General features: G+C 49.8%; 6 protein-coding genes across 6 annotated transcripts; 5 read left to right on the forward strand and 1 right to left on the reverse strand.

Moving 5' to 3' along the window:
• The first annotated feature begins 3835 nt into the window (after window positions 1–3835).
• Window positions 3836–13323, forward strand: LOC131571607 (serine/threonine-protein kinase PAK 3-like). Its single transcript, XM_058824386.1, has 11 exons — window positions 3836–4077; window positions 5457–5570; window positions 6086–6208; window positions 6436–6522; window positions 8855–8903; window positions 10017–10129; window positions 10652–10769; window positions 11421–11520; window positions 11936–12132; window positions 12713–12850; window positions 13234–13323. Exons 1-11 carry the CDS (start codon window positions 3836–3838, stop codon window positions 13321–13323), a joined length of 1371 nt encoding a protein of 456 aa, XP_058680369.1.
• Window positions 13324–22222: 8899 nt separating this feature from the next.
• LOC131571608 (serine/threonine-protein kinase PAK 3-like) lies at window positions 22223–31709 on the forward strand. Its single transcript, XM_058824387.1, has 11 exons — window positions 22223–22464; window positions 23844–23957; window positions 24472–24594; window positions 24822–24908; window positions 27241–27289; window positions 28403–28515; window positions 29038–29155; window positions 29807–29906; window positions 30322–30518; window positions 31099–31236; window positions 31620–31709. Exons 1-11 carry the CDS (start codon window positions 22223–22225, stop codon window positions 31707–31709), a joined length of 1371 nt encoding a protein of 456 aa, XP_058680370.1.
• A 1745-nt stretch (window positions 31710–33454) lies between these two features.
• Window positions 33455–50095, forward strand: LOC131571609 (serine/threonine-protein kinase PAK 3-like). The gene is made up of 14 exons (XM_058824388.1): window positions 33455–33502; window positions 36690–36787; window positions 37183–37351; window positions 37634–37719; window positions 42230–42343; window positions 42858–42980; window positions 43208–43294; window positions 45627–45675; window positions 46789–46901; window positions 47424–47541; window positions 48193–48292; window positions 48708–48904; window positions 49485–49622; window positions 50006–50095. The coding sequence occupies exons 1-14, from the start codon at window positions 33455–33457 to the stop codon at window positions 50093–50095; spliced, it is 1530 nt and encodes a 509-aa protein (XP_058680371.1).
• Window positions 50096–51840: 1745 nt separating this feature from the next.
• On the forward strand, window positions 51841–68481 carry LOC131571610 (serine/threonine-protein kinase PAK 3-like). Its single transcript, XM_058824389.1, has 14 exons — window positions 51841–51888; window positions 55076–55173; window positions 55569–55737; window positions 56020–56105; window positions 60616–60729; window positions 61244–61366; window positions 61594–61680; window positions 64013–64061; window positions 65175–65287; window positions 65810–65927; window positions 66579–66678; window positions 67094–67290; window positions 67871–68008; window positions 68392–68481. The coding sequence occupies exons 1-14, from the start codon at window positions 51841–51843 to the stop codon at window positions 68479–68481; spliced, it is 1530 nt and encodes a 509-aa protein (XP_058680372.1).
• A 1335-nt stretch (window positions 68482–69816) lies between these two features.
• Window positions 69817–86865, forward strand: LOC131571611 (serine/threonine-protein kinase PAK 3-like). The gene is made up of 15 exons (XM_058824390.1): window positions 69817–69884; window positions 73955–74123; window positions 77531–77645; window positions 78560–78597; window positions 79002–79115; window positions 79630–79752; window positions 79980–80160; window positions 81104–81167; window positions 82399–82447; window positions 83561–83673; window positions 84196–84313; window positions 84965–85064; window positions 85480–85676; window positions 86255–86392; window positions 86776–86865. The coding sequence occupies exons 1-15, from the start codon at window positions 69817–69819 to the stop codon at window positions 86863–86865; spliced, it is 1677 nt and encodes a 558-aa protein (XP_058680373.1).
• Window positions 86866–104661: 17796 nt separating this feature from the next.
• On the reverse strand, window positions 104662–106932 carry LOC131571612 (acrosin-like). The gene is made up of 5 exons (XM_058824391.1): window positions 106871–106932; window positions 106379–106591; window positions 105810–106075; window positions 105393–105529; window positions 104662–104994 (listed from the first exon to the last, which is right to left on the reverse strand). The coding sequence occupies exons 1-5, from the start codon at window positions 106930–106932 to the stop codon at window positions 104662–104664; spliced, it is 1011 nt and encodes a 336-aa protein (XP_058680374.1).
• Window positions 106933–109131: the final 2199 nt, after the last annotated feature.

Raw genomic sequence — 109131 nt, forward strand, 5'->3', positions numbered from 1 at the left:
GCACAGAAGGAGCAGTTTGCAAAGCTTCATTGAGAATCCAGGGAAACTGAGTCTCCATTTCTTCCCCATTTTCTTTCCAGAGAGCGTCTAGGGATATTTGAATTCACCACCCACCCTCTCCCAACTCACTTTGTGGAGGTGGTGCTGAGATTTTGTTTTCTCAGCCTTCATCCATAAATTTGATCAATAACACAGAAGGAGGTGAATGGGACGTCAGCTGTTTCTCATGCATTGCTTGCAGGTTCTCCCCTCCCCACGGGGTCCAAACTTTGCAAACCACAGGTTGTTGCCCTTCTCCAAAAGATTTATTTCATTCCTCCCAATAGCGAAATTCTCAAAACACTCTCCATTTCACTTTCTTTGGGATCATCGCTAATTTTCCCGTGTGATTCAACCACTTCTGTCGCAGACTGAGGTACCACTACCGGACACGGCCTCCTGAAAAGCGAATTCCTTCTTTATCCGCGGGCAGGGTTGGGATGAGGAGGAGGAGGGAAGAAGATTGGCTGTGCAGAGTGGAACGCGTCCTGCAGGGAGCAGAGGAAGGTGACATGCCCTTGGGGCCGTCCCGCCTCTGTGTTTGTGAGGGGCGGGCGCAGTTGAGGCTGAGGGCCGGGCTTGGACTCTGAGGCGTTAAAGGCCTGCCCGGGGCTGCGGGGCTGGCCTTGCAGGCAGGGCGGCCCGGCTGTTGCTGGCGTGTGGAAGACGCTGCTTCCAGGCCTTCCCCGGCAGTGTTAAATTGCAGCTCTAAAGCTCTTTGGCTTTGCACCAGCGTGTTTCAGTGGTTTCTCATGTTTTGGGGGCTGCCTTCATCCCGGCATTCAGTTGCTGCTCGGGCCTGAGGCCGGCTGTTGTTTCAGGCCCTGAGGCAATTTGCAACTGGTTCAGCTCCTTTTCTAGCTGTGGGCAACATTCAGCTCTCTGAGTCAAACCTCCATGCCTATGGGTACCAGGCATGGTCCTTTCCTGGGAATGTTTAATTTTCTTCTACCAAAGGTCATATTTGCTGCACAAGTAACTTTGGATGGTGCCAGTTTCCCTCAGTCACCGTCTCTCTTTAGGGCTGGACAAGCTTTCTATTGAAGCTTTTAGCAAGTCTGTCAGTGGAGAAGAGTTCAGATCAGTTTCTGGGAGGGATTCCATTACTTTTCTGCCAGAAAATAGCAGCGTTGACTGAAAACTTATTTCTCCTTTATTATGTCACGAGCAGTTCCTGCTGTATGGAAAAGGCCCATGTCACCTCAAGAGTACCCTGCTTGCTGTGCCAATTAAGGTGAAAGGCCCCAAAACGTTGCTCTATGAGAGGCTTTAAGAGGACTTAAACTTGTTCATGTATTCTGAGCTAGAAAAGCAGGATAGATACTGAAGCGATGTTCTCAAGGGGTTGGAACAACAGAAAACCCTTCCCTGGCAACTTTTGAAAATCAGAGAACTTTAAAGGCAAAAAAAAATTTTGATCAAGATTTAATCCATATAAAGCATTCCCTGAAGCATTAACTTAGCCCATTCAACTTAACAAACTCCAAGTCTGTTAGATTTTAAATTTCTCAAAAATCTGAGAGGATGGAACTGGGAGAAGAAAGAGAAAATGACCAAAAAGAACCAACAGAGCTACCACTCGAGGTTCCAGTGCTGTTCAGCTGATAGAAATTCCAAGAGGAGGTAGTGTCAAGAGATGTGGTGGCCGCACATCCCGAGGTAAATAGCCTTTGGCTTTCCTGGGGCCTTGCCCCACATGGGGCTCCCACTCTCCTGGCCATTTAGGAGTTGGGTTAGGGGCTCCAGACACAGGTGTGGAGCATTGTCTCCGGTGTGCCAGGGATCAGCGGCCACAGCTGGGCTGGGATGGGGGCCTGGGGGTGTGGGGCGTGCAGAGTAGGGCATCGCCTCAGCAGAGCAAGGCTTGATCTGCCCCTTTCCCCACCTACAAGCGCCCGAAAGGTTTTGAGGCAGCAGTGTCCTCTAGTGTCTCACAACAAGGTTTCCAGGTTTCTGTGCTTCTTGGCTGTCAGGACTCCAGAGATTTGCGGAGGGATATTAAGAAACTTTCACTTTTACTCCTTCTAAAAGAGGCAGCATGAGGGTTGTTTTTCCTTTCTAAGGCCTTCCCTCCTTTCTTTGTCCTCTTCTTGAGGTAGTCCTTGTCAAGCCAGTCCTCTCTCACCTTCTCCATGACAATGGAGGGGGACAATGGAAAAAACAATCTGTGAGAATCTGAGATTGTTAGAGTTACAATGTAGTGAGGAGAAAAAAAAAAGAGCAGTACACAAGAAGAAGAAGAAGAAAATTGTGCAAAAGAGGTAATGGCTTAACCAAGCAAGGTGAAGTGTCACATGGGGCCCCTGGAGCAAAGACAGGATGGCCAGGGCTTCCAGAATGGTTCCGATGGTAGATTGGAGCTGCTGGTGCTGCCTGGAGCAGCTCTGGAGCTGCAGTGGCAGCTTGCTGCTCCCTCTCTGTGGCAGTGGTGGTGGCAGTGGCGATGGTGATGGGTGTCTCTCTCTCCCTGCGGAGCTCTGTTTGGCACTGCTGCTGCCATCAGTCTGCCACGCTGGGCTTGTGTGTGGGAATGGGATCTGCCGCTTCGCTGCCTCTTCCTGCCACCCTGCTGGGCTGCGCTTGGCTTGGCTGGACTCCCTTTGGGCTTGGCTGAACTCACTTGGTATCAGTGTCACCACTCTGGGTTGCCTTGTTCTGCTGGAGCAGAAAAGCAGTCCCACATGCCACCCTGGCCCTGATGGTTTCAGCTGTGTGTCAGAGCTGTCACTTCAGTGCCACCCATCTGAGCCCCGTGTCCTAAAATTTACTGTTGAAGGACAAAAGTGGGGGGAAAACATGGTGGTGCTGCGTTGGTGCCAAGGCCTCTCTGCTGGAGTGAGTCAGAGAGAAGGATCCTCCTTGCATTTTGTGCCATGGCATTTCCCTGCTGAAACCACACCCATGGCTGTGGTGTAAAATGCTTTGAATAAATAGTGCTGAAAGATGCATGGCCTTGCCTCTGTACTGAAGCCCTCTGGTCCTTTCCTGGGTAGTTGGCCAGTGGCTTTCCTGAGAAACGGCCCTGGTGACTTTGATGAGCGAGACTGCTTGATCCAGTTGTTCACAAAAGCACCTTAATTGTACTAGCACAACAACAAACTAAACAGTGTGCACAGTACAAAGAACGAAGCAGAAAAAGCCGGGGTCTAGGGTCTGCAGCAATACTTATACATTTTCAGAAGGGGAGGGGTTAAGGTGGGCTTTGAAGAATGGATCCAACAAGAAGGAATGGTTTGAAATTTTACAAGTAATGCAGTAATAATTATCCAATGGTAATGCAGAGAAATCAGAACTTTCTAGTAATCATTTGAATAATTGAACAAGAGGATCATGGGTGGGTGTTCTGACTCACACTAAATACAAGGGTTTTCATATTGCCTCAAGTGGAAGTCTCCTGAATTTTTCAAACCGGCTTCAACACTGCACCTGGGAGAGACCTCTAAATGTAATTGAAGTAGTGCTTCTCCTGCTTTCTAGAACTAAGGAAGGTCCAGCTGGAAGAAGCCTTCTGGGTTTTGCTCAGAAGCAATAATGGCCAAAGAGCAGTAATGGGGTTCCTCACATCCTGGTCCCTTCTCGGTGCTCGTCTTCTCAGTGTGGGCTAGAGGGGCTTAGTGTGATTTTAATTTTAGATGCCTTGAGCAAGAGGTTATGGACCGGGAGGGCTTTTTGTGTTGCTTTGTAGCAGAGGAGAACTCTGCAGGGTTTTTTTGGCATTCTCTGTAGAGAAGGTGTGGTTCTGTGCATGAACTCACAAAGCAGCCCAGGGCACTGCTATTGTGATGTCAGCGGCCGCATGGCAGCGTTGTCAGGCAGAGTTGCTGTGCCGAGGCCCGGAAGGGCTCAGTGTGCAGAGCAGCTCTGTGCACGCTCACTGCAGGGGAACCTGCTCATCGACGAGGTCTCTGCCAGCACGACTCTGAATATTTTTCTTTTCTTCCTACAGGTCTTGTCTGGTGCAGACTTGACCGGCGCCGCTCAAGCCATGGAGGGAGTGTGTGCTGCAGCTTTCACGGCCTTTACTGTGGCTTATTCCGGGTACTTTTTCACCCACCTGGCACGTAAGTAGACGTTTTTGTTCAGTGCAGCATATGGAAACCCAAATGCCACAAAGAGGCCTTCAGCTGGATAATGCCCCTGCCCCGAGCTCCAGCTAAGAAGGGGGTGTCTCTTGCCAGTGGGGCGCGGGCAGCATTTGTAATGTAGCCTGCAGGGGTTCCGCTCCTGCCGTGGCAATGGAGTCTGGAGTCTCCTCAGTTTGGTGGCTCCAGCAAGACAACTTCCAGGATGGGAAGACTGGGAGAGCTTGGCAGGAGTCCTTGTAAAAGCTGTGCGCTGCTCTCCAGGACTGAGGGGAAGTCCCTCAGTTCAAGTCTTCTTGTCTGCATTCCCTCATCCCAGCATGTGCCTGTGGAACTTGACGCTTCCTGCACGCTAAAAGAGCCGTTTGTTCTGTGATGAAATTACAGAACGCGCTTGGAAAAGGCCTCTGAGATAGACATTTTAGAGGAGTTCTTGTATGCTCCCAGACACAGGAGCTGTTCCACTGCTGTGTCACCATAGAACAGCCACCATGGCTCAGGGGGACAGGGGTGAAGCCTCCCTGGGGAAAGGTTTTCAGTAAGCTCATGGCAATTGCTGCATGCAATGTCTTGAGAAAATTGAAGTACAGGAAAGAGAGGAGCTGTAGCTGCTGCAGGCTGGGGTGGGGCAGAAGCAATGACTGTTAGAGAACCACTTGGAGATTTTCTCAGTCTCAGGTTTCTGTGGGTTGAGTGGCCAAAGAGGACAAAAGGTAGACACCAGGCAGTATTTTGTGCTGCTGTTGTCTTGCTTGCTGTGTGCCACAAGGGATGCTGCTGGAGTGATGCAGTGAAAGCAGAATGCTCTGTCTTTGGGTTGACTTTTTGGTGGGCTTGGCCAGCACAGGCAGTTTTCTTACAGCATCTGGTTCTTTTTCCCTTGTGTGTTGCAGGTCACATCAGCCTTGCCTGGAGAGAATCCGGTCTTTGGGTGAGTGGCAAAGGAGCCTCTGGCGTTGGTGGCATTTGACACTTGTGGAGCAAGCTGTGAGCTGGGCCTGTTGCAGTCCAGTGCCAGCCTGGCTGGATGAATGAAAGTACAGTCCAGGCCCTTTGCAGCCTAGGCAGCAGCAGGAGCTGGAGAAGCCCAGGCTGTTTTCTCCAGTTCCTTTCCAGAGCTTTTAAGCAGCTGAAAGTGGGGCTGCTGGGTGCTTTAAGCCATGATGGAATTTCTCCTGTACAAGAGAGTGCAGTCCCATCAAACTGGCCCGTTTTACTTGAGTTTGAGCACCTTAGAATCCCATTTCTCTGCAGATGCTTTCTCCTTAGTGCATCTGGCTCTGGAGCTGAATATAAAGAAGGTTACGTGTCCCTGACAGTGCTGTCTGTCTGCAGAGCCCAAAAGGAACCTCGGAGCCTCCTGTGGCTGCGTGTCTTCCTGAAGAAGAGGCCAAAGGGGAGGAAGATGCCCAGCAAAGTGCCCCTGCAGGGCCTGAGCATCCAGCATCAGTAAGTGGCAGCTCTGGGTATTCCTGTGGCTGGAGCAAAGCATAGCTGCAAGTTTCTGATCAGACAGCACCTCCCGTGCCTGGCTGAAGATGCTGAGGGCTGGAATCTTGCCTGCCCTTCCCCCAGGCTGTGAGGCCTGGAAAAGGGGCGTGGAACTTGGATGTTCAGGCATCACCTTCCTACTGTTCTGAAAGGGGCTGTGATTTTTTCTTAGCAAGAGAAAAGAAGGTAGCATTAGGATGTCTTTGGATGCTCCTGGGGTACAAGTGAGGCCCTTGGTGCCCAGTGGCTGTGCAGGCTCCCTGTCCCCAGTGAAGAGAGCAGTGCAAAGGTGCAGTTCAGAAGCTTGCAGGATATTTGGAGACACTGTCCCCAGGAGGGACCTGGCCCTGCACAGAGAGCAGCTGTCAGTAGCTAAAGGATCAGCTGAGATGCAGCGGGGCCTGTAGCTGAATATAGGTAAGGTTGTGAAGGACAGGTTCTTTCCTGTCCCTCATGCTGCTGTGTGTCCACAGAGCAGAAGGGCAGCGTCAGCACCTGCTCTGGCTGCCTCTGTACCCGAGGAAGAGGCTAAAGAGGAGGAAGGTGCCGATGAACCTGCCCCTGCTGTCAGCCCAGGGCCAGAGCAAAGATCATCAGTAAGTGCCTGCTTTGGTTAGCAGTGTCTGTGGTGTCATTTTGTGCGTGGTGTAAAAGCAGCCTTTGGATTCTGGGCCTTGAGCTGGAGAAGCGGGCTGCAAAAGCTGAGAGGTGAAGAGCCCTGGATGTGGCCAGCAGCATCTTCCTAGGGGCTTGCATTTGAAATGGGATGGGAGGGGCATCTCTGCCAGGCACATTTGTGACCCTCATTCATTTCTTGTCCCAGAGCTCCACCTCCTCTGTCCTGGCACCTGCAGGAGCTGCAGCAGAAGGCTCTGAAGGAGCCTCCAGTCCCCAAGCTGGCAAGTCAAGCGTGAGCAGCTCGTGCATCTGGAGCACGAGTAGCTCCTCTGGCAGCAGAGAGCAGCTGGGAGAGAGGACAGAGGACAAGTGCCTGGCCATGCTGAGTAGGTCCTTTGTGATCCTTGTCTGCTGGAGCAGTGCCCTGTGTGTGCGTGTGTGTCGGCATGAGCTGTGCCAGCTCCTGTTCCTCCTCAGCTGAGCGCCAGGTGCTGAGGCCTCCACACAGGACCTGTTGTTGTGCTTTGAGGTGGTGAGGGGTCACCGGGCTGTTGCTCCTGCCTCTGAGAGCAGCTCAGCCTGGCTAGGCTTTGCCTGAGCTTCCCTGGAGGCAAAAGGCAAACCAGAGGTTGTTTCTGGCTGAGCAGGAGGCCGTGACCCAGCCAGTGAGTCTCAGGCCTCAAGGAGCTCCTGTGGGGCACGGCCAAGGTCATGTTCAGAACTCAGCCTGTCCTAAGGGCTGAGGCACCTCATTCCTAAGGCCCATCACAGTAGGTTGGAACATGAGCTCCTGCTCCTGAAAGGCAGAAGACCATTGTTTAGGCAAAATTGTCCTGCTTAAAGCTGGAGATTGCACTTCTGCTGGAAGCACTTTGCAATATTCTTGCTGTGCTGCAAAGGGCAGCTGTTGAGAACAATGATGCCAGGAGCCAAGATGCCTTTGATGTTTGCAAGGATTCAAGGTTTGGCTGAATGTCACAGAGTGTTGGTTGCCAAGAACAGCAAGGTTTTGTTTTTCCTGCTGCCCTTAATGTTTCCAGACAACAATCACTTCTCTTGGTTACAGGTTTGTGATCCCCGTCTGCTCTGACTGTTTCTGCATGTGCTTAGGTTTTAGTTTAGCCTTTTAGTTTGGTGCAGGCCATCTGTGCTGCAGGGCTGCTTGTCTTGCTGCTGTTGTTTTTGAGGTGGTGGCGGTGCGGTGGTGTTGTTGCTTCCCGACTGCCTGAGTTGAAAGGGCCCAGTGTGGCAGAGAGTGGGGCTGCCTTTCTGATCTGCTGCAGGGTGGGATCTCTTTTGAAGTGAGCATCTTTCCTTGGGTTTTTACAGAGATGCTGGTGAGCGAGGGAGATCCTGAGGCTGTCTACACAGAACTGGAAACTATTGGCAAAGGGTGAGTGCAGCCACAGCTCCTTCTTCAAAGGGAGGGCCTGTGCATTTTGCTGGTGTCACATCTGCCCAGAGCGACGTCAGGCAAGCTCCAAAGCTGTTCAGACACTGCGTTAAGATGATGCCTGATGATCTCTCAGTACGGGTCAGCATTTATAGCTGTGGTTCGAAGGCATGGCAAAGACACCTGGATGCTGGCAATGTCTTTTCTGCAGCAAAGAGCAGCACCTGGCAGATCTCCTGCCCCTCAAGTGTGTTGCACCTGTTTGCCGCTTTTCCCAGGAGAAATCGTTTTTGCATGTCTCAAAAGAACACAGAATGCGTGGGCATGAAAAGAGGAGAAACTTTGTTGCCTCAAAGGTCAAGTTAGCAGCTGACAGCTGTCAGGGAACAGCTCTCGGTAACATTTCTTTCCAGTAGTTTGCTGAAAACAGGGTTCAGTGGTCAGGATGGCCACCGCCTAGTCTACAAGGCAAAAGCCGAAATGAAAGAAGCAGCTGTCTTTTGTAGCTGAGGTGGCAAAAGACAAAGCTTCAGGGCAATGCCCAGTGCCAACGCACTCCAGAGGAAAAGGCATCATCTGGCTGATGGCAGACCCCTGGTGGATCCTGTTGGGTTGAGGCCTTTCCTGCAAAGAATCCACCAAGCTGTTCCCTTTGAAAGCCGGCTCTGCTGCCTGGAAATGGGACTGATTTGCAACATTTCCTCTGTGAGAAGCCAAATGTACAAGAAGTCTGCAGAAAAGTCGAGTCCTCCCTGTGTCTGATGCATTGAAGAGAAGCAGCTGCCAAATGCTCTGGACCCAGAACACAGCTGTCCAGGGATGCTGTGTTTTGAGGACTTCTCCATTTGTGTGTGCAGCAATGGAAGCCTTTGCCTGCTCTGGCTGTTGCTGGACACTAAATTGCTTGCAAGCTGAAGAAGGAATCTGTGTCTAGAGGCTTTCCTCCATGGCTGTTACATGGCTTCAGGCTTCTCAGGAGGCCTGAGTGGTGGTGCTTGAGTTTGGCAGACAGACTCCAAGGAGAGGTGGGAGAAGGCCCAACCAGCAAGTTCCTGGAAAAAACCCACACATGTACAGATACAGAAAGAGAAAAGGGGGAAAACATCAAGACGAGAATCGGTCCTGTTCCATTTACTGTTTGCCCACGGGCTTTTTTCCCATTGGACTGCAGTGTCTTGCCCTTGCAGGGACTAAAGGTCTTCTTCTTTCTCTGCTGCTGTTTTGTTTCTAGGGGTTTTGGCCTGGTGTGCATGGCAGTGGAGACTGCCACAGGAGAAGAGGTAAGCGTCAAGCAGCGCTGCAGCTTCTGCAGCTCTCGAGTGCCCTCCCCTCGGCTGTGAGCTGTGGCTGAGCTTTGGGTGGCCAGTAGAGCTTTGCTGCAAAGGGAAATGAAGTGCAGAGCAGTGTCCGCCTGCCAAATGCAGCGGGGACAGATTTTGTCCTCCTCAGCTGCCCCAGGGAATGCAAGGAGGCCAGGCGGTATCTGTCAGAGGAGGACACGCTGCCTGGGTCTTAGTGCCCAGCTGGCGTCTCAGAGCATGGCACTGCTCTTTGGGGCTGCAGGGTTGCTGAGTTCTCATTTCTGGCTGTCAGCAAGTACATGGGAATGGTGCTGGTCCTTCTGTAGGCACCTGCAGTGCTGCCCTTGGAAGTGTGCTCAGAGAGAGTGGTCTGCAAGGAGTCTCTCAAGGGCCCAAGCCCTGCTCAGAGCCTGGTGTATACGCCTAGGAGATCAAGGCAGGAGTTATGTCTTTTGGCAGTCAGGCAGTAATTGCAAATGTCAGTGGTGTGAAGGAAAATATTTTAGTGGAGCAAAATAAAAGTTCCTGAAGTGAGGAAGTGCTAGGATTGTCCTTTTTGGAGGCATTTTTTCCGTGAAGTATGTAGGGGTGTATTTCTTAAAGGGAAGAAGCCTCAGAATGTTTTATGGACGGCATTTTTTCTGTCGTGTCTGTAAGAGCTGGGTTTGTTGTTGTGCAATAGAGAATGCCAGTGGTTGCTGCAGGAATGACCAAACACCCTAGAAGTGCCAAAGGTTTCCCAGCAGTTTTGCTCCATTTCTACCAGCACAAAATGGCTTCCTGCTTGCAAGAGGTGTGTGAATGAGCATGGGGATGATAAAGTAATACCTTGGGAGAAGACTGGCCCTGGGGCAGAGTGAGGGTTGTTAGAGCTTGGAGGTGGAGAGCTTAGAGCGTGTTTCTCCCAGGTTTCCAAGGCAAAGGATATGTGGCTCCGTGTCTTGGGAAGTGCCCAAGCAGGCGCTCTGATGTCCTGTCACAAGGCAGCTTGGCCCAGCCCAGCACTATCATCCCATAATCACTGTCTCCATGTTGCCTTTGTGGTCCTGTGCCACAGACTTCTTTGGTTCATGGCTTTCTATGTCGTTTTAGGTGGCCATAAAGAAAATCAGTCTCTTGCAAGAGAGCGGCAGCGAACTGTGCCTGAATGAAATCCAGGTCATGCGTGGCAATAAGCATGCCAACCTTGTCAACTATGTAGACAGGTGAGTGGTTCTGCTGTTCTGCCGCGAGAGGTCATTCACATCCTGCAAGCCAGAGGTTCCGCCACTCCTTTGGTGGCTGGCAGAGGATGGAGCTGTTCATTCCTGTTTCTGGGCTGATCTACAGCGTCTTGGGAGGAGATTGCATTGGGGCTGTGTTAATCATTCCTGGCATACCGAGTTTGAAGGGCGCCTTCAAAGGCCAGACTCGGCTCTATCTTACCGAGCCAACAGCCTCAAAGTTCCTGTGCTCTCTCCCCATGGTTTTATTTGGTTTGGGGTTTGATTTTTCCCCCATGCGTCTGAAGTGCTGACAAAGCACTGTAGATTGTATTTCCCTTGGCCTGTTGCGTTGGTGTGGATACCAAGCAGTCTTTTAGACTGCCCAGAGTTCAAGGCCTGTAGAGCATAGTGAATGACTCCTCACTTCCTCCTGTCTTCCTCTGAGAGAGACACAGAAACGAGAATGCATCAGGTGGTGTGAGTGCGCACATTCATCTCCAGGCTGTTGTTTCCTCCTTTCAGCTACCTGCTGGACGAGGAACTCTGGCTGGTGATGGAATACATGGACGGAGGTTCCTTACACGATGTCATCAGGGAGACTCATCTGGCAGAAGGAGAGATAGCAGCTGTCTCTCGGGAGGTAAGGCACGGTGCTTGTGCTTCCCATGGCTTGGTCGCGATGGTCCTTCCAAACAAGTGGTAAGGAGAGGAGAGATTTCATCTCCTGAGCCTCCTTGCTGCCTTTCTCTTATGACTGGCAGTAGTAAGAGCACCTGAAGTGCCTGCCAGTGTCCCTGCCCTTCTTCTAGTGTGTTTGTGTTTGCCTCTCTAAACACTTGCCTGGAGCCTGTGTGAGCTGCATTCCTGCATCCCTGAAGGGCAAAAGTGCTGGTGGTGCAATGTCAAGCAAGTGGCAAAGACAAAGAGATACTTGCAGGACTCTCAGAGAGCTGAGCCTCAAAGGAGAGCCTTGCACCCAAAGTGGTGTTTGCAAAAGCATCCACTGTTGCCTGACTGGAGAGAGCACAGCCACTGCAGCAGTGCTCCGTCAGTCTGTGGTTGCAGGGCACGGCCGGAGGAACAATTGCCCTTTCTCTTTCAGAAGCAAACGCACCCTCACTTAGAAAGGCACTGCTGTCCTCGTGTTGGAGCAGCAAGCTCTTGCCCTTGCCAGCAGCCTGTCCTGCCATGGCTCAGCGTGGCCCAGGAATGTGGCAGTGTTGCAGATGTGCCACTTCCCTGCTTGTGGGATGAAATCCACTTAGGCTGGTGTTTCTTTTTCCTCTCTCAGTGCCTGCAAGGCCTGGATTTCCTTCACTCCAAGCAAGTGATCCACCGGGACGTCAAAAGCCGCAACATTCTCCTGAGTCTGGACGGATCTGTCAAGTTGGGTGGGTGTTGCTGACCAGGCTCCGCCGTGGCAGGCTGTGGTGTGGGGCTGCCTTTGGGTGACTGCCGGTTCCCTTGCAGCGCAGGCTGCCCTGCTGCAAGCGCAGAGCACAGCCACAAGGTGCAGGGAGGTGTTGCTGGGAACAAGGGCTCAGGAGTGCCTTTGGCTTGTGGATGTGTCCCTTCCCAAGCAAGGCACTCACAGTCTAATAGCTTCAGGGCACTAAAAGCCACTGTCTGAAACTGGGGGCTTTTGCTAAGTGGCCAGTTCTGCATTTCTTTTGCTGCAGGCCCAAGGAATGGCAGCATGGCCCCTTTATGGCAGCTGGGTTCCACGCTGCCTTCTTGGACATGGGTACAGTGGGGACTCCTTTTGTTTGCTTTCCTCACTCACGCTGCCTCCTTTTTTCTCCTCAGCTGATTTTGGCCTTGCTGCTGAGCTCACCGCTGAGCAGAACAAACGGAGATCAGCTGTCGGGACCACTTACTGGATGGCGCCTGAAATCTTCACCAGGAAGCTCTATGGCCCCAAAGTGGACATCTGGTCCTTTGGCATTGTGGCGATCGAGATGGTGGAAGGGGCGCCTCCTTACTGGAATGAAACCTCCCGCACGGTGCGCTGCAACTGCTCTCAGATTCTGCTGTCACCCAAACAAAATCTGCTCCCATGCCTCTGCCTGGCAAGCTTGCTAACACCTTGAGATGAGAGGTTCCAGGCTGCACAGTGTCTCGTGCTCCTTGTCCAGATCATCCCCTCTGCCAGTTCAGTGCAGGAACAGCACAAAGAATCGTGATGCCTTTTGCTTGACGGAAGCTTTGCCTAAGGGAGCAGTGAGCCGTGCTGAGCTGCATTGTATGGAATAATCCTTGGAAACAGTAGAGTTAGACCAAAGTTCATCCTCCAAATCGCCTGTAGAGCTGGTGTCAGTTCTCAGAGAAGCCAAGTGTGCTTTTGCTGATGGAGTTGCTCTTAATTGCATCAGCCAGTGAAATCAGGGGTGAAGGCAAGAGCCTTTGCATATTGGACTGGCTAGGGCTGCTTTGGGTCCTCTCAGCAGGGGCTGGAAATGTATCTCCCAGGATCTAGCAGGGAGTGAAGTGCCACTGGAGAGTGGAGGCTGTCCAGTGGGGTGTGTGTGAGCAGTTTGGGGTGCGAAGGAGACAGGTAGAGTGTGGCATTTCCTTCTTCTCTAGGTTCAAGAGCTGATCAGCAGCGGGGGCAGGCCGAAGCTGCAGAAGCCCAGGCAACAGTCGGCGTGGTTGCGAGACTTTCTGCACTGCTGCCTGGAGAGGGACGAGGACAGGCGCTGGTCTGCCCAGGAACTGCTGCAGGTAAAAGGCAAAGCGGCTGCAGGCTGCGCCAGCTGCCCGCTGCCAGGGGCTCCTCATCTGCTCAAGTCCAAGGCGTCTGATGGGCCCCGCTCCTAAGTATCTCCAGTCTGGGGGCTTGCAAAGGAAAACAAAGGAGAATCGTGGCCTAGGATGCCTTGGAGGGAGCCTTTCAAGGTCACCTAGACCAAATCTCCTCATCTGGATTCATGGATTTGTGGGATTGGGAGCCATGTTTGCCTCATGTAGCAAGGTCCTGGATGTGGAGACAGAGGTGCCCAGAATGCCCTCCTTTCTGCTTTCTGTATCTTTCTGGTAGCCAGAGAAAGCCTGTTTCAGCCTGTGAGGAAAGGTCAAGTTCATGTTTTCTTTTTCTCTTTGGGCAGCATCCGTTCGTAACATCAGCCAAGCCAACCTCTGACCTGACGCCTCTCATCATGGCCACGCAGCAGTTTATGGCCGACAGGAGATACTAGCCCTGGAAGAGGCCATTGTTGTAGTTTGTAGTTTGTAGTTTGTAGTTTATAGCTCGTAGTTTGTAGTCTGTAGTTTGTAGTTTGTAGTTTATAGCTCGTAGTTTGTAGTTTGAAGATTATAGATCATAGGTTGTAGTGTGTTGAGACTGGTAGTCAAAATAAATACTGTCATAAATAAAACCTTGACTGTGCAGGAAGCTTCCCTTTGTTCTCAGCCTCTGAATAAGCTCTAAATTTGCTTCTGAATGGGCAGGTGTTTCTTCAATGTGGGAAGACCCATGGATGGGGTTTGTGGCAGGGTTTGGAAGCCTGTTAGAAGGTCTTCTTCCTTCACTGCCCCCAGGCCATAACCTCTTGTAGAGATACCGGCTTGCAGCTGTGACTAGAGGAGATACAGGCTTGCAGCTGTGACTAGAGGAGCAGAGTAGGGCAAAGTGGAGCAGAGCAGTGGTGTCACTGCTGGGGATGCTGCTGTGGCTGTGGGCAGAGGGGGAGGGAGCCGGGCTTCTCCACGGGCTCAGGTGCAGGCGAGTGTCCAGCGGGAAGGCAAGTTCTGCCACGGGAACTAAGGCCAACGTGAGGGAGTGAAAACTTGTGCAGCTGGGATCTGCCTGAGCCACTGTGGAGGCCTGTGGGCCTGCTGGGGCACTTCCTGGGGCTGTGGCCTGGAAGAATTTCCCCTAGACTTTAACCTCTCCCATGGATTTCTGTTTATCGTTTCAAGATACGTTCGATACAGTGATTCTTGAAAATCATTTACTTTGCGATGTTTGGCGGTAACTGACGGTCTAATTGACAACCATTTAAATTTAAATTGTAGTTGCAGAATATTCAACAGACTTCCTTTCCCAGTTTTTGTGGTTTGCCCCTACTTCCCTGAGCCCACAATCCCTGAGAAGGACAGGCCGGGAGATGGAACCTGCTCAAGAGCAGCGGCGAGCCACCAGCCATCTGCCATCTCCCCTCCTTTTCTGTCTCCTTGCCAGGACGGCACCGGCCATGGTGTCCTGGATTCTACCCTAACCCACTTTCTGAGAGCCCTCAATCCTGCCCCTGCTTTCCTCTTGTATTAGCAGTCCCCCATTTTTGTTGTAATACATGTTTCAGGGATCAAACCTACAGGAAAAGCTGACAATAAAACAGCTGGAGGACCGACTCTGTTGCCCCCACAAGGAGTCCTGTGCCCTGCCCCACCAGAAGGTCCCCCCCCGGTCTAGTCCCCCATGAAACCTTTTCTTTTGACTTGTGCGTTTGCTGAAGGGCACCAGGGAATGGTGCCACTACAAGTCCTTTTGATTTTGTGTTCTCTTTTGTTTTGTGGCTAAGTGAGGGGGAATGAAGTGGTGGGAAGGCGCCCAGCACTCAGGCCCTGAGAAGCGAGGGGGAATGAAAATTGTATTGACGTATTGCTTGGTTATGCTCTGCAATACGAACCCACCTGTTTATTTTAATTCTCAAGTTTAGGTAAAGTCTATTAAATATTGTATTGGTTTTAGTTAAGAGAAGATTATTATTTTTACTATGATTGTTATACTTTGAATTTTAAATAAAACAAAAAAATGGGCAGTTGTGGGGGTTTGTTCTGGAGGGCACGGGCCAAGAACTGACCACACAGCCACACATCAGACAATCAACCACCAACACCAAGCCTCAGGAGAAGAGAAGCCACAACGGGTGACAGCCAGACAGCTTATGGTGAGCTTATCATGGAGAGCAGAGGACTCGAGGGCTGACTGGGAGTGGCCATGCAGATCAACAGCCTGCCTGGACCCATCAGGGCAGAGGGAAAACAGGTGATGGCTTTGGGATGGGCACCCAAATCTGCCGACACTATTCCCCAGTGCACCATCCAGCACCAGGAGAAGACTTGCTTAATTTTTTCCGTATTTTATCCAATTACTCTTTTTTGTTTTCTTTTTGCTACCTTCAACTTCTGTACATAGTCCTCTCATTCCTTTGATGTTTCTACCTCTTCCTTTCTTTGCACCTTCCCCTCCCGGATTGTCCGCTAAGCTATTCACAGAGGGCTTTTTTTTCACCCACCTGGTACCTGACGTGCCAACACCAAAATAATTCTCATTCTTTTGCCCCTAACCGCCTTCTCTTTGGGCCACTGTCCCAGCTGGCAAAGCTTCAGTCTTTCACATGTGTTTTTTGAGCAGTAGGTGGGTAAGGGCTGGCAAAGCGACTTCCTAAGGCCTACAGAGCAATGCTCTGCAAGCCAGACCTGTTCTCTTTCCGGCAAGGCTTCTTTGAAAGGACTTGACAATTCCCATCATGGAACTCAGGTAGTGTTGACAGAGCACTAGACTGTGAAAGGGTTTGAAAGGGGATAGGAAGCTCAGCTTGCAAATGAGACACAAGAAGCTTTCTCCCCACCAGAATTTTGGCATCCCAATAGCAGTGCTGCATGCTGGCCAGCTGTCCCCAGGACATCCTCCATTTGCACACCCCTCCCGCTGGCAATGGACTCACTTTGGCTGTCATGTGGGCCAGAGAAGGGAACAGGCACCCAGAGAGAGATCCTCTCACTGTGTTTCAGAAAATGACAGCACAGCAGCCTTTCTCAGGAAGGTCATATGAAATGACTTCATAGTCGTAACAGGCTGGATTGCCTCGGGGTGGGGGATCAAAGACATCACAAAACTCAAGAGGCTCCAACCTCCTCAGCATATCATTTCACTCAAGGTACTGGGTTCAGACCAAATACCTTTCCTGACTTTATCTAACCCTTCGGTGCTTCTCAAACCCAAAATCTTCCTTCTTCTCTTCAGTCAGCTTAACCACTTCTGCCTTCTTTATCTACAGCTGGAGAGAGCTTTGCAGCTGCCACCTCTGCTCCTCTGTCAGCCCCTTTTCTCCCTGCTTCCAGGGACCACCAACAGTTCCACATGCCTTTCTTCTGCACAATCATGCTCTACACATCGCCTACCATTACTACACATACTTGCCCTGCTGGAGTGATTTTCTGTTTTGCTCTGAGGAGATGGCAAGAGGTCTAAAAACTTTCCTAAGATAAGTTTAGGGAGGAATCTTCCCCACCCACTGTGGCTACCAGAGAGAAAATACAGAAATTTCTCACTATTACGCGCAACAAACTTCTATAAAACATATGAACGTGAATGTCTTACAACTTAGCAAGATAAAGACATGTAAACACTCAATGCAGCGAAGAACAGCACTTCTTCAGTCCTGTCACCACTTCATCTTTCCATGAAACAGCTCTCGAAGAAGAAAACTCAGTCCCACTTGGACCTACTTCAAACAGAGGAACTATCCACTTGGCATTCTTTTGTGTTCTCTGCCTGAGAAAGTTTTGGTGATGCTTTAATCAAACCAACAGTAAAAGTCTGTAAAAAGAAACTTAGAAGACCTCAACAAAGTGGCAATCACGAAAAACCTTTATTTGGCAAGAGTTATCTTATTTTAATTTTCCAGTACCTTTTCAATACTGATGAGGGTTCTTAGCACCATGTAGGCAAACTTGAGCTGAAGTAGGCAACCGTCCTTCTGAGACCTTTTCAGATTTAGGTAACTTGGGTTTTTTGTTGGATCTACACATTCTGTTCCATTCCAGTTTGCAAATTTGGACTGAAGTCTAGAAACGCAACTTTCTTTTCCAAGGGTCAGGTAGGATTTTTTCTGTGTATGTGATGTTAAGAGAGGTCCTTAGGGAGAAGGACATGGCTCTCTTTTCTTTCTTGGTCTCTTCCACCCTCTGGCACTCAAAGCCACACTTGCTGTTGTAGTCATTAGGTACAAGGTCCTGCTAGGATGGTTGACTGATTCAGAAACAAACAGCCATGCTGCCATACTAGGGACATTGCTCTGGAAATGAGCAGAAAGATAAACCATTTGATGTTTTTCACTTTAGACATGTTGCATTGCAGCTTTATCTGCAGCGGGGTCACATTTCCTGTACTGTCCAATACAGTTCCGTGTGTCCAGACCTAACTTGAATCACATCATTTAGGAGTCTCCCGCTGTAAAGCTCACAGCCATGGGATCAAAAGTCCTCTCCACCTCTGCTTAAGTGGCTCTTGATTCCAGGTCTGGACATACACCCAGTCTCCTGACTGGTGAGGATACACTTGAACATTCAGGGTTATTAGTGTTAAGAATGAGGTCTCATATGTCCAATTCCATAAACCACATACTTAAAATTTAGCAGCAGTTTTCATTGAGGTCAGCAATTTTAACTGAGATGAAATAATACAATCAGGTAAAATTCAGTCGTTACAGAAATTTGGTAGTGCTTCGGACAAAGCATAAGCAAAAACCGATTGATCGGGCTACGGGGAGGGTTTCCCACCCTGCCTCACGTACGAAGGCAAAAGGATCCAGACACAACTTACATACAGTATGCTAATACATATTCATCAGTAGTTTCCCATAAATCTCCTCCTATTTTCCATTCTTGCAATCTGTGTCACTCTCCTGCACAGCGCATGCTCCCAGTGTTGCCATGGGGTCTTCTGGTCTCTTTGGGGTCTTCTTGGAGGAAGGCTGAAGGTCTTCCTCACATGTCCTCTGGATAACCTGGCAGGTGGTGCATGCAGATTAAGCTTGGTGTTATAGAAGTAAGCATTATGTTCCAATTAACCCTTATTTATTTCATAGATAAGACCACTATTTTAGACTCCCCATCTGGAATTGCCCCCACTTTATTCATATCCAAAGCTGGTCCTGCACAGGGAGTTGCCTTAACTTCAGTTGCTGCCAATTTTGGTTTGGGAGTCAGTTCCTGACCTAGTCCATTCCCAAGGTCAAATCCAATCCCTCTATCCTGTCTCCTTGTAGATGTATCAGCTCAAAAAACCCATCTGCTCCATAATACTGATCACATATACTTTTCCCCATTATTTTCCAAAACTATTGATATACTTTTTGCAATTTTGTTAGCAAAATCACATCCATTTATCACATTAGCGAGACCAAAACAACAAACTTGCACCTTGATGAAAGCATTTGCTCCTAAAGGTTACAGATTCTCTAGCCAGCAGCATTTCGGCCTCCAGCCGCTGGTGGCAGACAAGGCTCAATGCCCACGGCCGCCAGGAGGAGGCACAGAAGGAGCAGTTTGCAAAGCTTCATTGAGAATCCAGGGAAACTGAGTCTCCATTTCTTCCCCATTTTCTTTCCAGAGAGCGTCTAGGGATATTTGAATTCACCACCCACCCTCTCCCAACTCACTTTGTGGAGGTGGTGCTGAGATTTTGTTTTCTCAGCCTTCATCCATAAATTTGATCAATAACACAGAAGGAGGTGAATGGGACGTCAGCTGTTTCTCATGCATTGCTTGCAGGTTCTCCCCTCCCCACGGGGTCCAAACTTTGCAAACCACAGGTTGTTGCCCTTCTCCAAAAGATTTATTTCATTCCTCCCAATAGCGAAATTCTCAAAACACTCTCCATTTCACTTTCTTTGGGATCATCGCTAATTTTCCCGTGTGATTCAACCACTTCTGTCGCAGACTGAGGTACCACTACCGGACACGGCCTCCTGAAAAGCGAATTCCTTCTTTATCCGCGGGCAGGGTTGGGATGAGGAGGAGGAGGGAAGAAGATTGGCTGTGCAGAGTGGAACGCGTCCTGCAGGGAGCAGAGGAAGGTGACATGCCCTTGGGGCCGTCCCGCCTCTGTGTTTGTGAGGGGCGGGCGCAGTTGAGGCTGAGGGCCGGGCTTGGACTCTGAGGCGTTAAAGGCCTGCCCGGGGGTGCGGGGCTGGCCTTGCAGGCAGGGCGGCCCGGCTGTTGCTGGCGTGTGGAAGACGCTGCTTCCAGGCCTTCCCCGGCAGTGTTAAATTGCAGCTCTAAAGCTCTTTGGCTTTGCACCAGCGTGTTTCAGTGGTTTCTCATGTTTTGGGGGCTGCCTTCATCCCGGCATTCAGTTGCTGCTCGGGCCTGAGGCCGGCTGTTGTTTCAGGCCCTGAGGCAATTTGCAACTGGTTCAGCTCCTTTTCTAGCTGTGGGCAACATTCAGCTCTCTGAGTCAAACCTCCATGCCTATGGGTACCAGGCATGGTCCTTTCCTGGGAATGTTTAATTTTCTTCTACCAAAGGTCATATTTGCTGCACAAGTAACTTTGGATGGTGCCAGTTTCCCTCAGTCACCGTCTCTCTTTAGGGCTGGACAAGCTTTCTATTGAAGCTTTTAGCAAGTCTGTCAGTGGAGAAGAGTTCAGATCAGTTTCTGGGAGGGATTCCATTACTTTTCTGCCAGAAAATAGCAGCGTTGACTGAAAACTTATTTCTCCTTTATTATGTCACGAGCAGTTCCTGCTGTATGGAAAAGGCCCATGTCACCTCAAGAGTACCCTGCTTGCTGTGCCAATTAAGGTGAAAGGCCCCAAAACGTTGCTCTATGAGAGGCTTTAAGAGGACTTAAACTTGTTCATGTATTCTGAGCTAGAAAAGCAGGATAGATACTGAAGCGATGTTCTCAAGGGGTTGGAACAACAGAAAACCCTTCCCTGGCAACTTTTGAAAATCAGAGAACTTTAAAGGCAAAAAAAAATTTTGATCAAGATTTAATCAATATAAAGCATTCCCTGAAGCATTAACTTAGCCCATTCAACTTAACAAACTCCAAGTCTGTTAGATTTTAAATTTCTCAAAAATCTGAGAGGATGGAACTGGGAGAAGAAAGAGAAAATGACCAAAAAGAACCAACAGAGCTACCACTCGAGGTTCCAGTGCTGTTCAGCTGATAGAAATTCCAAGAGGAGGTAGTGTCAAGAGATGTGGTGGCCGCACATCCCGAGGTAAATAGCCTTTGGCTTTCCTGGGGCCTTGCCCCACATGGGGCTCCCACTCTCCTGGCCATTTAGGAGTTGGGTTAGGGGCTCCAGACACAGGTGTGGAGCATTGTCTCCGGTGTGCCAGGGATCAGCGGCCACAGCTGGGCTGGGATGGGGGCCTGGGGGTGTGGGGCGTGCAGAGTAGGGCATCGCCTCAGCAGAGCAAGGCTTGATCTGCCCCTTTCCCCACCTACAAGCGCCCGAAAGGTTTTGAGGCAGCAATGTCCTCTAGTGTCTCACAACAAGGTTTCCAGGTTTCTGTGCTTCTTGGCTGTCAGGACTCCAGAGATTTGCGGAGGGATATTAAGAAACTTTCACTTTTACTCCTTCTAAAAGAGGCAGCATGAGGGTTGTTTTTCCTTTCTAAGGCCTTCCCTCCTTTCTTTGTCCTCTTCTTGAGGTAGTCCTTGTCAAGCCAGTCCTCTCTCACCTTCTCCATGACAATGGAGGGGGACAATGGAAAAAACAATCTGTGAGAATCTGAGATTGTTAGAGTTACAATGTAGTGAGGAGAAAAAAAAAAGAGCAGTACACAAGAAGAAGAAGAAGAAAATTGTGCAAAAGAGGTAATGGCTTAACCAAGCAAGGTGAAGTGTCACATGGGGCCCCTGGAGCAAAGACAGGATGGCCAGGGCTTCCAGAATGGTTCCGATGGTAGATTGGAGCTGCTGGTGCTGCCTGGAGCAGCTCTGGAGCTGCAGTGGCAGCTTGCTGCTCCCTCTCTGTGGCAGTGGTGGTGGCAGTGGCGATGGTGATGGGTGTCTCTCTCTCCCTGCGGAGCTCTGTTTGGCACTGCTGCTGCCATGAGTCTGCCACGCTGGGCTTGTGTGTGGGAATGGGATCTGCCGCTTCGCTGCCTCTTCCTGCCACCCTGCTGGGCTGCGCTTGGCTTGGCTGGACTCCCTTTGGGCTTGGCTGAACTCACTTGGTATCAGTGTCACCACTCTGGGTTGCCTTGTTCTGCTGGAGCAGAAAAGCAGTCCCACATGCCACCCTGGCCCTGATGGTTTCAGCTGTGTGTCAGAGCTGTCACTTCAGTGCCACCCATCTGAGCCCCGTGTCCTAAAATTTACTGTTGAAGGACAAAAGTGGGGGGAAAACATGGTGGTGCTGCGTTGGTGCCAAGGCCTCTCTGCTGGAGTGAGTCAGAGAGAAGGATCCTCCTTGCATTTTGTGCCATGGCATTTCCCTGCTGAAACCACACCCATGGCTGTGGTGTAAAATGCTTTGAATAAATAGTGCTGAAAGATGCATGGCCTTGCCTCTGTACTGAAGCCCTCTGGTCCTTTCCTGGGTAGTTGGCCAGTGGCTTTCCTGAGAAACGGCCCTGGTGACTTTGATGAGCAAGACTGCTTGATCCAGTTGTTCACAAAAGCACCTTAATTGTACTAGCACAACAACAAACTAAACAGTGTGCACAGTACAAAGAACGAAGCAGAAAAAGCCGGGGTCTAGGGTCTGCAGCAATACTTATACATTTTCAGAAGGGGAGGGGTTAAGGTGGGCTTTGAAGAATGGATCCAACAAGAAGGAATGGTTTGAAATTTTACAAGTAATGCAGTAATAATTATCCAATGGTAATGCAGAGAAATCAGAACTTTCTAGTAATCATTTGAATAATTGAACAAGAGGATCATGGGTGGGTGTTCTGACTCACACTAAATACAAGGGTTTTCATATTGCCTCAAGTGGAAGTCTCCTGAATTTTTCAAACCGGCTTCAACACTGCACCTGGGAGAGACCTCTAAATGTAATTGAAGTAGTGCTTCTCCTGCTTTCTAGAACTAAGGAAGGTCCAGCTGGAAGAAGCCTTCTGGGTTTTGCTCAGAAGCAATAATGGCCAAAGAGCAGTAATGGGGTTCCTCACATCCTGGTCCCTTCTCGGTGCTCGTCTTCTCAGTGTGGGCTAGAGGGGCTTAGTGTGATTTTAATTTTAGATGCCTTGAGCAAGAGGTTATGGACCGGGAGGGCTTTTTGTGTTGCTTTGTAGCAGAGGAGAACTCTGCAGGGTTTTTTTGGCATTCTCTGTAGAGAAGGTGTGGTTCTGTGCATGAACTCACAAAGCAGCCCAGGGCACTGCTATTGTGATGTCAGCGGCCGCATGGCAGCGTTGTCAGGCAGAGTTGCTGTGCCGAGGCCCGGAAGGGCTCAGTGTGCAGAGCAGCTCTGTGCACGCTCACTGCAGGGGAACCTGCTCATCGACGAGGTCTCTGCCAGCACGACTCTGAATATTTTTCTTTTCTTCCTACAGGTCTTGTCTGGTGCAGACTTGACCGGCGCCGCTCAAGCCATGGAGGGAGTGTGTGCTGCAGCTTTCACGGCCTTTACTGTGGCTTATTCCGGGTACTTTTTCACCCACCTGGCACGTAAGTAGACGTTTTTGTTCAGTGCAGCATATGGAAACCCAAATGCCACAAAGAGGCCTTCAGCTGGATAATGCCCCTGCCCCGAGCTCCAGCTAAGAAGGGGGTGTCTCTCGCCAGTGGGGCGTGGGCAGCATTTGTAATGTAGCCTGCAGGGGTTCCGCTCCTGCCGTGGCAATGGAGTCTGGAGTCTCCTCAGTTTGGTGGCTCCAGCAAGACAACTTCCAGGATGGGAAGACTGGGAGAGCTTGGCAGGAGTCCTTGTAAAAGCTGTGCGCTGCTCTCCAGGACTGAGGGGAAGTCCCTCAGTTCAAGTCTTCTTGTCTGCATTCCCTCATCCCAGCATGTGCCTGTGGAACTTGACGCTTCCTGCACGCTAAAAGAGCCGTTTGTTCTGTGATGAAATTACAGAACGCGCTTGGAAAAGGCCTCTGAGATAGACATTTTAGAGGAGTTCTTGTATGCTCCCAGACACAGGAGCTGTTCCACTGCTGTGTCACCATAGAACAGCCACCATGGCTCAGGGGGACAGGGGTGAAGCCTCCCTGGGGAAAGGTTTTCAGTAAGCTCATGGCAATTGCTGCATGCAATGTCTTGAGAAAATTGAAGTACAGGAAAGAGAGGAGCTGTAGCTGCTGCAGGCTGGGGTGGGGCAGAAGCAATGACTGTTAGAGAACCACTTGGAGATTTTCTCAGTCTCAGGTTTCTGTGGGTTGAGTGGCCAAAGAGGACAAAAGGTAGACACCAGGCAGTATTTTGTGCTGCTGTTGTCTTGCTTGCTGTGTGCCACAAGGGATGCTGCTGGAGTGATGCAGTGAAAGCAGAATGCTCTGTCTTTGGGTTGACTTTTTGGTGGGCTTGGCCAGCACAGGCAGTTTTCTTACAGCATCTGGTTCTTTTTCCCTTGTGTGTTGCAGGTCACATCAGCCTTGCCTGGAGAGAATCCGGTCTTTGGGTGAGTGGCAAAGGAGCCTCTGGCGTTGGTGGCATTTGACACTTGTGGAGCAAGCTGTGAGCTGGGCCTGTTGCAGTCCAGTGCCAGCCTGGCTGGATGAATGAAAGTACAGTCCAGGCCCTTTGCAGCCTAGGCAGCAGCAGGAGCTGGAGAAGCCCAGGCTGTTTTCTCCAGTTCCTTTCCAGAGCTTTTAAGCAGCTGAAAGTGGGGCTGCTGGGTGCTTTAAGCCATGATGGAATTTCTCCTGTACAAGAGAGTGCAGTCCCATCAAACTGGCCCGTTTTACTTGAGTTTGAGCACCTTAGAATCCCATTTCTCTGCAGATGCTTTCTCCTTAGTGCATCTGGCTCTGGAGCTGAATATAAAGAAGGTTACGTGTCCCTGACAGTGCTGTCTGTCTGCAGAGCCCAAAAGGAACCTCGGAGCCTCCTGTGGCTGCGTGTCTTCCTGAAGAAGAGGCCAAAGGGGAGGAAGATGCCCAGCAAAGTGCCCCTGCAGGGCCTGAGCATCCAGCATCAGTAAGTGGCAGCTCTGGGTATTCCTGTGGCTGGAGCAAAGCATAGCTGCAAGTTTCTGATCAGACAGCACCTCCCGTGCCTGGCTGAAGATGCTGAGGGCTGGAATCTTGCCTGCCCTTCCCCCAGGCTGTGAGGCCTGGAAAAGGGGCGTGGAACTTGGATGTTCAGGCATCACCTTCCTACTGTTCTGAAAGGGGCTGTGATTTTTTCTTAGCAAGAGAAAAGAGGTAGCATTAGGATGTCTTTGGATGCTCCTGGGGTACAAGTGAGGCCCTTGGTGCCCAGTGGCTGTGCAGGCTCCCTGTCCCCAGTGAAGAGAGCAGTGCAAAGGTGCAGTTCAGAAGCTTGCAGGATATTTGGAGACACTGTCCCCAGGAGGGACCTGGCCCTGCACAGAGAGCAGCTGTCAGTAGCTAAAGGATCAGCTGAGATGCAGCGGGGCCTGTAGCTGAATATAGGTAAGGTTGTGAAGGACAGGTTCTTTCCTGTCCCTCATGCTGCTGTGTGTCCACAGAGCAGAAGGGCAGCGTCAGCACCTGCTCTGGTTGCCTCTGTACCCGAGGAAGAGGCTAAAGAGGAGGAAGGTGCCGATGAACCTGCCCCTGCTGTCAGCCCAGGGCCAGAGCAAAGATCATCAGTAAGTGCCTGCTTTGGTTAGCAGTGTCTGTGGTGTCATTTTGTGCGTGGTGTAAAAGCAGCCTTTGGATTCTGGGCCTTGAGCTGGAGAAGCGGGCTGCAAAAGCTGAGAGGTGAAGAGCCCTGGATGTGGCCAGCAGCATCTTCCTAGGGGCTTGCATTTGAAATGGGATGGGAGGGGCATCTCTGCCAGGCACATTTGTGACCCTCATTCATTTCTTGTCCCAGAGCTCCACCTCCTCTGTCCTGGCACCTGCAGGAGCTGCAGCAGAAGGCTCTGAAGGAGCCTCCAGTCCCCAAGCTGGCAAGTCAAGCGTGAGCAGCTCGTGCATCTGGAGCACGAGTAGCTCCTCTGGCAGCAGAGAGCAGCTGGGAGAGAGGACAGAGGACAAGTGCCTGGCCATGCTGAGTAGGTCCTTTGTGATCCTTGTCTGCTGGAGCAGTGCCCTGTGTGTGCGTGTGTGTCGGCATGAGCTGTGCCAGCTCCTGTTCCTCCTCAGCTGAGCGCCAGGTGCTGAGGCCTCCACACAGGACCTGTTGTTGTGCTTTGAGGTGGTGAGGGGTCACCGGGCTGTTGCTCCTGCCTCTGAGAGCAGCTCAGCCTGGCTAGGCTTTGCCTGAGCTTCCCTGGAGGCAAAAGGCAAACCAGAGGTTGTTTCTGGCTGAGCAGGAGGCCGTGACCCAGCCAGTGAGTCTCAGGCCTCAAGGAGCTCCTGTGGGGCACGGCCAAGGTCATGTTCAGAACTCAGCCTGTCCTAAGGGCTGAGGCACCTCATTCCTAAGGCCCATCACAGTAGGTTGGAACATGAGCTCCTGCTCCTGAAAGGCAGAAGACCATTGTTTAGGCAAAATTGTCCTGCTTAAAGCTGGAGATTGCGCTTCTGCTGGAAGCACTTTGCAATATTCTTGCTGTGCTGCAAAGGGCAGCTGTTGAGAACAATGATGCCAGGAGCCAAGATGCCTTTGATGTTTGCAAGGATTCAAGGTTTGGCTGAATGTCACAGAGTGTTGGTTGCCAAGAACAGCAAGGTTTTGTTTTTCCTGCTGCCCTTAATGTTTCCAGACAACAATCACTTCTCTTGGTTACAGGTTTGTGATCCCCGTCTGCTCTGACTGTTTCTGCATGTGCTTAGGTTTTAGTTTAGCCTTTTAGTTTGGTGCAGGCCATCTGTGCTGCAGGGCTGCTTGTCTTGCTGCTGTTGTTTTTGAGGTGGTGGCGGTGCGGTGGTGTTGTTGCTTCCCGACTGCCTGAGTTGAAAGGGCCCAGTGTGGCAGAGAGTGGGGCTGCCTTTCTGATCTGCTGCAGGGTGGGATCTCTTTTGAAGTGAGCATCTTTCCTTGGGTTTTTACAGAGATGCTGGTGAGCGAGGGAGATCCTGAGGCTGTCTACACAGAACTGGAAACTATTGGCAAAGGGTGAGTGCAGCCACAGCTCCTTCTTCAAAGGGAGGGCCTGTGCATTTTGCTGGTGTCACATCTGCCCAGAGCGACGTCAGGCAAGCTCCAAAGCTGTTCAGACACTGCGTTAAGATGATGCCTGATGATCTCTCAGTACGGGTCAGCATTTATAGCTGTGGTTCGAAGGCATGGCAAAGACACCTGGATGCTGGCAATGTCTTTTCTGCAGCAAAGAGCAGCACCTGGCAGATCTCCTGCCCCTCAAGTGTGTTGCACCTGTTTGTCGCTTTTCCCAGGAGAAATCGTTTTTGCATGTCTCAAAAGAACACAGAATGCGTGGGCATGAAAAGAGGAGAAACTTTGTTGCCTCAAAGGTCAAGTTAGCAGCTGACAGCTGTCAGGGAACAGCTCTCGGTAACATTTCTTTCCAGTAGTTTGCTGAAAACAGGGTTCAGTGGTCAGGATGGCCACCGCCTAGTCTACAAGGCAAAAGCCGAAATGAAAGAAGCAGCTGTCTTTTGTAGCTGAGGTGGCAAAAGACAAAGCTTCAGGGCAATGCCCAGTGCCAACGCACTCCAGAGGAAAAGGCATCATCTGGCTGATGGCAGACCCCTGGTGGATCCTGTTGGGTTGAGGCCTTTCCTGCAAAGAATCCACCAAGCTGTTCCCTTTGAAAGCCGGCTCTGCTGCCTGGAAATGGGACTGATTTGCAACATTTCCTCTGTGAGAAGCCAAATGTACAAGAAGTCTGCAGAAAAGTCGAGTCCTCCCTGTGTCTGATGCATTGAAGAGAAGCAGCTGCCAAATGCTCTGGACCCAGAACACAGCTGTCCAGGGATGCTGTGTTTTGAGGACTTCTCCATTTGTGTGTGCAGCAATGGAAGCCTTTGCCTGCTCTGGCTGTTGCTGGACACTAAATTGCTTGCAAGCTGAAGAAGGAATCTGTGTCTAGAGGCTTTCCTCCATGGCTGTTACATGGCTTCAGGCTTCTCAGGAGGCCTGAGTGGTGGTGCTTGAGTTTGGCAGACAGACTCCAAGGAGAGGTGGGAGAAGGCCCAACCAGCAAGTTCCTGGAAAAAACCCACACATGTACAGATACAGAAAGAGAAAAGGGGGAAAACATCAAGACGAGAATCGGTCCTGTTCCATTTACTGTTTGCCCACGGGCTTTTTTCCCATTGGACTGCAGTGTCTTGCCCTTGCAGGGACTAAAGGTCTTCTTCTTTCTCTGCTGCTGTTTTGTTTCTAGGGGTTTTGGCCTGGTGTGCATGGCAGTGGAGACTGCCACAGGAGAAGAGGTAAGCGTCAAGCAGCGCTGCAGCTTCTGCAGCTCTCGAGTGCCCTCCCCTCGGCTGTGAGCTGTGGCTGAGCTTTGGGTGGCCAGTAGAGCTTTGCTGCAAAGGGAAATGAAGTGCAGAGCAGTGTCCGCCTGCCAAATGCAGCGGGGACAGATTTTGTCCTCCTCAGCTGCCCCAGGGAATGCAAGGAGGCCAGGCGGTATCTGTCAGAGGAGGACACGCTGCCTGGGTCTTAGTGCCCAGCTGGCGTCTCAGAGCATGGCACTGCTCTTTGGGGCTGCAGGGTTGCTGAGTTCTCATTTCTGGCTGTCAGCAAGTACATGGGAATGGTGCTGGTCCTTCTGTAGGCACCTGCAGTGCTGCCCTTGGAAGTGTGCTCAGAGAGAGTGGTCTGCAAGGAGTCTCTCAAGGGCCCAAGCCCTGCTCAGAGCCTGGTGTATACGCCTAGGAGATCAAGGCAGGAGTTATGTCTTTTGGCAGTCAGGCAGTAATTGCAAATGTCAGTGGTGTGAAGGAAAATATTTTAGTGGAGCAAAATAAAAGTTCCTGAAGTGAGGAAGTGCTAGGATTGTCCTTTTTGGAGGCATTTTTTCCGTGAAGTATGTAGGGGTGTATTTCTTAAAGGGAAGAAGCCTCAGAATGTTTTATGGACGGCATTTTTTCTGTCGTGTCTGTAAGAGCTGGGTTTGTTGTTGTGCAATAGAGAATGCCAGTGGTTGCTGCAGGAATGACCAAACACCCTAGAAGTGCCAAAGGTTTCCCAGCAGTTTTGCTCCATTTCTACCAGCACAAAATGGCTTCCTGCTTGCAAGAGGTGTGTGAATGAGCATGGGGATGATAAAGTAATACCTTGGGAGAAGACTGGCCCTGGGGCAGAGTGAGGGTTGTTAGAGCTTGGAGGTGGAGAGCTTAGAGCGTGTTTCTCCCAGGTTTCCAAGGCAAAGGATATGTGGCTCCGTGTCTTGGGAAGTGCCCAAGCAGGCGCTCTGATGTCCTGTCACAAGGCAGCTTGGCCCAGCCCAGCACTATCATCCCATAATCACTGTCTCCATGTTGCCTTTGTGGTCCTGTGCCACAGACTTCTTTGGTTCATGGCTTTCTATGTCGTTTTAGGTGGCCATAAAGAAAATCAGTCTCTTGCAAGAGAGCGGCAGCGAACTGTGCCTGAATGAAATCCAGGTCATGCGTGGCAATAAGCATGCCAACCTTGTCAACTATGTAGACAGGTGAGTGGTTCTGCTGTTCTGCCGCGAGAGGTCATTCACATCCTGCAAGCCAGAGGTTCCGCCACTCCTTTGGTGGCTGGCAGAGGATGGAGCTGTTCATTCCTGTTTCTGGGCTGATCTACAGCGTCTTGGGAGGAGATTGCATTGGGGCTGTGTTAATCATTCCTGGCATACCGAGTTTGAAGGGCGCCTTCAAAGGCCAGACTCGGCTCTATCTTACCGAGCCAACAGCCTCAAAGTTCCTGTGCTCTCTCCCCATGGTTTTATTTGGTTTGGGGTTTGATTTTTCCCCCATGCGTCTGAAGTGCTGACAAAGCACTGTAGATTGTATTTCCCTTGGCCTGTTGCGTTGGTGTGGATACCAAGCAGTCTTTTAGACTGCCCAGAGTTCAAGGCCTGTAGAGCATAGTGAATGACTCCTCACTTCCTCCTGTCTTCCTCTGAGAGAGACACAGAAACGAGAATGCATCAGGTGGTGTGAGTGCGCACATTCATCTCCAGGCTGTTGTTTCCTCCTTTCAGCTACCTGCTGGACGAGGAACTCTGGCTGGTGATGGAATACATGGACGGAGGTTCCTTACACGATGTCATCAGGGAGACTCATCTGGCAGAAGGAGAGATAGCAGCTGTCTCTCGGGAGGTAAGGCACGGTGCTTGTGCTTCCCATGGCTTGGTCGCGATGGTCCTTCCAAACAAGTGGTAAGGAGAGGAGAGATTTCATCTCCTGAGCCTCCTTGCTGCCTTTCTCTTATGACTGGCAGTAGTAAGAGCACCTGAAGTGCCTGCCAGTGTCCCTGCCCTTCTTCTAGTGTGTTTGTGTTTGCCTCTCTAAACACTTGCCTGGAGCCTGTGTGAGCTGCATTCCTGCATCCCTGAAGGGCAAAAGTGCTGGTGGTGCAATGTCAAGCAAGTGGCAAAGACAAAGAGATACTTGCAGGACTCTCAGAGAGCTGAGCCTCAAAGGAGAGCCTTGCACCCAAAGTGGTGTTTGCAAAAGCATCCACTGTTGCCTGACTGGAGAGAGCACAGCCACTGCAGCAGTGCTCCGTCAGTCTGTGGTTGCAGGGCACGGCCGGAGGAACAATTGCCCTTTCTCTTTCAGAAGCAAACGCACCCTCACTTAGAAAGGCACTGCTGTCCTCGTGTTGGAGCAGCAAGCTCTTGCCCTTGCCAGCAGCCTGTCCTGCCATGGCTCAGCGTGGCCCAGGAATGTGGCAGTGTTGCAGATGTGCCACTTCCCTGCTTGTGGGATGAAATCCACTTAGGCTGGTGTTTCTTTTTCCTCTCTCAGTGCCTGCAAGGCCTGGATTTCCTTCACTCCAAGCAAGTGATCCACCGGGACGTCAAAAGCCGCAACATTCTCCTGAGTCTGGACGGATCTGTCAAGTTGGGTGGGTGTTGCTGACCAGGCTCCGCCGTGGCAGGCTGTGGTGTGGGGCTGCCTTTGGGTGACTGCCGGTTCCCTTGCAGCGCAGGCTGCCCTGCTGCAAGCGCAGAGCACAGCCACAAGGTGCAGGGAGGTGTTGCTGGGAACAAGGGCTCAGGAGTGCCTTTGGCTTGTGGATGTGTCCCTTCCCAAGCAAGGCACTCACAGTCTAATAGCTTCAGGGCACTAAAAGCCACTGTCTGAAACTGGGGGCTTTTGCTAAGTGGCCAGTTCTGCATTTCTTTTGCTGCAGGCCCAAGGAATGGCAGCATGGCCCCTTTATGGCAGCTGGGTTCCACGCTGCCTTCTTGGACATGGGTACAGTGGGGACTCCTTTTGTTTGCTTTCCTCACTCACGCTGCCTCCTTTTTTCTCCTCAGCTGATTTTGGCCTTGCTGCTGAGCTCACCGCTGAGCAGAACAAACGGAGATCAGCTGTCGGGACCACTTACTGGATGGCGCCTGAAATCTTCACCAGGAAGCTCTATGGCCCCAAAGTGGACATCTGGTCCTTTGGCATTGTGGCGATCGAGATGGTGGAAGGGGCGCCTCCTTACTGGAATGAAACCTCCCGCACGGTGCGCTGCAACTGCTCTCAGATTCTGCTGTCACCCAAACAAAATCTGCTCCCATGCCTCTGCCTGGCAAGCTTGCTAACACCTTGAGATGAGAGGTTCCAGGCTGCACAGTGTCTCGTGCTCCTTGTCCAGATCATCCCCTCTGCCAGTTCAGTGCAGGAACAGCACAAAGAATCGTGATGCCTTTTGCTTGACGGAAGCTTTGCCTAAGGGAGCAGTGAGCCGTGCTGAGCTGCATTGTATGGAATAATCCTTGGAAACAGTAGAGTTAGACCAAAGTTCATCCTCCAAATCGCCTGTAGAGCTGGTGTCAGTTCTCAGAGAAGCCAAGTGTGCTTTTGCTGATGGAGTTGCTCTTAATTGCATCAGCCAGTGAAATCAGGGGTGAAGGCAAGAGCCTTTGCATATTGGACTGGCTAGGGCTGCTTTGGGTCCTCTCAGCAGGGGCTGGAAATGTATCTCCCAGGATCTAGCAGGGAGTGAAGTGCCACTGGAGAGTGGAGGCTGTCCAGTGGGGTGTGTGTGAGCAGTTTGGGGTGCGAAGGAGACAGGTAGAGTGTGGCATTTCCTTCTTCTCTAGGTTCAAGAGCTGATCAGCAGCGGGGGCAGGCCGAAGCTGCAGAAGCCCAGGCAACAGTCGGCGTGGTTGCGAGACTTTCTGCACTGCTGCCTGGAGAGGGACGAGGACAGGCGCTGGTCTGCCCAGGAACTGCTGCAGGTAAAAGGCAAAGCGGCTGCAGGCTGCGCCAGCTGCCCGCTGCCAGGGGCTCCTCATCTGCTCAAGTCCAAGGCGTCTGATGGGCCCCGCTCCTAAGTATCTCCAGTCTGGGGGCTTGCAAAGGAAAACAAAGGAGAATCGTGGCCTAGGATGCCTTGGAGGGAGCCTTTCAAGGTCACCTAGACCAAATCTCCTCATCTGGATTCATGGATTTGTGGGATTGGGAGCCATGTTTGCCTCATGTAGCAAGGTCCTGGATGTGGAGACAGAGGTGCCCAGAATGCCCTCCTTTCTGCTTTCTGTATCTTTCTGGTAGCCAGAGAAAGCCTGTTTCAGCCTGTGAGGAAAGGTCAAGTTCATGTTTTCTTTTTCTCTTTGGGCAGCATCCGTTCGTAACATCAGCCAAGCCAACCTCTGACCTGACGCCTCTCATCATGGCCACGCAGCAGTTTATGGCCGACAGGAGATACTAGCCCTGGAAGAGGCCATTGTTGTAGTTTGTAGTTTGTAGTTTGTAGTTTATAGCTCGTAGTTTGTAGTCTGTAGTTTGTAGTTTGTAGTTTATAGCTCGTAGTTTGTAGTTTGAAGATTATAGATCATAGGTTGTAGTGTGTTGAGACTGGTAGTCAAAATAAATACTGTCATAAATAAAACCTTGACTGTGCAGGAAGCTTCCCTTTGTTCTCAGCCTCTGAATAAGCTCTAAATTTGCTTCTGAATGGGCAGGTGTTTCTTCAATGTGGGAAGACCCATGGATGGGGTTTGTGGCAGGGTTTGGAAGCCTGTTAGAAGGTCTTCTTCCTTCACTGCCCCCAGGCCATAACCTCTTGTAGAGATACCGGCTTGCAGCTGTGACTAGAGGAGATACAGGCTTGCAGCTGTGACTAGAGGAGCAGAGTAGGGCAAAGTGGAGCAGAGCAGTGGTGTCACTGCTGGGGATGCTGCTGTGGCTGTGGGCAGAGGGGGAGGGAGCCGGGCTTCTCCACGGGCTCAGGTGCAGGCGAGTGTCCAGCGGGAAGGCAAGTTCTGCCACGGGAACTAAGGCCAACGTGAGGGAGTGAAAACTTGTGCAGCTGGGATCTGCCTGAGCCACTGTGGAGGCCTGTGGGCCTGCTGGGGCACTTCCTGGGGCTGTGGCCTGGAAGAATTTCCCCTAGACTTTAACCTCTCCCATGGATTTCTGTTTATCGTTTCAAGATACGTTCGATACAGTGATTCTTGAAAATCATTTACTTTGCGATGTTTGGCGGTAACTGACGGTCTAATTGACAACCATTTAAATTTAAATTGTAGTTGCAGAATATTCAACAGACTTCCTTTCCCAGTTTTTGTGGTTTGCCCCTACTTCCCTGAGCCCACAATCCCTGAGAAGGACAGGCCGGGAGATGGAACCTGCTCAAGAGCAGCGGCGAGCCACCAGCCATCTGCCATCTCCCCTCCTTTTCTGTCTCCTTGCCAGGACGGCACCGGCCATGGTGTCCTGGATTCTACCCTAACCCACTTTCTGAGAGCCCTCAATCCTGCCCCTGCTTTCCTCTTGTATTAGCAGTCCCCCATTTTTGTTGTAATACATGTTTCAGGGATCAAACCTACAGGAAAAGCTGACAATAAAACAGCTGGAGGACCGACTCTGTTGCCCCCACAAGGAGTCCTGTGCCCTGCCCCACCAGAAGGTCCCCCCCCGGTCTAGTCCCCCATGAAACCTTTTCTTTTGACTTGTGCGTTTGCTGAAGGGCACCAGGGAATGGTGCCACTACAAGTCCTTTTGATTTTGTGTTCTCTTTTGTTTTGTGGCTAAGTGAGGGGGAATGAAGTGGTGGGAAGGCGCCCAGCACTCAGGCCCTGAGAAGCGAGGGGGAATGAAAATTGTATTGACGTATTGCTTGGTTATGCTCTGCAATACGAACCCACCTGTTTATTTTAATTCTCAAGTTTAGGTAAAGTCTATTAAATATTGTATTGGTTTTAGTTAAGAGAAGATTATTATTTTTACTATGATTGTTATACTTTGAATTTTAAATAAAACAAAAAAATGGGCAGTTGTGGGGGTTTGTTCTGGAGGGCACGGGCCAAGAACTGACCACACAGCCACACATCAGACAATCAACCACCAACACCAAGCCTCAGGAGAAGAGAAGCCACAACGGGTGACAGCCAGACAGCTTATGGTGAGCTTATCATGGAGAGCAGAGGACTCGAGGGCTGACTGGGAGTGGCCATGCAGATCAACAGCCTGCCTGGACCCATCAGGGCAGAGGGAAAACAGGTGATGGCTTTGGGATGGGCACCCAAATCTGCCGACACTATTCCCCAGTGCACCATCCAGCACCAGGAGAAGACTTGCTTAATTTTTTCCGTATTTTATCCAATTACTCTTTTTTGTTTTCTTTTTGCTACCTTCAACTTCTGTACATAGTCCTCTCATTCCTTTGATGTTTCTACCTCTTCCTTTCTTTGCACCTTCCCCTCCCGGATTGTCCGCTAAGCTATTCACAGAGGGCTTTTTTTTCACCCACCTGGTACCTGACGTGCCAACACCAAAATAATTCTCATTCTTTTGCCCCTAACCGCCTTCTCTTTGGGCCACTGTCCCAGCTGGCAAAGCTTCAGTCTTTCACATGTGTTTTTTGAGCAGTAGGTGGGTAAGGGCTGGCAAAGCGACTTCCTAAGGCCTACAGAGCAATGCTCTGCAAGCCAGACCTGTTCTCTTTCCGGCAAGGCTTCTTTGAAAGGACTTGACAATTCCCATCATGGAACTCAGGTAGTGTTGACAGAGCACTAGACTGTGAAAGGGTTTGAAAGGGGATAGGAAGCTCAGCTTGCAAATGAGACACAAGAAGCTTTCTCCCCACCAGAATTTTGGCATCCCAATAGCAGTGCTGCATGCTGGCCAGCTGTCCCCAGGACATCCTCCATTTGCACACCCCTCCCGCTGGCAATGGACTCACTTTGGCTGTCATGTGGGCCAGAGAAGGGAACAGGCACCCAGAGAGAGATCCTCTCACTGTGTTTCAGAAAATGACAGCACAGCAGCCTTTCTCAGGAAGGTCATATGAAATGACTTCATAGTCGTAACAGGCTGGATTGCCTCGGGGTGGGGGATCAAAGACATCACAAAACTCAAGAGGCTCCAACCTCCTCAGCATATCATTTCACTCAAGGTACTGGGTTCAGACCAAATACCTTTCCTGACTTTATCTAACCCTTCAGTGCTTCTCAAACCCAAAATCTTCCTTCTTCTCTTCAGTCAGCTTAACCACTTCTGCCTTCTTTATCTACAGCTGGAGAGAGCTTTGCAGCTGCCACCTCTGCTCCTCTGTCAGCCCCTTTTCTCCCTGCTTCCAGGGACCACCAACAGTTCCACATGCCTTTCTTCTGCACAATCATGCTCTACACATCGCCTACCATTACTACACATACTTGCCCTGCTGGAGTGATTTTCTGTTTTGCTCTGAGGAGATGGCAAGAGGTCTAAAAACTTTCCTAAGATAAGTTTAGGGAGGAATCTTCCCCACCCACTGTGGCTACCAGAGAGAAAATACAGAAATTTCTCACTATTACGCGCAACAAACTTCTATAAAACATATGAACGTGAATGTCTTACAACTTAGCAAGATAAAGACATGTAAACACTCAATGCAGCGAAGAACAGCACTTCTTCAGTCCTGTCACCACTTCATCTTTCCATGAAACAGCTCTCGAAGAAGAAAACTCAGTCCCACTTGGACCTACTTCAAACAGAGGAACTATCCACTTGGCATTCTTTTGTGTTCTCTGCCTGAGAAAGTTTTGGTGATGCTTTAATCAAACCAACAGTAAAAGTCTGTAAAAAGAAACTTAGAAGACCTCAACAAAGTGGCAATCACGAAAAACCTTTATTTGGCAAGAGTTATCTTATTTTAATTTTCCAGTACCTTTTCAATACTGATGAGGGTTCTTAGCACCATGTAGGCAAACTTGAGCTGAAGTAGGCAACCGTCCTTCTGAGACCTTTTCAGATTTAGGTAACTTGGGTTTTTTGTTGGATCTACACATTCTGTTCCATTCCAGTTTGCAAATTTGGACTGAAGTCTAGAAACGCAACTTTCTTTTCCAAGGGTCAGGTAGGATTTTTTCTGTGTATGTGATGTTAAGAGAGGTCCTTAGGGAGAAGGACATGGCTCTCTTTTCTTTCTTGGTCTCTTCCACCCTCTGGCACTCAAAGCCACACTTGCTGTTGTAGTCATTAGGTACAAGGTCCTGCTAGGATGGTTGACTGATTCAGAAACAAACAGCCATGCTGCCATACTAGGGACATTGCTCTGGAAATGAGCAGAAAGATAAACCATTTGATGTTTTTCACTTTAGACATGTTGCATTGCAGCTTTATCTGCAGCGGGGTCACATTTCCTGTACTGTCCAATACAGTTCCGTGTGTCCAGACCTAACTTGAATCACATCATTTAGGAGTCTCCCGCTGTAAAGCTCACAGCCATGGGATCAAAAGTCCTCTCCACCTCTGCTTAAGTGGCTCTTGATTCCAGGTCTGGACATACACCCAGTCTCCTGACTGGTGAGGATACACTTGAACATTCAGGGTTATTAGTGTTAAGAATGAGGTCTCATATGTCCAATTCCATAAACCACATACTTAAAATTTAGCAGCAGTTTTCATTGAGGTCAGCAATTTTAACTGAGATGAAATAATACAATCAGGTAAAATTCAGTCGTTACAGAAATTTGGTAGTGCTTCGGACAAAGCATAAGCAAAAACCGATTGATCGGGCTACGGGGAGGGTTTCCCACCCTGCCTCACGTACGAAGGCAAAAGGATCCAGACACAACTTACATACAGTATGCTAATACATATTCATCAGTAGTTTCCCATAAATCTCCTCCTATTTTCCATTCTTGCAATCTGTGTCACTCTCCTGCACAGCGCATGCTCCCAGTGTTGCCATGGGGTCTTCTGGTCTCTTTGGGGTCTTCTTGGAGGAAGGCTGAAGGTCTTCCTCACATGTCCTCTGGATAACCTGGCAGGTGGTGCATGCAGATTAAGCTTGGTGTTATAGAAGTAAGCATTATGTTCCAATTAACCCTTATTTATTTCATAGATAAGACCACTATTTTAGACTCCCCATCTGGAATTGCCCCCACTTTATTCATATCCAAAGCTGGTCCTGCACAGGGAGTTGCCTTAACTTCAGTTGCTGCCAATTTTGGTTTGGGAGTCAGTTCCTGACCTAGTCCATTCCCAAGGTCAAATCCAATCCCTCTATCCTGTCTCCTTGTAGATGTATCAGCTCAAAAAACCCATCTGCTCCATAATACTGATCACATATACTTTTCCCCATTATTTTCCAAAACTATTGATATACTTTTTGCAATTTTGTTAGCAAAATCACATCCATTTATCACATTAGCGAGACCAAAACAACAAACTTGCACCTTGATGAAAGCATTTGCTCCTAAAGGTTACAGATTCTCTAGCCAGCAGCATTTCGGCCTCCAGCCGCTGGTGGCAGACAAGGCTCAATGCCCACGGCCGCCAGGAGGAGGCACAGAAGGAGCAGTTTGCAAAGCTTCATTGAGAATCCAGGGAAACTGAGTCTCCATTTCTTCCCCATTTTCTTTCCAGAGAGCGTCTAGGGATATTTGAATTCACCACCCACCCTCTCCCAACTCACTTTGTGGAGGTGGTGCTGAGATTTTGTTTTCTCAGCCTTCATCCATAAATTTGATCAATAACACAGAAGGAGGTGAATGGGACGTCAGCTGTTTCTCATGCATTGCTTGCAGGTTCTCCCCTCCCCACGGGGTCCAAACTTTGCAAACCACAGGTTGTTGCCCTTCTCCAAAAGATTTATTTCATTCCTCCCAATAGCGAAATTCTCAAAACACTCTCCATTTCACTTTCTTTGGGATCATCGCTAATTTTCCCGTGTGATTCAACCACTTCTGTCGCAGACTGAGGTACCACTACCGGACACGGCCTCCTGAAAAGCGAATTCCTTCTTTATCCGCGGGCAGGGTTGGGATGAGGAGGAGGAGGGAAGAAGATTGGCTGTGCAGAGTGGAACGCGTCCTGCAGGGAGCAGAGGAAGGTGACATGCCCTTGGGGCCGTCCCGCCTCTGTGTTTGTGAGGGGCGGGCGCAGTTGAGGCTGAGGGCCGGGCTTGGACTCTGAGGCGTTAAAGGCCTGCCCGGGGCTGCGGGGCTGGCCTTGCAGGCAGGGCGGCCCGGCTGTTGCTGGCGTGTGGAAGACGCTGCTTCCAGGCCTTCCCCGGCAGTGTTAAATTGCAGCTCTAAAGCTCTTTGGCTTTGCACCAGCGTGTTTCAGTGGTTTCTCATGTTTTGGGGGCTGCCTTCATCCCGGCATTCAGTTGCTGCTCGGGCCTGAGGCCGGCTGTTGTTTCAGGCCCTGAGGCAATTTGCAACTGGTTCAGCTCCTTTTCTAGCTGTGGGCAACATTCAGCTCTCTGAGTCAAACCTCCATGCCTATGGGTACCAGGCATGGTCCTTTCCTGGGAATGTTTAATTTTCTTCTACCAAAGGTCATATTTGCTGCACAAGTAACTTTGGATGGTGCCAGTTTCCCTCAGTCACCGTCTCTCTTTAGGGCTGGACAAGCTTTCTATTGAAGCTTTTAGCAAGTCTGTCAGTGGAGAAGAGTTCAGATCAGTTTCTGGGAGGGATTCCATTACTTTTCTGCCAGAAAATAGCAGCGTTGACTGAAAACTTATTTCTCCTTTATTATGTCACGAGCAGTTCCTGCTGTATGGAAAAGGCCCATGTCACCTCAAGAGTACCCTGCTTGCTGTGCCAATTAAGGTGAAAGGCCCCAAAACGTTGCTCTATGAGAGGCTTTAAGAGGACTTAAACTTGTTCATGTATTCTGAGCTAGAAAAGCAGGATAGATACTGAAGCGATGTTCTCAAGGGGTTGGAACAACAGAAAACCCTTCCCTGGCAACTTTTGAAAATCAGAGAACTTTAAAGGCAAAAAAAAATTTTGATCAAGATTTAATCAATATAAAGCATTCCCTGAAGCATTAACTTAGCCCATTCAACTTAACAAACTCCAAGTCTGTTAGATTTTAAATTTCTCAAAAATCTGAGAGGATGGAACTGGGAGAAGAAAGAGAAAATGACCAAAAAGAACCAACAGAGCTACCACTCGAGGTTCCAGTGCTGTTCAGCTGATAGAAATTCCAAGAGGAGGTAGTGTCAAGAGATGTGGTGGCCGCACATCCCGAGGTAAATAGCCTTTGGCTTTCCTGGGGCCTTGCCCCACATGGGGCTCCCACTCTCCTGGCCATTTAGGAGTTGGGTTAGGGGCTCCAGACACAGGTGTGGAGCATTGTCTCCGGTGTGCCAGGGATCAGCGGCCACAGCTGGGCTGGGATGGGGGCCTGGGGGTGTGGGGCGTGCAGAGTAGGGCATCGCCTCAGCAGAGCAAGGCTTGATCTGCCCCTTTCCCCACCTACAAGCGCCCGAAAGGTTTTGAGGCAGCAGTGTCCTCTAGTGTCTCACAACAAGGTTTCCAGGTTTCTGTGCTTCTTGGCTGTCAGGACTCCAGAGATTTGCGGAGGGATATTAAGAAACTTTCACTTTTACTCCTTCTAAAAGAGGCAGCATGAGGGTTGTTTTTCCTTTCTAAGGCCTTCCCTCCTTTCTTTGTCCTCTTCTTGAGGTAGTCCTTGTCAAGCCAGTCCTCTCTCACCTTCTCCATGACAATGGAGGGGGACAATGGAAAAAACAATCTGTGAGAATCTGAGATTGTTAGAGTTACAATGTAGTGAGGAGAAAAAAAAAAGAGCAGTACACAAGAAGAAGAAGAAGAAAATTGTGCAAAAGAGGTAATGGCTTAACCAAGCAAGGTGAAGTGTCACATGGGGCCCCTGGAGCAAAGACAGGATGGCCAGGGCTTCCAGAATGGTTCCGATGGTAGATTGGAGCTGCTGGTGCTGCCTGGAGCAGCTCTGGAGCTGCAGTGGCAGCTTGCTGCTCCCTCTCTGTGGCAGTGGTGGTGGCAGTGGCGATGGTGATGGGTGTCTCTCTCTCCCTGCGGAGCTCTGTTTGGCACTGCTGCTGCCATCAGTCTGCCACGCTGGGCTTGTGTGTGGGAATGGGATCTGCCGCTTCGCTGCCTCTTCCTGCCACCCTGCTGGGCTGCGCTTGGCTTGGCTGGACTCCCTTTGGGCTTGGCTGAACTCACTTGGTATCAGTGTCACCACTCTGGGTTGCCTTGTTCTGCTGGAGCAGAAAAGCAGTCCCACATGCCACCCTGGCCCTGATGGTTTCAGCTGTGTGTCAGAGCTGTCACTTCAGTGCCACCCATCTGAGCCCCGTGTCCTAAAATTTACTGTTGAAGGACAAAAGTGGGGGGAAAACATGGTGGTGCTGCGTTGGTGCCAAGGCCTCTCTGCTGGAGTGAGTCAGAGAGAAGGATCCTCCTTGCATTTTGTGCCATGGCATTTCCCTGCTGAAACCACACCCATGGCTGTGGTGTAAAATGCTTTGAATAAATAGTGCTGAAAGATGCATGGCCTTGCCTCTGTACTGAAGCCCTCTGGTCCTTTCCTGGGTAGTTGGCCAGTGGCTTTCCTGAGAAACGGCCCTGGCGACTTTGATGAGCGAGACTGCTTGATCCAGTTGTTCACAAAAGCACCTTAATTGTACTAGCACAACAACAAACTAAACAGTGTGCACAGTACAAAGAACGAAGCAGAAAAAGCCGGGGTCTAGGGTCTGCAGCAATACTTATACATTTTCAGAAGGGGAGGGGTTAAGGTGGGCTTTGAAGAATGGATCCAACAAGAAGGAATGGTTTGAAATTTTACAAGTAATGCAGTAATAATTATCCAATGGTAATGCAGAGAAATCAGAACTTTCTAGTAATCATTTGAATAATTGAACAAGAGGATCATGGGTGGGTGTTCTGACTCACACTAAATACAAGGGTTTTCATATTGCCTCAAGTGGAAGTCTCCTGAATTTTTCAAACCGGCTTCAACACTGCACCTGGGAGAGACCTCTAAATGTAATTGAAGTAGTGCTTCTCCTGCTTTCTAGAACTAAGGAAGGTCCAGCTGGAAGAAGCCTTCTGGGTTTTGCTCAGAAGCAATAATGGCCAAAGAGCAGTAATGGGGTTCCTCACATCCTGGTCCCTTCTCGGTGCTCGTCTTCTCAGTGTGGGCTAGAGGGGCTTAGTGTGATTTTAATTTTAGATGCCTTGAGCAAGAGGTTATGGACCGGGAGGGCTTTTTGTGTTGCTTTGTAGCAGAGGAGAACTCTGCAGGGTTTTTTTGGCATTCTCTGTAGAGAAGGTGTGGTTCTGTGCATGAACTCACAAAGCAGCCCAGGGCACTGCTATTGTGATGTCAGCGGCCGCATGGCAGCGTTGTCAGGCAGAGTTGCTGTGCCGAGGCCCGGAAGGGCTCAGTGTGCAGAGCAGCTCTGTGCACGCTCACTGCAGGGGAACCTGCTCATTGACGAGGTCTCTGCCAGCACGACTCTGAATATTTTTCTTTTCTTCCTACAGGTCTTGTCTGGTGCAGACTTGACCGGCGCCGCTCAAGCCATGGAGGGAGTGTGTGCTGCAGCTTTCACGGCCTTTACTGTGGCTTATTCCGGGTACTTTTTCACCCACCTGGCACGTAAGTAGACGTTTTTGTTCAGTGCAGCATATGGAAACCCAAATGCCACAAAGAGGCCTTCAGCTGGATAATGCCCCTGCCCCGAGCTCCAGCTAAGAAGGGGGTGTCTCTCGCCAGTGGGGCGTGGGCAGCATTTGTAATGTAGCCTGCAGGGGTTCCGCTCCTGCCGTGGCAATGGAGTCTGGAGTCTCCTCAGTTTGGTGGCTCCAGCAAGACAACTTCCAGGATGGGAAGACTGGGAGAGCTTGGCAGGAGTCCTTGTAAAAGCTGTGCGCTGCTCTCCAGGACTGAGGGGAAGTCCCTCAGTTCAAGTCTTCTTGTCTGCATTCCCTCATCCCAGCATGTGCCTGTGGAACTTGACGCTTCCTGCACGCTAAAAGAGCCGTTTGTTCTGTGATGAAATTACAGAACGCGCTTGGAAAAGGCCTCTGAGATAGACATTTTAGAGGAGTTCTTGTATGCTCCCAGACACAGGAGCTGTTCCACTGCTGTGTCACCATAGAACAGCCACCATGGCTCAGGGGGACAGGGGTGAAGCCTCCCTGGGGAAAGGTTTTCAGTAAGCTCATGGCAATTGCTGCATGCAATGTCTTGAGAAAATTGAAGTACAGGAAAGAGAGGAGCTGTAGCTGCTGCAGGCTGGGGTGGGGCAGAAGCAATGACTGTTAGAGAACCACTTGGAGATTTTCTCAGTCTCAGGTTTCTGTGGGTTGAGTGGCCAAAGAGGACAAAAGGTAGACACCAGGCAGTATTTTGTGCTGCTGTTGTCTTGCTTGCTGTGTGCCACAAGGGATGCTGCTGGAGTGATGCAGTGAAAGCAGAATGCTCTGTCTTTGGGTTGACTTTTTGGTGGGCTTGGCCAGCACAGGCAGTTTTCTTACAGCATCTGGTTCTTTTTCCCTTGTGTGTTGCAGGTCACATCAGCCTTGCCTGGAGAGAATCCGGTCTTTGGGTGAGTGGCAAAGGAGCCTCTGGCGTTGGTGGCATTTGACACTTGTGGAGCAAGCTGTGAGCTGGGCCTGTTGCAGTCCAGTGCCAGCCTGGCTGGATGAATGAAAGTACAGTCCAGGCCCTTTGCAGCCTAGGCAGCAGCAGGAGCTGGAGAAGCCCAGGCTGTTTTCTCCAGTTCCTTTCCAGAGCTTTTAAGCAGCTGAAAGTGGGGCTGCTGGGTGCTTTAAGCCATGATGGAATTTCTCCTGTACAAGAGAGTGCAGTCCCATCAAACTGGCCCGTTTTACTTGAGTTTGAGCACCTTAGAATCCCATTTCTCTGCAGATGCTTTCTCCTTAGTGCATCTGGCTCTGGAGCTGAATATAAAGAAGGTTACGTGTCCCTGACAGTGCTGTCTGTCTGCAGAGCCCAAAAGGAACCTCGGAGCCTCCTGTGGCTGCGTGTCTTCCTGAAGAAGAGGCCAAAGGGGAGGAAGATGCCCAGCAAAGTGCCCCTGCAGGGCCTGAGCATCCAGCATCAGTAAGTGGCAGCTCTGGGTATTCCTGTGGCTGGAGCAAAGCATAGCTGCAAGTTTCTGATCAGACAGCACCTCCCGTGCCTGGCTGAAGATGCTGAGGGCTGGAATCTTGCCTGCCCTTCCCCCAGGCTGTGAGGCCTGGAAAAGGGGCGTGGAACTTGGATGTTCAGGCATCACCTTCCTACTGTTCTGAAAGGGGCTGTGATTTTTTCTTAGCAAGAGAAAAGAGGTAGCATTAGGATGTCTTTGGATGCTCCTGGGGTACAAGTGAGGCCCTTGGTGCCCAGTGGCTGTGCAGGCTCCCTGTCCCCAGTGAAGAGAGCAGTGCAAAGGTGCAGTTCAGAAGCTTGCAGGATATTTGGAGACACTGTCCCCAGGAGGGACCTGGCCCTGCACAGAGAGCAGCTGTCAGTAGCTAAAGGATCAGCTGAGATGCAGCGGGGCCTGTAGCTGAATATAGGTAAGGTTGTGAAGGACAGGTTCTTTCCTGTCCCTCATGCTGCTGTGTGTCCACAGAGCAGAAGGGCAGCGTCAGCACCTGCTCTGGCTGCCTCTGTACCCGAGGAAGAGGCTAAAGAGGAGGAAGGTGCCGATGAACCTGCCCCTGCTGTCAGCCCAGGGCCAGAGCAAAGATCATCAGTAAGTGCCTGCTTTGGTTAGCAGTGTCTGTGGTGTCATTTTGTGCGTGGTGTAAAAGCAGCCTTTGGATTCTGGGCCTTGAGCTGGAGAAGCGGGCTGCAAAAGCTGAGAGGTGAAGAGCCCTGGATGTGGCCAGCAGCATCTTCCTAGGGGCTTGCATTTGAAATGGGATGGGAGGGGCATCTCTGCCAGGCACATTTGTGACCCTCATTCATTTCTTGTCCCAGAGCTCCACCTCCTCTGTCCTGGCACCTGCAGGAGCTGCAGCAGAAGGCTCTGAAGGAGCCTCCAGTCCCCAAGCTGGCAAGTCAAGCGTGAGCAGCTCGTGCATCTGGAGCACGAGTAGCTCCTCTGGCAGCAGAGAGCAGCTGGGAGAGAGGACAGAGGACAAGTGCCTGGCCATGCTGAGTAGGTCCTTTGTGATCCTTGTCTGCTGGAGCAGTGCCCTGTGTGTGCGTGTGTGTCGGCATGAGCTGTGCCAGCTCCTGTTCCTCCTCAGCTGAGCGCCAGGTGCTGAGGCCTCCACACAGGACCTGTTGTTGTGCTTTGAGGTGGTGAGGGGTCACCGGGCTGTTGCTCCTGCCTCTGAGAGCAGCTCAGCCTGGCTAGGCTTTGCCTGAGCTTCCCTGGAGGCAAAAGGCAAACCAGAGGTTGTTTCTGGCTGAGCAGGAGGCCGTGACCCAGCCAGTGAGTCTCAGGCCTCAAGGAGCTCCTGTGGGGCACGGCCAAGGTCATGTTCAGAACTCAGCCTGTCCTAAGGGCTGAGGCACCTCATTCCTAAGGCCCATCACAGTAGGTTGGAACATGAGCTCCTGCTCCTGAAAGGCAGAAGGCCATTGTTTAGGCAAAATTGTCCTGCTTAAAGCTGGAGATTGCGCTTCTGCTGGAAGCACTTTGCAATATTCTTGCTGTGCTGCAAAGGGCAGCTGTTGAGAACAATGATGCCAGGAGCCAAGATGCCTTTGATGTTTGCAAGGATTCAAGGTTTGGCTGAATGTCACAGAGTGTTGGTTGCCAAGAACAGCAAGGTTTTGTTTTTCCTGCTGCCCTTAATGTTTCCAGACAACAATCACTTCTCTTGGTTACAGGTTTGTGATCCCCGTCTGCTCTGACTGTTTCTGCATGTGCTTAGGTTTTAGTTTAGCCTTTTAGTTTGGTGCAGGCCATCTGTGCTGCAGGGCTGCTTGTCTTGCTGCTGTTGTTTTTGAGGTGGTGGCGGTGCGGTGGTGTTGTTGCTTCCCGACTGCCTGAGTTGAAAGGGCCCAGTGTGGCAGAGAGTGGGGCTGCCTTTCTGATCTGCTGCAGGGTGGGATCTCTTTTGAAGTGAGCATCTTTCCTTGGGTTTTTACAGAGATGCTGGTGAGCGAGGGAGATCCTGAGGCTGTCTACACAGAACTGGAAACTATTGGCAAAGGGTGAGTGCAGCCACAGCTCCTTCTTCAAAGGGAGGGCCTGTGCATTTTGCTGGTGTCACATCTGCCCAGAGCGACGTCAGGCAAGCTCCAAAGCTGTTCAGACACTGCGTTAAGATGATGCCTGATGATCTCTCAGTACGGGTCAGCATTTATAGCTGTGGTTCGAAGGCATGGCAAAGACACCTGGATGCTGGCAATGTCTTTTCTGCAGCAAAGAGCAGCACCTGGCAGATCTCCTGCCCCTCAAGTGTGTTGCACCTGTTTGCCGCTTTTCCCAGGAGAAATCGTTTTTGCATGTCTCAAAAGAACACAGAATGCGTGGGCATGAAAAGAGGAGAAACTTTGTTGCCTCAAAGGTCAAGTTAGCAGCTGACAGCTGTCAGGGAACAGCTCTCGGTAACATTTCTTTCCAGTAGTTTGCTGAAAACAGGGTTCAGTGGTCAGGATGGCCACCGCCTAGTCTACAAGGCAAAAGCCGAAATGAAAGAAGCAGCTGTCTTTTGTAGCTGAGGTGGCAAAAGACAAAGCTTCAGGGCAATGCCCAGTGCCAACGCACTCCAGAGGAAAAGGCATCATCTGGCTGATGGCAGACCCCTGGTGGATCCTGTTGGGTTGAGGCCTTTCCTGCAAAGAATCCACCAAGCTGTTCCCTTTGAAAGCCGGCTCTGCTGCCTGGAAATGGGACTGATTTGCAACATTTCCTCTGTGAGAAGCCAAATGTACAAGAAGTCTGCAGAAAAGTCGAGTCCTCCCTGTGTCTGATGCATTGAAGAGAAGCAGCTGCCAAATGCTCTGGACCCAGAACACAGCTGTCCAGGGATGCTGTGTTTTGAGGACTTCTCCATTTGTGTGTGCAGCAATGGAAGCCTTTGCCTGCTCTGGCTGTTGCTGGACACTAAATTGCTTGCAAGCTGAAGAAGGAATCTGTGTCTAGAGGCTTTCCTCCATGGCTGTTACATGGCTTCAGGCTTCTCAGGAGGCCTGAGTGGTGGTGCTTGAGTTTGGCAGACAGACTCCAAGGAGAGGTGGGAGAAGGCCCAACCAGCAAGTTCCTGGAAAAAACCCACACATGTACAGATACAGAAAGAGAAAAGGAGGAAAACATCAAGACGAGAATCGGTCCTGTTCCATTTACTGTTTGCCCACGGGCTTTTTTCCCATTGGACTGCAGTGTCTTGCCCTTGCAGGGACTAAAGGTCTTTTTCTTTCTCTGCTGCTGTTTTGTTTCTAGGGGTTTTGGCCTGGTGTGCATGGCAGTGGAGACTGCCACAGGAGAAGAGGTAAGCGTCAAGCAGCGCTGCAGCTTCTGCAGCTCTCGAGTGCCCTCCCCTCGGCTGTGAGCTGTGGCTGAGCTTTGGGTGGCCAGTAGAGCTTTGCTGCAAAGGGAAATGAAGTGCAGAGCAGTGTCCACCTGCCAAATGCAGCGGGGACAGATTTTGTCCTCCTCAGCTGCCCCAGGGAATGCAAGGAGGCCAGGCGGTATCTGTCAGAGGAGGACACGCTGCCTGGGTCTTAGTGCCCAGCTGGCGTCTCAGAGCATGGCACTGCTCTTTGGGGCTGCAGGGTTGCTGAGTTCTCATTTCTGGCTGTCAGCAAGTACATGGGAATGGTGCTGGTCCTTCTGTAGGCACCTGCAGTGCTGCCCTTGGAAGTGTGCTCAGAGAGAGTGGTCTGCAAGGAGTCTCTCAAGGGCCCAAGCCCTGCTCAGAGCCTGGTGTATACGCCTAGGAGATCAAGGCAGGAGTTATGTCTTTTGGCAGTCAGGCAGTAATTGCAAATGTCAGTGGTGTGAAGGAAAATATTTTAGTGGAGCAAAATAAAAGTTCCTGAAGTGAGGAAGTGCTAGGATTGTCCTTTTTGGAGGCATTTTTTCCGTGAAGTATGTAGGGGTGTATTTCTTAAAGGGAAGAAGCCTCAGAATGTTTTATGGACGGCATTTTTTCTGTCGTGTCTGTAAGAGCTGGGTTTGTTGTTGTGCAATAGAGAATGCCAGTGGTTGCTGCAGGAATGACCAAACACCCTAGAAGTGCCAAAGGTTTCCCAGCAGTTTTGCTCCATTTCTACCAGCACAAAATGGCTTCCTGCTTGCAAGAGGTGTGTGAATGAGCATGGGGATGATAAAGTAATACCTTGGGAGAAGACTGGCCCTGGGGCAGAGTGAGGGTTGTTAGAGCTTGGAGGTGGAGAGCTTAGAGCGTGTTTCTCCCAGGTTTCCAAGGCAAAGGATATGTGGCTCCGTGTCTTGGGAAGTGCCCAAGCAGGCGCTCTGATGTCCTGTCACAAGGCAGCTTGGCCCAGCCCAGCACTATCATCCCATAATCACTGTCTCCATGTTGCCTTTGTGGTCCTGTGCCACAGACTTCTTTGGTTCATGGCTTTCTATGTCGTTTTAGGTGGCCATAAAGAAAATCAGTCTCTTGCAAGAGAGCGGCAGCGAACTGTGCCTGAATGAAATCCAGGTCATGCGTGGCAATAAGCATGCCAACCTTGTCAACTATGTAGACAGGTGAGTGGTTCTGCTGTTCTGCCGCGAGAGGTCATTCACATCCTGCAAGCCAGAGGTTCCGCCACTCCTTTGGTGGCTGGCAGAGGATGGAGCTGTTCATTCCTGTTTCTGGGCTGATCTACAGCGTCTTGGGAGGAGATTGCATTGGGGCTGTGTTAATCATTCCTGGCATACCGAGTTTGAAGGGCGCCTTCAAAGGCCAGACTCGGCTCTATCTTACCGAGCCAACAGCCTCAAAGTTCCTGTGCTCTCTCCCCATGGTTTTATTTGGTTTGGGGTTTGATTTTTCCCCCATGCGTCTGAAGTGCTGACAAAGCACTGTAGATTGTATTTCCCTTGGCCTGTTGCGTTGGTGTGGATACCAAGCAGTCTTTTAGACTGCCCAGAGTTCAAGGCCTGTAGAGCATAGTGAATGACTCCTCACTTCCTCCTGTCTTCCTCTGAGAGAGACACAGAAACGAGAATGCATCAGGTGGTGTGAGTGCGCACATTCATCTCCAGGCTGTTGTTTCCTCCTTTCAGCTACCTGCTGGACGAGGAACTCTGGCTGGTGATGGAATACATGGACGGAGGTTCCTTACACGATGTCATCAGGGAGACTCATCTGGCAGAAGGAGAGATAGCAGCTGTCTCTCGGGAGGTAAGGCACGGTGCTTGTGCTTCCCATGGCTTGGTCGCGATGGTCCTTCCAAACAAGTGGTAAGGAGAGGAGAGATTTCATCTCCTGAGCCTCCTTGCTGCCTTTCTCTTATGACTGGCAGTAGTAAGAGCACCTGAAGTGCCTGCCAGTGTCCCTGCCCTTCTTCTAGTGTGTTTGTGTTTGCCTCTCTAAACACTTGCCTGGAGCCTGTGTGAGCTGCATTCCTGCATCCCTGAAGGGCAAAAGTGCTGGTGGTGCAATGTCAAGCAAGTGGCAAAGACAAAGAGATACTTGCAGGACTCTCAGAGAGCTGAGCCTCAAAGGAGAGCCTTGCACCCAAAGTGGTGTTTGCAAAAGCATCCACTGTTGCCTGACTGGAGAGAGCACAGCCACTGCAGCAGTGCTCCGTCAGTCTGTGGTTGCAGGGCACGGCCGGAGGAACAATTGCCCTTTCTCTTTCAGAAGCAAACGCACCCTCACTTAGAAAGGCACTGCTGTCCTCGTGTTGGAGCAGCAAGCTCTTGCCCTTGCCAGCAGCCTGTCCTGCCATGGCTCAGCGTGGCCCAGGAATGTGGCAGTGTTGCAGATGTGCCACTTCCCTGCTTGTGGGATGAAATCCACTTAGGCTGGTGTTTCTTTTTCCTCTCTCAGTGCCTGCAAGGCCTGGATTTCCTTCACTCCAAGCAAGTGATCCACCGGGACGTCAAAAGCCGCAACATTCTCCTGAGTCTGGACGGATCTGTCAAGTTGGGTGGGTGTTGCTGACCAGGCTCCGCCGTGGCAGGCTGTGGTGTGGGGCTGCCTTTGGGTGACTGCCGGTTCCCTTGCAGCGCAGGCTGCCCTGCTGCAAGCGCAGAGCACAGCCACAAGGTGCAGGGAGGTGTTGCTGGGAACAAGGGCTCAGGAGTGCCTTTGGCTTGTGGATGTGTCCCTTCCCAAGCAAGGCACTCACAGTCTAATAGCTTCAGGGCACTAAAAGCCACTGTCTGAAACTGGGGGCTTTTGCTAAGTGGCCAGTTCTGCATTTCTTTTGCTGCAGGCCCAAGGAATGGCAGCATGGCCCCTTTATGGCAGCTGGGTTCCACGCTGCCTTCTTGGACATGGGTACAGTGGGGACTCCTTTTGTTTGCTTTCCTCACTCACGCTGCCTCCTTTTTTCTCCTCAGCTGATTTTGGCCTTGCTGCTGAGCTCACCGCTGAGCAGAACAAACGGAGATCAGCTGTCGGGACCACTTACTGGATGGCGCCTGAAATCTTCACCAGGAAGCTCTATGGCCCCAAAGTGGACATCTGGTCCTTTGGCATTGTGGCGATCGAGATGGTGGAAGGGGCGCCTCCTTACTGGAATGAAACCTCCCGCACGGTGCGCTGCAACTGCTCTCAGATTCTGCTGTCACCCAAACAAAATCTGCTCCCATGCCTCTGCCTGGCAAGCTTGCTAACACCTTGAGATGAGAGGTTCCAGGCTGCACAGTGTCTCGTGCTCCTTGTCCAGATCATCCCCTCTGCCAGTTCAGTGCAGGAACAGCACAAAGAATCGTGATGCCTTTTGCTTGACGGAAGCTTTGCCTAAGGGAGCAGTGAGCCGTGCTGAGCTGCATTGTATGGAATAATCCTTGGAAACAGTAGAGTTAGACCAAAGTTCATCCTCCAAATCGCCTGTAGAGCTGGTGTCAGTTCTCAGAGAAGCCAAGTGTGCTTTTGCTGATGGAGTTGCTCTTAATTGCATCAGCCAGTGAAATCAGGGGTGAAGGCAAGAGCCTTTGCATATTGGACTGGCTAGGGCTGCTTTGGGTCCTCTCAGCAGGGGCTGGAAATGTATCTCCCAGGATCTAGCAGGGAGTGAAGTGCCACTGGAGAGTGGAGGCTGTCCAGTGGGGTGTGTGTGAGCAGTTTGGGGTGCGAAGGAGACAGGTAGAGTGTGGCATTTCCTTCTTCTCTAGGTTCAAGAGCTGATCAGCAGCGGGGGCAGGCCGAAGCTGCAGAAGCCCAGGCAACAGTCGGCGTGGTTGCGAGACTTTCTGCACTGCTGCCTGGAGAGGGACGAGGACAGGCGCTGGTCTGCCCAGGAACTGCTGCAGGTAAAAGGCAAAGCGGCTGCAGGCTGCGCCAGCTGCCCGCTGCCAGGGGCTCCTCATCTGCTCAAGTCCAAGGCGTCTGATGGGCCCCGCTCCTAAGTATCTCCAGTCTGGGGGCTTGCAAAGGAAAACAAAGGAGAATCGTGGCCTAGGATGCCTTGGAGGGAGCCTTTCAAGGTCACCTAGACCAAATCTCCTCATCTGGATTCATGGATTTGTGGGATTGGGAGCCATGTTTGCCTCATGTAGCAAGGTCCTGGATGTGGAGACAGAGGTGCCCAGAATGCCCTCCTTTCTGCTTTCTGTATCTTTCTGGTAGCCAGAGAAAGCCTGTTTCAGCCTGTGAGGAAAGGTCAAGTTCATGTTTTCTTTTTCTCTTTGGGCAGCATCCGTTCGTAACATCAGCCAAGCCAACCTCTGACCTGACGCCTCTCATCATGGCCACGCAGCAGTTTATGGCCGACAGGAGATACTAGCCCTGGAAGAGGCCATTGTTGTAGTTTGTAGTTTGTAGTTTGTAGTTTATAGCTCGTAGTTTGTAGTCTGTAGTTTGTAGTTTGTAGTTTATAGCTCGTAGTTTGTAGTTTGAAGATTATAGATCATAGGTTGTAGTGTGTTGAGACTGGTAGTCAAAATAAATACTGTCATAAATAAAACCTTGACTGTGCAGGAAGCTTCCCTTTGTTCTCAGCCTCTGAATAAGCTCTAAATTTGCTTCTGAATGGGCAGGTGTTTCTTCAATGTGGGAAGACCCATGGATGGGGTTTGTGGCAGGGTTTGGAAGCCTGTTAGAAGGTCTTCTTCCTTCACTGCCCCCAGGCCATAACCTCTTGTAGAGATACCGGCTTGCAGCTGTGACTAGAGGAGATACAGGCTTGCAGCTGTGACTAGAGGAGCAGAGTAGGGCAAAGTGGAGCAGAGCAGTGGTGTCACTGCTGGGGATGCTGCTGTGGCTGTGGGCAGAGGGGGAGGGAGCCGGGCTTCTCCACGGGCTCAGGTGCAGGCGAGTGTCCAGCGGGAAGGCAAGTTCTGCCACGGGAACTAAGGCCAACGTGAGGGAGTGAAAACTTGTGCAGCTGGGATCTGCCTGAGCCACTGTGGAGGCCTGTGGGCCTGCTGGGGCACTTCCTGGGGCTGTGGCCTGGAAGATTTTCCCCTAGACTTTAACCTCTCCCATGGATTTCTGTTTATCGTTTCAAGATACGTTCGATACAGTGATTCTTGAAAATCATTTACTTTGCGATGTTTGGCGGTAACTGACGGTCTAATTGACAACCATTTAAATTTAAATTGTAGTTGCAGAATATTCAACAGACTTCCTTTCCCAGTTTTTGTGGTTTGCCCCTACTTCCCTGAGCCCACAATCCCTGAGAAGGACAGGCCGGGAGATGGAACCTGCTCAAGAGCAGCGGCGAGCCACCAGCCATCTGCCATCTCCCCTCCTTTTCTGTCTCCTTGCCAGGACGGCACCGGCCATGGTGTCCTGGATTCTACCCTAACCCACTTTCTGAGAGCCCTCAATCCTGCCCCTGCTTTCCTCTTGTATTAGCAGTCCCCCATTTTTGTTGTAATACATGTTTCAGGGATCAAACCTACAGGAAAAGCTGACAATAAAACAGCTGGAGGACCGACTCTGTTGCCCCCACAAGGAGTCCTGTGCCCTGCCCCACCAGAAGGTCCCCCCCCGGTCTAGTCCCCCATGAAACCTTTTCTTTTGACTTGTGCGTTTGCTGAAGGGCACCAGGGAATGGTGCCACTACAAGTCCTTTTGATTTTGTGTTCTCTTTTGTTTTGTGGCTAAGTGAGGGGGAATGAAGTGGTGGGAAGGCGCCCAGCACTCAGGCCCTGAGAAGCGAGGGGGAATGAAAATTGTATTGACGTATTGCTTGGTTATGCTCTGCAATACGAACCCACCTGTTTATTTTAATTCTCAAGTTTAGGTAAAGTCTATTAAATATTGTATTGGTTTTAGTTAAGAGAAGATTATTATTTTTACTATGATTGTTATACTTTGAATTTTAAATAAAACAAAAAAATGGGCAGTTGTGGGGGTTTGTTCTGGAGGGCACGGGCCAAGAACTGACCACACAGCCACACATCAGACAATCAACCACCAACACCAAGCCTCAGGAGAAGAGAAGCCACAACGGGTGACAGCCAGACAGCTTATGGTGAGCTTATCATGGAGAGCAGAGGACTCGAGGGCTGACTGGGAGTGGCCATGCAGATCAACAGCCTGCCTGGACCCATCAGGGCAGAGGGAAAACAGGTGATGGCTTTGGGATGGGCACCCAAATCTGCCGACACTATTCCCCAGTGCACCATCCAGCACCAGGAGAAGACTTGCTTAATTTTTTCCGTATTTTATCCAATTACTCTTTTTTGTTTTCTTTTTGCTACCTTCAACTTCTGTACATAGTCCTCTCATTCCTTTGATGTTTCTACCTCTTCCTTTCTTTGCACCTTCCCCTCCCGGATTGTCCGCTAAGCTATTCACAGAGGGCTTTTTTTTCACCCACCTGGTACCTGACGTGCCAACACCAAAATAATTCTCATTCTTTTGCCCCTAACCGCCTTCTCTTTGGGCCACTGTCCCAGCTGGCAAAGCTTCAGTCTTTCACATGTGTTTTTTGAGCAGTAGGTGGGTAAGGGCTGGCAAAGCGACTTCCTAAGGCCTACAGAGCAATGCTCTGCAAGCCAGACCTGTTCTCTTTCCGGCAAGGCTTCTTTGAAAGGACTTGACAATTCCCATCATGGAACTCAGGTAGTGTTGACAGAGCACTAGACTGTGAAAGGGTTTGAAAGGGGATAGGAAGCTCAGCTTGCAAATGAGACACAAGAAGCTTTCTCCCCACCAGAATTTTGGCATCCCAATAGCAGTGCTGCATGCTGGCCAGCTGTCCCCAGGACATCCTCCATTTGCACACCCCTCCCGCTGGCAATGGACTCACTTTGGCTGTCATGTGGGCCAGAGAAGGGAACAGGCACCCAGAGAGAGATCCTCTCACTGTGTTTCAGAAAATGACAGCACAGCAGCCTTTCTCAGGAAGGTCATATGAAATGACTTCATAGTCGTAACAGGCTGGATTGCCTCGGGGTGGGGGATCAAAGACATCACAAAACTCAAGAGGCTCCAACCTCCTCAGCATATCATTTCACTCAAGGTACTGGGTTCAGACCAAATACCTTTCCTGACTTTATCTAACCCTTCGGTGCTTCTCAAACCCAAAATCTTCCTTCTTCTCTTCAGTCAGCTTAACCACTTCTGCCTTCTTTATCTACAGCTGGAGAGAGCTTTGCAGCTGCCACCTCTGCTCCTCTGTCAGCCCCTTTTCTCCCTGCTTCCAGGGACCACCAACAGTTCCACATGCCTTTCTTCTGCACAATCATGCTCTACACATCGCCTACCATTACTACACATACTTGCCCTGCTGGAGTGATTTTCTGTTTTGCTCTGAGGAGATGGCAAGAGGTCTAAAAACTTTCCTAAGATAAGTTTAGGGAGGAATCTTCCCCACCCACTGTGGCTACCAGAGAGAAAATACAGAAATTTCTCACTATTACGCGCAACAAACTTCTATAAAACATATGAACGTGAATGTCTTACAACTTAGCAAGATAAAGACATGTAAACACTCAATGCAGCGAAGAACAGCACTTCTTCAGTCCTGTCACCACTTCATCTTTCCATGAAACAGCTCTCGAAGAAGAAAACTCAGTCCCACTTGGACCTACTTCAAACAGAGGAACTATCCACTTGGCATTCTTTTGTGTTCTCTGCCTGAGAAAGTTTTGGTGATGCTTTAATCAAACCAACAGTAAAAGTCTGTAAAAAGAAACTTAGAAGACCTCAACAAAGTGGCAATCACGAAAAACCTTTATTTGGCAAGAGTTATCTTATTTTAATTTTCCAGTACCTTTTCAATACTGATGAGGGTTCTTAGCACCATGTAGGCAAACTTGAGCTGAAGTAGGCAACCGTCCTTCTGAGACCTTTTCAGATTTAGGTAACTTGGGTTTTTTGTTGGATCTACACATTCTGTTCCATTCCAGTTTGCAAATTTGGACTGAAGTCTAGAAACGCAACTTTCTTTTCCAAGGGTCAGGTAGGATTTTTTCTGTGTATGTGATGTTAAGAGAGGTCCTTAGGGAGAAGGACATGGCTCTCTTTTCTTTCTTGGTCTCTTCCACCCTCTGGCACTCAAAGCCACACTTGCTGTTGTAGTCATTAGGTACAAGGTCCTGCTAGGATGGTTGACTGATTCAGAAACAAACAGCCATGCTGCCATACTAGGGACATTGCTCTGGAAATGAGCAGAAAGATAAACCATTTGATGTTTTTCACTTTAGACATGTTGCATTGCAGCTTTATCTGCAGCGGGGTCACATTTCCTGTACTGTCCAATACAGTTCCGTGTGTCCAGACCTAACTTGAATCACATCATTTAGGAGTCTCCCGCTGTAAAGCTCACAGCCATGGGATCAAAAGTCCTCTCCACCTCTGCTTAAGTGGCTCTTGATTCCAGGTCTGGACATACACCCAGTCTCCTGACTGGTGAGGATACACTTGAACATTCAGGGTTATTAGTGTTAAGAATGAGGTCTCATATGTCCAATTCCATAAACCACATACTTAAAATTTAGCAGCAGTTTTCATTGAGGTCAGCAATTTTAACTGAGATGAAATAATACAATCAGGTAAAATTCAGTCGTTACAGAAATTTGGTAGTGCTTCGGACAAAGCATAAGCAAAAACCGATTGATCGGGCTACGGGGAGGGTTTCCCACCCTGCCTCACGTACGAAGGCAAAAGGATCCAGACACAACTTACATACAGTATGCTAATACATATTCATCAGTAGTTTCCCATAAATCTCCTCCTATTTTCCATTCTTGCAATCTGTGTCACTCTCCTGCACAGCGCATGCTCCCAGTGTTGCCATGGGGTCTTCTGGTCTCTTTGGGGTCTTCTTGGAGGAAGGCTGAAGGTCTTCCTCACATGTCCTCTGGATAACCTGGCAGGTGGTGCATGCAGATTAAGCTTGGTGTTATAGAAGTAAGCATTATGTTCCAATTAACCCTTATTTATTTCATAGATAAGACCACTATTTTAGACTCCCCATCTGGAATTGCCCCCACTTTATTCATATCCAAAGCTGGTCCTGCACAGGGAGTTGCCTTAACTTCAGTTGCTGCCAATTTTGGTTTGGGAGTCAGTTCCTGACCTAGTCCATTCCCAAGGTCAAATCCAATCCCTCTATCCTGTCTCCTTGTAGATGTATCAGCTCAAAAAACCCATCTGCTCCATAATACTGATCACATATACTTTTCCCCATTATTTTCCAAAACTATTGATATACTTTTTGCAATTTTGTTAGCAAAATCACATCCATTTATCACATTAGCGAGACCAAAACAACAAACTTGCACCTTGATGAAAGCATTTGCTCCTAAAGGTTACAGATTCTCTAGCCAGCAGCATTTCGGCCTCCAGCCGCTGGTGGCAGACAAGGCTCAATGCCCACGGCCGCCAGGAGGAGGCACAGAAGGAGCAGTTTGCAAAGCTTCATTGAGAATCCAGGGAAACTGAGTCTCCATTTCTTCCCCATTTTCTTTCCAGAGAGCGTCTAGGGATATTTGAATTCACCACCCACCCTCTCCCAACTCACTTTGTGGAGGTGGTGCTGAGATTTTGTTTTCTCAGCCTTCATCCATAAATTTGATCAATAACACAGAAGGAGGTGAATGGGACGTCAGCTGTTTCTCATGCATTGCTTGCAGGTTCTCCCCTCCCCACGGGGTCCAAACTTTGCAAACCACAGGTTGTTGCCCTTCTCCAAAAGATTTATTTCATTCCTCCCAATAGCGAAATTCTCAAAACACTCTCCATTTCACTTTCTTTGGGATCATCGCTAATTTTCCCGTGTGATTCAACCACTTCTGTCGCAGACTGAGGTACCACTACCGGACACGGCCTCCTGAAAAGCGAATTCCTTCTTTATCCGCGGGCAGGGTTGGGATGAGGAGGAGGAGGGAAGAAGATTGGCTGTGCAGAGTGGAACGCGTCCTGCAGGGAGCAGAGGAAGGTGACATGCCCTTGGGGCCGTCCCGCCTCTGTGTTTGTGAGGGGCGGGCGCAGTTGAGGCTGAGGGCCGGGCTTGGACTCTGAGGCGTTAAAGGCCTGCCCGGGGCTGCGGGGCTGGCCTTGCAGGCAGGGCGGCCCGGCTGTTGCTGGCGTGTGGAAGACGCTGCTTCCAGGCCTTCCCCGGCAGTGTTAAATTGCAGCTCTAAAGCTCTTTGGCTTTGCACCAGCGTGTTTCAGTGGTTTCTCATGTTTTGGGGGCTGCCTTCATCCCGGCATTCAGTTGCTGCTCGGGCCTGAGGCCGGCTGTTGTTTCAGGCCCTGAGGCAATTTGCAACTGGTTCAGCTCCTTTTCTAGCTGTGGGCAACATTCAGCTCTCTGAGTCAAACCTCCATGCCTATGGGTACCAGGCATGGTCCTTTCCTGGGAATGTTTAATTTTCTTCTACCAAAGGTCATATTTGCTGCACAAGTAACTTTGGATGGTGCCAGTTTCCCTCAGTCACCGTCTCTCTTTAGGGCTGGACAAGCTTTCTATTGAAGCTTTTAGCAAGTCTGTCAGTGGAGAAGAGTTCAGATCAGTTTCTGGGAGGGATTCCATTACTTTTCTGCCAGAAAATAGCAGCGTTGACTGAAAACTTATTTCTCCTTTATTATGTCACGAGCAGTTCCTGCTGTATGGAAAAGGCCCATGTCACCTCAAGAGTACCCTGCTTGCTGTGCCAATTAAGGTGAAAGGCCCCAAAACGTTGCTCTATGAGAGGCTTTAAGAGGACTTAAACTTGTTCATGTATTCTGAGCTAGAAAAGCAGGATAGATACTGAAGCGATGTTCTCAAGGGGTTGGAACAACAGAAAACCCTTCCCTGGCAACTTTTGAAAATCAGAGAACTTTAAAGGCAAAAAAAAATTTTGATCAAGATTTAATCAATATAAAGCATTCCCTGAAGCATTAACTTAGCCCATTCAACTTAACAAACTCCAAGTCTGTTAGATTTTAAATTTCTCAAAAATCTGAGAGGATGGAACTGGGAGAAGAAAGAGAAAATGACCAAAAAGAACCAACAGAGCTACCACTCGAGGTTCCAGTGCTGTTCAGCTGATAGAAATTCCAAGAGGAGGTAGTGTCAAGAGATGTGGTGGCCGCACATCCCGAGGTAAATAGCCTTTGGCTTTCCTGGGGCCTTGCCCCACATGGGGCTCCCACTCTCCTGGCCATTTAGGAGTTGGGTTAGGGGCTCCAGACACAGGTGTGGAGCATTGTCTCCGGTGTGCCAGGGATCAGCGGCCACAGCTGGGCTGGGATGGGGGCCTGGGGGTGTGGGGCGTGCAGAGTAGGGCATCGCCTCAGCAGAGCAAGGCTTGATCTGCCCCTTTCCCCACCTACAAGCGCCCGAAAGGTTTTGAGGCAGCAATGTCCTCTAGTGTCTCACAACAAGGTTTCCAGGTTTCTGTGCTTCTTGGCTGTCAGGACTCCAGAGATTTGCGGAGGGATATTAAGAAACTTTCACTTTTACTCCTTCTAAAAGAGGCAGCATGAGGGTTGTTTTTCCTTTCTAAGGCCTTCCCTCCTTTCTTTGTCCTCTTCTTGAGGTAGTCCTTGTCAAGCCAGTCCTCTCTCACCTTCTCCATGACAATGGAGGGGGACAATGGAAAAAACAATCTGTGAGAATCTGAGATTGTTAGAGTTACAATGTAGTGAGGAGAAAAAAAAAAGAGCAGTACACAAGAAGAAGAAGAAGAAAATTGTGCAAAAGAGGTAATGGCTTAACCAAGCAAGGTGAAGTGTCACATGGGGCCCCTGGAGCAAAGACAGGATGGCCAGGGCTTCCAGAATGGTTCCGATGGTAGATTGGAGCTGCTGGTGCTGCCTGGAGCAGCTCTGGAGCTGCAGTGGCAGCTTGCTGCTCCCTCTCTGTGGCAGTGGTGGTGGCAGTGGCGATGGTGATGGGTGTCTCTCTCTCCCTGCGGAGCTCTGTTTGGCACTGCTGCTGCCATGAGTCTGCCACGCTGGGCTTGTGTGTGGGAATGGGATCTGCCGCTTCGCTGCCTCTTCCTGCCACCCTGCTGGGCTGCGCTTGGCTTGGCTGGACTCCCTTTGGGCTTGGCTGAACTCACTTGGTATCAGTGTCACCACTCTGGGTTGCCTTGTTCTGCTGGAGCAGAAAAGCAGTCCCACATGCCACCCTGGCCCTGATGGTTTCAGCTGTGTGTCAGAGCTGTCACTTCAGTGCCACCCATCTGAGCCCCGTGTCCTAAAATTTACTGTTGAAGGACAAAAGTGGGGGGAAAACATGGTGGTGCTGCGTTGGTGCCAAGGCCTCTCTGCTGGAGTGAGTCAGAGAGAAGGATCCTCCTTGCATTTTGTGCCATGGCATTTCCCTGCTGAAACCACACCCATGGCTGTGGTGTAAAATGCTTTGAATAAATAGTGCTGAAAGATGCATGGCCTTGCCTCTGTACTGAAGCCCTCTGGTCCTTTCCTGGGTAGTTGGCCAGTGGCTTTCCTGAGAAACGGCCCTGGTGACTTTGATGAGCAAGACTGCTTGATCCAGTTGTTCACAAAAGCACCTTAATTGTACTAGCACAACAACAAACTAAACAGTGTGCACAGTACAAAGAACGAAGCAGAAAAAGCCGGGGTCTAGGGTCTGCAGCAATACTTATACATTTTCAGAAGGGGAGGGGTTAAGGTGGGCTTTGAAGAATGGATCCAACAAGAAGGAATGGTTTGAAATTTTACAAGTAATGCAGTAATAATTATCCAATGGTAATGCAGAGAAATCAGAACTTTCTAGTAATCATTTGAATAATTGAACAAGAGGATCATGGGTGGGTGTTCTGACTCACACTAAATACAAGGGTTTTCATATTGCCTCAAGTGGAAGTCTCCTGAATTTTTCAAACCGGCTTCAACACTGCACCTGGGAGAGACCTCTAAATGTAATTGAAGTAGTGCTTCTCCTGCTTTCTAGAACTAAGGAAGGTCCAGCTGGAAGAAGCCTTCTGGGTTTTGCTCAGAAGCAATAATGGCCAAAGAGCAGTAATGGGGTTCCTCACATCCTGGTCCCTTCTCGGTGCTCGTCTTCTCAGTGTGGGCTAGAGGGGCTTAGTGTGATTTTAATTTTAGATGCCTTGAGCAAGAGGTTATGGACCGGGAGGGCTTTTTGTGTTGCTTTGTAGCAGAGGAGAACTCTGCAGGGTTTTTTTGGCATTCTCTGTAGAGAAGGTGTGGTTCTGTGCATGAACTCACAAAGCAGCCCAGGGCACTGCTATTGTGATGTCAGCGGCCGCATGGCAGCGTTGTCAGGCAGAGTTGCTGTGCCGAGGCCCGGAAGGGCTCAGTGTGCAGAGCAGCTCTGTGCACGCTCACTGCAGGGGAACCTGCTCATTGACGAGGTCTCTGCCAGCACGACTCTGAATATTTTTCTTTTCTTCCTACAGGTCTTGTCTGGTGCAGACTTGACCGGCGCCGCTCAAGCCATGGAGGGAGTGTGTGCTGCAGCTTTCACGGCCTTTACTGTGGCTTATTCCGGGTACTTTTTCACCCACCTGGCACGTAAGTAGACGTTTTTGTTCAGTGCAGCATATGGAAACCCAAATGCCACAAAGAGGCCTTCAGCTGGATAATGCCCCTGCCCCGAGCTCCAGCTAAGAAGGGGGTGTCTCTCGCCAGTGGGGCGTGGGCAGCATTTGTAATGTAGCCTGCAGGGGTTCCGCTCCTGCCGTGGCAATGGAGTCTGGAGTCTCCTCAGTTTGGTGGCTCCAGCAAGACAACTTCCAGGATGGGAAGACTGGGAGAGCTTGGCAGGAGTCCTTGTAAAAGCTGTGCGCTGCTCTCCAGGACTGAGGGGAAGTCCCTCAGTTCAAGTCTTCTTGTCTGCATTCCCTCATCCCAGCATGTGCCTGTGGAACTTGACGCTTCCTGCACGCTAAAAGAGCCGTTTGTTCTGTGATGAAATTACAGAACGCGCTTGGAAAAGGCCTCTGAGATAGACATTTTAGAGGAGTTCTTGTATGCTCCCAGACACAGGAGCTGTTCCACTGCTGTGTCACCATAGAACAGCCACCATGGCTCAGGGGGACAGGGGTGAAGCCTCCCTGGGGAAAGGTTTTCAGTAAGCTCATGGCAATTGCTGCATGCAATGTCTTGAGAAAATTGAAGTACAGGAAAGAGAGGAGCTGTAGCTGCTGCAGGCTGGGGTGGGGCAGAAGCAATGACTGTTAGAGAACCACTTGGAGATTTTCTCAGTCTCAGGTTTCTGTGGGTTGAGTGGCCAAAGAGGACAAAAGGTAGACACCAGGCAGTATTTTGTGCTGCTGTTGTCTTGCTTGCTGTGTGCCACAAGGGATGCTGCTGGAGTGATGCAGTGAAAGCAGAATGCTCTGTCTTTGGGTTGACTTTTTGGTGGGCTTGGCCAGCACAGGCAGTTTTCTTACAGCATCTGGTTCTTTTTCCCTTGTGTGTTGCAGGTCACATCAGCCTTGCCTGGAGAGAATCCGGTCTTTGGGTGAGTGGCAAAGGAGCCTCTGGCGTTGGTGGCATTTGACACTTGTGGAGCAAGCTGTGAGCTGGGCCTGTTGCAGTCCAGTGCCAGCCTGGCTGGATGAATGAAAGTACAGTCCAGGCCCTTTGCAGCCTAGGCAGCAGCAGGAGCTGGAGAAGCCCAGGCTGTTTTCTCCAGTTCCTTTCCAGAGCTTTTAAGCAGCTGAAAGTGGGGCTGCTGGGTGCTTTAAGCCATGATGGAATTTCTCCTGTACAAGAGAGTGCAGTCCCATCAAACTGGCCCGTTTTACTTGAGTTTGAGCACCTTAGAATCCCATTTCTCTGCAGATGCTTTCTCCTTAGTGCATCTGGCTCTGGAGCTGAATATAAAGAAGGTTACGTGTCCCTGACAGTGCTGTCTGTCTGCAGAGCCCAAAAGGAACCTCGGAGCCTCCTGTGGCTGCGTGTCTTCCTGAAGAAGAGGCCAAAGGGGAGGAAGATGCCCAGCAAAGTGCCCCTGCAGGGCCTGAGCATCCAGCATCAGTAAGTGGCAGCTCTGGGTATTCCTGTGGCTGGAGCAAAGCATAGCTGCAAGTTTCTGATCAGACAGCACCTCCCGTGCCTGGCTGAAGATGCTGAGGGCTGGAATCTTGCCTGCCCTTCCCCCAGGCTGTGAGGCCTGGAAAAGGGGCGTGGAACTTGGATGTTCAGGCATCACCTTCCTACTGTTCTGAAAGGGGCTGTGATTTTTTCTTAGCAAGAGAAAAGAGGTAGCATTAGGATGTCTTTGGATGCTCCTGGGGTACAAGTGAGGCCCTTGGTGCCCAGTGGCTGTGCAGGCTCCCTGTCCCCAGTGAAGAGAGCAGTGCAAAGGTGCAGTTCAGAAGCTTGCAGGATATTTGGAGACACTGTCCCCAGGAGGGACCTGGCCCTGCACAGAGAGCAGCTGTCAGTAGCTAAAGGATCAGCTGAGATGCAGCGGGGCCTGTAGCTGAATATAGGTAAGGTTGTGAAGGACAGGTTCTTTCCTGTCCCTCATGCTGCTGTGTGTCCACAGAGCAGAAGGGCAGCGTCAGCACCTGCTCTGGCTGCCTCTGTACCCGAGGAAGAGGCTAAAGAGGAGGAAGGTGCCGATGAACCTGCCCCTGCTGTCAGCCCAGGGCCAGAGCAAAGATCATCAGTAAGTGCCTGCTTTGGTTAGCAGTGTCTGTGGTGTCATTTTGTGCGTGGTGTAAAAGCAGCCTTTGGATTCTGGGCCTTGAGCTGGAGAAGCGGGCTGCAAAAGCTGAGAGGTGAAGAGCCCTGGATGTGGCCAGCAGCATCTTCCTAGGGGCTTGCATTTGAAATGGGATGGGAGGGGCATCTCTGCCAGGCACATTTGTGACCCTCATTCATTTCTTGTCCCAGAGCTCCACCTCCTCTGTCCTGGCACCTGCAGGAGCTGCAGCAGAAGGCTCTGAAGGAGCCTCCAGTCCCCAAGCTGGCAAGTCAAGCGTGAGCAGCTCGTGCATCTGGAGCACGAGTAGCTCCTCTGGCAGCAGAGAGCAGCTGGGAGAGAGGACAGAGGACAAGTGCCTGGCCATGCTGAGTAGGTCCTTTGTGATCCTTGTCTGCTGGAGCAGTGCCCTGTGTGTGCGTGTGTGTCGGCATGAGCTGTGCCAGCTCCTGTTCCTCCTCAGCTGAGCGCCAGGTGCTGAGGCCTCCACACAGGACCTGTTGTTGTGCTTTGAGGTGGTGAGGGGTCACCGGGCTGTTGCTCCTGCCTCTGAGAGCAGCTCAGCCTGGCTAGGCTTTGCCTGAGCTTCCCTGGAGGCAAAAGGCAAACCAGAGGTTGTTTCTGGCTGAGCAGGAGGCCGTGACCCAGCCAGTGAGTCTCAGGCCTCAAGGAGCTCCTGTGGGGCACGGCCAAGGTCATGTTCAGAACTCAGCCTGTCCTAAGGGCTGAGGCACCTCATTCCTAAGGCCCATCACAGTAGGTTGGAACATGAGCTCCTGCTCCTGAAAGGCAGAAGGCCATTGTTTAGGCAAAATTGTCCTGCTTAAAGCTGGAGATTGCGCTTCTGCTGGAAGCACTTTGCAATATTCTTGCTGTGCTGCAAAGGGCAGCTGTTGAGAACAATGATGCCAGGAGCCAAGATGCCTTTGATGTTTGCAAGGATTCAAGGTTTGGCTGAATGTCACAGAGTGTTGGTTGCCAAGAACAGCAAGGTTTTGTTTTTCCTGCTGCCCTTAATGTTTCCAGACAACAATCACTTCTCTTGGTTACAGGTTTGTGATCCCCGTCTGCTCTGACTGTTTCTGCATGTGCTTAGGTTTTAGTTTAGCCTTTTAGTTTGGTGCAGGCCATCTGTGCTGCAGGGCTGCTTGTCTTGCTGCTGTTGTTTTTGAGGTGGTGGCGGTGCGGTGGTGTTGTTGCTTCCCGACTGCCTGAGTTGAAAGGGCCCAGTGTGGCAGAGAGTGGGGCTGCCTTTCTGATCTGCTGCAGGGTGGGATCTCTTTTGAAGTGAGCATCTTTCCTTGGGTTTTTACAGAGATGCTGGTGAGCGAGGGAGATCCTGAGGCTGTCTACACAGAACTGGAAACTATTGGCAAAGGGTGAGTGCAGCCACAGCTCCTTCTTCAAAGGGAGGGCCTGTGCATTTTGCTGGTGTCACATCTGCCCAGAGCGACGTCAGGCAAGCTCCAAAGCTGTTCAGACACTGCGTTAAGATGATGCCTGATGATCTCTCAGTACGGGTCAGCATTTATAGCTGTGGTTCGAAGGCATGGCAAAGACACCTGGATGCTGGCAATGTCTTTTCTGCAGCAAAGAGCAGCACCTGGCAGATCTCCTGCCCCTCAAGTGTGTTGCACCTGTTTGCCGCTTTTCCCAGGAGAAATCGTTTTTGCATGTCTCAAAAGAACACAGAATGCGTGGGCATGAAAAGAGGAGAAACTTTGTTGCCTCAAAGGTCAAGTTAGCAGCTGACAGCTGTCAGGGAACAGCTCTCGGTAACATTTCTTTCCAGTAGTTTGCTGAAAACAGGGTTCAGTGGTCAGGATGGCCACCGCCTAGTCTACAAGGCAAAAGCCGAAATGAAAGAAGCAGCTGTCTTTTGTAGCTGAGGTGGCAAAAGACAAAGCTTCAGGGCAATGCCCAGTGCCAACGCACTCCAGAGGAAAAGGCATCATCTGGCTGATGGCAGACCCCTGGTGGATCCTGTTGGGTTGAGGCCTTTCCTGCAAAGAATCCACCAAGCTGTTCCCTTTGAAAGCCGGCTCTGCTGCCTGGAAATGGGACTGATTTGCAACATTTCCTCTGTGAGAAGCCAAATGTACAAGAAGTCTGCAGAAAAGTCGAGTCCTCCCTGTGTCTGATGCATTGAAGAGAAGCAGCTGCCAAATGCTCTGGACCCAGAACACAGCTGTCCAGGGATGCTGTGTTTTGAGGACTTCTCCATTTGTGTGTGCAGCAATGGAAGCCTTTGCCTGCTCTGGCTGTTGCTGGACACTAAATTGCTTGCAAGCTGAAGAAGGAATCTGTGTCTAGAGGCTTTCCTCCATGGCTGTTACATGGCTTCAGGCTTCTCAGGAGGCCTGAGTGGTGGTGCTTGAGTTTGGCAGACAGACTCCAAGGAGAGGTGGGAGAAGGCCCAACCAGCAAGTTCCTGGAAAAAACCCACACATGTACAGATACAGAAAGAGAAAAGGGGGAAAACATCAAGACGAGAATCGGTCCTGTTCCATTTACTGTTTGCCCACGGGCTTTTTTCCCATTGGACTGCAGTGTCTTGCCCTTGCAGGGACTAAAGGTCTTCTTCTTTCTCTGCTGCTGTTTTGTTTCTAGGGGTTTTGGCCTGGTGTGCATGGCAGTGGAGACTGCCACAGGAGAAGAGGTAAGCGTCAAGCAGCGCTGCAGCTTCTGCAGCTCTCGAGTGCCCTCCCCTCGGCTGTGAGCTGTGGCTGAGCTTTGGGTGGCCAGTAGAGCTTTGCTGCAAAGGGAAATGAAGTGCAGAGCAGTGTCCGCCTGCCAAATGCAGCGGGGACAGATTTTGTCCTCCTCAGCTGCCCCAGGGAATGCAAGGAGGCCAGGCGGTATCTGTCAGAGGAGGACACGCTGCCTGGGTCTTAGTGCCCAGCTGGCGTCTCAGAGCATGGCACTGCTCTTTGGGGCTGCAGGGTTGCTGAGTTCTCATTTCTGGCTGTCAGCAAGTACATGGGAATGGTGCTGGTCCTTCTGTAGGCACCTGCAGTGCTGCCCTTGGAAGTGTGCTCAGAGAGAGTGGTCTGCAAGGAGTCTCTCAAGGGCCCAAGCCCTGCTCAGAGCCTGGTGTATACGCCTAGGAGATCAAGGCAGGAGTTATGTCTTTTGGCAGTCAGGCAGTAATTGCAAATGTCAGTGGTGTGAAGGAAAATATTTTAGTGGAGCAAAATAAAAGTTCCTGAAGTGAGGAAGTGCTAGGATTGTCCTTTTTGGAGGCATTTTTTCCGTGAAGTATGTAGGGGTGTATTTCTTAAAGGGAAGAAGCCTCAGAATGTTTTATGGACGGCATTTTTTCTGTCGTGTCTGTAAGAGCTGGGTTTGTTGTTGTGCAATAGAGAATGCCAGTGGTTGCTGCAGGAATGACCAAACACCCTAGAAGTGCCAAAGGTTTCCCAGCAGTTTTGCTCCATTTCTACCAGCACAAAATGGCTTCCTGCTTGCAAGAGGTGTGTGAATGAGCATGGGGATGATAAAGTAATACCTTGGGAGAAGACTGGCCCTGGGGCAGAGTGAGGGTTGTTAGAGCTTGGAGGTGGAGAGCTTAGAGCGTGTTTCTCCCAGGTTTCCAAGGCAAAGGATATGTGGCTCCGTGTCTTGGGAAGTGCCCAAGCAGGCGCTCTGATGTCCTGTCACAAGGCAGCTTGGCCCAGCCCAGCACTATCATCCCATAATCACTGTCTCCATGTTGCCTTTGTGGTCCTGTGCCACAGACTTCTTTGGTTCATGGCTTTCTATGTCGTTTTAGGTGGCCATAAAGAAAATCAGTCTCTTGCAAGAGAGCGGCAGCGAACTGTGCCTGAATGAAATCCAGGTCATGCGTGGCAATAAGCATGCCAACCTTGTCAACTATGTAGACAGGTGAGTGGTTCTGCTGTTCTGCCGCGAGAGGTCATTCACATCCTGCAAGCCAGAGGTTCCGCCACTCCTTTGGTGGCTGGCAGAGGATGGAGCTGTTCATTCCTGTTTCTGGGCTGATCTACAGCGTCTTGGGAGGAGATTGCATTGGGGCTGTGTTAATCATTCCTGGCATACCGAGTTTGAAGGGCGCCTTCAAAGGCCAGACTCGGCTCTATCTTACCGAGCCAACAGCCTCAAAGTTCCTGTGCTCTCTCCCCATGGTTTTATTTGGTTTGGGGTTTGATTTTTCCCCCATGCGTCTGAAGTGCTGACAAAGCACTGTAGATTGTATTTCCCTTGGCCTGTTGCGTTGGTGTGGATACCAAGCAGTCTTTTAGACTGCCCAGAGTTCAAGGCCTGTAGAGCATAGTGAATGACTCCTCACTTCCTCCTGTCTTCCTCTGAGAGAGACACAGAAACGAGAATGCATCAGGTGGTGTGAGTGCGCACATTCATCTCCAGGCTGTTGTTTCCTCCTTTCAGCTACCTGCTGGACGAGGAACTCTGGCTGGTGATGGAATACATGGACGGAGGTTCCTTACACGATGTCATCAGGGAGACTCATCTGGCAGAAGGAGAGATAGCAGCTGTCTCTCGGGAGGTAAGGCACGGTGCTTGTGCTTCCCATGGCTTGGTCGCGATGGTCCTTCCAAACAAGTGGTAAGGAGAGGAGAGATTTCATCTCCTGAGCCTCCTTGCTGCCTTTCTCTTATGACTGGCAGTAGTAAGAGCACCTGAAGTGCCTGCCAGTGTCCCTGCCCTTCTTCTAGTGTGTTTGTGTTTGCCTCTCTAAACACTTGCCTGGAGCCTGTGTGAGCTGCATTCCTGCATCCCTGAAGGGCAAAAGTGCTGGTGGTGCAATGTCAAGCAAGTGGCAAAGACAAAGAGATACTTGCAGGACTCTCAGAGAGCTGAGCCTCAAAGGAGAGCCTTGCACCCAAAGTGGTGTTTGCAAAAGCATCCACTGTTGCCTGACTGGAGAGAGCACAGCCACTGCAGCAGTGCTCCGTCAGTCTGTGGTTGCAGGGCACGGCCGGAGGAACAATTGCCCTTTCTCTTTCAGAAGCAAACGCACCCTCACTTAGAAAGGCACTGCTGTCCTCGTGTTGGAGCAGCAAGCTCTTGCCCTTGCCAGCAGCCTGTCCTGCCATGGCTCAGCGTGGCCCAGGAATGTGGCAGTGTTGCAGATGTGCCACTTCCCTGCTTGTGGGATGAAATCCACTTAGGCTGGTGTTTCTTTTTCCTCTCTCAGTGCCTGCAAGGCCTGGATTTCCTTCACTCCAAGCAAGTGATCCACCGGGACGTCAAAAGCCGCAACATTCTCCTGAGTCTGGACGGATCTGTCAAGTTGGGTGGGTGTTGCTGACCAGGCTCCGCCGTGGCAGGCTGTGGTGTGGGGCTGCCTTTGGGTGACTGCCGGTTCCCTTGCAGCGCAGGCTGCCCTGCTGCAAGCGCAGAGCACAGCCACAAGGTGCAGGGAGGTGTTGCTGGGAACAAGGGCTCAGGAGTGCCTTTGGCTTGTGGATGTGTCCCTTCCCAAGCAAGGCACTCACAGTCTAATAGCTTCAGGGCACTAAAAGCCACTGTCTGAAACTGGGGGCTTTTGCTAAGTGGCCAGTTCTGCATTTCTTTTGCTGCAGGCCCAAGGAATGGCAGCATGGCCCCTTTATGGCAGCTGGGTTCCACGCTGCCTTCTTGGACATGGGTACAGTGGGGACTCCTTTTGTTTGCTTTCCTCACTCACGCTGCCTCCTTTTTTCTCCTCAGCTGATTTTGGCCTTGCTGCTGAGCTCACCGCTGAGCAGAACAAACGGAGATCAGCTGTCGGGACCACTTACTGGATGGCGCCTGAAATCTTCACCAGGAAGCTCTATGGCCCCAAAGTGGACATCTGGTCCTTTGGCATTGTGGCGATCGAGATGGTGGAAGGGGCGCCTCCTTACTGGAATGAAACCTCCCGCACGGTGCGCTGCAACTGCTCTCAGATTCTGCTGTCACCCAAACAAAATCTGCTCCCATGCCTCTGCCTGGCAAGCTTGCTAACACCTTGAGATGAGAGGTTCCAGGCTGCACAGTGTCTCGTGCTCCTTGTCCAGATCATCCCCTCTGCCAGTTCAGTGCAGGAACAGCACAAAGAATCGTGATGCCTTTTGCTTGACGGAAGCTTTGCCTAAGGGAGCAGTGAGCCGTGCTGAGCTGCATTGTATGGAATAATCCTTGGAAACAGTAGAGTTAGACCAAAGTTCATCCTCCAAATCGCCTGTAGAGCTGGTGTCAGTTCTCAGAGAAGCCAAGTGTGCTTTTGCTGATGGAGTTGCTCTTAATTGCATCAGCCAGTGAAATCAGGGGTGAAGGCAAGAGCCTTTGCATATTGGACTGGCTAGGGCTGCTTTGGGTCCTCTCAGCAGGGGCTGGAAATGTATCTCCCAGGATCTAGCAGGGAGTGAAGTGCCACTGGAGAGTGGAGGCTGTCCAGTGGGGTGTGTGTGAGCAGTTTGGGGTGCGAAGGAGACAGGTAGAGTGTGGCATTTCCTTCTTCTCTAGGTTCAAGAGCTGATCAGCAGCGGGGGCAGGCCGAAGCTGCAGAAGCCCAGGCAACAGTCGGCGTGGTTGCGAGACTTTCTGCACTGCTGCCTGGAGAGGGACGAGGACAGGCGCTGGTCTGCCCAGGAACTGCTGCAGGTAAAAGGCAAAGCGGCTGCAGGCTGCGCCAGCTGCCCGCTGCCAGGGGCTCCTCATCTGCTCAAGTCCAAGGCGTCTGATGGGCCCCGCTCCTAAGTATCTCCAGTCTGGGGGCTTGCAAAGGAAAACAAAGGAGAATCGTGGCCTAGGATGCCTTGGAGGGAGCCTTTCAAGGTCACCTAGACCAAATCTCCTCATCTGGATTCATGGATTTGTGGGATTGGGAGCCATGTTTGCCTCATGTAGCAAGGTCCTGGATGTGGAGACAGAGGTGCCCAGAATGCCCTCCTTTCTGCTTTCTGTATCTTTCTGGTAGCCAGAGAAAGCCTGTTTCAGCCTGTGAGGAAAGGTCAAGTTCATGTTTTCTTTTTCTCTTTGGGCAGCATCCGTTCGTAACATCAGCCAAGCCAACCTCTGACCTGACGCCTCTCATCATGGCCACGCAGCAGTTTATGGCCGACAGGAGATACTAGCCCTGGAAGAGGCCATTGTTGTAGTTTGTAGTTTGTAGTTTGTAGTTTATAGCTCGTAGTTTGTAGTCTGTAGTTTGTAGTTTGTAGTTTATAGCTCGTAGTTTGTAGTTTGAAGATTATAGATCATAGGTTGTAGTGTGTTGAGACTGGTAGTCAAAATAAATACTGTCATAAATAAAACCTTGACTGTGCAGGAAGCTTCCCTTTGTTCTCAGCCTCTGAATAAGCTCTAAATTTGCTTCTGAATGGGCAGGTGTTTCTTCAATGTGGGAAGACCCATGGATGGGGTTTGTGGCAGGGTTTGGAAGCCTGTTAGAAGGTCTTCTTCCTTCACTGCCCCCAGGCCATAACCTCTTGTAGAGATACCGGCTTGCAGCTGTGACTAGAGGAGATACAGGCTTGCAGCTGTGACTAGAGGAGCAGAGTAGGGCAAAGTGGAGCAGAGCAGTGGTGTCACTGCTGGGGATGCTGCTGTGGCTGTGGGCAGAGGGGGAGGGAGCCGGGCTTCTCCACGGGCTCAGGTGCAGGCGAGTGTCCAGCGGGAAGGCAAGTTCTGCCACGGGAACTAAGGCCAACGTGAGGGAGTGAAAACTTGTGCAGCTGGGATCTGCCTGAGCCACTGTGGAGGCCTGTGGGCCTGCTGGGGCACTTCCTGGGGCTGTGGCCTGGAAGAATTTCCCCTAGACTTTAACCTCTCCCATGGATTTCTGTTTATCGTTTCAAGATACGTTCGATACAGTGATTCTTGAAAATCATTTACTTTGCGATGTTTGGCGGTAACTGACGGTCTAATTGACAACCATTTAAATTTAAATTGTAGTTGCAGAATATTCAACAGACTTCCTTTCCCAGTTTTTGTGGTTTGCCCCTACTTCCCTGAGCCCACAATCCCTGAGAAGGACAGGCCGGGAGATGGAACCTGCTCAAGAGCAGCGGCGAGCCACCAGCCATCTGCCATCTCCCCTCCTTTTCTGTCTCCTTGCCAGGACGGCACCGGCCATGGTGTCCTGGATTCTACCCTAACCCACTTTCTGAGAGCCCTCAATCCTGCCCCTGCTTTCCTCTTGTATTAGCAGTCCCCCATTTTTGTTGTAATACATGTTTCAGGGATCAAACCTACAGGAAAAGCTGACAATAAAACAGCTGGAGGACCGACTCTGTTGCCCCCACAAGGAGTCCTGTGCCCTGCCCCACCAGAAGGTCCCCCCCCGGTCTAGTCCCCCATGAAACCTTTTCTTTTGACTTGTGCGTTTGCTGAAGGGCACCAGGGAATGGTGCCACTACAAGTCCTTTTGATTTTGTGTTCTCTTTTGTTTTGTGGCTAAGTGAGGGGGAATGAAGTGGTGGGAAGGCGCCCAGCACTCAGGCCCTGAGAAGCGAGGGGGAATGAAAATTGTATTGACGTATTGCTTGGTTATGCTCTGCAATACGAACCCACCTGTTTATTTTAATTCTCAAGTTTAGGTAAAGTCTATTAAATATTGTATTGGTTTTAGTTAAGAGAAGATTATTATTTTTACTATGATTGTTATACTTTGAATTTTAAATAAAACAAAAAAATGGGCAGTTGTGGGGGTTTGTTCTGGAGGGCACGGGCCAAGAACTGACCACACAGCCACACATCAGACAATCAACCACCAACACCAAGCCTCAGGAGAAGAGAAGCCACAACGGGTGACAGCCAGACAGCTTATGGTGAGCTTATCATGGAGAGCAGAGGACTCGAGGGCTGACTGGGAGTGGCCATGCAGATCAACAGCCTGCCTGGACCCATCAGGGCAGAGGGAAAACAGGTGATGGCTTTGGGATGGGCACCCAAATCTGCCGACACTATTCCCCAGTGCACCATCCAGCACCAGGAGAAGACTTGCTTAATTTTTTCCGTATTTTATCCAATTACTCTTTTTTGTTTTCTTTTTGCTACCTTCAACTTCTGTACATAGTCCTCTCATTCCTTTGATGTTTCTACCTCTTCCTTTCTTTGCACCTTCCCCTCCCGGATTGTCCGCTAAGCTATTCACAGAGGGCTTTTTTTTCACCCACCTGGTACCTGACGTGCCAACACCAAAATAATTCTCATTCTTTTGCCCCTAACCGCCTTCTCTTTGGGCCACTGTCCCAGCTGGCAAAGCTTCAGTCTTTCACATGTGTTTTTTGAGCAGTAGGTGGGTAAGGGCTGGCAAAGCGACTTCCTAAGGCCTACAGAGCAATGCTCTGCAAGCCAGACCTGTTCTCTTTCCGGCAAGGCTTCTTTGAAAGGACTTGACAATTCCCATCATGGAACTCAGGTAGTGTTGACAGAGCACTAGACTGTGAAAGGGTTTGAAAGGGGATAGGAAGCTCAGCTTGCAAATGAGACACAAGAAGCTTTCTCCCCACCAGAATTTTGGCATCCCAATAGCAGTGCTGCATGCTGGCCAGCTGTCCCCAGGACATCCTCCATTTGCACACCCCTCCCGCTGGCAATGGACTCACTTTGGCTGTCATGTGGGCCAGAGAAGGGAACAGGCACCCAGAGAGAGATCCTCTCACTGTGTTTCAGAAAATGACAGCACAGCAGCCTTTCTCAGGAAGGTCATATGAAATGACTTCATAGTCGTAACAGGCTGGATTGCCTCGGGGTGGGGGATCAAAGACATCACAAAACTCAAGAGGCTCCAACCTCCTCAGCATATCATTTCACTCAAGGTACTGGGTTCAGACCAAATACCTTTCCTGACTTTATCTAACCCTTCGGTGCTTCTCAAACCCAAAATCTTCCTTCTTCTCTTCAGTCAGCTTAACCACTTCTGCCTTCTTTATCTACAGCTGGAGAGAGCTTTGCAGCTGCCACCTCTGCTCCTCTGTCAGCCCCTTTTCTCCCTGCTTCCAGGGACCACCAACAGTTCCACATGCCTTTCTTCTGCACAATCATGCTCTACACATCGCCTACCATTACTACACATACTTGCCCTGCTGGAGTGATTTTCTGTTTTGCTCTGAGGAGATGGCAAGAGGTCTAAAAACTTTCCTAAGATAAGTTTAGGGAGGAATCTTCCCCACCCACTGTGGCTACCAGAGAGAAAATACAGAAATTTCTCACTATTACGCGCAACAAACTTCTATAAAACATATGAACGTGAATGTCTTACAACTTAGCAAGATAAAGACATGTAAACACTCAATGCAGCGAAGAACAGCACTTCTTCAGTCCTGTCACCACTTCATCTTTCCATGAAACAGCTCTCGAAGAAGAAAACTCAGTCCCACTTGGACCTACTTCAAACAGAGGAACTATCCACTTGGCATTCTTTTGTGTTCTCTGCCTGAGAAAGTTTTGGTGATGCTTTAATCAAACCAACAGTAAAAGTCTGTAAAAAGAAACTTAGAAGACCTCAACAAAGTGGCAATCACGAAAAACCTTTATTTGGCAAGAGTTATCTTATTTTAATTTTCCAGTACCTTTTCAATACTGATGAGGGTTCTTAGCACCATGTAGGCAAACTTGAGCTGAAGTAGGCAACCGTCCTTCTGAGACCTTTTCAGATTTAGGTAACTTGGGTTTTTTGTTGGATCTACACATTCTGTTCCATTCCAGTTTGCAAATTTGGACTGAAGTCTAGAAACGCAACTTTCTTTTCCAAGGGTCAGGTAGGATTTTTTCTGTGTATGTGATGTTAAGAGAGGTCCTTAGGGAGAAGGACATGGCTCTCTTTTCTTTCTTGGTCTCTTCCACCCTCTGGCACTCAAAGCCACACTTGCTGTTGTAGTCATTAGGTACAAGGTCCTGCTAGGATGGTTGACTGATTCAGAAACAAACAGCCATGCTGCCATACTAGGGACATTGCTCTGGAAATGAGCAGAAAGATAAACCATTTGATGTTTTTCACTTTAGACATGTTGCATTGCAGCTTTATCTGCAGCGGGGTCACATTTCCTGTACTGTCCAATACAGTTCCGTGTGTCCAGACCTAACTTGAATCACATCATTTAGGAGTCTCCCGCTGTAAAGCTCACAGCCATGGGATCAAAAGTCCTCTCCACCTCTGCTTAAGTGGCTCTTGATTCCAGGTCTGGACATACACCCAGTCTCCTGACTGGTGAGGATACACTTGAACATTCAGGGTTATTAGTGTTAAGAATGAGGTCTCATATGTCCAATTCCATAAACCACATACTTAAAATTTAGCAGCAGTTTTCATTGAGGTCAGCAATTTTAACTGAGATGAAATAATACAATCAGGTAAAATTCAGTCGTTACAGAAATTTGGTAGTGCTTCGGACAAAGCATAAGCAAAAACCGATTGATCGGGCTACGGGGAGGGTTTCCCACCCTGCCTCACGTACGAAGGCAAAAGGATCCAGACACAACTTACATACAGTATGCTAATACATATTCATCAGTAGTTTCCCATAAATCTCCTCCTATTTTCCATTCTTGCAATCTGTGTCACTCTCCTGCACAGCGCATGCTCCCAGTGTTGCCATGGGGTCTTCTGGTCTCTTTGGGGTCTTCTTGGAGGAAGGCTGAAGGTCTTCCTCACATGTCCTCTGGATAACCTGGCAGGTGGTGCATGCAGATTAAGCTTGGTGTTATAGAAGTAAGCATTATGTTCCAATTAACCCTTATTTATTTCATAGATAAGACCACTATTTTAGACTCCCCATCTGGAATTGCCCCCACTTTATTCATATCCAAAGCTGGTCCTGCACAGGGAGTTGCCTTAACTTCAGTTGCTGCCAATTTTGGTTTGGGAGTCAGTTCCTGACCTAGTCCATTCCCAAGGTCAAATCCAATCCCTCTATCCTGTCTCCTTGTAGATGTATCAGCTCAAAAAACCCATCTGCTCCATAATACTGATCACATATACTTTTCCCCATTATTTTCCAAAACTATTGATATACTTTTTGCAATTTTGTTAGCAAAATCACATCCATTTATCACATTAGCGAGACCAAAACAACAAACTTGCACCTTGATGAAAGCATTTGCTCCTAAAGGTTACAGATTCTCTAGCCAGCAGCATTTCGGCCTCCAGCCGCTGGTGGCAGACAAGGCTCAATGCCCACGGCCGCCAGGAGGAGGCACAGAAGGAGCAGTTTGCAAAGCTTCATTGAGAATCCAGGGAAACTGAGTCTCCATTTCTTCCCCATTTTCTTTCCAGAGAGCGTCTAGGGATATTTGAATTCACCACCCACCCTCTCCCAACTCACTTTGTGGAGGTGGTGCTGAGATTTTGTTTTCTCAGCCTTCATCCATAAATTTGATCAATAACACAGAAGGAGGTGAATGGGACGTCAGCTGTTTCTCATGCATTGCTTGCAGGTTCTCCCCTCCCCACGGGGTCCAAACTTTGCAAACCACAGGTTGTTGCCCTTCTCCAAAAGATTTATTTCATTCCTCCCAATAGCGAAATTCTCAAAACACTCTCCATTTCACTTTCTTTGGGATCATCGCTAATTTTCCCGTGTGATTCAACCACTTCTGTCGCAGACTGAGGTACCACTACCGGACACGGCCTCCTGAAAAGCGAATTCCTTCTTTATCCGCGGGCAGGGTTGGGATGAGGAGGAGGAGGGAAGAAGATTGGCTGTGCAGAGTGGAACGCGTCCTGCAGGGAGCAGAGGAAGGTGACATGCCCTTGGGGCCGTCCCGCCTCTGTGTTTGTGAGGGGCGGGCGCAGTTGAGGCTGAGGGCCGGGCTTGGACTCTGAGGCGTTAAAGGCCTGCCCGGGGGTGCGGGGCTGGCCTTGCAGGCAGGGCGGCCCGGCTGTTGCTGGCGTGTGGAAGACGCTGCTTCCAGGCCTTCCCCGGCAGTGTTAAATTGCAGCTCTAAAGCTCTTTGGCTTTGCACCAGCGTGTTTCAGTGGTTTCTCATGTTTTGGGGGCTGCCTTCATCCCGGCATTCAGTTGCTGCTCGGGCCTGAGGCCGGCTGTTGTTTCAGGCCCTGAGGCAATTTGCAACTGGTTCAGCTCCTTTTCTAGCTGTGGGCAACATTCAGCTCTCTGAGTCAAACCTCCATGCCTATGGGTACCAGGCATGGTCCTTTCCTGGGAATGTTTAATTTTCTTCTACCAAAGGTCATATTTGCTGCACAAGTAACTTTGGATGGTGCCAGTTTCCCTCAGTCACCGTCTCTCTTTAGGGCTGGACAAGCTTTCTATTGAAGCTTTTAGCAAGTCTGTCAGTGGAGAAGAGTTCAGATCAGTTTCTGGGAGGGATTCCATTACTTTTCTGCCAGAAAATAGCAGCGTTGACTGAAAACTTATTTCTCCTTTATTATGTCACGAGCAGTTCCTGCTGTATGGAAAAGGCCCATGTCACCTCAAGAGTACCCTGCTTGCTGTGCCAATTAAGGTGAAAGGCCCCAAAACGTTGCTCTATGAGAGGCTTTAAGAGGACTTAAACTTGTTCATGTATTCTGAGCTAGAAAAGCAGGATAGATACTGAAGCGATGTTCTCAAGGGGTTGGAACAACAGAAAACCCTTCCCTGGCAACTTTTGAAAATCAGAGAACTTTAAAGGCAAAAAAAAATTTTGATCAAGATTTAATCAATATAAAGCATTCCCTGAAGCATTAACTTAGCCCATTCAACTTAACAAACTCCAAGTCTGTTAGATTTTAAATTTCTCAAAAATCTGAGAGGATGGAACTGGGAGAAGAAAGAGAAAATGACCAAAAAGAACCAACAGAGCTACCACTCGAGGTTCCAGTGCTGTTCAGCTGATAGAAATTCCAAGAGGAGGTAGTGTCAAGAGATGTGGTGGCCGCACATCCCGAGGTAAATAGCCTTTGGCTTTCCTGGGGCCTTGCCCCACATGGGGCTCCCACTCTCCTGGCCATTTAGGAGTTGGGTTAGGGGCTCCAGACACAGGTGTGGAGCATTGTCTCCGGTGTGCCAGGGATCAGCGGCCACAGCTGGGCTGGGATGGGGGCCTGGGGGTGTGGGGCGTGCAGAGTAGGGCATCGCCTCAGCAGAGCAAGGCTTGATCTGCCCCTTTCCCCACCTACAAGCGCCCGAAAGGTTTTGAGGCAGCAATGTCCTCTAGTGTCTCACAACAAGGTTTCCAGGTTTCTGTGCTTCTTGGCTGTCAGGACTCCAGAGATTTGCGGAGGGATATTAAGAAACTTTCACTTTTACTCCTTCTAAAAGAGGCAGCATGAGGGTTGTTTTTCCTTTCTAAGGCCTTCCCTCCTTTCTTTGTCCTCTTCTTGAGGTAGTCCTTGTCAAGCCAGTCCTCTCTCACCTTCTCCATGACAATGGAGGGGGACAATGGAAAAAACAATCTGTGAGAATCTGAGATTGTTAGAGTTACAATGTAGTGAGGAGAAAAAAAAAAGAGCAGTACACAAGAAGAAGAAGAAGAAAATTGTGCAAAAGAGGTAATGGCTTAACCAAGCAAGGTGAAGTGTCACATGGGGCCCCTGGAGCAAAGACAGGATGGCCAGGGCTTCCAGAATGGTTCCGATGGTAGATTGGAGCTGCTGGTGCTGCCTGGAGCAGCTCTGGAGCTGCAGTGGCAGCTTGCTGCTCCCTCTCTGTGGCAGTGGTGGTGGCAGTGGCGATGGTGATGGGTGTCTCTCTCTCCCTGCGGAGCTCTGTTTGGCACTGCTGCTGCCATGAGTCTGCCACGCTGGGCTTGTGTGTGGGAATGGGATCTGCCGCTTCGCTGCCTCTTCCTGCCACCCTGCTGGGCTGCGCTTGGCTTGGCTGGACTCCCTTTGGGCTTGGCTGAACTCACTTGGTATCAGTGTCACCACTCTGGGTTGCCTTGTTCTGCTGGAGCAGAAAAGCAGTCCCACATGCCACCCTGGCCCTGATGGTTTCAGCTGTGTGTCAGAGCTGTCACTTCAGTGCCACCCATCTGAGCCCCGTGTCCTAAAATTTACTGTTGAAGGACAAAAGTGGGGGGAAAACATGGTGGTGCTGCGTTGGTGCCAAGGCCTCTCTGCTGGAGTGAGTCAGAGAGAAGGATCCTCCTTGCATTTTGTGCCATGGCATTTCCCTGCTGAAACCACACCCATGGCTGTGGTGTAAAATGCTTTGAATAAATAGTGCTGAAAGATGCATGGCCTTGCCTCTGTACTGAAGCCCTCTGGTCCTTTCCTGGGTAGTTGGCCAGTGGCTTTCCTGAGAAACGGCCCTGGTGACTTTGATGAGCAAGACTGCTTGATCCAGTTGTTCACAAAAGCACCTTAATTGTACTAGCACAACAACAAACTAAACAGTGTGCACAGTACAAAGAACGAAGCAGAAAAAGCCGGGGTCTAGGGTCTGCAGCAATACTTATACATTTTCAGAAGGGGAGGGGTTAAGGTGGGCTTTGAAGAATGGATCCAACAAGAAGGAATGGTTTGAAATTTTACAAGTAATGCAGTAATAATTATCCAATGGTAATGCAGAGAAATCAGAACTTTCTAGTAATCATTTGAATAATTGAACAAGAGGATCATGGGTGGGTGTTCTGACTCACACTAAATACAAGGGTTTTCATATTGCCTCAAGTGGAAGTCTCCTGAATTTTTCAAACCGGCTTCAACACTGCACCTGGGAGAGACCTCTAAATGTAATTGAAGTAGTGCTTCTCCTGCTTTCTAGAACTAAGGAAGGTCCAGCTGGAAGAAGCCTTCTGGGTTTTGCTCAGAAGCAATAATGGCCAAAGAGCAGTAATGGGGTTCCTCACATCCTGGTCCCTTCTCGGTGCTCGTCTTCTCAGTGTGGGCTAGAGGGGCTTAGTGTGATTTTAATTTTAGATGCCTTGAGCAAGAGGTTATGGACCGGGAGGGCTTTTTGTGTTGCTTTGTAGCAGAGGAGAACTCTGCAGGGTTTTTTTGGCATTCTCTGTAGAGAAGGTGTGGTTCTGTGCATGAACTCACAAAGCAGCCCAGGGCACTGCTATTGTGATGTCAGCGGCCGCATGGCAGCGTTGTCAGGCAGAGTTGCTGTGCCGAGGCCCGGAAGGGCTCAGTGTGCAGAGCAGCTCTGTGCACGCTCACTGCAGGGGAACCTGCTCATTGACGAGGTCTCTGCCAGCACGACTCTGAATATTTTTCTTTTCTTCCTACAGGTCTTGTCTGGTGCAGACTTGACCGGCGCCGCTCAAGCCATGGAGGGAGTGTGTGCTGCAGCTTTCACGGCCTTTACTGTGGCTTATTCCGGGTACTTTTTCACCCACCTGGCACGTAAGTAGACGTTTTTGTTCAGTGCAGCATATGGAAACCCAAATGCCACAAAGAGGCCTTCAGCTGGATAATGCCCCTGCCCCGAGCTCCAGCTAAGAAGGGGGTGTCTCTCGCCAGTGGGGCGTGGGCAGCATTTGTAATGTAGCCTGCAGGGGTTCCGCTCCTGCCGTGGCAATGGAGTCTGGAGTCTCCTCAGTTTGGTGGCTCCAGCAAGACAACTTCCAGGATGGGAAGACTGGGAGAGCTTGGCAGGAGTCCTTGTAAAAGCTGTGCGCTGCTCTCCAGGACTGAGGGGAAGTCCCTCAGTTCAAGTCTTCTTGTCTGCATTCCCTCATCCCAGCATGTGCCTGTGGAACTTGACGCTTCCTGCACGCTAAAAGAGCCGTTTGTTCTGTGATGAAATTACAGAACGCGCTTGGAAAAGGCCTCTGAGATAGACATTTTAGAGGAGTTCTTGTATGCTCCCAGACACAGGAGCTGTTCCACTGCTGTGTCACCATAGAACAGCCACCATGGCTCAGGGGGACAGGGGTGAAGCCTCCCTGGGGAAAGGTTTTCAGTAAGCTCATGGCAATTGCTGCATGCAATGTCTTGAGAAAATTGAAGTACAGGAAAGAGAGGAGCTGTAGCTGCTGCAGGCTGGGGTGGGGCAGAAGCAATGACTGTTAGAGAACCACTTGGAGATTTTCTCAGTCTCAGGTTTCTGTGGGTTGAGTGGCCAAAGAGGACAAAAGGTAGACACCAGGCAGTATTTTGTGCTGCTGTTGTCTTGCTTGCTGTGTGCCACAAGGGATGCTGCTGGAGTGATGCAGTGAAAGCAGAATGCTCTGTCTTTGGGTTGACTTTTTGGTGGGCTTGGCCAGCACAGGCAGTTTTCTTACAGCATCTGGTTCTTTTTCCCTTGTGTGTTGCAGGTCACATCAGCCTTGCCTGGAGAGAATCCGGTCTTTGGGTGAGTGGCAAAGGAGCCTCTGGCGTTGGTGGCATTTGACACTTGTGGAGCAAGCTGTGAGCTGGGCCTGTTGCAGTCCAGTGCCAGCCTGGCTGGATGAATGAAAGTACAGTCCAGGCCCTTTGCAGCCTAGGCAGCAGCAGGAGCTGGAGAAGCCCAGGCTGTTTTCTCCAGTTCCTTTCCAGAGCTTTTAAGCAGCTGAAAGTGGGGCTGCTGGGTGCTTTAAGCCATGATGGAATTTCTCCTGTACAAGAGAGTGCAGTCCCATCAAACTGGCCCGTTTTACTTGAGTTTGAGCACCTTAGAATCCCATTTCTCTGCAGATGCTTTCTCCTTAGTGCATCTGGCTCTGGAGCTGAATATAAAGAAGGTTACGTGTCCCTGACAGTGCTGTCTGTCTGCAGAGCCCAAAAGGAACCTCGGAGCCTCCTGTGGCTGCGTGTCTTCCTGAAGAAGAGGCCAAAGGGGAGGAAGATGCCCAGCAAAGTGCCCCTGCAGGGCCTGAGCATCCAGCATCAGTAAGTGGCAGCTCTGGGTATTCCTGTGGCTGGAGCAAAGCATAGCTGCAAGTTTCTGATCAGACAGCACCTCCCGTGCCTGGCTGAAGATGCTGAGGGCTGGAATCTTGCCTGCCCTTCCCCCAGGCTGTGAGGCCTGGAAAAGGGGCGTGGAACTTGGATGTTCAGGCATCACCTTCCTACTGTTCTGAAAGGGGCTGTGATTTTTTCTTAGCAAGAGAAAAGAGGTAGCATTAGGATGTCTTTGGATGCTCCTGGGGTACAAGTGAGGCCCTTGGTGCCCAGTGGCTGTGCAGGCTCCCTGTCCCCAGTGAAGAGAGCAGTGCAAAGGTGCAGTTCAGAAGCTTGCAGGATATTTGGAGACACTGTCCCCAGGAGGGACCTGGCCCTGCACAGAGAGCAGCTGTCAGTAGCTAAAGGATCAGCTGAGATGCAGCGGGGCCTGTAGCTGAATATAGGTAAGGTTGTGAAGGACAGGTTCTTTCCTGTCCCTCATGCTGCTGTGTGTCCACAGAGCAGAAGGGCAGCGTCAGCACCTGCTCTGGCTGCCTCTGTACCCGAGGAAGAGGCTAAAGAGGAGGAAGGTGCCGATGAACCTGCCCCTGCTGTCAGCCCAGGGCCAGAGCAAAGATCATCAGTAAGTGCCTGCTTTGGTTAGCAGTGTCTGTGGTGTCATTTTGTGCGTGGTGTAAAAGCAGCCTTTGGATTCTGGGCCTTGAGCTGGAGAAGCGGGCTGCAAAAGCTGAGAGGTGAAGAGCCCTGGATGTGGCCAGCAGCATCTTCCTAGGGGCTTGCATTTGAAATGGGATGGGAGGGGCATCTCTGCCAGGCACATTTGTGACCCTCATTCATTTCTTGTCCCAGAGCTCCACCTCCTCTGTCCTGGCACCTGCAGGAGCTGCAGCAGAAGGCTCTGAAGGAGCCTCCAGTCCCCAAGCTGGCAAGTCAAGCGTGAGCAGCTCGTGCATCTGGAGCACGAGTAGCTCCTCTGGCAGCAGAGAGCAGCTGGGAGAGAGGACAGAGGACAAGTGCCTGGCCATGCTGAGTAGGTCCTTTGTGATCCTTGTCTGCTGGAGCAGTGCCCTGTGTGTGCGTGTGTGTCGGCATGAGCTGTGCCAGCTCCTGTTCCTCCTCAGCTGAGCGCCAGGTGCTGAGGCCTCCACACAGGACCTGTTGTTGTGCTTTGAGGTGGTGAGGGGTCACCGGGCTGTTGCTCCTGCCTCTGAGAGCAGCTCAGCCTGGCTAGGCTTTGCCTGAGCTTCCCTGGAGGCAAAAGGCAAACCAGAGGTTGTTTCTGGCTGAGCAGGAGGCCGTGACCCAGCCAGTGAGTCTCAGGCCTCAAGGAGCTCCTGTGGGGCACGGCCAAGGTCATGTTCAGAACTCAGCCTGTCCTAAGGGCTGAGGCACCTCATTCCTAAGGCCCATCACAGTAGGTTGGAACATGAGCTCCTGCTCCTGAAAGGCAGAAGGCCATTGTTTAGGCAAAATTGTCCTGCTTAAAGCTGGAGATTGCGCTTCTGCTGGAAGCACTTTGCAATATTCTTGCTGTGCTGCAAAGGGCAGCTGTTGAGAACAATGATGCCAGGAGCCAAGATGCCTTTGATGTTTGCAAGGATTCAAGGTTTGGCTGAATGTCACAGAGTGTTGGTTGCCAAGAACAGCAAGGTTTTGTTTTTCCTGCTGCCCTTAATGTTTCCAGACAACAATCACTTCTCTTGGTTACAGGTTTGTGATCCCCGTCTGCTCTGACTGTTTCTGCATGTGCTTAGGTTTTAGTTTAGCCTTTTAGTTTGGTGCAGGCCATCTGTGCTGCAGGGCTGCTTGTCTTGCTGCTGTTGTTTTTGAGGTGGTGGCGGTGCGGTGGTGTTGTTGCTTCCCGACTGCCTGAGTTGAAAGGGCCCAGTGTGGCAGAGAGTGGGGCTGCCTTTCTGATCTGCTGCAGGGTGGGATCTCTTTTGAAGTGAGCATCTTTCCTTGGGTTTTTACAGAGATGCTGGTGAGCGAGGGAGATCCTGAGGCTGTCTACACAGAACTGGAAACTATTGGCAAAGGGTGAGTGCAGCCACAGCTCCTTCTTCAAAGGGAGGGCCTGTGCATTTTGCTGGTGTCACATCTGCCCAGAGCGACGTCAGGCAAGCTCCAAAGCTGTTCAGACACTGCGTTAAGATGATGCCTGATGATCTCTCAGTACGGGTCAGCATTTATAGCTGTGGTTCGAAGGCATGGCAAAGACACCTGGATGCTGGCAATGTCTTTTCTGCAGCAAAGAGCAGCACCTGGCAGATCTCCTGCCCCTCAAGTGTGTTGCACCTGTTTGCCGCTTTTCCCAGGAGAAATCGTTTTTGCATGTCTCAAAAGAACACAGAATGCGTGGGCATGAAAAGAGGAGAAACTTTGTTGCCTCAAAGGTCAAGTTAGCAGCTGACAGCTGTCAGGGAACAGCTCTCGGTAACATTTCTTTCCAGTAGTTTGCTGAAAACAGGGTTCAGTGGTCAGGATGGCCACCGCCTAGTCTACAAGGCAAAAGCCGAAATGAAAGAAGCAGCTGTCTTTTGTAGCTGAGGTGGCAAAAGACAAAGCTTCAGGGCAATGCCCAGTGCCAACGCACTCCAGAGGAAAAGGCATCATCTGGCTGATGGCAGACCCCTGGTGGATCCTGTTGGGTTGAGGCCTTTCCTGCAAAGAATCCACCAAGCTGTTCCCTTTGAAAGCCGGCTCTGCTGCCTGGAAATGGGACTGATTTGCAACATTTCCTCTGTGAGAAGCCAAATGTACAAGAAGTCTGCAGAAAAGTCGAGTCCTCCCTGTGTCTGATGCATTGAAGAGAAGCAGCTGCCAAATGCTCTGGACCCAGAACACAGCTGTCCAGGGATGCTGTGTTTTGAGGACTTCTCCATTTGTGTGTGCAGCAATGGAAGCCTTTGCCTGCTCTGGCTGTTGCTGGACACTAAATTGCTTGCAAGCTGAAGAAGGAATCTGTGTCTAGAGGCTTTCCTCCATGGCTGTTACATGGCTTCAGGCTTCTCAGGAGGCCTGAGTGGTGGTGCTTGAGTTTGGCAGACAGACTCCAAGGAGAGGTGGGAGAAGGCCCAACCAGCAAGTTCCTGGAAAAAACCCACACATGTACAGATACAGAAAGAGAAAAGGAGGAAAACATCAAGACGAGAATCGGTCCTGTTCCATTTACTGTTTGCCCACGGGCTTTTTTCCCATTGGACTGCAGTGTCTTGCCCTTGCAGGGACTAAAGGTCTTCTTCTTTCTCTGCTGCTGTTTTGTTTCTAGGGGTTTTGGCCTGGTGTGCATGGCAGTGGAGACTGCCACAGGAGAAGAGGTAAGCGTCAAGCAGCGCTGCAGCTTCTGCAGCTCTCGAGTGCCCTCCCCTCGGCTGTGAGCTGTGGCTGAGCTTTGGGTGGCCAGTAGAGCTTTGCTGCAAAGGGAAATGAAGTGCAGAGCAGTGTCCGCCTGCCAAATGCAGCGGGGACAGATTTTGTCCTCCTCAGCTGCCCCAGGGAATGCAAGGAGGCCAGGCGGTATCTGTCAGAGGAGGACACGCTGCCTGGGTCTTAGTGCCCAGCTGGCGTCTCAGAGCATGGCACTGCTCTTTGGGGCTGCAGGGTTGCTGAGTTCTCATTTCTGGCTGTCAGCAAGTACATGGGAATGGTGCTGGTCCTTCTGTAGGCACCTGCAGTGCTGCCCTTGGAAGTGTGCTCAGAGAGAGTGGTCTGCAAGGAGTCTCTCAAGGGCCCAAGCCCTGCTCAGAGCCTGGTGTATACGCCTAGGAGATCAAGGCAGGAGTTATGTCTTTTGGCAGTCAGGCAGTAATTGCAAATGTCAGTGGTGTGAAGGAAAATATTTTAGTGGAGCAAAATAAAAGTTCCTGAAGTGAGGAAGTGCTAGGATTGTCCTTTTTGGAGGCATTTTTTCCGTGAAGTATGTAGGGGTGTATTTCTTAAAGGGAAGAAGCCTCAGAATGTTTTATGGACGGCATTTTTTCTGTCGTGTCTGTAAGAGCTGGGTTTGTTGTTGTGCAATAGAGAATGCCAGTGGTTGCTGCAGGAATGACCAAACACCCTAGAAGTGCCAAAGGTTTCCCAGCAGTTTTGCTCCATTTCTACCAGCACAAAATGGCTTCCTGCTTGCAAGAGGTGTGTGAATGAGCATGGGGATGATAAAGTAATACCTTGGGAGAAGACTGGCCCTGGGGCAGAGTGAGGGTTGTTAGAGCTTGGAGGTGGAGAGCTTAGAGCGTGTTTCTCCCAGGTTTCCAAGGCAAAGGATATGTGGCTCCGTGTCTTGGGAAGTGCCCAAGCAGGCGCTCTGATGTCCTGTCACAAGGCAGCTTGGCCCAGCCCAGCACTATCATCCCATAATCACTGTCTCCATGTTGCCTTTGTGGTCCTGTGCCACAGACTTCTTTGGTTCATGGCTTTCTATGTCGTTTTAGGTGGCCATAAAGAAAATCAGTCTCTTGCAAGAGAGCGGCAGCGAACTGTGCCTGAATGAAATCCAGGTCATGCGTGGCAATAAGCATGCCAACCTTGTCAACTATGTAGACAGGTGAGTGGTTCTGCTGTTCTGCCGCGAGAGGTCATTCACATCCTGCAAGCCAGAGGTTCCGCCACTCCTTTGGTGGCTGGCAGAGGATGGAGCTGTTCATTCCTGTTTCTGGGCTGATCTACAGCGTCTTGGGAGGAGATTGCATTGGGGCTGTGTTAATCATTCCTGGCATACCGAGTTTGAAGGGCGCCTTCAAAGGCCAGACTCGGCTCTATCTTACCGAGCCAACAGCCTCAAAGTTCCTGTGCTCTCTCCCCATGGTTTTATTTGGTTTGGGGTTTGATTTTTCCCCCATGCGTCTGAAGTGCTGACAAAGCACTGTAGATTGTATTTCCCTTGGCCTGTTGCGTTGGTGTGGATACCAAGCAGTCTTTTAGACTGCCCAGAGTTCAAGGCCTGTAGAGCATAGTGAATGACTCCTCACTTCCTCCTGTCTTCCTCTGAGAGAGACACAGAAACGAGAATGCATCAGGTGGTGTGAGTGCGCACATTCATCTCCAGGCTGTTGTTTCCTCCTTTCAGCTACCTGCTGGACGAGGAACTCTGGCTGGTGATGGAATACATGGACGGAGGTTCCTTACACGATGTCATCAGGGAGACTCATCTGGCAGAAGGAGAGATAGCAGCTGTCTCTCGGGAGGTAAGGCACGGTGCTTGTGCTTCCCATGGCTTGGTCGCGATGGTCCTTCCAAACAAGTGGTAAGGAGAGGAGAGATTTCATCTCCTGAGCCTCCTTGCTGCCTTTCTCTTATGACTGGCAGTAGTAAGAGCACCTGAAGTGCCTGCCAGTGTCCCTGCCCTTCTTCTAGTGTGTTTGTGTTTGCCTCTCTAAACACTTGCCTGGAGCCTGTGTGAGCTGCATTCCTGCATCCCTGAAGGGCAAAAGTGCTGGTGGTGCAATGTCAAGCAAGTGGCAAAGACAAAGAGATACTTGCAGGACTCTCAGAGAGCTGAGCCTCAAAGGAGAGCCTTGCACCCAAAGTGGTGTTTGCAAAAGCATCCACTGTTGCCTGACTGGAGAGAGCACAGCCACTGCAGCAGTGCTCCGTCAGTCTGTGGTTGCAGGGCACGGCCGGAGGAACAATTGCCCTTTCTCTTTCAGAAGCAAACGCACCCTCACTTAGAAAGGCACTGCTGTCCTCGTGTTGGAGCAGCAAGCTCTTGCCCTTGCCAGCAGCCTGTCCTGCCATGGCTCAGCGTGGCCCAGGAATGTGGCAGTGTTGCAGATGTGCCACTTCCCTGCTTGTGGGATGAAATCCACTTAGGCTGGTGTTTCTTTTTCCTCTCTCAGTGCCTGCAAGGCCTGGATTTCCTTCACTCCAAGCAAGTGATCCACCGGGACGTCAAAAGCCGCAACATTCTCCTGAGTCTGGACGGATCTGTCAAGTTGGGTGGGTGTTGCTGACCAGGCTCCGCCGTGGCAGGCTGTGGTGTGGGGCTGCCTTTGGGTGACTGCCGGTTCCCTTGCAGCGCAGGCTGCCCTGCTGCAAGCGCAGAGCACAGCCACAAGGTGCAGGGAGGTGTTGCTGGGAACAAGGGCTCAGGAGTGCCTTTGGCTTGTGGATGTGTCCCTTCCCAAGCAAGGCACTCACAGTCTAATAGCTTCAGGGCACTAAAAGCCACTGTCTGAAACTGGGGGCTTTTGCTAAGTGGCCAGTTCTGCATTTCTTTTGCTGCAGGCCCAAGGAATGGCAGCATGGCCCCTTTATGGCAGCTGGGTTCCACGCTGCCTTCTTGGACATGGGTACAGTGGGGACTCCTTTTGTTTGCTTTCCTCACTCACGCTGCCTCCTTTTTTCTCCTCAGCTGATTTTGGCCTTGCTGCTGAGCTCACCGCTGAGCAGAACAAACGGAGATCAGCTGTCGGGACCACTTACTGGATGGCGCCTGAAATCTTCACCAGGAAGCTCTATGGCCCCAAAGTGGACATCTGGTCCTTTGGCATTGTGGCGATCGAGATGGTGGAAGGGGCGCCTCCTTACTGGAATGAAACCTCCCGCACGGTGCGCTGCAACTGCTCTCAGATTCTGCTGTCACCCAAACAAAATCTGCTCCCATGCCTCTGCCTGGCAAGCTTGCTAACACCTTGAGATGAGAGGTTCCAGGCTGCATAGTGTCTCGTGCTCCTTGTCCAGATCATCCCCTCTGCCAGTTCAGTGCAGGAACAGCACTGAATCGTGATGCCTTTTGCTTGACGGAAGCTTTGCCTAAGGGAGCAGTGAGCCGTGCTGAGCTGCATTGTATGGAATAATCCTTGGAAACAGTAGAGTTAGACCAAAGTTCATCCTCCAAATCGCCTGTAGAGCTGGTGTCAGTTCTCAGAGAAGCCAAGTGTGCTTTTGCTGATGGAGTTGCTCTTAATTGCATCAGCCAGTGAAATCAGGGGTGAAGGCAAGAGCCTTTGCATATTGGACTGGCTAGGGCTGCTTTGGGTCCTCTCAGCAGGGGCTGGAAATGTATCTCCCAGGATCTAGCAGGGAGTGAAGTGCCACTGGAGAGTGGAGGCTGTCCAGTGGGGTGTGTGTGAGCAGTTTGGGGTGCGAAGGAGACAGGTAGAGTGTGGCATTTCCTTCTTCTCTAGGTTCAAGAGCTGATCAGCAGCGGGGGCAGGCCGAAGCTGCAGAAGCCCAGGCAACAGTCGGCGTGGTTGCGAGACTTTCTGCACTGCTGCCTGGAGAGGGACGAGGACAGGCGCTGGTCTGCCCAGGAACTGCTGCAGGTAAAAGGCAAAGCGGCTGCAGGCTGCGCCAGCTGCCCGCTGCCAGGGGCTCCTCATCTGCTCAAGTCCAAGGCGTCTGATGGGCCCCGCTCCTAAGTATCTCCAGTCTGGGGGCTTGCAAAGGAAAACAAAGGAGAATCGTGGCCTAGGATGCCTTGGAGGGAGCCTTTCAAGGTCATCTAGACCAAATCTCCTCATCTGGATTCATGGATTTGTGGGATTGGGAGCCATGTTTGCCTCATGTAGCAAGGTCCTGGATGTGGAGACAGAGGTGCCCAGAATGCCCTCCTTTCTGCTTTCTGTATCTTTCTGGTAGCCAGAGAAAGCCTGTTTCAGCCTGTGAGGAAAGGTCAAGTTCATGTTTTCTTTTTCTCTTTGGGCAGCATCCGTTCGTAACATCAGCCAAGCCAACCTCTGACCTGACGCCTCTCATCATGGCCACGCAGCAGTTTATGGCCGACAGGAGATACTAGCCCTGGAAGAGGCCATTGTTGTAGTTTGTAGTTTGTAGTTTGTAGTTTATAGCTCGTAGTTTGTAGTTTGAAGATTGTAGATCATAGGTTGTAGTGTGTTGAGACTGGTAGTCAAAATAAATACTGTCATAAATAAAACCTTGACTGTGCAGGAAGCTTCCCTTTGTTCTCAGCCTCTGAATAAGTCTCTTTTTATAGTCCTCTACACTAATATATATTAGAGTGCATTCTACATTAATGCTTAGGTCTTTTCCCTCCCACTGATTGAATGAACTCTAATTGGTTGTATCTTCAGGCTGTACCAGTCCTCTCTCTGTACATCATCAAACTGTACATTTTCCACTAATGTCTTAGGCAGAAATTCTCTGAGGCATTATCAAAATTTTCCTCTTCTCATGTGATGAATGCCTGGTTAGTCTTCTACTGCTGATACCTCTGTAGCACACCCTGGTGTTTGTTCAAAAGCTTTTCAATCATCATGGTTGCAGCAGGATTTCCTGTGTGAGGAGGCTCTGCTGAAATGGCCCTAATGTCCTGGGAGCTCTTGGCTCTTGCTGATTGTAGAGCATGTGGTGCAGAGAAAGGCACCAGAACAGGGAGAAAGCAGCACTCAGAGACTTTGTCAGGGAAATTACCATTTATTTATTTCTTATTTTCTTGGCTGAAGAGTTCCTGGACATGTGCTAGTGCTGCTGGCGAGGTGGCCTCTTCTTGGGTCTGGGAGAATCCTGGAGGCTGGGGGTTCTCTTCCTCCGGGCATGCCGGGGCTCTCCAGAAGAGTGTTCCCTGCTCTGGTCAGGAGCAGAGGGGCTGCAGCCCTGAGCAGATGGACCTGCTGCTGTCACTGTCTGCTCCTGCTCTTCTTGAGGCTGGTCCTGCTCTGAGCAGCTGGTCATAGATGAGGGGTGGCTGGGACTCTGTTGGAGACCAGTTTCTTTTGTACCAGCTTCCTCCTCTGCCTCAGAGCCTGTGGGTTCACTGGCAAGCATCACCTCCTGGGAGCTAGTGTAGCTGGGGCTACTGGAGTTGGTCCTGGCATGATGGAAGCACAGCAGCCTCTGGGCTTCGTCCCTGCACTGGCCTGCGATGACATTGATGATGCCATAGACCAGTGATGCTGTGTGCCCATTGAGGAGAGGCTCCAGCAGCTCAACCAAGGTCTCTGCATTCAGACCACAGACACAGAGGCCATGCAGGATAGAGCCCTCTGCAGCCTCTGCTCGCCACCACTGGTCCTGATAGACTGCTGCCAGCCTCCAGCGGAGCCAGGGAAGCACAGGGTCCAGCAGTTGCTGTTGCCTTTGGAAAAGTTCTGCCCAGACCTCAGGTGGGAGGCCACCCATGAACTCTGGCTCTGTAGCCCCCTGCTCATCTGGAGAGAGCATCCTTTGTGGAGAAGGTGGAGGGGATACCCCAGGTTGATGGGGGCTGTTTTGGGTCAGGAGGAATGGAGCGCTCCCTGCCTGGCTGCTGTCCTCTGCCAACTCTTCTGAGGCTGTGATGGCAAACTGTAGGTAGTCCCATTCACTCCGCTCAGAAAACCTGACAATTTCCATAGGTCTGCTGCAGAGTGGGCACACTGGATTTGTCTTTGCCAACCGCAGGATGCAGCCCAGGCAGAACTGGTCATTACAAGGCAGAGCAGAAGCCACATCACTCCGAGTGTTGTGGCAGATGGGGCAGCTCCAGTCTGTCTCCGTGGCCATGTCTTCTTGCTGCAGCAGGCTGGGGAGAACCGAGGGCCAGAAGGAGCTCCCACTTGCAGGCACACTCCGTAGAAGTCCAGGCTTGAGCGAAACTGGGCCAGCCAGGCTCTGCAGGGCACACATATAACCAGCAAGGGATGTGATATCACAGTCCATCTCCTGGTGATGTTGTTCTCCACCACCCAGTGATGTCACAGTCAAAGGATGTCTGGCACCTGAATATAAGCAGTGAGGGATGTTAGGTTACAATCTCTCTCCTGGTGGTGTTCCTCCCACCCAGTGATGTTACAACAGGAGACCTGTCCCTGCATTTCCTTGTGCCTCTACACATACATCCAGGGCTACTGCAGCTCTGTGTTACCCTCTCTCTTCTCACCCATATCTTTGGCTCACCATCACAGTTAAATGCCAGTCACCAAGGCCTTGGCCATGTCTCCAGTTTTAGTATCAGTTCTTCACGGCATTTCTGTGGACATTCCTGTGAATTTTTTAGGTGAAGTTTAATTCCTTATTTTGAGCAGGATTTATGCTTATGGATCTGATCCACACTCAGTTTCACTTTTCCCTTTTCCTACCCAGCATTTCAGCACTCTAACAAGGCCACAGTAGTTTCTGGAATGAAGTAGTTAAAAGTTGTACAAGGTGGAAGCAACAGCGTCCTTTTAAGAGGAGAGACCAGGTCAAACCCCACAAAAATAATGACCTGAAAGAACAGATACTCAACTGGACAGTCAGATCCACAACCTGGCTCCATTCACAAAGGTCTTTGCCAAACCATTCTAAACTCATTTCCACACTAGAAGGATGGGTGTATCTCTTCCACTTCCTTTGTTCTCCACTTTCATTTGAAGTGGAGAAGTAGAACAACAAGAACAAATTTTAAATTTACCTTTTCTGATAAAGGAAACCCCACAACAAAATAGTCTCTTGCTCTGCTTCAATGTTCTCCCCTTTTAGGCTGCAGATTTTTTTCAGCTCACAATTCAATTGGACCAGGTGGACAGTATAAATTAGTGCTCAACAGGTGTTTTCCAGTAAATGCATGCTTGGGTTTACATCTGAAAATCAGTGTAAAGGGAGATGATTACTACAAAAGCTGTTCTCAGACGTAGAGAGAGTTGGGTAGAAAGGTAGGTGAGTAGGTGGGTAGCTAGATAGTTGGACAGACAGATGGACATATATAAAAGGTGCCTTTTGTTAAGTTTCAAACTATGTTACATACAAATTTAATACAATTTTGTATTAACCCTAGGATGCTTGGCCATTAGAAATGTAAATAAATAAATACATATATTAATTGTATATGTAATTGACAGGATCCAGTGACTAGATCTAAAAGGAAAAGCATAAAAGTTGGGCAATAACATCCCAGTTGCCCTTCGTCATGAGGAAAATTAGCAGTATTTAATCAAATAAGCAGTATTTCAGGAAAGGCCCCACACCTTTGATATGGAGGACTAAGAAAGAGTTTTAATGCACTATGCAGCTAAGAGTGCTTACTGAAGTAATGATAACTTGACTCCTTGTCAGAGACTCTGAAATGGATTTTCATCTTCCTAGCCAGCCTTGTGAAACAAGATTCATCACTTGAAAGAACAGCAATGGTAGCAGTAAACTCAATAGCATGTGGCAGAGGTGTATTGAAGCAATGATTAGCAAGTTCAATGTATAAAATGGATTGTTAGGCTCAAAATGGGGTCAAAAGTCCTTGAATTTCATGTCTCTGTAGGAATGTAAGAGGAATGGGAAAAAAAAAATCCTTGTTACAAGTAAGTGAGGGGGGGGATTGTTTTCTTGGAGTTTTTGTGCATGCACCCCCACATGCATAGGGATATTGTCCAAGCTGAAAATAACTGCAAATGATTCTGTGAAGACAGAACTTTCTTAGCAATCTTGCCACTTTCATGGTCTTTTGGATTGCAATAACCAAAACAGAAGTATAAAAACTTTTCATCTGAATTTTGATGACTGTAAACAATCAGAGTCTCTGATAAAATAAGGCAGAGGCACTGGTCACGCTAACAAAGGATCAGCAGTTTGGCTTTGACCCTTGTAGTATCTGTTTCTTCACACAATTGGACTTACTGCTGTGGGCAATCAACATGTTGGATGTGATTAACACAAATAGATTGAGATACCACTCAACACTTGCCCCACCAGACTAGCAGGAGATACATAATTTATCCTCCAGGTTTTCATGTCCTCAGTGTATATATCTGTGTTTTGTGAGAAATTGCTGGAAGATCAGATTTAAATCACACTTTGTTATTTATTTAGTAGTGTATGGAAGGAAGTCACAAAATATTGGGGAGAAAATATCTGTAAGCCATAAAAAAAATCTGACACAGCTCTGTCTAGGATTGCTAGATTAGCTTTCCTTATTCACTAGAAGCAAACTGTAATCCAACATCATGCTCTGCAGAATGTCAGCAGGATGTTCCCTGAGAAAACTGATTGCAACTAGTTCATCTGTTATAAGAAGTTTAAAAGGGACATTTTTCTCTATTACCAATTTTATATGCTGGTAGTATCCTTCTCTCTCAATTAAAAAATAAGTGGTAAAGAGTATTACAGAATGAAAAATTCAAATAAATATGTCTTATGTCTTCTCCAGCGCTGTTCTAGGCATGCCTAGTGAAATATGACTTTGCTTTTTGTTAATTAATAAATGACTCCTAATTTTATGTGTCACATGCAATTTCACATGTAATACAAGCTCTTTCAGTGTGCCTCTTTTCTTACATATGAATATTACAACAGATACCAACTCAGTGTTGCCAGGTGTGGATATTCATCATGGTACAAACACAAGAAAGTCAGTTAAATCCAATGCCCATCTGCTAGGACATTTAGATACAAAGAGAGCTATCAATCTGCAGCCTACAGCAGAAAAGTCCATGGAATGAGCATTCAAATGTTTGCTGTCAAACACATGCTAAAACAATGTGCAGAACTGTGATTGTATTCAATAGACAGACAAGGATTTGTGCAAGCATACTTTATAACATGGCACAAAGGCAAGAGCTGCTCATCACCCCAAATAAAACACTTGACATTCCTCACTCCAGGATATGGCAGTATTGAACAATTTGCATTGGAAAAGACCCTTAAGACCAAGTCCAACTGTAAACCAAAAACCTTGTTATAAGTACAAATCGAATTATTTAAACTTTACCATTTCCTGCAGGGTGAGGTGTTGCTTTCCCAGGTGCAGCAGAAATGCATACGCCAAGAATGATTCCTGACAGCAAAACAATGAAGGAAATATCTAGCAACAAGTGTGATCCAGCAGGGGCTCTAATCTGGGATGTTTCCTTTTAACTTGGGGGCAACGGGCAAAGCAAAGGAGAGCCATCGTGACACTGGCAGATGATTATAAAAAATTCAAGGGAAGAGGAGGAAGGGGCTTTGAATATGCACAAGAGCAGGGCTGCCATCCACAGGTACGAGAGCTGGGCACAAGAATGAGCTAAAAGGAATTCCATCAAATTCAGCAAAGACAAAAGGGATTATCACTTCTGCTTGGCACATGTCAGACCACAAATGGATCCTGCATCCAGGTCCTGATCCTCAAATTAAGATGGAAATTGGCAAAATAGGACTAATTCAGGGAAGGCCACCATGAGTAAGGGGCTGAGGCATTGACTGATAGATAGGTGAGGCCATGGGTCCAGGACTGGTTTGTTCTGGAGCAGAGACAGTTGTAAGGAATCTGAAAGCACCTTGAGGCTATAGGATGGGATCAAGGGGCTGAGGCCACTCTCTTCATAGAGGTGCCTGGTAGGAGAAAAGAGAAAGTGGCACCAGCTTAAGCTTCAGAGGCTAGGGCTGGAGATAAGGGAAAAACTTAGCACAATGTGGTGGAGTGAGGGCCCAGAGAGGCTTTGCATCCTTTAACTGGTAAAGACCCAGGCAGCCCGATCTGACCCGATGAATGACTGTGCTTTGAGCAGGAGGCTGAAGGGGAGACCTTGTGAGGTGACGTGCAGCCTGAACGATTCAGTTCTAAATTTTCCGTGATTGGCGACCTCATCGATGTTCCAGAGGTTCACTGCACGGCGGCCCCGAGCGCCTGAGGGACGGCGGAGCACAGCGCCCCCCGCCGGCCCGAGCCGTTACCCGGGCGCGTGCCGGCGGCAGGGGCCGGCGCGGCCCTCGCGCCACGGCCCTTGGGCGCCCCCGTGTGTCGCGACTGTCGCCGGCCGCGCGCGGTGGCGGAGCCGCCGCCCGCCGCCGCCAGCCCCGGCCCGGCCGACCTCAATCAAGGCTGTGCTTCAGGCCCTCAGCGAAAATGTTCCCTCGTCCCACCCTGAGCTGGCCTCCTCTTTAGAGGCGACTCTGCTCGATGGCGATGCTGGGGTGTCCCCTGAGAGCTTTCAGTGCCGTCACGTGCCTGAGAAGTAAAAGAATCTTTACTTAACTGCTTGTTTAAAAGCAAAATTTAAAAAAGAAAAGTGAGTCAAAACTATCCTGCATTCCAGAGCATGAGACCACTGCTTGTGTTGGCCAGATTCAGGTGCTCATTTTCAAGGGAAAAATTCACATTGTAGATTCATTCATGTGGAAGCTTTTTAGGTTATGTCTTTGATGCTAAAGAGTATTTTGAGAATTGCCACAGAAGACAAACATTTTTTGTTGAAAACTCAGGGAAATGGTTAGATGGAGTTACTAATTTTATGTCTTCTATGGAAAACACAATTTATAAACATTTGGTTGTTACAAAGCTTGTCCATACTTTATGGCACCTGACAAGGTGTGAGTGTCCTTTGCTCTACCTGTGGCTGGCTGGTGCTTCTTGTATAGAAAACAGTATGTCTCGTGCAGAGAGGGGAGAGGTCATTCTGTTATAGCACCAAATGCAGTCGCTCCTTTTGGTTTTGAACACAAAGGAAAAGAAAAAGGTTAGCTGCATTTCTTGCTGCTGCATGAGACTTAGCTAGTGTGTAGCCACTTGAAATGCCATGTTTGTGTATGTGTTGAAGCTACTATTTCTTTATTTTGTTCTCTCAATATCCTGGTGCCTTCAGTTAAGTTTCTAAATGGGAAATCTTCAGCTGGTGTAAAATTGCCACTCGTGCTCTCTGTGTTGCTACAATTTTCGTCTTTCTCTTGGGTGTCTTTCAGAAAGATGTATATTCTGATGAATCCCTTAAAAAGCTCCAGCCTGGCCTAGACTGCTGTGTTCAGTGCTGGGTAGAGAGGAGCCTGTCCTTGTGCCAGGGCACACAGAGGTGGCAGGACTCCTTCCTTAGTGCCCACTAAGTGAATTGTCTTGCTGGCACTTTGAACTTTGTTAGTTTTGACAGCTTTTGAACAATGTTTTTAGAAGTGTCTATTTTCCATTGTTGAAGGTTTTGTGAATTAGAGCCCAGATTTCATCCTTAGGAATAAAGGGATTAAGTCTGTGATTCAAGGAGTTGCAGGGGAACAGGTGTTTTGATTTTGAGTCTTCATGAGTATGTGATGAGAAGGTTATTGTTGTTCCTGGATGTGAAGTGGTTTAAGATTTGTGGCTTATTCGGTGTTGAGTAGTTCAGGGACTACTAGGCCTTTGGTTTGACAGCTTCCCTCTTTTGATTAAAAATGTCCTTTCTTAACTCTTGGCCCTTCCCAGACTTCCTTGGGTGTTTAGGTCTTGTATTGACCCAGGCTTTTTTCATCTTTTTATACAGCTTCATCAAAAAATGTCTATTTCTATTCATATACACATGCATTGCCCTTTAAATATCTGAGTAAGAGCAGACTAAAGGTGGGGAGTGTGATCTTTGGGAACTATCCATATTCTGTTACTCAGTGTGATGCCCTTTTTTCTTCTGTAAACTCACATGTACCACTTTTCAGAAGCCTTCTTTTCCTTAATAGAAGAAAATGTTGCAGGCTCTAAACAATCGTTCATCTTCAAGGTACTGATGACTAGCCAGTTTGCAGAAGAGACTTATATTCTATAACAGGTGATTATGAGAATATCTTTCTGTCTAAAGATAAATTCCAGGTACTTAACTTCAGATCTTTACTTCCTCAGTGGAACAGAAACCTAACTAGGTTGTCTAGCTTTATGAGGTTTTTTAACCCTATAGATTTTTGCCACATAATAATGGAAACTTACCCAAGAAGTAAATGGTTGCCTACAAAATACACATGCAGCAGGAGAGAAGAGCTCCAAAAGGCAAGCAATTGTTGTAATTTAATAATTATTAAATGTAATTTTAAATTGGTAATTAGATTTAGCAATTGGATGAGGTGGGGTGAGATTCACAACCAGAAATGTATGGCTCATGAATGTAGTTTGGCACCACACAGACTGTGCAGTGGTTTGAGCGAGATCTCTCAAAAGTAATAACACACCTGTAAGTCTAGTGATTACTAGGAAGGTACCTTGATTTCTCCCTCTGGGTTTCTTCTTGTTTCCTATAGCTAGTGCCATAAGCAAGGGCATAGTTCAGACTGTGAGGGCGTGTATTCTTACTTGCTGTATTCTGGTAGTTTTTTTTATTTTGTGTTTTGATTTATAGGTATTTTGTAAGAGTTTGAGTTTCCATTTGTCAAACATCTGAATTTAAAAGACTTGCTATGTTAACCATGTTAACAGTGTTAACTTTGTGTTACATGTCCTTCCAGGGTGGGGAAGAACAGTTATAACTGTGTCCCAAAAACAATTACAAGAAAATAACAAGTGATCTTTGGGTTTGCTTCTTTTTTATTTTTGTTTTTTATTCTTTTAAGAAGAATATTTTGGGTCAGTGTGAGTCTTCAGGAACTGAGCCTCTGAACATGGTGGTAGAAGAGAGAGCTTCACTTAACACACAAGCTGTGGGAACAGTTCCCTTGAGCCAAAGGACCCCGGTAAGAAGAGAGTCTACATGTTTTTAGAGATGACTGAGACAGCTACTCTGAGCCTGACTTCTACAGAACAAGGACATCAGAGTAATTGATCCAAGAGCTGAGGTAGAGTTGAAGGAGCAGTTACTGACTTCAAAAGGTAGTTTCTAGATCCCAGGTAACAATGTTAGTTAATAACTCATCTCACAACACCCATTAGTTTCTACCATGTAAGTAAGGCCTGAGGTCTCTTTGTCAGTACAGAGACGAAACAAGGCTGGAGTTCTTTTCATGAGATGTGAATGTCTCTGTTCAAAGTTCTTGTGGGTGCCATTTACAGTGCTAGTGTTGCAGCTTTTATCAGAGTACTTCAAAACTTTAACATTTTGAAATCTTGGAAGAATTCCTATTCTCTAAACAGCAGGCCTCAAATTCCCCAGGGGAGAACCTGCCTTTCAGGCCATGTTTTACAGTCTCTGGTAAAATTGTTAGGTGTGCTGCCAAGGGAGACACAAACTAGGTCCAGTGTTGACTCAATATTCCTTTTGCTTCCTAGATGTCCATCTGCTGTACCTTTCCAGAAGGGCTGCTCTGCATGGGAGGAAGCTACCGAGGGAAAGCCTGTGAAAATGGACTACCTGGGATCCCTCTCTATATAGTTATAGATGTGTTTTATGTTGTTATACTTGCACAGAGGTATGTGGATATTTAGATAGATATGCTGATATTTGCATGCTTACATATAGGCAGTACAGTTGTAGAAATCCGCAAAAAATTAAAATTTTAAACTGAAATTGATATTTGTATATTTATGTGTAGTCAGCAGACTCTCTGCTTATGTCTCTCTCCCGCACAGCATGTGCATCATGTCTTGTCCCTGAGAGTTCAGTTGAGTCTACCAGGGTGAGGAGGAGCAGCAGAATCACTGCCATCACTCTCTGTCATCCTTGCAGACCCTGAGAGCTGTGGGTGCCATGCTGGAAGCAATGGTGCTCACCTCTCCTGCCTCCAGAGTCAATGAAGTGCTGCATTACATCTTTAGCTTCTGGCCTGGGAAAAGAGTGGACATCACAGGGCTGTTCCTCACTCTAGGTAGGAGGGTGAGTGGTCCCCAGCCCAGTGTGCTGGTCAGTATGCTGTGGGGAGGGTGCTCAATTCCCCTGGGGGAGCATCAGGGGCTGACACCAAGCTCTTTTAGAGTACAGTGGCTGCAGAAGATGGCATCTGCCTTGCAGGAGGGTTGGCCTGGAGCCTTTGTCCCAGGCCTGCAAGGGATTCTTGGAGTAGGAGCCCACCAAGATTTTGCTCAAGGTCAGGGGAAACCTTGAGGGACCATGTAAGTCTTGCTCAGGAGTAGAGTCACACTGCTCCTGCTGGAGCAGGTGTTTGCTCCTAGGGCTTATTTACAGCTTCACTTTCCCCAGGTGCTGCTGGACTTCACCAGCTCTGAAACCACTGCTTTGCAGAAGAGGGTCTGAGAGAGGATCAGGAATCTGAGTCATGGGCTGGCTGACATTTCCGAATGGGAGATAAGGTATGGGAATCCTTAAAATCAGAGGGTTTTGGGAAAGCTGCAAAAGGCAGGCCTCAGATACAGCAGAACTGTGATTAGAGCTAAGCAGTAGCCCTAAGATTTGTCAGCAGAAAAATTATATAAGAAGTAGAAAAGTAAGGACAAATAGAATAATGGTCTGTGTATTAATGCTTGTCTAGAATAACTCCCTAAGCTGCAGAAAAGTATATCTAGTGAGATATTAGGAAGTTCTAAGCTTAATAATGGAGCTCTGTGCATTGTATCTTAGGGCTTACAAGCAGGTATTGTATTTGAAATAAGCAGGCATTGTTTTACCCAAGAGTACTTGTGCTTATAGTGGTTGGATAGAACTACTGTCAATATGCTTTTGCTTTGTGTGATTGGTCAAAATACTTTTAAAGTAAGTTGTAACATTAAGTTCTTGGTCTGCTGCCTGGGTGTGAGCTGCTGGCATCTCCCCATTGTCATAACCATGTAATGGGACTGATGCTGGAAAATAAACAGCTTGATTCATATTCCTCAGCAGTCCTGTCTCATTTGTGATTTGCACATGGACCCCTGGCCAGCAATAGTAAGGCCCAGGCACCTTCCAGCCAGGCCATGCCACCCTCGCTGCTGCTCTCTCCATGAGACTTCTATCCAGCTGGCTGCTTCTGAAGACCCACAGGGGCTCACACAGCCTGCTCTCAATCTGGATCTAGCCCTGAACCCTGCTGTTAAGGAAGCTTCCCTGTCTGGCCATCCAGGAGCCACTCTGGCAGCCACATTCCCACCACCTGAGCTGGGAATGAAGCCCCTTCACAGCTACACCCCTCACACTCACATTAAGCCCGGGATTCCTTACCAGCTCAACCCCATAGCAGAATCTCAGACATCCAGGTCCTTCAAACAGCTTAATCGTGGTGCAGTAACTAAATAACAGCTCCAGCTGGTGCCTCTGAGAAGGGGCCCCAAACAAAGGAACCCTGGGCTCTCATACCCTCACAGCACCAAAGTCTGGGGGTCTCAGCTGCTTCTGTGTCTCGGTGTCCAGTCCCCAGGCTGGTGCCACAGGTCCCTGTGCCCCTTCCTGTGCCAGGGGTTGGCAGTTCATGGCCTCTTGCCTCGGGCTCCCATCCAGAGCTCAGCCTGCAGCTCTCATTGCAACTGCAAATTCCTCAATAGCCTGCCTCCATAACAGGTAAATGCCAACCACAGTGGGGCACGAGGGGAAGGGGAAAGGTGGCAGAAAGGGGAGAAGGCAGCAGCCAGAGACTGTGTGAGAGAAATAATGAATTTCCTTTTTCCAGTCTAAAAATGTGCTGAAGCCCTGCTAGTTCTGTCAGCAAAGTGGGTTGCTTGCTGGATGGAATCCTGGAGCAGGCAGCCCTCCTCTTTTGGGGATGCCAGTGCCCCCTGTGACAGTGTTCCTAGCCCTGACAAGGAACCATGGGACGGTGGCTGCTGCCCTTGATGTCTAGAGATTTTTGCTTTCTATATGTTTTTCATGTATTTGTAGACTACTGATACATGGCTGTACTTTTCCTACTCTTTCTGCCTACCTTTCAGAACGGTAAGCTAACCTCCTAACACATTCCTGAAACACTGTTTAGTCGTGCTTTTTAGGCTAGCAAGGACACTGTGTTTTCTACTAGAACTTGGAAGGCATAACAAGAAAGCCCCTGGAACCACTCTAGTGGGGCAGAACCCAGGGGGAAATTACCTAACTGGTCTTCTAATTGGACAATATTTGTTAGATATGCTAATTTGTTAAACTTAAAAAAATTGTAGAAATCTACTGCAAGGTGTGCCCCATGGCCGTAGGGGCACCTGGAAGCTTCCAACAAAGACTTGGGGGCTTTTTGACTATTTCAAGAGTTTTGCAAGAGTTTTCTTTCTTGACATTAGGCAACATAGTTCCTGGGCAGAGGAACTTGGCAGCATCACCTCCCTCTGCTCTTTCTGGGGCTGCACCTGTTCTCTATCAATCTGCACAGATGGCTGGAGCATGCAGAGGGCACAGAGGGCAGCTTCTGATGTGCTGGGTTGATCCTCCATGTCAGAGCTTGCCGGGCTGCTGGCAGGACTTGGATGCCAGGTGGGAGTCTCTCCCTGGGAGCTGGTGGGGCAGGAACTGGCCTCAGGGCTGTTGCCCTCCTTCCCAGCAGCATGGGAGCGCAGCAGCCTGTGGGCCTCCTCACTGCATTGGCGCACAATGAAATTGACAGTGGCATCAACGAGCTGTTCGGTGTACTCCTCCAGGAGAGGCTGCAGCATCTGGACCATGACCTCCCCCTGGTCACGGATCAAGTGGAAGCTTCAGGCAAGCCCTGCCTTAAACTCAGATTTTTGGCAACAGCTTAAATTTAGGTTAAAATCACATAAAATCACTCTGGCCTGCAAGTTCTAAACATGGCAGATCAGGTCTATTTATAAAATGAGTTATTTATTGAACAAATAATCAAAACAAGGCCTTAATCTGAGTTACTTACTACATGGTATAAACCAAAAAGCTCATCTAGTACATTACATAAAACAGTACACAATATTATTGTACCTATAATAAAACTAGCAAAAGAAATAGTATAGATTAGGAGTCAGATGTAATTTACCACTGAAATGATGATAGTGTACACTAAATCCTTTCACTCAGCCTCGGAGGAGTGACATATCAGCTGTCCCTGCTCTGGAGGGAAATCCCACACATTTCCAGGGAATGTGCAGAAGATTCCCTGCTTTGTGAAAATTTGGTGTAGCTTTTATAGTTTGTAAGGTGAGGTGTCTATCAGTCAGAAATTCCAATTTATCTTTCCAGATGTCACTTCCAGAGCAAGATGTTTGCTATCAGGTGGGAGTGTTACTCCCATGGCACAAAAATAACTCACTACAAGAACAGCTTGTCATGTTTGCATTTTTTCACCAATTAGCACAAAACAGGTAAGTTCTGGGGCAAGGTGCTCTGTCATTCCACCATCTGAAAGCAGCAGATAAGCTCTTCTGGGGTGACATGCTCTGCTACACCCATCTGGACCACAGAGGCACACGGCATACAAGACTGTTCTCACTGCCAGCCACCATGAGGATGCTGCAGGCTCCTGCTTAGCTGAGGAAAGTGTCCCTTGCAAAGATTGAGGAACAACTGCAAGGCTCTGCTAGCTGTTTCTATCCAGGAGGCCAAGAGCTCCTGTCTGGATCCAGCCCTGCATCCGGCCTGGCTGCCGGTGTCTGGTGATTCTCCCTGGGGTGTGATGACACACTCTAGGTATTTTTGCTCTTGCAGAGAAAATCTGACAGACTCTATCAGCCTTCTGCAGAGTGGGCACTCTGGTTTCTTCTCTGCCCAACGCAGGATGCAGCCCATGCAGAACTCATGGCCACAGGGTGTCACATAAGCGACACCCTCTTGCTCATCATGGCAAATGGGACAGCTCCACTCTGCCCCCATGGCTTTGTCTGTTCTCCATGGTAATTCAGGGAGTCCTGAGAAGCTGCTCCCCATCACTGGCACTACAAAAGTATCTCACACACTGCAAAAAAACGGAGAAACCTTGGTCCCTTGTTTTCCCAAGGAGGAGATGAAGAAATGCCCAAGCCCCTGTAAAAGGATAACTTCCTGACACCTCAAGCTCTAGTGTCCTTCTCACTACCACCCTGGAGGGACTCAGCTTTCCAGATCTTACAGGCATGCTTAACAAGCTGTGACTTTTCTGAGAGCCTAGGAAGATGGTCTCTGGCAGCTGAAAATATGTAGAGTTGAGATGCCTGTGATAAACAGATATTGGGAATTAAGGGGTTCAATATCTCTGAGGTCCTGGATTTTTAATTAAATCTCAGGGCTGGAGGCTGGATTTTTCCTTTCTTTCTATTTTTTTTGTTTGTTTGTTTTAAGTTCACACTTGAATCAGAAAATGTCATTAATTTAATGCAGTTTTTATAAGGGGGAGGTTCTCTTCTTACAAAATAACACTGTGGACGAAATTCCAATGTGGCCTTATCAGACACTGTGCACATCAGCTGGGTATGCTGGTCAAGCATCACCTGTGCAGGTGATCTCTATTGAAGATGAGATGCAGGCTTTGCTCCCTCCTGACAGGTCTCAGGAACTCTGAGAACGTGTGCACCCTTGATGAGTAGAGCTGCAAAAAATATTGTAGGAAACTTAAAGATCACAGTTGCCTTAAACACTAATCGCAAAATCACAGAATCAACTAGGTTGGAAAAAACTTCTGAGACCATTGAGTCCAACCTGTGATCAAACACAGCAACCAGACCACAGCAATAAGAGCCATGTCCAGTCTTTCCTTAAACACCTCCAGGGACAGTGACTCCACCACCTCCCTGGGAAGCCTATTCCCATGCCCAAAATCACCCTTTCTGTGAATAATTTTTCCTAATGTCTGGCCTCAACCTCCCCTGGTACAGTTTAAGAGTTTGTCTTCTTCTTTTGTTGGTTGCCTGGGAGAAAAGACCAACCCCCACGTGGCTGTACCCTCCTTTTAGGGAGTTACAGAGGTTGATAAGGTCACCCCTGAACCTTCTCCAGGCTAAACAATCCCAGCTCCCTCAGCTGCTCCTCATAGAACCTATTACCCAGACCATTCACCAGCCTTGTTGCCCTCCTCTGGACACATTTGAGCATCTCAGTGTCCTTCCTGTACTGGGGGGCCCAGAACTGGACACAGCACTCGAGGTGTGGCCTCACCAGTGCCAGTACAGGGGCAGAATGACCTCCCTGCTCCTGCTGGCCACACTGTTCCTGACACAGGCCAGGATGCCCTTGGCCTTCTTGGCCCCCAGGGCACACTGCTGGTTCATGTCCAGCCAGCTGTGGACCAGCACCCCCAGGTCCCTTTCTGCCTGGGCACTGTCCAGCCACACTGTCCCTAGCCTGTGGTGCTGCAAGGGGCTGTTGTGACTCAAGGGAAGGACCCAGCACTTGGTCTTGTTAAACCTCTTACTGTTGGATTCAGTCCACCTATCCAGCCTGTCCAGTTCCCTCTGCAGAGCCCTCCTACCCTCTAAGAGATCAATATTTGCACCAAATTTGGTGTCATCTCAAATTTGCTAATGGTGGACTCAATCCCTTCATCCAGACTATTAATAAAGGTATTCAGCAGGACTGGCCCCAGAACTGATCCCTGGGAGGCTCCACTGGTAATCAGCCCCCATCTCTAGATGCAGCACTGTTCACCTCCACACCAGGCTTGGCTGTGCAGCCTATTCTGAACCCAGCAAAGAGTGCTCCTGTCCAAGCTGTGGGATGCCAGCTTTTCCAAGAGTGTGCTACGGGGAGATGGCGTCAAAGGCATTGCTGAAGGTCAGGTAGACACATCCACAGCCTTCCCCTCATCCACCAGTTGGATCACCTGGTCATGAAAGAGATCAGGCTGGTCAAGAACAATCTGTTCCTCCTAAATCCATGCTGGCTGGGTCTGATCCCTCAGCTGCCCTGTAGGTGTTGAGTCACCTCACTCAAGATGATCTGTGCCATAGCCTTACTTGGCACCAAGGTCAGGCTGACAGGCCTGTAGTTTCCCATGTGCTCCTTATGGCTCTTCTTATGGCTGAGCATCACATTGGCCAACCCAGTCATCAGACACCTCCCTGGTTACTCGGGACTGATGGTAAATGATGGAAAGCGTCTTGGCAAGGTCTTCTGCCATCTCCCTCATCAGCCTAGGATGGATCCTGTGTGGTCTCATAGATTTGTAAGCATCTAAGTGGCTCAGTAGGTCACTAACTGCTTTCTCCTGGATGACAGGGGAAGCTATTCTGTTCCCTGTCCCCATGTACCAGCTCAGTAGGCCTTTTGTCCTGAGGACAAGCTGTCTTTATTGTTGAAAACTGAAGCAAAGAATCAGTCAGTCTTTTCCTCATCTTTGGTAACTATATTCCCTGCCTTGTATAATAAAGAATGGAGGTTTCTTGCCCCTCCAAGATGTGTTAAGATCACTAAGGACTTTTCTCACCATGGCAAACTCTCCAAAGAAGCAACTGCTCATCTGTGATGACTGAAGCTCCCCCTCCCTGAACACACCTCTGTGAAATCCGGGCTGTAAGTTAACCCACCTTAGAGGAACATGAGATAAGATTGTCTGGGTGTTATCTCCAACTAGCAGAAGAAAAACAGATAGCGGAGGAGCACTGATACTGGACAGAAAAAATCCACACAGAAAGTCAACCCAGCAACTGTGCTGAAAATCAACTCTAAGTGTAGTCAATAAGCATTAATTCCTTTGTTTGCTAAAATGTATAGATAGCGAAAAGTTTTGAACACCTTGGGAACCACATCAGCAAGAAGACCAGGGTGAGGAAAGATGCAACGGGATGCTTCCTGGATCAAAGTGCGGTGATAGGTTTTTAGTTAAGCTGTCTCATTCTTTCTCTCCCTCTGGCCCTCCTCTCTGCTATTTCTGTCTGTCTCTCTACTGCACATTGACTGTTAAATAAAATCCATACTATTGGCTTTGGTGGTGTCTGCTCCTCAGGTGGAAGTGTCTGTCAGTAGCTGGATCATAACAGACATGCTGACACAAAAGACTGCTGCTGAGAGAGGGTGAGATGTGCAGCTGATCCTTAGCCCAGGGATTGGCACTGGAGAAGGCAGGTGCAGCTCCTGGAGTGTTTGTGCATTGGTGTTACATCCCACTTCTGTGTGGAAGGGGACAAGATTTGTAGATGTTCACAGATGAAAAGGAATGGCAAAACCCAAAAGGATCCAGAAAAACCTCACAAACTCTTATTAACAAACTACACATTCAGCATGGCAATTGGTATATGTTTTGCCACTATCTTCTAATAGTAAGAGAAACAAAAGAATAAAATAATAGAGGGAAGAAGAAGGGAAAAAGAAATCAGGTAGGGGAGGAAAGAAGTTCACGGTCCTGGGTCCAGCATTGACCCCGCCAACAGGTGTCCCAGGTCCTGAGAGAATGCCACCCAGCCTCTCTGGTGAAAGTTATATGGAGAAGTTAGATAAGTTTTATATAGATAACTATAGATAAGTTTTCCCCATTCTGGGATTAGGTTCCTCACTCTTCATACAAATGAGGTAGCATGTGCAGCCCAGTATTCTGGACTTTTCTGGAAATGGGCTGAGGGGCTTTGTGGATTTTTTGGTGTCGAACAGGAAATTCAGCTCCAGAATGGTGCTGCCTTACCTTCATACGGCTCCCCTTACCAGGCACATCTTGTTATAACTTGCCCGCTTCATGGTTGTTGGTGTTTAGGGCATAGCAATGCATTAACTCTTTCCTGCTTAGGTTTCTACATTGGTTAAAAAACCCAGTTACTATCTGATGGGGACAAAAATAATCCTTAGGGGAAAGGAGGACTTCACGTTCTTAATGACAGGGCACCATCTGCACCATTTTTTTCACTTTCTCTTGTTTCCCTAGTGTTGTGTTTCTTGCACTTGTAGTTGCAGACTTAAGGTGGCAGATGCTACTTTTCCACTGTAGATATATTAATATCTGTAGGGAAGGCATTGATCTGTACAGAAGGGAGTGTGAAATCCTATTCTTCCTAGATGAGGGTGAAGGGTTCCCTGAGTTAAGGGCTGTTGGGAAACGATCAAGCCAGTAGGATTTTATAAAATTTGGATGGAGAGTATTCTCAGAGCAGAAAATACAGGTATCCTTTGTTTTTTGCTTACAATTTAACATTTAATTCAGTTTAATGAAATTCAAATTAATATAACTCTGACGGAAAGGGTTGTGGTCCACTATAGCCTGAACTGCAGGTGATCCATTCTGCAGTTCAGAACAGTTTTCCCTTTAGGTACTGCAAGATATCCTTCAGCATAATAAAGAATTGCTTCAGCTTTTCACGTGGAAATGGACAGGGTTGTGCTGGCTCTGTAACTGTCGGCTGGGGGGCTGCGGTGTAGGTTGGTGCTGGCGCTGGAGTAGCTGTTGGAGTAACTGGCTTCCTTCCCGACATTTTCCAGATCCAGTTGTAGTAGTACTGAGTGGAGCCGAAGACTGAAGGCCGTTTGGGTCTGGCACAGCCTATTCCCCAGCTGGTCACACCAATTTGCCAGAAGACGCCAACGCGCTTGTCTTCACAGACAAGAGGCCCCCCACTGTCACCCTGTAGCAGAGCAGAGAGGATTAAGGTGCTTTTGCATGCCCCTGAAAGCAGTTAGAGCTGGCTCCTTTACTCTCCCAGCCCCTGCCAGAACTGCATTCCTGGCAGATCAAGGCTCTGCTCAAGTGGTGGGACCTGCAGAACCTTGACTCCCTTGGCAGCAGGATGGGGGCCCCCTGTAATGGGGGCTTTCTGTCTCCCCTGTGCTTGGATGTTTCAGGGTTCTGGACCCTCACTGAGCAAGGACCCATGGATGGGAAAGAGGACAGAAGCTCCAGTGGTGGTGCAGAGCTGGGGCTGGGAGAGCAACTGGCCAGGGAAAGCAGGTGCTAGGCTGTGCTTGGGCGGTGTGATGGGGCTGCCCATACTGCTGGGACTGGGGGACTATAGCATGCTCCTACCTGGCAGGTGCCAACACCGCCCTGCCCCGCACACACGTTGAAGTCGTAGATGTACCCATTGAGCCACTCGCTACTGTTGCATAGCTGGTTATTGATGTATTGAACCTTGGCCTGCTGCAGGATATCTCTACCTGATGCTGTGAGCAGAGAAAGGAATGAGTTCCCAGCAGCTCCTTGCCCATTCTCCTGGCCTGTGTGTTGAAATCGTTCCCTACGGCTTGGTTCTGCCTCTAGAGAGCTGTTGGAGTGCTGTGTCACTGCTGTCTGGCGTTGGGCAGCAGGTCAGGCCCATCTCTCCAGAGGCATATGTCCCACAGCCCAACTCTCATTTTGGCCTCTGCTGTCAGGAAGCCCCAGCCACCCCCCCCTGCTGTGCCAGCCATGCCCTCAGGGCACAGGTCCTTTATGGGAACTCACATTTTACAATTCTGTCACCCCAGCCTGCAACGTAGCAGTTTTTCATGTTTGACAATTTCACCGAAGGTGCAGGCAGGCAGGCGGTCTGAATGTTGGACCTGCACCGGACTGGCTTGTCCAATTCCACCAAGGCCATGTCATGGAACTCAAGATGAGGAACGTAGTCTTCGTGCATGATCAGTCGCTTAATCCGGCGCACTTCCACATCAGGGCTTGTTTGGGCCAATGAAGTGGCCCCAAGCACGATGGCCCACTCGCTGAGGGGGCTGGAAGGCAGATGGAGAGAGGGGTGAGGGGATGTAGAATTATGTGCTGTGACAGCCCAGCACTTCCCTGCCTTCTGCTTCCTGAGGCAGAGAAGAAAGACAGAACTACAGACAGTGAAAGTGGACTCGAGATATGTTAAGCTGGAGGCTGCTAGGAAGCAGTGGCATGAGCCCACTCTTCTGCCTGAGCAGTCTCTCAGCTGGGCCCTGCAATGGCTGGTGCTAGGCACACTGCAAGGAAATGGGATGGGAATAGCATGCACTGGTGGTGTGGGGATATCCCAGTACCCTGGTCCTCCTTACTTGGTACGGTTGACAAAGCAGTGGGCAGCTGAGAGGAGCCACTGTGAGCTGATGAGAGTCCCTCCACAGACATGCACGGACACAGGTGGGTTCCAGTAGCAACGGATACTGGCAATTCCTGCCCAGGCCCCAGTCCCTGGCAGGACATCTGAGCCACCCACAACGCGTGTAGAGCCGAGGGTACTACCCATGGGCCGGAGACCACAGGTGTCTCTGTAAGCAGAAAGTCATTACCGTCCTGTGAGAAGGCTTACACAAGGTTTGGTTGCAAAGCCAGCAGGGCCAGAGGTGGGTAGGCCTGGGCATATGTCGGCCCGTTTCTGCTTGAGCCCTGTAGACAAGCGGCGCCAGCAGCCTGGGCGCTGGTGATAAACTGAGGCTTCTGCTCAGGGTTTTGGAAACTGGTATGGCCAGTGGTGGCAAGTAGGCATCCTGAGGGAGCCCCCTCAGCCTTTGCCTGGGTCTCCTCAGGTCAAGCCTGGGGCTACTTACCCACAGGCGCCATGTGCAGGCCCGCACAGAGCCAGTAGGATGAGGACGCACAGCAGAATCATTGTGGTCAGAGACACAAGTCAGCTGCAAGGAGAGAGGTCTTGTCACCTCCAGTGCTGCTGCCAACGCAGTGCCCACAGAACTGGCACAGCCGCAGTGCCCTTGGCCCCGGAGCTGATGTCACAGAGGGACTGGTTCCATGTTCTGGGCATGGTGCTGACCTCTGGAGGCGGTGGGGGGAAGGGCAACATAGAGCCATAGAACAACAGAAAGGTCTGGATTGGAAAGTACCTTAAGGATCCACTAGTTTCAAACCCCAGCCCTGCACATGGATGCCTTCCACTACATCAGGCTGCTCAGAGTCCTATCCAAGCTGGCCTCAAATGGTAACAGGAATGGGGCATCCATAGCTTCTTTGGGCAGGCAACCTGTGCCAGCACTGTGACAATGAAACAAGATTTTACTTGTCATCCAAAAATCCTGCAGAATTTGCAGCAGCAACAATTAAAAGCAACACACATTTGGATTTTTAAAAACAATTTGTGAAATTGTTTTCATTTGCTTTACTTGAGACAGAAAAATCAACTAAACAAATGCAACTTGAGGCCTCAAGGAAAAGAAAGTCTCAATGCCTAAACTCTTTTGGTATTGTTTAGAAACTAACTGTGAAGAATTCTAATTAAAAGTCATTTTCCTTCAAGAAGCCAGAGCACCTTTACAGTTGAGCCTGTTCATTTAGTTGTTTCCATTGGACTGCTGAACAGCTTACCTCTATTTCAAGAGGTACAGCAGAGGCTGTGCATTTGATTGCCATTTCAGTTACTGCCAACAAATTCCTCTCTTTGATTACCAAACTCCAATTTTCTTAGCTTTCTTTGATGAAGTTCAGGGAGGACCAAAAAGATGGAAGGTTCCTGCCCAGATAGCCAGAGTCCAGTTTCAAGTTCCCTGGTGTGCTGCACAGCACACACACAGAAGGATCAGATGTCAGAAGCCTAAGACACTGCATTTCCAGCTGCTGTCTCCAAGACCTGAAAACCCCTAGGATTTGCATTCCCTTATCACACTGCACCCTTGCCCTCCTTTCTGAGGGGGCAGTTCCAGCCCTTTGGAGGGACCCTTTCACTTTGGGCATGACTTGCCTGCCCACAGCTGCATTTTGCAAATCCCAGCTCAGGGAGGCCTTGGCTCACACAGGAGAATGAGTGGGACTGCACACATGGCTATCTGTGAAAATAGGCCACTTTATTTCTACAGCAACTAAGTCACCATTGGCCCATTACACACATGTGGAGGAGTGTGGGCAGGACACAGTGGGCCTTTGCCACTGAGGCAACCTTTGCATCAGCAGGCCCCAGAAGGAAAGGGTTGTGGTCCACTGCAGTCCGAATTGCAGGCCATCAATCCCTCCCTAGCATGCCTTAGGCTCCAGGCTGCCCGCCTTCAAGCTGCATTTTGACTTAAGCCTGAGATGAGGCTGAGCTTTTGTGTCTTTGAACTCAGTAAATCTGACAAAGCCCTTCCCCTGCCTTGGTTACAGGAGAAAAGGGAAACAAAAAGATTTATTTCGGTTTGTTGCTGCATTTCTTTGGCTTTTAAGGCAGAAATGCTCTTCATGCCATGCCAACAGTGGTATTTTGGGCAAAGTGAGCATGAGTTTGATACCTTTGGCTTTTGCAAAGGAAAAGGAGAAAAAGAGGGGGAAAAATGAAAGAGAAAAGAGAGAAAAAAGAGGAAAAAAGACACAGAGAAAAAGGGAGAAAAAAAGGAGAAAAATAGGATAGGATAAAGGTTTTCCCTGGAAAATGTGTTTGAACCAAGGGAAGCCTGAACATCATGTGGTACATTTCACAAATTTCACCCTTACAGGTTCTTGAGGACCTTTGTTGTTCATGGCCCCATCCCATGGCCAAGTGTGATCTAAGGAGGTCTGCAGCTATCATCTTTGGACATTGAAAGTTGCTGTGGTCAAAACTGCAGGGTTTTGGTTTTGCTTTGATATTTCCCCCAGTTTGGAAATTCCCCATCCTCCCCTGCTCCCCTGGTTTTTTTTTTTCCCCTTAGGAACAGGGCAGGAAATTTATTTATGGTCTGAAACTCTCAGGCTCTCCCTCTGTAATAAATACTTTCAGGTTACTACTGCATTCAACATAGGGGATAGTACAGGGTGTTTTATATGGGTATGGGAAAAACTACAAGCCTGTGTTTTTAGAACTGCGCATGGAGAAGCCATGCCGAGGTGTGAATTGCACGTTATGGTT

The sequence above is a fragment of the Ammospiza caudacuta genome, chromosome Z (assembly GCF_027887145.1).
Source record: "Ammospiza caudacuta isolate bAmmCau1 chromosome Z, bAmmCau1.pri, whole genome shotgun sequence".
In the NCBI taxonomy this organism is placed as follows: domain Eukaryota; kingdom Metazoa; phylum Chordata; class Aves; order Passeriformes; family Passerellidae; genus Ammospiza; species Ammospiza caudacuta.

Bases quoted from the DNA above. Each gene is read 5' to 3' on its own strand.
- LOC131571610 (XM_058824389.1), top strand. From the start codon at position 51,841: ATGCAGATCAACAGCCTGCCTGGACCCATCAGGGCAGAGGGAAAACAG. The intron at 60,730-61,243 runs GTAAGTGGCAGC...GTGTGTCCACAG, and splicing joins GGCCTGAGCATCCAGCATCA to AGCAGAAGGGCAGCGTCAGC. The intron at 61,367-61,593 runs GTAAGTGCCTGC...TTCTTGTCCCAG, and splicing joins GGCCAGAGCAAAGATCATCA to AGCTCCACCTCCTCTGTCCT.
- LOC131571607 (XM_058824386.1), top strand. From the start codon at position 3,836: ATGGCAGCGTTGTCAGGCAGAGTTGCTGTGCCGAGGCCCGGAAGGGCT. The intron at 8,904-10,016 runs GTAAGCGTCAAG...ATGTCGTTTTAG, and splicing joins AGACTGCCACAGGAGAAGAG to GTGGCCATAAAGAAAATCAG. The intron at 10,130-10,651 runs GTGAGTGGTTCT...TCCTCCTTTCAG, and splicing joins CTTGTCAACTATGTAGACAG to CTACCTGCTGGACGAGGAAC.
- LOC131571608 (XM_058824387.1), top strand. From the start codon at position 22,223: ATGGCAGCGTTGTCAGGCAGAGTTGCTGTGCCGAGGCCCGGAAGGGCT. The intron at 27,290-28,402 runs GTAAGCGTCAAG...ATGTCGTTTTAG, and splicing joins AGACTGCCACAGGAGAAGAG to GTGGCCATAAAGAAAATCAG. The intron at 29,907-30,321 runs GTGGGTGTTGCT...TTTTCTCCTCAG, and splicing joins GGACGGATCTGTCAAGTTGG to CTGATTTTGGCCTTGCTGCT.
- LOC131571611 (XM_058824390.1), top strand. From the start codon at position 69,817: ATGAAGTGGTGGGAAGGCGCCCAGCACTCAGGCCCTGAGAAGCGAGGG. The intron at 74,124-77,530 runs GTTTGTGAGGGG...TTCTTCCTACAG, and splicing joins TGGGGCCGTCCCGCCTCTGT to GTCTTGTCTGGTGCAGACTT. The intron at 81,168-82,398 runs GTGAGTGCAGCC...TTTTGTTTCTAG, and splicing joins CTGGAAACTATTGGCAAAGG to GGGTTTTGGCCTGGTGTGCA.
- LOC131571612 (XM_058824391.1), bottom strand. From the start codon at position 106,932: ATGATTCTGCTGTGCGTCCTCATCCTACTGGCTCTGTGCGGGCCTGCA. The intron at 106,592-106,870 runs GTAAGTAGCCCC...TTCTGCTTACAG, and splicing joins CCTGCACATGGCGCCTGTGG to AGACACCTGTGGTCTCCGGC. The intron at 105,530-105,809 runs GTGAGTTCCCAT...CTCTGCTCACAG, and splicing joins GGGTGACAGAATTGTAAAAT to CATCAGGTAGAGATATCCTG.
- LOC131571609 (XM_058824388.1), top strand. From the start codon at position 33,455: ATGCAGATCAACAGCCTGCCTGGACCCATCAGGGCAGAGGGAAAACAG. The intron at 47,542-48,192 runs GTAAGGCACGGT...TTCCTCTCTCAG, and splicing joins TAGCAGCTGTCTCTCGGGAG to TGCCTGCAAGGCCTGGATTT. The intron at 48,905-49,484 runs GTGCGCTGCAAC...CTTCTTCTCTAG, and splicing joins GGAATGAAACCTCCCGCACG to GTTCAAGAGCTGATCAGCAG.